This window comes from Molossus molossus, unplaced genomic scaffold, assembly GCF_014108415.1.
Source record: "Molossus molossus isolate mMolMol1 unplaced genomic scaffold, mMolMol1.p scaffold_m16_p_1, whole genome shotgun sequence".
Taxonomy (NCBI): Eukaryota; Metazoa; Chordata; class Mammalia; order Chiroptera; family Molossidae; genus Molossus; species Molossus molossus.
Window position 1 is genome coordinate 195629735 of NW_023425344.1, and position 144179 is coordinate 195773913.

Below are 144179 nucleotides of genomic sequence, written 5' to 3' on the forward strand. Positions count from 1 at the left end.
CGGTCTGGCTCAGCGGTCAGAGCGTCAGCCTGCAGTCCAGAGAGACCCGGGTTCGGTTCCTGCTAAGGGCACGTACCTTAGTTGCAGTTTGTCCCCAGCCCTGGTTGGTCCTGCAGGTGGCAGCCACTCCATGTGTCCCTTTCACGTTGATGTTTCTCTCTCTCCTTCCTCTCTCTCCCTCCTACTCTATCTGAACAAAAAATAGAAAAATGTCCTCGGGTGAGGATAAAAAAAAGAAAGAAAGAAATATTAGCTGCTAGAGTGACAGAACTGGAATGATCTCAAGTATTTGGTCTCAGCACTTCATTTCACAAATGTGGGAATTCAAGCTCGGAGGTGAGCGCTCTTCTAAAGGCCCCTTTGTTTGTTAGGCTCTTACTGGTTCATCCATGCAGGCATTCTTGCATTCACTCATTGAAGGAACATATTAAATGTTCACCTTTTTTTTTTTTTATTAAATCTATTGGGGTGACATTGATTAATGCAAGTATATAGGTTTCAAGTGTATAGTTCTATGATACAGCATATGTATATTTGTTTGCACTCCTATGTTTATTGTAGCATTATTCACGGTGGCCTAGACATGGAAACAGCCAAAGTGTCCTTCGATAGAGGATTGGATAAGGAAGAAGTGGTACATACACAATGAAATGCTACTCAGCCATAAGAAAAGATGAAATACTGCCGTTTGTGACAACATGGATGGATCTTGAAAATATCATACTAAGCGAAATAAGTCAGACAGAAAAAGTTAAGGACAATATTATCTCACTTATATGTGGGATATAAAACTGAGCCCTGGCCGGTTTGGCTCAGCAGTTAGAGCGTCGGCCGGAGGACCAGAGAGACCGGGGTTCGGTTCCCGCTAAGGGCACGTACCCCTGTTGCAGTTTGTCCCTGGCCCCGGATGGGGTCGTGTGGGTGGCAGCCAGTCAATGTGTCTCTCTCACATCAATGTTTCTCTCTCTGTCTTCCTCCCTGTCTCTCTCCCCGACTCTATCTAAAGATGAATGCAAAAGTGTCCTCAGGGGAGGATAAAAGAAAAAAAAACTGAAAGTAACATTTTTTAAACCATTTAAAAAAATGAAATCACAGGTTCAGAAAACCACACAAATAAAGAAAGTGAGGAACACATTTTTAACAATTACCCAGTCAAGAAATAGGACCTTTGCAGACCCCTCAGAGTCTCCACCGCAGGTGCCCCATCCTAGGGTCACCCCCTCTATCCTGATTTCCCTTCCTTTTGTTTGCTTCTGATTGTGTGACCCAAGTGTACATTCCTAGATCCTACTGTTAATAGTGCTCTTGCTTTTCACCTTCAAAGTCTCCTTTATCTACAGAGTCCCCCTCAATTCTTTTCCTTTCCTTATAAGTTATCTGTAGAAGAACTTGGTCCTTCAACTTGTACAGTTTCTCAAAGTCTGGATTTTGCTCATCACATCCTCACAGCGCAATCCACCTTGTTTTTCTGTCCTCTGTGTTTTCTGCAAATTGGCAGCTGGATCCAGAGACTGGACCAGGCTCAAGTTCCATCTCTTTGGCAAAACTTTATATGTCTTGGTGTTCCTTCATTAAGAGGCATATAATATTTAATTTTTTTTTTTTTTTCATGTTAGCAGCCTCTGTTCCTCAATGCCTAGATTCATTCATATATTGGGGGGTTGCAAAGTGGTGATATTCTAATTCTATAATTTTGTTTTTGTGAATTAACCAGAATAGGTTTATAGGAAAACACTTCACCTCATTTATTATTTACCCAGTGGTATAGTTTATACAGGTGAGGAGAATAAATGCTTGGCTTTTTTTTTTTTTCTTTTATTTACCCAGATGTTAAGGTTTAAAGTTTATTAATTCAGGTGATAAATTTGTGGGTTTTTTTTACACCATTTTGAGCTCATGGATTTAAACATATTTGATGGCATTTACTCCATTCAATTCTTATCTTTACTGAATTGTTCAATCCTTGCCAGTGGGACCCCCTCAAGTTTACTCCTCAGTCCTTCTGAAAAATTCTAGTCTTTGATAGCATCCTTGCTATCTGGTATGTCAAGATGGTCTATGCTTCTCTGGTACATCTCCTGTCCCATCTGGAACCAGCCGCTTTTCCAAAAAGCATTTATTTCTTTTACTGGAAAATAGATTTAAAAAAACTCATTGCTAGCCCTGGCCGGTTTGGCTCAGCGGTTAGAGCGTCGGCCTGCGGTCCTGAGAGACCCGGGTTCGATTCCCGCTAAGGGCACATACCTCGCTTGCAGTTTGTCCCTGGCCCTGGTTGGGTTGTGCGGGTGGCAGACACTCGATGTGTTCCTTTCACATCGATGTTTCTCTCTCTCTCTGTTCCTCTCTCTCCCTCCCACTCTACCGGAACAAAAAATGGAAAAATGTCCTCGGGTGAGGATAAAAAACAAACAAACAAACAAACAAAAAAACAACTCATTGCTAATAAGTTGGTCATTATTTCTAGGCCTGTTCAGTGAGTAGAAAGTATGTATATATATACACACACACATACATACTGATGTTTCCAGTTCAGATTTAGGACTACAGAATGTTTACTTAACTCTTTTATATTGAATCTGTATACTCTTTTTTCCACACTGAAAATCTTGGTTTTCAAGGACTTAAGAGATGATAACATTAGAATTACAATATCCCATAACCAGTCATTTGCTTTATCTTAACTTATAATGCTATAGTCTATTACTATTACTACCAATTATGATTACTGAAAATTGAGAAGGAAGAGATTCCTCAAGATGGAAGAGTAGGTGGAAACTATACTCACCTCCTTCCATGATCATATCAAAATTACAACTAAATTATGGAACAATCAACCTGCAAAACCATCTGAAGACTAGCTGAACAGAAGTCCAATAACTAAGGCTATACAGCAGAAGCCACGTTGAGACTGGTAGGAGGGGTAGAGATGCAAAATGGGCTGGCCCTGCACCCACATGTGAGAGTTGAGAATCCAGAGAACTATCTCAGCTGTAGAGGTTCTCCTGAGGAGCACGGGGTCTCAGCCCCACTCTGGGTTCCTCACCCTTGCTGGGAAGAGGAGCTCACATAACATCTATCTGAAAATCAGTAGTAATTCCTTTTCCCCAGGTGAGATGGAAGATTCTCTTTGGTCAAGGACAACAAAAGAAAACATAAACAAATGGGACTACAGCAAACTACAGCAAAATAAGGAGACAACCTGCTGAATGGAAGAATATATTCGCCATTGATACATCTAATGAGGGGTAAGTATCCAAAATTTATAAAGAACTGATACAATTCAACACCGGGAAAAAAAAAAAAAAACTTCAAACAATCCAATTAAAAAATGGGCTGGCCCAGCCAATGTGGCTCAGTGGATTGAGTGTTGTCCATGGACTGAGAGGTCCTGGTTCGATTCCTGGTCAAGGCATGTGCCAGGGTTTGGGGCTTGATCCTCAGTAGAGGGTGTGCAGGAGGCAGCCGACTGATGTTTCGATTTCTCTTCCTCTCTCTCTCTCTAAAAAAATAAAAAAATAAAATAAAATCAATAAAAAAAATATTTAAAAAATAATATAAAATAAAAAATGGGCTGAAGGTATAGAAGCAATCCAAGTGCTTATCAATAGAGAAGTGGATAAAGAAGCTGTGGTACATATATACAGTGGATTATTACTTGGCCATAAAAAAGAATGAAATCTTACCATTTGCAACAACATGAATGGATGTAGAGGATGCTATTCTAGGTGAAATAAGTCAGACAGAGAAGGACAAATACCATATGACTTAACTTATATGTGAAATCTAAAGAACAAAATAAATGAACAAACAAAACAGAATGAGACTCATAGATGCAAAGAACAAACTGTTGGTTGCCAGAGAGGAGAGGGGTTGGGAAACTGAGTAAAAATGTGAAGGGATTAAGGCAGCAATATTATAACTATGTATGGTGCCAGGTGGGTACTTAAATCACTTCATAAATTAGATAATTGTCTAACCAGTATGATGTATACCTGAAACTAATATAAAATAACATTGAATGTCAACAGTAATTGAAAGATAAAATTTTAAATAAAAGAGAAAAAAATGGGAGGCATATGTTAGCTTCATTCTTCCTCTATTTTTTTTTATGGCTATAGCATATTTTTGTTGTATGTTGCAATATAGCCATTACATACTATAATCTCTTTCTTTTTCTTTTTTTTTATTTTGTTTTTATTTACTGATTTTAAGGAGAGGGAGAGAGAGATAGAAACATCAATGAGAAAGAACATTGATTGGCTGCCTCCTGCATGCCCCCCAGTGGGGATTTGGCCCACAACCTGGGCATGTGCCCTGACCGGGAATTGAACCAGCAACCTCTTGGTGCATGGGTCGATGCTCAACCACTGAACCACACTAGTCAGGCATATAATCTCTTTTTTTAAATTCTTGTTAATCTTAGATATATAAGAACTATATATTTAATGTTTATCACCAGTCCTTATGCTGATGTCTCCATAATTACTTTGGTTTCTGAAGCTTATTCTTGAGTACATTCCTTAAGAAGGGCTCATGGGAACTATATTTCCTGAGTTCTTGCATATTATATTGTGCTCTTTATACTTTATGGTCTACTTTACTCAGAATATAAAATCCTTGGTTCATATTTGCTTTTCTTCACTATCTTAAATGTTATTTCATTTTTTTTCCCCTGAAATTAAGCATTGCAGTTGAAAAACTCTAATTTTTATTTCATTTTCCTTATAAATAACATTGAATTTTTTCTAATTGGGGGGGGGGGTTAATTTTAGTCATACAGAAAAGTTACTTCAATAGTCCAGAGATTTCCCATATACCTTTTACTTAGCTTCCTCTGACATTAACATCTTACACTCCATAGTATAATTATAGAAACCAGGACAATTGGCACAGATACAATACTATTAACTAATCCAAAGACCTTATTTAATTATGTTGCTTTCCCTCTAATGCCTTTTTCTGGTTCAGGATCTAATTAAGAATCACACGTTGCTTTTAGTTATCTAATCCCCTTTTTCTTTCTTTTTTTTCTTTCTTCCTTTTAATGAACTTGTTGGGGTGACGCAGGTTAACAAAATTATATAGGTTTCAGATGCACAATTCCACAACACATCATCTGAAGACTGTAGTGTGTGCTCACCACCCCAAGTCAAGTCTCCTTCCATTACCATTTATCCCCCTTTACCCTTCTCTGACTCCCCCATTCTCCTACCCCAGCAATCACCACACTGTTGTCCATGTCCATGAGTGTCTTCCTCTTTCTCTCTCTTTTTTTTCTCAATTCCTTCACTCCCCCGACCTAGCCCCCAACCCCCACCCTGACAGTTGTCAGCCTGTTTTCTATGAGTCTATCTCTATTTTGCTTTTTAGTTCATTTTGTTCATTAGATGTAACATATGAGTGAAATCATATGGTACTTGTCTTTCTCTGACTGGTTTATTTAACTTAGCATAATACACTCCAGGTCCATCCATGCTGTGGCACAGAGTAATATTTCCTTCTCTTTTTACAGCTGAGTAGTATTCCATTGTGTAAATGTGCCACAGCATTTTTATCCACTCATCTACTGATGGACACTTGGGATGCTTTCAGATCTTGGCTGTTGTAAATAACACTGCAGTGAACATTGGGGTGCATATATTTTTTTCAAATCCTTTGTCTTTTCTAATCTAGGATTGTTTGTCACTCTTTTTTGTTTGTTTGCTTTCATGATCTTGACACCTTTGAAGAGAAATGGTTAGTTATTTTTAGAATGTCCTTCAGTTTGGGTTTGCCTAATGTTTTCTCAGCTGAAACTGAGATTGTACATTTTTGGTAAGAATAACAGAGAAATGATACTGTGTTCTTCTCGGTGTATCGTATCAGGGAATATGTGCTGTTGATATGTCTTGTTTTTTGAGACTGGCATATATTTTTATTACACCCCTCAGTTAGGCTCTGTTGATATGTCTCATTACTGGTGATGCTCCCTTTGATCACTTGATTCAAGTGGTTAATCAGATTTTCCATCGTAGAGTTACTATCTTCTCCTTTGTAATAAATGGGACCCCCCCCTTTTTTTTTACAGTAATTGTGTGTGGTATTTGACCTCAACAGTTTTGTGTTACTAAGTATTATGTGAATTCAGTTTTCCAATTCTCTTTCCCTGAATTTTTAGAAAGAAGCTTGGTTCAGATGTTCAGGTAGCTCTTCGAACTGCACAGAGCTTCCTCTTTCATTATTTTTTTCAGCGTTAAAAGATGGGGAGATTTGCCTTCTGACATACTGCCCGGGTTCTCCTCCCCTGCTTTTACCTGGACCTTCTCCTCCCTTCATGTCTATTTTGATTCCACTCCCAGCACTTTCTCCTGGGAGTCAGACCTCAAACCAGAAGGGAGCTCTGGTGGGCCAGTTTGGAGAGTTTACAAGGGGCTACCCTCCCCCAGCCGCCTTGGGCCTTGCCATGGGTACCTCCCACTCACCTTCGGTCAGAGATGGCCAGCGCTCTCCCCAGCGTCAGTTGCTGTTTGGCCGCCTAGTGCTTTCCAGTGAGCACCTGTTAGCTGTTTCAAGGTTTTCCTGTTCTCAGTTCTGTTAAATGCTTTCCTGCTGCTTTCTGCTTTCTCCTTTGCAGAACCAATAAAACTCAAGTTGGTGGTTTGTTCACATCTGTTTGCATTTTGGAAGTTTCTTACTTTTGAGTAACTGCCAATATGGTTTTTGGTTTGGCTATCTAGTCACTCTCTGGTGTTAGTGATGAGTTGGGAAGACAAAAGCTATGCTGCCACAGCTCCTTTAATGTGCTAGACTGTGTCCCAGGGCCCCAAGAAAGATGTGAGTATCAGGAGGAATAAGTTGCATCATCTACAATGAAAGAACTCCCAGTCTGATAAAGGAAAAACAGAGAACCAAGCACAATTAAGACGTGTGGTGTTGATGGCATGGCGCACACGTATTATGTGTGCAAAAGAAAGTCGCCTAACTGTGGAGTGGTGGGAAGGAGATCAGGGATAGTCTAGAAGAGGTAATGTTGAAGCTGAGATTTGAGGATATTTGAAGTTAACTAGGATGATGGAGTCAGGGAAGCTGTTCTACATCAAGGAAACCACACAGGCAAAAGTGTGGAGCTGGAGATAATATAGCATAGTCAGGGACCACACACTACACTATAGGTGTGTAGGAACAGAGGTCAGGGCTCCTAGGGGAAATGATGAGACTGGAGCCTAGAGCAATTAGTGAGGCTAGTTCTTAAAGGTTGAAGTTGTAAGCTGTGGGGAGGTATCACTTGCAGATGGAAAAGAGAGGTGTGTAATGGTCTCCCAGTGTGCCCTGCTCGGACTCACTGCTCAGAGAAATCACTCCAGCTCTGATCCCCACCCTTGACCCCTGCCTACCGCTTCCAAGTCTAAATAAACAAGCCTCTGTAGTTGGGCTATACAACTAGATTTTTATGGGTTCATTTTTCAGATTTTGCCCCAACTTCTGCACACCCTCTGGCCCCAGCCCCTTTATAATTGCTGGTTCCATCTGGGACAACTTGGTTCACTCCCCACTGTCCCATCCCTGCTCATCAGCCTGGGTTCCAAGATAATTTCCCACCTGACTGCTGAAACCATTAAACCCTCATTAGTTTATTCCTTTGTTCATATATTAAACTTATTAAGCATATAAAATGTGCCAAAATGATGAATAAGCAATTCTCTGTCTTAGTTTGAAATCTCCTAATACAGACACTGAAACAGGGTTGGGGTGTAGTTGGTTTACTTGGGAGGTGATCACAGTAAGTTTCAGGAGAAGACTGGGGAAAGCATGACAAGTAGCAGCTAATAAAGGGTGTATTAATGTGTGGGTCATCACTGTGAATAACTAGGGCTCAGTCTCTCAGGGGATCCTCTTTGGAACCATGTAGAACTTGCTTCAGAATTGTCCTCTTTTTATTTTATTTTATTTTATTTTATTTTACTTTTAATCTTTATTGTTGAATGTATTACAGATGTTCCTCATTTTTCCCCCATTGACCCCCTCTTCCGCACTCCCGCCCCCCTCCCGCCTTTTCCCACACTGTTGTCTGTGTCCATTGGTTATGCATATATCCATATAAGTTCTTTGGTTTATTTCTTCCCATCCCCTAACACCCTTCTCTTTGAGGTTTGTCAGTCTAGCAACCAATTTGTTCTTCTTAATCCCTTCACCTTTTTCACCCATTCCAACTCCCCTCCCATGTGGCAACCAACAAAATGTTCTCTGTATCTATGAGAATATTTCTGTTCTGCTTGTTCATTTTGTTTGTAAATTCCATTGTCGATAAATATGTATTCATTGCCATTTTGTTTCTTGATATATTTTATCTTTTTCTTCAAAAAGTCCCTTCAACATTTTATATCATAATGGTTTGGTGGTGATGAACTCCTCTAACTTTTTCTTGTCTGGCAAAGTCTTTATATGGCCATCGATTCTAAATGACAGCTTTGCAGGATAGAGTAATCTTGGTTGTAGGTTCTTGCTTTTCATCACTCTGAATATTTCTTGCCACTCCCTTCTGGCCTGCAAAGTTTTTTTTAAGAAATCAGCTGACAGTCTAATGGGAACTCCCTTGTAGGTAACTAACTGCTTTTCTATTGCTGCTTTTAAGATTCTCTCTTTGTCTTGAACATTTCGCATTTTGATAATGATGTGTCTTGGTGTGGGCCTCTTGGGGTACATCTTGTTTGGGACTCTTTGTGCTTCCTGGACTTCTATGTCTGTTTTCTTCACCAAGTTAGGGAAGTTTTCTGCCATTATTATTTCAAATAGGTTTTTGATTTCTTGGTCTCTCTCTTCTCCTTCTGATACCCCCAAGATGTGAATGTTGGCATGCTTAAAGTTGTCACAGAGGCTCCTTACACTATCCTCATTTTTTTTTAATTCTTTTTTCTTTTTGTTGTTCTGATTGGGTGTTTTTTGCTTCCTGATATCCCAAATCGATGGTTTGCTTCTTGCTTTACCTATTCTACTATTGAATCTATGTAAATTATTCTTTATTTCAGTTAGTGCCTCCTTCATTTCTGACTGTGCATCCTTCATTTCTGACTGGTCCTTTTTTATGCTCTTGAGGCCCTCACTAAGTTCACTGAGGTTCTCACTAAGTTCATTGAGCATCCTTATAAGCAGTATTTTGAATCAGTATCTGTTAGGTTGCTTATCTCCATTTCGCTTAGTTCTTTTCCTGGGGTTTTGTTCTGTTCTTTCATTTGGGACCTGTTTCTTTGTCTCCTTATTTTGGCTGCCTCCCTGTGTTTGTTTCTATGTGTTACTTAATGAGAGATATGGGGCTCACTGAGACCAGATGCTGCTTGTTTGAAAGAATTTAGGAAAACCTGAAACAGAATCCAAGACAGGCCAATCCTATGGTTAGGCAACTGGCAACAGCTTGGGTGGGCCTGAAAGTTGGGTGGGGCGGGGTCTCGGGGAATCACCAGGGCAGGGCAAACAGTGTGAGCCAGGTTGCTGGAGTCCCAGATATGGCGGCTGTCTGCCGCCACAGGGAAGGGCCCCCCCAAAGGAACAAAGGCCTCTGACAGCACGTTTATCCCGAGAAAGCCCCCTCTCCAGCCCTCACTCCAGTTCCAAACAGCTCAGTTCTTCCCTGTATGTCTCTGGTGCCCCTCAAGCTGCCTCCCCTCCAAACTTAGAGGGAGAGAGTCCGATAAGTCCGTGCGCGGGCCCTTTAAGGAGCTGCCTGGGGCTCCAGCCGCCTCAGCCTCCCTGAGCCTCAGTTCCCGCTGGTTTTCCAGCCAGAATTTATGGGGACTTCTCTTCCTGGCACTGGAACCCTGAGCGGGGCGCCTGGTGTGGGACAAGGACCCCTGAGTTTTCAGGGAGGACCTTCCCAGCCGAGGTGTCCTCCTGATTTTTATCCGCCACACGTGGGTGTGGGACCAGCCCTTCCACCTCCCCCCCTCCTACCAGTCTTGATGTGGCTGCTGCTTTAATTCCGTAGCTGTAGGACTTCCATTCAGCTCAATTTCAGGCGGTTTTGAATGATAATTGTCCTGTAGTTTAGTTGTAACTTTTATGTGGTTGTGGGAGGATGGCGTTTACCTACCCGCCATCTTGACTGGAAGTCAGAATTGTCTTCTTAAGGGCTGGGAAGCTGGGGTTTTTATCTGTAGATTTCTGTCCCTCACTTTTTGAGCTTTTCTCCTGAAAGCATTGCATCCTTGGCACTGGTGAGCTGTTCTGTAGCCATGCAGAGCGAATTCTCACAGCGTATGAGAAAGCCTTTGGGTAACAAAAGAGACTGACCTAACACTTGACCTAGGAAGGTGTCAGTGTGCACATAGCGGTCAGCTGCAGCTGCTGAGTCCACCAAAGGACACATGAGCAATGCATCAACATCACATACTGCACAGTCTTTGCCTTCAAGAGGGCTCTTCACACAGAGAGATAGCATGTGAACAAACCACGTGCTGTACTGCTATGGGTGCTATGATAAAAAATGTGCAGGGCATGTGTGAGAGAAGAGGAATAGAGAGGCGCATCCTACCTGGAAAGGACTGGAAAATGTTTCCTAGAAAATTCACCCAGAGACTCCACCCCATCCCATTTGCCCTGATCCCTCAACTGAGACACAGCCTGAGTCAACCAGCGGAGGGCTGACAATAGGAGAATTATATGAACCTGTCTACATTTTGGAGAGTCACCCCTCCAGCAGAGTGGAGAAGGGGCTGGAGCGGAACAAGGCCAGAGGAAAAACCAGACCCATTAGAAAACGCTTGTAGTAATCCAGGCAAGAAAGGATGACAGCCTGGATTAAATCTGTGGCAGTGGGGCTGGAGAGGAGAAAAGTTTAGAAGAATGAAGGAGACAGGATTGAGAGGACTTGGGGATGGACTGCAAACAGGGTTTGCCAGAGAGAAAAGAATTAAAGAATGTTTCTGGATGAAGTGGCTGAGTGGGTGGCGATATCATTCATGGAGATAAGGACAAATGAGGGAGAAAAGGCTTTATGGAGAAGAGAGTGAACTCGGTTTGGAGCACAGAGAGTTGGAGAAGCTCTTGGGACTTACGAATAGAAAAAGTGACCAAAGGATGACAGAAAGAAAAGAAGGGTGGAGGGTGGGTGGCCAAAGAATTCAGAACTCAAAGAGATGAGGGTAATGGAAATAGTAAGAACTCGGGAGAGCTGGTCTCCTTCCTCTGTCCCAGAAATGCAGGCAGGAAAGAGGATGTAGAAGAATGAGTCATCGGAAAATACATCACAAAGGAAACTGGGTGATTAGAGGAAGGACAACTTAGTTACAGCTTAGAGGAGAAGCAAATGGAGAGGTGGGGGTGGAAAGGTCCTGTTATTAATCAGGGGCTTTGCCCAGGGTTCTAATGAGAATTTCAAGAAGTTGCCCAAGTGCTTTGGCCAAGCCCTTCCCAAACTACTGGAAAGAGGAAAAGATAGACTGAGTGTATATTCAATTCACTATTTAAAACACAAAACAAAAAGGACACTCCATTAATACTACAGGTAAAATAATCCCTCTCTTTAAACTTTTCTAAATTATGCCCTTTCTCCATCCCTTATGGTAGAGGGGTGGAGGGACCCTGCAGAGTATCTTAGGCTTTTAAATATTAAAGGTTGAAATAAAGATAGTTTTAAAAATATTTTGTTCATCAATCTTTTTTCCCCCTCTGTGCAGGTCACACGGTGGACCATATTTCAGAATAACTATTGTTGGATGGCAGAGAAAGAACCAGAATGGAAGACAGAGTGTATTTGTGAAGTATAGAATTGTTTTCCGGGAGAAGTGGGAGAGATAAGAGGAACTGTTGATTCATAACCTCCTCTGGGCATTTTGAGATATGTAAAAGAAACTTTTTTTTTGCTCTCTGCCAGTTTAAGCTGAGATATCATTCTTCTCCTGCCCTTTAACGGAGACTTACGTCCTTGAGCCTCATGGCTGTCAGACCTCCAGACTGGCACTGGAATCCACACCGCTGGCTTTCTGGGGTTCCAGCCTGCAGATACCAGATAAGGGGACTTCTCACTCTTCATAATCAAGTGAGCCCATTTCTTATGATAAATCTCACTGTAGATATATCCTATTGATTCTGTTCCTCTGGAGAACCCTAACTAATTCAGTAGGTATATGACCCCAAATAATGAAAAATCTTCAAATTCAGGAAAATAAAAACATGGAACAATAAATCATCATATTGCTCTGGCTGGTTTGGCTCAGCGGTTGGAGCATCGGCCTGCAGACTAGAGATTCCTGGGTTCGGTTCCCACTAGGGGCACGTATAAAAAAAAAAGGAAAAAAAATCATTATATTTATTAAAATATATTTAAGAATGCTTAACAATATGAGAGATGGGGCTAATATAATATATTTTGAAACAGAGTATTAAACATTATAAATTCTATAATTAAAAATATCCAGCCCGGCTTGTGTGGCTCAGTGATTGAGTGTCGACCCATGCACCAAGAGGTTGCTGGTTTGATTCCTGGTCAGGACACAGGCCCAGGTTGTGGGACCAATCCCCAGTGGGGGGCATGTAGGAGGTGGTCGATTGATGTTCTCTCTCATCAATGTTTCTATCTCTCACTCCCTCTCCCTTCCTCTCTCTAAAAAATCAATAAAGAAAAAAAAATTGTTTTAAGAAAAAAAATCATCTTAAAATTAAGTACCTTAAAATTATTTTCTCACATTTTCATCAACTGATATGTACAAAACCTTGTTCTATGTGTAAAATAAAAAAAACTTTTTTTTCTTAGAATAGTTACCCATCCTCAGCTAGAGGATGCAAAATAATGCATGATTAGTACTAGTCAGCAATAATTCTAAGGCTTCATAAAGGAAAACATTATCGTGATAAACGATATGGAGGAAAGAAATTACAGTGATGGTGGGGAGTATAGAGGTTATTCTTGGCAGGAGAACAGTGGGAACAGGGTAGAGCTGGGAATAATAATGCATTCCCAGTGTCCAGTGTCTAGCTGGGGAATATCGGGGATGAAATTGGAGAGCTCAAGTGGGGCCCATTGGCTAATGGCCTTGAATGCTGGGCTCAGAGAGGGCATTGATCTGATAAGCAAGAGGAAGTCATTATAAATGTATACAGGAGATGGCAAGGTGAGAGTGGAGTTTGAGAAATAATTGTCTGGATTGTTAAAGAAGCCCATGAAGATAGCATATCTGAGGTATTGACTCCTGTGGTGAGTTGAACAATGGCCCCCCCAAGATGTCCAATACGCTGTACCTTGAAACCTGTAACCATTACCTTATATGGCAAAATGTGATTAAGTTACAGATCTTAAGAGGGGAGAGTATCCTGGATTACCTGAGTGGGCCCAACATAATCACAAGAGTACTTATAAAAGGTTGGCAGGAATTGGAGTGAATAGTAAGAGATTCGACACAGATGCCAGAGTTCGGAGAGAGACCACAAGCCACAGGATGCCGGGGGCCTCCAGAAACAGAAAAGGGTGGGAAACAGGAGCCCCCAGAAGGAGTGCAGCCCTGCCAACACTTTTATTTCAGACTTTTGACTTCCAGAACTGTCAGAGAAAAAAGTTGTGTTTTTTAACCCCCCCAAATTTTTGTAATTTAAGTGATAATAGGAAACTGTTACACCTCCCTTTAAGAGACTGATAGAAAAAAATGCATGTGTGCACATCACCATACCAGTATTTTTAAAACAAATGTCAGCCCTGGCCAGCATAGCTCAGTTGGGTGGCATCGTCCCTTGCACGGAAAGGTTGCAGGTTCCATTCCTGGTCAGGGTCCAGGTCCAGGTTGTGGGCTGGATCCCCAGTAGGGAGTGTGCAGGAAGCAGCTGATCAGTTGATGTCTCTCTCTCTTTCCCTCTCCTCTAAAAATCAATTAAAAAATATTTTAAAAATGTAAACTTGTTTAAAAAATATACTAATTTCAGGGGTTTACAGACCCATTAAAATTCATCTATGAACGTTCTAGGGGGTGTTTGATTTCCAGGTTAAGATCTCTGGAGTTCACAAGTTATTTGAATACTCCATCCACATAAGGAAAAGGGTCAGGGCTATGTCTGTGAAGTCAGAAAAGATAGTGTAAATGTAAGAGATACTCTGGCAGAAGGCTGGATACATGGCTGAAGGACAGAGGTACCTAATGGTGACTCCAGGACTGCAAACCCGGAAGACCAAGAGAATAAAGATATGCTAACAAGAAAAGGAGAGGGTGGGAAGACAAGAATGCTTGCCAGGAAAAGATGGGGGGAAAGCCTATGATATAGAACCTGCTATATAGGGCCAGAATCAAAGTTCCCAGTTCATCTCAGGACTTAAAATCTCCAAGGGGAAAACCCAAATGCCATACTCAGGCATTGATTCCCGGTCAGGACACATGCCTAGGTTGTGAGCCAAAACCCCAGTGGGGGGCATGCAGGAGGTGACCAGTTGATGTTCTCTCTCATCTATGTTTCTTTCTCTCCCATTCCCTTCCTCTCTCTCTACAATCAATCAATCAATCAATCAATCAATCAATCAAAATATGATGGGCTGCCTTGGCCAGTGTGGCTCAGTTGGTTGGGCATCATCTCGTGCACTGAAAGGTTGCACATGCCTGGGTTGTGAGCTTGATCCCCGTAGGGGGCGTGCAGGAAGCAGCTGATCAATGTTTCATTCTCACATTGATGTTTCTCTCTCTCTCTCCCTTCCTCTCGCTCTGAAGATCAATTTTAAAAATCTTTAAAATAAAATATAATGGATTGACTCCTACCAGAGAGTATACCCCAAGAGCAATTTTGTCCCTAGGAGGAGGGGAGTTTAGAAACTCTAGGTCAATAATTTATTAACTCTAAGGTTAGTACATTAATCTTCAGTCAGAGGGCTATTGAGACAGAAAAGTTTAGTTAATTGGTTTTTGTTAGGAGTGAGGAATCCGGAATTGATGCCAAAATAACAACAATAGATGCAAAACAAATGAAATGCAGGACAGCCTAGTGCCAAAAGCTGCAACCAAGGCTGTCCCAAGGAATTCAGGGCATCTGGCCTGAACTGATTATGAACAACGAGGTGCATGGCATTATGGTGAGGGTCTATAAAAAGGTGCCCCGACAATATGCAGATAACTTAAGGAAAGGAGCCCTCTGGATTTATGAGGGAGACAATAGAGGATTCTGGAGAAAGGCATGGGTTCTGGCATTAGGAAGATCTCAGTTCAAATCAGGGCTCCAGGTGCTGCTCATCCCAGGTAAACATCCCAATGCCAGGAAGCCCAGTTTCCTAATCGTTAGAACTGCAGAAGCAATACCTTTCTTTATAAAGGACATCACCAGTGTCAGCTGTGATAATGGTCATGAAGCAATCTGTGTGGTGCTTGGCATGTAAAAGGTGCGTAGTAAGCGGGGGCTGTTGTCACTGTGATTAGACAGCTGCTGAGTTGTGTACTGTGGAACTATGAATGTGCTATCTAATCTAATCAAATCCTGCATCCAATCAAGAGGGTGTTACTCTGAAACTGTAACCCACTCAATTGTATTGTGAAACACCTGAGGTTATTGTGCTGGCTTAAAGAAAAGGAGCTGCTGCCCCACCCTGAAGGCAATCTCAGATGTCTCCATACCTTGCCAAACATCCCCTTGGGGCAAAATTGCCTTTGGCTGAGAACCACTGACTAAAAGGTTGGATCCTTTTCGGAACCTGAATGATCTGGTCTTGATGTAGCCACTTTTTTGACTATTACTCGGTTCAAATTCTTTTCTAACTCTAATTTGGGTTTATTTTGAGGGTTATAAAGCAGTGTGTAATATAGTCACTTTAAAAAATGTTCCGAGTGTGCTTCTCTGTTGCATCTTGGGAATAACACCTTAGTGAAGGTCAGCAGGAAAATGCATTGGCTAGAGTGGATTAGCTGTGAATGTTCAATTCAAGTTGCTGCTCATGTTAAGTTGTTGTTGTTGTTTTTTTCCGTTACTCATTTATTTTGTGGGAATCTAAAATAAACTGATATGCTCGATTCCTGAATAAGAGGTATGTTAAATCTCCTATTATGAATATAAATGTTTCTATTTTTTATAGCTCTGTTCTATATAATTTGCAGTATGTTATAAAGTGCATGTGAATTTGGATCTTCCTGGTAAATTAAACTTATTGATGTCAGGTGCTCTTCATTTCTATTCATGTTTTTTGTTGAAGTCGACTGTATATTATTATGTAATTATTAGATTTATGTTTGCACAATACATGGTTGGGCAATACTAGGTTTCAAGTTGTTCATATGTAAAATAATACAATAATAAATAGTAATACACATGTTAAAAACAAAACAAAACCGTGGAATCTAGAAAAAGGATAGAAAAGGGGCAGTAACAAGCATTGTGTGTTTACTGTTTGCCTTATAGATTGTTAAGTGAAAATATTCATTTACTCCTCAGAATAATACCCTGAGGTCTGAACTATTATAACCTCCTTTCTGCAAATGCGGAAACTCACTTTAGTTTCTGAGGTGCAAAGCAGTTGATGACTTGCCCAAGGTTCCACGATTACTAAACAGTCTAGGGGAATCAGAAACCCAGGATCTCTAACTCCAGGCTCTGCAAGTTCAACTCCATATTCTACTCTCTCAAAAGATGTGGTCTCCAGATGGAGTCATGACCAATGGACACAATGTTCTAGTTCCTCCCGTGGATAGAAACAGGTACAGCAATCAGATAACTTTCTGAATCCTCTCCAGGACAAAGCGATGGGGTGGGGTGCCAGGATATTGGCTGGAGAAGTATCCTGGTTGCTGGGATGGCTGTAAATGAACAGGGTCAATGCCAAGAGGTACCTGAAGGACGGAAGCTGGGGTGGAAGTCAAGTTAAAAACCAGGAACCATCTAAGGAAACATCAGTCCCAGGGCAGATTAACTGAAAAGTGGAACCAGTTTGAAGAAAAGAGAGTATGAACAAGAGCCAACATGATGCAGTTATCAGACTCAAGAGGATCTGGAGCCTGGAGAGAGAATCCCTGAGTGTGGAATGTGAAGCAAATAATTCCTTGAAGCGAGCCAGCCTGTGGGTGGAGGGATCAGTGTTAAAGCAACCGGTTTCCTCTGTTCTTTTCCATGTTTGCCAAGCTCATGAGAGTAATTTGGCTTCTATGAAGACTTTATCACTGAAGATGTATGAGTTAATCAGCCAAAAGCAGTAATATTATTGTTTCAGTAAGCAGTAAGACATTGTAAATGAATAAAAAGGCATCTCATTTATTAGCATCTAGTGGATTTTTTTAAATTTTATTTTTGTTACAGATGTTTCTCCTTTTTTACCCCATTGACACCCTCCTCCCCATTCCCCACCCCCCCCACCCCGTCCCCAACTTTGTTGCCCATGTCCATTGGTCATGCGTACATGCACAAAAGTTCTGTGGTTTATCTCTTCCCATCCCCCACCACCCCCTCTTCTGAGGGTTGTCAGTCTGCACCCTACCTCCATGTCTCCGGGTCTACTCTATTCCTCAGACTGTTATGTTCATTATATTCTACAAATAAGTGAGATCATGTGGTATTTGTCTTTTTCTGCTTGGCTTGTTTCACTTAGGATAATACTTTCCAGGTCCCTCCATGTCACCTCAAAGGATAAGAGATCTTTCTTTCTTACAACTGCATAGTACTCCATTGTGTATATGTACCACTGCTTTTTTATCCATTCGTCTACTGATGGACACTTGGGCTGTTTTCAGATCTTAGCCATTGTAAATATAGTGCTGCTATGAACATGGGGGTACATATATTCTTCCTGATTGGTGTTTCAGGCTTCTTAGGGTATATTCCTAGAAGCGGGATCACTGGGTCAAATGGAAGTTCAATTTTTAATTTTTTGAGGTAACACCATATTGTTTTCCATAGCGGCTGCACCAGTCTGCATTCCCACCAGCAGTGTACTAGAGTCCTCTTTTCTCCACATCCTCACCAACACTTGTGGTTTGATGATTTGTTGATGGCGGCCATTCTGACAGGTGTAAGGTGATACCTCATTGTTGTTTTAATTTGCATCTCTCTGATGATTAGTGATGTTGAGCATTTCTTCATATGTCTCTTGGCCATTTGTATGTCCTGTTTGGAGAGGTGTCTATTCAGCTTCTCTGCCCATTTTTTAATTGGGTTCTTTGTCTTCCTTTTGTTGAGTTGTATGAGTACTCTATATGTTTTGGAAATTAACCCCTTATCTGATGTATCATTGGCAATGACGTTCTCCCATACAATGGGTTGCTTTTCCATTTTGATGGTTGTTTCTTTTGCTGTGCAGAAGCTTTTTAGCTTGATGTAGTCCCATGTGTTCATTTTTTCCTTTGTTTCTGTTGACTTAGGTGATGTATCAGTGAAAATTCTGCCACATATGATGTCCGAAATTTTGTTGCCTACATTTTCTTCTAGAATTTTTATAGATTCATGAGTCACATTTAAGTCTTTTATCCATTTTGAGTTTATTTTTGTGTATGGTGTAAGTTGATGGTCTAGTTTCATTTTTTTTTTTTTTTTTTGCATGTAGCTGTCCAATTTTCCCAACACCATTTATTAAAGAGGCTGTCTTTACTCCATTGTATGCTCTTGCCTCCTTTGTCAAATATAAATTGAGCATAGTGTCTTTGGTCCATTTTTGGGTTCTCTGTTCTGTTCCACTGGTCTATATGCCTGTTCTTGTGCCAGTACCAGGCTGTTTTGATTACAGTAGCTTTGTAGTATAACGTGATATCTGATATTGTGATCTCACCTACTTTGTCCTTCTTTTTCAAGATTGCTGAGGCTATTTGGGGTCTTTTTTGGTTCCATATGAACTTTTGAAGTATTTGTTCTAGTTCTGTGAAATATGTCGTTGGTATTTTGGTGGGGATTGCATTGAATCTATAGATTGCTTTGGATAATATGGACATTTTAATGATGTTAATTCTTCCAATCCATGAACAAGGTATGTGCTTTCATTTTTTTATATCTTCCTCTATTTCTTTTTTCAATGTACTGTAGTTTTCTGTAAATAGGTCCTTTACTTCTTTGGTTTAGTTTATTCCTAGGCAAGCATCTAGTGAATTTTGTAACTGACTCAGTCCTCTAAGGCTTAGTCACATTTGGGCAAAAGAGCATCAAGTTTTACAGCTGTGAAGCTGAAGACACTATCCTGGATCTCAGTTGATTCCATTCAAAGGACTCTCTCCTATGAAAAGAGATGTTACTCAGCCACTTTAACATCTTTTTTAGAGGCAAGAAGTTCCAGGGGTTGCCCTGGCCAGTTTGGCTCAGCGGTTGAGCATTGGCCTGCAGACCGGAGCGTCCTGGGTTTGGTTCCTGCTAGGGGCACAGACCACAAAAAAAGAAAAAAAAGAAGATGAAGAAGAAGTTCCAGGGCTTCCATGTACCAAGAGTTTACTCAGCTCCATCATTCATACATTTACCAAATTTACCAACAATCTATGTGGCTCTCAATTGGATTGAGTTCATCTTGAAGGCCCAAGCTGCTTTTTACTGAGCTTCATGTTCCCAGGACCTATCACAGTGCCAAGCACTTATATATGCAAAAAGATGTTTGCTGAACTACACTGAATCAACGTGGGTAGAAACAATATATCCCACCACAGACAATACAGGCAATATACACAATATGCTTTCAGATAGTGGATTAGACCACTTTTAAGATATCACTGTACTTCTTTCCATGTACCAAATACTATATATAGTATATATATATTGGTACGTGCCCCTAGCCAATAGGGCCTAGAGGGAACCAAACCTGGGACTCTCTAGTCTGCAGGCCGACGCTCCAACCGTTGAGCCAAACTGGCCAGGGCCACAATAGATATTTTTAAATGATAGATTAAACGCTCATTTGATAAATATAATTGACTGCCATTTTGTTTCCAATTGATTGTAATGTTTTCCTTTATGCCCTTAAGTAGCGTACCAAATTTCAACAGTCAAAACCCTTTGCTATCACAGAGCAAACAAAAACATAAGTGACCTTGCTTCATTTAGTTAACACACATCCCTTAAACAAATTCTCTCTCAGCAAATATTTGGCTAAACAGATGTTCTTCATCTTTGTACCCAGAAGATCAATGAATCAATGAACTCAGATCATAGAGGACATGAAAGTCATGGAGTCAGAAATCCCTCAGCAAGCACATATTAGCCATGAGTATGTTTCTTTTCTATTTTTATTAATCTTTGCCAAGGACATTTTTTCCATTGCTTTCTAAGGAGAGTGGAAGGGAGGGAGGGAGAGGGAGAGAGAGAAACATCTATGTGAGAGAGACATATCTATTGATTGGAATGTACCCACTGGGATTGAACCGCAACCACCTGAGTACGTGTCCTTGATCAGGAATCGAACCTGTGCTTCTTTGGTGCAGTGGCGGGGAGGGGTGGGGGTATCGAACCTGTGCCCATTGGTGTGGGGGGTGGGGGGAAACTCTCTGACCACTGTGCCACATAGGCCAGGATGCCATGACTAGTTTAATTCAGGTCATTCAGTCAAACTGGAGTTGAGTTTAAATCTTTTCTCTGCTGTGGAGGAAGGCCATGTAATGACAGAGGCAGAGACTGGAGTGATGCAGCTGTAAGCCAAGGATTGCTAGCAGACACCACAAACTAGGAAGAAGCCAGGAAGGATTCTTCTCTAAAGACTCTGAAGCCCTGGCCGGTTTGGCTCAGCAGTTACAGCGTTGGCCTGCGGGCCAGAGTGTCCTAGGTTTAGTTCCTGTTAGGGGCACGTACCAAAAAAAAAAAAAAAAAGACTTCAGAGACATTCATCTCAAGATAGTCACATTGGTGTGCTCGACTGCAAATAGAAACAAAACTCACCAGCTTTTAAACAACAAATGGAAGTAAAGCTCTCTAGAGAAACTACCGTTAAACAAGTTCAACATGTCCTATCCTTGCTTGTTCCTGGATGCTAAAATTAGGATGGCTAACACTATGATTGCAACGTATGTACACAGATCAAGTACCTAATTCCTAGCAACTCTATTTTTAAGTGGAAGCCAATGGTTTTACAAGCTGATTTCCAAAGGAGAAATACTTCAGCAGTCATTAAATAAAAGGGAAAAAATTCTTGATGGGAAATAACAATTCCTTTAGCTCTTTATAGGGTCAAGGACTTAAGTATTGCCTATAAAATGCGCTGCTGAAATGGGGGAAAGTCATTATAATGCACTGCAAGCTTCTCTAATTTAAAATGCCACTCAGACTTGTACTCTTGTAATAATACAAGAATGAAGTTCCTATTACAATCTATTTCATAACCCCTACTTTTGATTAAACAAGATAGTTACACAAAAGGTCCAGGCATGGTATCTGGTACTTAATTGTTTCCTTCCCCTTTCCTTTTGGAAATAAGCAGACTGTGAGCATGTTTCTCATTTCCTTGGCAATATTATTAAACCTCTCTGAATCTCAGTTTCTTCCTGTGAAGGATAATAACACCACCTCATCCAATCAGTGCAAGGGATAAAAGATATAACAGATGTAAATAGCTCATTTTAAGTTGTTGCTCAGTATAAAGTGATTATCATCGTTAGCACTGTTATTATTTTTAGAGTGTTTTGGTATATACCATGTATCCAAACTTCTAACCTTTACAATATTCATTAAAACCCAAATCTAAAGAGACAAACTGTGCTCAATTCTTGGTGTTATACAAAAAACCTCGAAGGGAACTAGGAATATTTATTATTACATTTATTATTACATATATTTTTTTATCCTCACCCAAGGACATTTTTGCATTTATCTTCAGATAGAGAGGGAAGGAGAGAGAGAAAGAGAAACATCAATGTGAGAGAGACACATCAACTGGTTGCCATCCGCACAACCCCAACCAGGGCCGGGGACAAAACGCAACCGAGGTAAGTGCCCTCAGCGGGAACCGAACCTGGGACTCTCTGGTCCGCGGGCCAACGCTCTAACTGCTGAGCCAGTACATATTTTTAAAACATGAGTTTGTTCAAAATGCCAACTTTGGGATTTTAATAATAAAATAGAATTATCCATCTAAAACCATATTTTTTTCTGCTGTCTATGTGATCATTAATTGATTAGTTACTTTGATCAACTGTCAAAGCAACTCAGCTATGTGAGGAGTTGATCAATTATTCAGAGATTAATCTGCAAAAGGTCTATATGAGTAGCTCCTATCTTAGTTTCCAAATGGAGTTTTGAGAGTCTACTTCCATTGATAAATATATCATTCAAAGCACACCTTTTAACTCACCAGCAAGGACAAAGGTTCTGCTGCCAGTACCGCGTTCTACTGCGAGTTTCTAGATAATAGTCTATTTGAAACTATAATTTTGTTAAAAAATCTCTAGAAGTGATTATATTTTTCACCAACTAGTAAGTTAAATTTTTAATTATTTTTTTCTTTCCAGAGAGATTGGGAGGGAGGGAGGAGGTGAGGGAAAAAAAGGCGGGGGGGAACATCAATGTGAGAGAGACACATCAATTGGTTGCCTCCTGCACGACCCCGACTGGAGCTGGGGATCAAACCTCCAACCCGGGTACCTGCACTTGACCAGTAATCGAACCCACAACTCTTCAGTCTGAGGGTCAACGCTCCAACCACTGAGCCACACCGACCAGGACTAATTTTTTTTTTTTAATCCTCACCCGAGGACATTTTTTCATTTTTTGTTCAGGTAGAGTGGGAGGGAGGGAGAGGAAGAAAGAGAGAGACAAACATTGATGTGAAGGGGACACATTGAGTGGCTGCCACCCGCTCGACCGACCAGGGCCGGGGACAAACTGCAACCGAGGTACATGCCCTTAGCGGGAACCGAACCCGGGTCTCTCTGTACCGCAGGCCGACGCTCTAACCGCTGAGCCAAACCGGCCAGGGCTAAGTTAATTTTTTTAAATTGTAATACTAAAACCTTTGGTGGGTTCACAGGTGAGGGAAACTTACCTTGCACGAGGGCTTCCATGTCTCATGGGAGTCTGTGGAGAGTTCTAGGACATTCTTTACGTTAGGGAGCCACGTTTTCCCTAAGAACAAGGTGAAGGTCACCTTTTATTCTGCCCTTTACTGAGAAATGAATTAGTGGCCATGGTCGTCTCTCCCCATAGTGCTACAACAAATATGAAGTCAGGAGAACAGGGCCACCTTGAAAAGAGCTCTATATACAGGTTCGTGTATGCTCTGCGCTTCACGGAGCAGCCACCGCTGTGATCTGAGGGCTCTCGCTCTGTCTCTGCCATGCGAGGCCACCGGGAGAAGGCAGCCGCCTGCAATCCAGGACGAAAGCCCTCATGCTGGTACCCTGGTCTTGGACTTCCCAGCCTCTAGAAACATGAGAAATAACTTTCTATTGTGTTAGCCAGAAACAAAACGAAAGAATTGTGATTTGTTGAGTAGCTTTTGGACGGAAAACCTTCTGATCTAGCACTTTTGTAGACATGACTGACAGTAAAACTAACTAAAAGAATAATAGTTACTGCCCTGGCCCGGTGGCTCAGTTGCTTGGAGCATTGTCCCATACACAGAAAGGTGTCAGGTTTGATTCCCAGTCAGGGCACGTACCTAGGTTTCAGATTCCATCCCAGTTGAGGCGTGTATGGAAGACAACTAATTGATGTTTCTCTTTCACCTCTCTCTCACTTTCTCTCTCTCTCTCTCTCTCTGTCTCTCTGTCTCTCTCTCTCTCTCTTCCTCTCTAAAATAGTAATGAAGTATGTATCTTTAGGTGAAGATGTAGAAAGAAAAAAAGAAAGAAGTCACTTGCTAGAACAAGAAGGGATTCCCAGATTCTCAGAACTACATGGAGAGCACACTGAACTATAATTATATACAACAATCATTAGGCATTTGGAACCCTCCACAGGTAGAGCTCAAAAAGCAAGCAAGGGACTCCTGTCCCAGTTGCCATGATATTTGTGGCAACTTCGATGCTTTTCTCAGGATATTGTATCTGGCATTCTTGCTAGTGGGATGAAGCATGGACTTCCAGGGGAATAGACATCCTAAATTTTTAGTCTACTATAAATACGTGGGTCATAACAGTCCTCACACTCATTCCCAACCTGATGAATAACTTAGGCTTCTGAATTACTAAAGTTGCAATTATATAACACTAACTGCTCTATACACAGTTGTGTTACTGAGGTGCTACTTAGCAGGGCACATGCTTTTCGTTTGTTGTTGTGTTTGTAGTTCTGGAGATGAATTTGCACAAGATCACCCCACCTTGTGTGAGCAGCTGTCTGTGATTGGGAAACACACGTGGCTGGGGCTGTGGAGTCCATCCAGGCTGAGTATCATCGCAGGTCCAAGCCCTTGGCCTCTGCCGTGCTCTCACAGAGCTGCATCCTACCAATTACAGTGAATCGCAGTGGATTTATTATGTGAAATGGCATACTCATAAAGGAGCTAGGAAAGAGCAAATGAAAACCATTTCAAAAGCCAAAATCTCCTTTCAGTTGGTGACAAAAGGGGATGACTCCATTGTGCTGGGCAATGGCAGACGAGACAGTGGCTCCGGACTCCAAAGGTTCCAATTTGAAGCCTCACTCTCCTGTTAACGGACTGTGGACAGGTCACTGCTCTTCCTCGGGCTTGCATTCCCTCAGGGAGGGTTCTCTTCACTCCCTGACACTACATGTGTTTGTTCAAGGACGATGGATCAGGGACACACCACTTACTAGGAATCTAACAGTCAACGTAGTTTCCTGCCCTCTGGGCATGAACAATGAAACACAGGCAAGTAATAAGAAATTGCATTTTATCTCTGCCCCTTTTACTTTACTACATTGTTCTGAGATACAATAATTTATGTAAATAAAAAATAATTTCTGTTTGCCCTGGCCGGTTGGCTCCGCAGTTAGAGGGTCGTCCCACAGACTGAAGGGTCTCGGGTTCAATTCCTGGTCAAGGGCACATTACCTGGGTTGCAGGTTCGCTCCTCAGACCCAGTGGGGGTCGTGTGGGAGGCAACCACAGTGTGTGTGTCTCTCATATCAATGTTTCTTTCTCTCTCTCCCCCTTTCTCCTTTCCACTCTATCTAAAAATCAGTGGAAAATATCCATGAGTGAGGATTAACAAAAATAAATAAATAATAATTTATGTTTGATAAATTGTGAAGAGCTATTAGAAGGGCCCAACATTCTGCCCACACATTCTTCATAAATATTTATTTAATTGTACTTCTAGGATGATAATTTTATTGTGAAATCACTTGTGTGTTTGGTAAAGGCAGATTTATAGATTTTTTTTTTTTATCCTCACCCAAGGACATTTTTCCATTTTTTGTTCAGATAGAGCAGAAAAAAGAGAGAGAGGGAGAGAAACATCAACGTGAAAGGAACACATCGAGTGGCTGCCACCCGCACGACCAACCAGGGCCGGGGACAACTGCAACCGAGGTACGTGCCCTTAGCGGGAACCGAACCCGGGTCTCTCTGGACCTCGGGCCGATGCTCTAACCGCTGAGCCAAACCGGCCAGGGCTATAGATTTTCTTAATTCATGAAATTCATGAACATGGAATACTGTACATGAAATTAAGGTGACAAGCCCTGGCTGGGTAGCTCAGTTGGTTAGAGCATTGTCCGAATATGCCAAGGTTGCGAGTTTGAACTCCGGTCATACAAGAATCAAACAATGAATGCATAAATAAGTGGAACAACAAATCAATGTTTTTATATCTATCTATCTATCTATCTATCTATCTATCTATCTATCATCTATCTATCTATCTATCATCTATCTATCATCTATCTATCTATCTATCTATCTATCTATCATCTATCTATCTATCTATCATCTATCTATCTAACATCTATCTATCTATCTATCTATCTCAAATAAATAAAAAAATAAGGTGACATTTCTGAAGCAGGATATTTGACAAGCCCACCTTGACGTGGCTCTGTGCTTTCTCTCTTACCCCTTCCCAAAGCCTTACCCACCTCTCTCAACCTCCCAGACACTCTGTTCTTCATCCTGCTCCTGAAGCCCCTGACCAAGACGAGGTCACAAGTGGACTGAGTCTCAGGAGACAGGGGGAAAGATAAACTGTTGTTTTTCCTGATAAACTGGGGGAATCTCTGTTATGCACATCACTATTAAATTTTGCTTAAGCCGAATATTTAAAAGTTTAGTTTTGGGTCATGTAAAAATGCCCCTGTGTCATGGTGCCTGAGTAAAATTGGCTACATCAGAATGTCATGGAACAGAGGGGATTTCTGAAGAGGAAGGGCCACAGGGAAATTGAATGTCATAGCACATATTATAAGCTAGAAACACTCCATTACGTTAATATTAGAGTTAATTTTGGAAACTGTTTCCAAGATTCATTTTACTTTGAGACATTTTCAAAGCATCCCATATAATGAAAATATTTTTGAGAAAGTTTATTTATTTGTATGACAAATGTTTACTATACTAAGCCCTTTAACCCATGCCAAGAAATATAAAACATAGTTATTATTTTTGAAGATTTTATCATCTATTTGGGGAGAAAAATACATGTGTGCATACACACACACACACACACAAAGATAAGAAACTGTATACAATTAAGGGTTAAATGAGACCCTGCCTGTGTGGCTCAGTGGTTGAGCATCGACTAATGCCACAAGAGGTCGCCAGTTCGATTCCCAGTCAGGGCACATGCTCCGGTTATGGGCCAAATCCCCAGTGGGGAACATGCAGGAGGCGGCCAACCGATGTTCTCTCTCATCGATGTTTCTAGCTCTCTCTGTCCCTCTCCCTTCCCTTCTCTCTAAAGTCAATAAAGATTTTTTAAAAAGTGAGTAATTCATACCACAAGGGTATAGGCATTTGATTATGTGAGATTTTACTGTTCAGTGAAACTGGGAGAGAAAGGTTCATAAATGAGTTGAAAAAGTGGGCTTGGCCTTCAAAAGATTAACTGAGTAGGGGAAAAGAAAAGATGAAGTAAGATTTGGGTAGGAAGAGAGGCAGAGGAAGGGCATTCCAGGTGAAAACATACCACAAGTGCCCTGGCCAGTGTGACTCAGTTGATTGAACAACATCCCATGCACCAAAAGTTCACTGGTTCAATTCCTGATCGGGGCACATGCCCAGGTTGTGGGCTTGATCCCCCACTGGGGTCGTGCAGAAGGCAGTCAATCGATGTTTCTCTCTTAGATCCATGTTTCTCTCTCACACCAATGTTTCTCCTTCTCCTTTCCTCTCTCTCTCTCTAAAAAAAAAAAAAAATGAAACCACAAGCAAGGACTTGTAGACGGAGATAGAAATGAGCAGGGCACTTTGCGGGACCTATATGGCTCCGTGCAGAGGAAGTAGAGTGAGTTTGTTGGGAGCAGAGACATAGATATTTGGGCAGATATGGAAGAGCCAGATTTGTAGATCTAAGGACTTCAGACTTTACCTTTCAGAGAATGGGTAATCACTGAGTGTTAAGAAAGGGAATGTTGTAACTAAATCATGTTTTGAAAAGAGTTCTCTCACAAGGACATGCAGGGTGAATCAGTGAACAGAGGGAGATAGGGAATACATTTTTCTGTTATTTTTCAATGTTTTCTTTATTAAGAAAATAAATGTAAGGTATAAAGATTTATGCTACAGCCCTGCTGGTGTGGCTCAGTGGTTGAGCATGGACACACGCACCGAGCATGGTCGTCGGTTTAATTCCTGGTCAGGGCACATGCCCAGGTTGAGGGCCAAATCCCCAGTGGGGGGCATGCAGGAGGCAGCCAATCAATGTTCTCTCTCATCGATGCTTCTATCTCTCTCTCTCTCCTTCCCTCTATCTCTAAAATCAATAAAGAAAGATATTTAAAAGAAAAAGATTTATGATACAATGAACATTTGTGAACCCACCTCCCCATTTATAATGGGCAACAGGACCATTCCTAAAACCCCTCCCAGCCCTCTCAGGGGTAACCACCACTGGGAGTTTTTCATTATCATTCTTTTGTATTTCTTCATAGATTTACCACCTATACTTTGTCCCTAAAAACATGTTGAGCCTGGCCGGTTTGGCTCAGCGGTTAGAGCATTGGCCTGCGGTCCAGAGAGACCCGGGTTCGGTTCCCGCTAAGGGCACGTACCTCGGTTGCAGTTTGTCCCCGGCCCTGGTTGGTCGTGCGTGTGGCAGCCACTCGATGTGTCCTTTTTATGTCAATGTTTCTCTCTCTCTCTCTCTCTTCCTCTCTCTCCCTCCCACTCTTTCTGAACAAAAAATGGAAAAAAATGTCCTCAGGTGAGGATTAAAAAAACAAACAAAAAAAAATGTTGAACAATTTTGTATGCTTTTCCATGTCATAAAAGGAATACTTTTTTATGCATTCTTTTGCAACGTGCTTTTTTTGTTCAACATTATATTTCTGAGATTCACTTATGTTGTTCTGTGTAACTGTAATAAATTAATCCATTAACTATTGATTAGCGTCTGGGTTGTTTCTAGTTTTTTTGCTATTAGAAATAATGCTGCTAGGAGCTATTTTGAATATTTCTCTGGGTACACTTATACAATAATTTTTTCAGGGTGTATTTCTTGGTGAGGAGTTTCTGGGTCATTGGGTATATACACCCTCAATGTTATTAGATAATGCCAAACTAAATTTGGCTTCTAAAAGGGGTTAAACCGATTTACATCCTCACCAGCAATGCATTGGTGTTGCATTGATTTCTGTACCTTTGCCGACCATTGCTATTATAATGTTGTCTTGTTTCTGCCAGTCTGGTTGGTATAAATATTACCTCATTGAAGTTTTAATTTTTATTTTTTCAATTGCTAGCAAACCAGAGCATCTTTTCATGTTTATTGGCCATCTGAGGGTTTCTGAAGTGCCTCTCCAGTTTCTGCCCACTGGGTAGCACTTTGTCTGTTATATGTGATGCACGTATCTGCTTCCAGATTATTTTATTCCCTTTGTGTTGTCTTTCAATAAACATTCTTTAATGTTAATATCTCAGCATTTTCTCCTTTAGGAAATCCTTGCCTGTGCTGACAACAGGACCTTGAATGCTCAGCCTAAAAGTTTTTACTTTGGCCCTGGCTGGTGTGGTTCATTTGGCTGAGTGTTGCCCCGTGCACTGAAAGTCACTGGTTCAATTCTCGGTCAGGGCACATACCTGGTCAGGGTGCATTTGGAAGGCAACCAGTGGATGTTTCTCTCTCACACTGATGTTTCTCTCTCTCTCTCCCTTCCTCTCTCTCCAAAAAAATCAATAAAAATATATTTGTTTTTATTTTTCTCTTGTTTATTAATTTACTTTTGTTACAGATGTTTCTCCCCCACCCCACCCCCACCCCCAGATACCCTCCTCCCTATCCTGTCCCTCAACAAGCATCATTGTGTGTGTCCATTGGTTACACATACGTGCATATAAGTTCTTTGGTTTATCTCATCCCTCCTCCCTGCTCCTCTCCTATGAGGTTTGTTGGTCTGAACCATGTTTTTTAAATATATATTTATATTTTATTTATATTTATGTTTTTATTGATTTTGGGAGAGAGAGAGAGAAACATTGATGTGAGAGAGAAACACTGATCAGCTGCCTCCTGTATGTCCCCTACTGGGGATTGAGCCCAAAATCTGGGCATGTGCCCTGACAGGGAATGGAACCGGGACCTCTCAGTCTATGGGACAACACTCAATCCACTGAGCCGCACTAGCCAGGCCAATAAAAAAAATTTTTTTTAAGCTTTTACTTTATTTCCTAGTTTATTAAAAAGAGAAGTGAGACATTACCTGTGTTTTAAGATGATGGCTAAAAACAGTCCTTTGCATGGAAAGGAAGACTCTGATGATAGGGAGGCCAGCCAATTTCAATTGTTCCAACAAAAACAGGGAAAAAGAGATTTCTAGAAATAAATTATTACAAGTCCCAAATATTTTGAACACAGCTTTGATTAAAATTGAGACCAGACACCACAATCTTCAACAGCTGTAACTTTCCCGTAAGTAATTTCAAGAATAGCAAAATACTTGAGTAACATTTTACCTCAGTTTATTTTTTTATTTTTATTTATTTTTTATCCTCACCTGAGGACATTTTTCCATTTTTTGTTCAGATAGAGTGGAAGGGAGAGAGAGAGAGAGTGAGAGAGAAATATCGACATGAAAGGGACACATCGAGTGGCTGCCACCCACACAACCCAACCAGGGCCGGGGACAAACTGCAACCGAGGTACATGCCCTTAGCGGGAACCGAACCCGGGTCTCTCTGGATCGCAGGCTGACGCTCTAACTGCGGAGCCAAACTGGCTAAGGTTCACCTCAGTTTATACAGGTAAGAGGAAAGGCTAGCAGATAGTTGCAAACCAGTTTGAAAAATTTAAATTCTACCTGTTCTTATTCTAAAGCTTGTCTCCAGAAGGTAAGTGTGCACTGTTTACCAAAGAGGACCAAAAAGTCCTGCAATATTTAGAGGTTTCTTTTCAAGGTCCAAGAACTATCAATTTATAACATTGAGAATTATGCATCATTGTTAAAGGAAAAACATTTATTAACTATTTGTTGTTGCACAGTGTATTTGTACAGTAATACTGTAAATTATAATTTCAATAAAACATTATGTACTGGAGACTTCTGGTCAAGATGGCAGGTAGGTAAACGTGGTCTTGCCTCCTCCCACAACCACATCAAAATTACAACTAAACTACAACACAACCATCATTCAGAATCTCCTGACATCGAGCTGAACGGAAGTCCTACAACTATGGAATTAAAGCAGCAGCCACATCCAGACTGGGAGGAGGGGCGGAGGGGGAGGGGCTGGTCCCACACCCACGTGTGGCGGATAAAAATCAGGAGGCTCCCTCGGCTGGGAAGGTCCTTCCTGAGGACTGAGGTGTCCCTGTCCCACACCAGGGGCCCCGCTCAGGGTTCCAGTGCCAGGAAGAGAAGTCCCCATAACTTCTGGCTGGAAAACCAGCGGAAACCGAGGCTCAGGGAGGCTGTGGCTTCTGGAGCCCCAGGCAGCTCCTTAAAGGGCCCACGTACAGACTTACTCAGACTCACTCCCTCTAAGCTCAGAGGGGAGGCAGCTTGAGGGGCACCAGAGACAAACAGGGAAGAAATGAGCTGTTTGGCCTCGGGATGAGGGCTGGAGAGGTGTCTTTCTTCTGGACAGACGTGCTGGCAGAGCCTGATGTTCCTTTGGGAGCCCCCTGGGGTGGCGGACAGCCGCCATATCTGGGACTCCAACAACTGGCTCACACAATTTGCCCCACCCTGGTGATTCCCTGAAGCCCTGACCCACCCAACTTTCTGGCCCACCCAAGCTGTTTCCAGAGGCTTTACCACAGGATTGGTTTGTCTAGGATCCTACTTCAGAGTTTCCTAAAATCTCTCAAACAAGCAGAATCTGGTCTCAGTGAGCCCCATACCTCTCATTAAGTGGCCCCAGGCCTGGCACTAGAAGCAACCAGCTTTGGTTCACAACTTGGCTTTTCCTGGACACCTCCAAGCCCAGCACAAGAAGCAACCATCGGCAGATCACCTTGTAGCTTATGCCGGGTGACCTGGGATAGAACACAGGCAGTGGCTGACCTTGCCCCAGAGCCACCACACCCAGTAGACAGCTTCAGACCACACAGAAACATCACCACAAGTGACACACTCAATGAGCAGACTCAGTGGGTACCAGAGCCCTGACGAAGTAAGTCTTACTCAGTGTGGTGGGCCCTTACACAGCTGATCCTCCAAGGTAGTCAGAGGCCAGTGGTCAGTGGGCACAGCCAGTCCTTGCAGCTGATCAGCCTGAGTAAATCCCTCCCATTGACATGCCAACAGCATTCAAGACTCAACTACAACAGAAGGGTATACAGTCCACACTAGGGGTGCACCTCGAGGGCCCTGCTGGGGTGATCAGGAAGGCTGTGCCACTGAATCCTACAGGACACCTACAACAATAGGCCACCCTACAAAGCCTAGGAGACATAGCAACTCTACCTAATACATAAAAACAATCACAGGAAAGCAGCCAAAATGAGGAGACAAAGAAACATGTCCCAATGAAAGAAAAGAACAAAACTCCAGGAAAAGAATTAAACAAAATGGAGATAAGCAATCAACCAGATGCAGAATTCAAAACACTGGTTATAAGGTTGTTCAAGAAACTTGGTGAGACATTTAAGGAACTTAGTGAGACATTTAAGGAACTTAAGGAGACCTTCAAGGAACTTAGTGAGAACATCAACAACATAAAAGGGTGCAGACTGACAACCCTCAGAAGGGGGTGGTGGGGGGAGGGAAGAGATAAACCACAGAACTTACATGCATGTACGCATAACCGATGCACATGGACAACAAAGCCGGGGACGGGGCGGGGGGGATGGGGAGGAGGGTGTCAATGGGGTAAAAAAAGGAGAAACATCTGTAACAAAAATAAAATTTTAAAAATAAATAAATAAATAAAAGGAATCCTGTTCACATTAAAACAAAAAACAAAACAGAACAAAAAACATAAAAAAGGACCAGTCAGAAATGAAGGATGCACTAACTGAAATAAAGAATAATTTATAGGGAGTCAATAGTACAGTAGGTAAAGCCAAGAAGCAAACCATCGATTTGGAATATAAGGAGGCAAAAACAACCAATCAGAACAGCGAAAAGAAAAAAAGAACCCCCAAAAATGAGGATAGTGTAAGGAGCCTCTGGGACAACTTCCAGCATGACAACATTCACATCATAGGGGTGTTGGAAGGAGATGAGAGAACAAGAGATTGAAAACCTATTTAGAACAATAATGACAGAAAAATTCCCTAACTTGGTGAAGGAAACAGACATACAAGTCCAGGAAGCAGAGAGAGTCCCAAACAAGATGAACCCAAAGAGGTCCACACCAAGACACACCATCATCAAAATGCCAAAAGTTAAATACAAAGAGAGAACCTTAAAAGCAGCAAGAGAAAAGCAGTTCGTTACCTGTGAACCAAGGCTGGTTGCTTCTAGTGCCAGGCCTGGGGCCACTTAATAAGAGGTATGGGGCTCCCATAAGACTGTCAACTGATTTCTCAAAAGAAACTTTGCAGGCCAGAAAGCAGTGGCACGATATATTCAAAGTGATGAAAAGCAATGAGCTACAATCAAGATTAATCTATCCTGCAAAGCTATCATTTAGAGTCAATGGATGTATCAAGAGTTTCCTAGACAAGAAAAAGCTAAAGGAGTTCATTACCACCAAGCCAGTATATATGAAATGTTGAAGGGTCTTCTTGAAGGAAAAGAAGAACAAATATATAAGCAATAAAATGGCGATTAAAACATATCTATCAACAATTGAATCTACAAACAAAATGAGCAAGCAGAACAGAAACAGACTCATGGATACAGAGAACTTTTTGTTGCTTGCCAGATGGGTGGGGGCTGAGGGGAGGGGTGAAAAAGATGAAGGAATTAAGAAGTACAAATCGGTTGTTAGATTGATGAACCTCAAAGGGAAGGGGGGAGGGAGGGCGGGATGAGATAAATCAAATAACTTCTATGCATATATGCATAACCAATGGACACTGACAATAATGTAGGGAAGGCAGGAGGGGAGTGGGATTGGGAAGGAGGCGGTCAGTGGGGATGAAAAGGGGGCACCATCTGTAATACACTCAGCAATAAGATGAGTTTAAAAAAAGAACAAGAAAAACATTATTTACTAACTACATGCTGTTTAATCTGCTCACCATGACTTCATTCATCTACTCGTAAAGATTCATTTAATTCCTGCTTGGGTGGTTCATATGGTTGGAGCATCATCCTGTAGACCAAAAGGTTGCAGATTCGATTCCCAGTCCGGGCACATACCTAGGTGTAGGTTCTATCCCTGGTCGGGGCACTTAAGGAAGGCAATTGATCAATGTTTCTCTCTCTTCAAAAAAAATCAATAAAAATACATATTCTTGGGTAAAGATTAAAAAATTTTTTGAAAAAATAAAAAGATTCATTTAAAGTCAGGAATATAGCTAAAGTCTTTCCTCCTTGTAGAAAGTCATTTTACTAGTAAAATAAGTAAATGACTAAAAGATCAACTTTAAAATATAATGTAGAGCCCTGGCCGGTTTGGCTCAGTGGTTAGAGCATCGGCCTGCGGTCCTGAGAGACCCGGGTTCGGTTCCCGCTAAGGGCATGTACCTCGGTTGCAGTTTGTCCCCGGCCCTGGTTGGTTGTGCGGGTGGCAGCCACTTGATGTGTCCCTTTCACATCGATGTTTCTCTCTCTCTCTCTTCCTCTCTCTCCCTCCCACTCTACCTGAACAAAAAATGGAAAAAATGTCCTCGGGTGAGGATAAAAAAAATAATAATAATAAAAAATAAAAAAATTAAAATAAAAAAATAAAATATAATGTAGAGCATGTGCATAGCGAGGCCTCGGCCCTGCGTGAAGTGCTCAATTTGGGTTCATTCGGCTCCCACTTCCCTTCAGAGTTCCCAACTTTTTTTTTTTTTTTTAGTCAGGTTTGAGTTGAAAGTGACAACTGGTTATCAAATTTTTATGAAAATGTAAAGAATTAAGAATAGCCCAGGCTGCCTTGACGAAGAACAAAGTGAGTTCCTAGAGCTACATTGGCAAGAAGAGTAAGGAGGTCCCTGTCACTGCACAGGCCTATGGGGACATTAGAATCTGAGCGTAAGTTCTTCAGAAGAAAAGACACACAATCTATGGGAAACTCAACCTTGTCCAGGAGCCGCCCTGAGAAAGTGATCTTTAGTCTGAGATCTTAAAGATAGACGGCAGTCATCTAGGTGAACAGGCACGGCGAGAGTGTTCTAAAGGAGGGGAGAGTTGGTGAGAATTCCCTGAGAGAGAGAGAGGGCTCATAAAACGGAGCAGGGAACGGCGGGGATGGATGGGGCTTGACGCAGGATGAGTAGACGAGCAGGGGCCACAACGTGGTAGGTTTTAGAGAACACATTAAGGAATTTGTACTTTATGTTAAAAGTCAGTATTTTAAGGGGTTCTCCTCCCCCAGGGAATAAAAAGATTTGCATTATCAAAAGACTTCAAAATATTATTCTATCTGCAGTGGGGAGGGTAAAATTTGGAAGATCGAGTAATGAGGAGAGTTTCCCCCACAATTTCAGGAGACAAGAGCAAGTGTGTAGAGTAGAAGAGCTGGAGAGCCAGAGTGCCCAGCTTTTTGATGGATTTATAAAATATTGATACAGACGAAGCCCCATTTCAAGCTGGTGTTAGAGGCCTTTTACTGAAACGGGAGAGTTATTACACAACAGCGGACTTTGGGCAACCATGATGGCTTTCCTGCTGGAAGAGGCCAATGGAGAATTGCTTCTTGATGGCTTTTTTCCTTACGCAAGGTTGGTGAACCTGGAAAGCCGGACAGACGGTCTTCACAGGACGCTTCCTTTGTGGATCTCCCGCAGCAGGGGACAGCAGGTTGGGTCAGAGAGCACTGCGGCTCCTGAGTCAGGCTTCAGACAGTCAGGACATCTCTCGCAGGGATGTGAGCTGTGACCACCTGGCCGTCAGAGGAGGAGCACATGGGAGACATCTGGGCATCCCCACTCAAGTTGTCCTGTGAGTGCTTGGGATTAAAGCGCAGAGGCCCAGGACTGCACTTGCGGGAAGTGAGGACGCCCTTGGTCTTCAAGGGCCTACCTGTCAGTGCTGGATCCCTCCGCTGTGCAGGCTGTTCTGATCGTCCTGTCCGTTGTTCTCTACGTGATCCTCTTCACTCTTTGCCATCCCTGTTGGGGACTCTTCTTGGACCTTCACCTTCATCTCCTTTGGGCAAGGAAGTAGGATGATACTGGATGGCTCTGGTTTCGTAGCCGGAGGGTGGACAGGATGACTGCAACCAAGTGAGCAACCTGCCAGGGCTGGTATTTCTGTACTTTTTTTTAAATATGGTTTCTAGAGAAACAAAGTAAATATTTCTCTAGTTTGTTTTCTTGAACTGAAAGTACCTGTTGATTTTAGCATCTAATGTTGTCATAGAAGAAAAACGAAACCTTGGCACTAACAGATGTAACACTCAAGATTTCAACTTTTTTTGAGCTATAAGAGAAACATCAATGTAAGAACGTAATATCCATTGCCTGCCTCCTGCACACCCCCTAATGGGGCTCAAGCCTATAATCCAGCCGTGTGTCCTGACTGGGAATCTAACTGGCAACCTTTTGGTGCACAAGGCGACTCCTAACCAACTGAGAGGGCCATAAGTTTTCTTTGATGATAGTATTTTTCAGTGCTGACATGATTTACAGTTAGAGAAGGAGAGCAGTTTATAATAATATTCTGTAACCAGTAGTTTAAAAATCAGTTATGATTTGTGGGATGTTGACCCGTCCCGCAGGTCGAGCAACGAGGACTCTAGAGGGGGAGTGAGGATGAGGAGGGACAAGAGACACGAGAAATGGAGACAAGACAGGGTTCTGATCAAGTCTTGTTTCAAGAAGCAGAAAAACAAGAACATTTGAAACCACCTGAAGCAATTTCAAGTAAATATCATGGGTGGAACAAAAGATTAACAGCATAACTGGCTGAGTAAATGGTTACTTAAAGGAATGCAGAAACATTGTATACAGAGATATCCTGCCTTGGGGCAGGAGATGGCAGAGCAGATTTTAACAAAATGGATGCCATGCAAAAAGTCTTGCACAGGATGTAATATTTCCAATTCATTTATCAGAACAATAAGTGAATGGCTCTAGAACCTCAGTAATGTGTATATCATCATACACTTGAAAACAAAAAAGAAAAGAAAAAACTTTGTGCTCCACCTATTTATGCAATACAATGCAATCCATATTTCTTGTTAATGAGGAGCTTCTGCTGAAACAATATCCTTGTCCTTAGAACTATTACCTTTTTTTTTCTTTTTTATCCTCACGCGAAGACATTTTTTGCTCAGACAGAGTAGGAGGGAGAGAGAGGAAGAGAGAGAGAGAGAGAAACATCGACGTGAAAGGGACACATCGAGTGGTTGCCACCCACACGACCCGACCAGGGCCAGGAGGGACAAACTGCAACTGAGGTACGTGCCCTTAGTGGGAACCGAACCCAGGTCTCTCTGGACCACAGGCCGACGCTCTAACCGCTGAGCCAAACCAGCCAGGGCAGAACTATTACCTTTCTAAAATAAATCTTTCTGTTAAGCAAAAGTGAGCTAAGTAACTCAGTATCTTCATTTCCTTTCTATGCTACAACTTGTTTTGTTCAGGGTCTTCCTTAGATTATGACAACCTATGTTCTCTATAAAACATAACATTCAAATCATTATCTACATTAATATTGACAAAAGTTCTCTGTTTTGTAAAAACTTCCAAAGAAAACCTTTCCTTACAAGTGAAAAGCTCAGCCCCGGATGCCTGTGCTCATTCAGATCAACCACACTGGTGTCAGCAGCCTGCGCTGTTGAAGGCATCTGCTTCGATAACCCACAGATGCTCTTGGAAACAGAGAATGAGTTGTTCTCAGTAATATTGTAAAATGTGAAGATTTCTCATGGTCTATTCTGGATATATTTGTAATTGAGTAAGCCATTTTTTATAAATAAAATTATTTCTTTTTTTTTTTTTTCTGTTTCTGCTTTATTTTTTATTTATATCTCTATTTATTTTAATGTCCACCATTAACTCTTCCAACTGTAGTCAGTTTTCTGTAACCAGATATAATAGAGAAGTATGTTCTAATTATTAATTACTGGTACTATATAATCTTAATGAACAAAACCAAATGAGTGAAATGTTTATTTTTCTCTTTAAAAAACTCATTTTTTCTCATTTATCAATTCTTTTTTTAAAAAATTTGTTTTTATTGATTTAAGAGAAAGAGAGAAAGGGAGAGGGAAGGAGGGAGGGAGGGAGAGAGAGAGAGAGAGAGAGAGAGAAAGAGAGAGAGAGAAACATCTATCAGTTGCCTCCTGTACATACCCTGACCAGGGATCAAACCAGCAACCTGGGTTGGGTATGTGCCCTGACTGGGAATTGAACCAGTGACCCATTGGTGCATGGGACGATGTTCAGCTAGCTGAACCACACTGGCTAGGGCTGTCAATTAATAAAATTATTTCTTTTGTGTTAAATATATATATAATGTAGATGTAATTTTTATTCAACTGATTGAAAATTAAGGGACAAAGATACAGAAAAAAATATAAAAGCAGAGGTGGCAATATTAAGAGTACATAAAGTTTAATATATAAACAAAAGCATTTAAAGGTTTAAAGATAACTATTTATTTTGATAAAAGATCTAGTTCATAAAGGAGTTATAATAGTTACGAAAACTAATGCAAAAACAATTATTAGGATTCAGAGAAGCAGAATCACATATATGTGTGTATATGTATATGTATGTCTATACAAATATCTATATAGCCATGTATGCTTGTCTACATATACGTGTGTGTGTGTGTGTGTGTGTGTGTGTGTAAAGGTATATATTAAGGGATCTGACTTTATGTAATTGTGGGAACTGGTCTAAATAGTGCCTTCTAAGACTTTTGTCATCACATCTGATGTTGAGCCTCGAGGTCCATAGGGCAGGCTGTCAGGAAGAGAAGATGAATAAAAAGTGAGGGAGAACAAGAACAAGCTGGAGCCTACTAGCACAATTAGGAGTTCACGAGGACAGACTGACACACACTGAGACCTGTGTCAGTTCTTATTGCTTCTGACCTTGAAGCTATGAATGTGCTACAGAAGCTGGGACACTTTGTGGAGCTAAGCACACCTAGTGCAGGAGCTACCAGATGATCCAGGGGGAGGAGGAGCAGTTGCAATAAGGCGAGCCAGCACGTGTGAGCTACAAATGGTCACTCTTCAATTCTGTCTCCACGTCTTGCACAAGAAGTCTCTGGTGGCTCACCCCAACCAGAAATATACAGAAAAGGGAATTTTGGTAAATACATTCAGCCTAGGCAAGTTGACACATTACAAAGCCACCATAAACAATATGCCATAGACATATTTAAGCAAGTCCCCCAATAATACAAGGAGAATTTCATAAAATCTTATTATGGTGGAAAATTTGAACAAACTTTACTCGGAATTTGATAGGTTAAGTGTGGGAGACTTTTTGCATGGCATCCATTTTGTTAAAATCTGCTCTGCCATCTCCTGCCCCAAGGCAGGATATCTCTGTATACAATGTTTCTGCATTCCTTTAAGTAACCATTTAACTCAGCCAGTTATGCTGTTTATCTTTTGTTCCACCCTTGATACTTACTTGAAATGGCTGTGGGGCCCTGGCCGGATTGGCTCAGCGGTTAGAGCATCGGCCTGCGGTCCGGAGAGACCCGGGTTCAGTTCCCGCTAAGGGCATGTACCTCGGTTGCAGTTTGTCCCCGGCCCTGGTTGGTCGTGCGGGTGGCAGCCACTCGATGTGTCCCTTTCACGTCGATGTTTCTCTCTCTCTCTCTTCCTCTCCCTCCCACTCTATTTGTACAAAAAATGGAAAAATATCCTCGGGTGAGGATTAAAAAAAAAAAAAAGAAATGGCTTTGGGGTGGTTTCAGATGTTCTTGTTTTTCTGCTTCTTGAAAGAGACCTGATCAGAACCCTGTCTTGTCTCCATTTCTCGTGTCTCTTGTCCCTCTTCATCCTCACTCCCCCTCTAGAGTCCTCGTTGCTCGACCTGTAGGACGGGTCAGTTAAGTGTAGTAGGCAGAAGTCTAAGATGGTCCCCAAGTCCCACATTTTGATGGGTGTATACTTTCTATAATCCATTCCCTTGAAGAGAGCCAGACTTGAAAGAAAACAGGAGAGAAAGAGAGAGAGAGAGAGAGAGAGAGAGAGAGAGAGAGAGAGAGAGAGAGAGACTGATAAATATAATGGGATATCACTCCTGTGATTATATTATGGTATATGGCTGAAGAGCATTTGCAGGAATAATTTAGGTCCCTAGTTGAATTTGAGTTCAACAAAAGAGTTTAGAAAGGTCCTGATCTAATTAGGGGAGCCATTAAAATGAACTGGGCCATTCCTAAACTTAGACTAAGAAATTTGGAATTCTGAAAGGGCCTGTGGAGGAGGTCACATGGCAAGGACCTGAAAGCAAACTGTAGGCAGGGAGAGCAGCTCCTAACCAGCATTTAGCAGTACATGGAAACATTTGTTCAAGCCTGGCTGGTGTGGCTCAGTGGATTGAGCATCATCCCATGGACCGAGAGGTCCTGTTTGAGTCCCCATCAGGGCACATGCTTGGGTTGCAGGCTCTATTCCCAGTGCGGGGTGTCCAGGAGGCAGCCATTTGATATTTCTCTCTCACACTGATGTTTCTATCTCTTTCTCCCTTCCTTTTTCTAAAAAAATCAATAAAAACATATTTTAAAAAAAGAGAGAGAAAGAAACATTTTTTCAACAAATTGGTCATTAGAAATGGATTTTTCTCTAGTTGAACCTCCAAATAAGGACATAGCTTGCCAGCACTTTGATTGTTCAACCAGTAGGATCATGAGCAGAGGAACCATTTATGCCATGCCAGATTCTTGGCCCATAAAATCTGTGAGATACTAAATTTGTGTTGTTTTAACTTGCTAGATGTGTGATAATTTTTTATTCAACAATAGACAATCAATACATTAGCTACAATAAAGTAACACAAATTTAAATACACATTTATCTTGACTATATGAATATATAAATGTATGCAATGCAAATATATCCTTCAAAAGTTTGCAGAACATTAATAACCTCAATTATATATTAGGCCACAAATACATTTTCAATCCATTAAAGAAATTTGAAATCTTATAAGATACAGTCTTAATATTCTACAATAAAGCTGGTAGTAAAAATAAAACTCTTTTGGATACTATATTTTTAAAAATTACACTGAAAAGAAATCAAACAGAAACAACAGATTTTCTGAGAATTAACAGTGAAACACAATGTATCAAAATATATTGATACAACTAAAGCAGTTCTCAGAGGAAAATTCACAACCTTAAATATTTCTACAAAAAAGAATAAAATTAATCAATTAACCAGTAAACCTGAAACAAAACTATAATTGACAAAGTCAAGACATTTTTCTTAAAAAAATAACAATAACAGTTATACATTTTTGGCAACTGAGACCAAGGAGAAAAGAGAGGAAAATATTAGTAAATAATATATAAAATGAAAAAGAATACTTTAAATTGTGTGCTACAGCTGTATTAATAATTTTGAAAATCTGCATTAAATAAAAGAATTTCTAAGAAAGCATAACTGACCAAAATTCTCTTAGGAGCTGTAAACAGCAGTAACTATAGTATCAAAACATTTTCAAAGATCTATCCAAAGAGGTGCTTGACTCATATTTGTATGTGACTGGAGCCTATTAATTTTTAAGAAATAGAAAATTATTGGGTTATTTAAATGTTCATAAGACAGAGAAATATGTAAATCTTTTCATTTTATTTACTCATGACTAGTATTAGTCTGAAAAATAAAACACAAATCACTTATTTATAATTTTACTTTGTAAATATCCAACCAAAAATAAAAATAAAAAACTAAACATTGGAACATTAAAATATAGTGTAACTTATTAATAACATAACAAAAGAATTTTTAAAACAAAATATCTTCATTAAATATTCAAAAGACATTTGTTAAAATGCAACATCTATTCCTGTTTTTAACATAACATTTCTCAGTAAAACAAAAACAAACAAAATAAACAAAGTTTTAGCATGATAAATAGGAAACATGAAACTTAAGGAATGGGCCACTAAAGGCATTGTCTTTAAAAAGAACTTAAGCCCTGGCTGGTTTGGCTCAGCAGATGGAGCATTGGCCTGCAGACCAGAGAGTTCCCACTAAAGCCATGTACCAAAAATCAATCAATCAATCAATCAATCAATAGAACTTAAGCATATAAGCATAATCAATGGACATAGACAACAATGCTGGGGGGGCGGGGGGGTGGGAATGAGAGAGAAGAGTGTCAATGGGGGGGAAAGGAGAAACGTCTGTAACAAAACTAAATTAATTAAATAGTAATTAAAAATTTCAGGAGAAGGCGGCGCGGGCCGCGGGGGAGGCGGGGGCGCCAGGCTCAGGCTCAGGCGCCAGGCGGGCCAGAGACCTGCGCTCCCGAGGGCCGGGCGGCGCCATTACCTTGTTTCACTTCGGTAACTGCTTCGCCCTGGCCTCCTTCCCCTACTTCCTCACCTACAAGTGCAGCGGCCTGTCCAGTACAACGCCTTCTGGAAACGCCTCCAGGCTGGGATCACCTGCCTCTTCGTGCAGCTGTGCAAGATGTTGTTCCTGGCCACTTTCTTTCCCACCTGGGGTCCATTACATCGTTGCATCTGCCCAGGTGTGGATGATAACACGCCACAACCTGTACCACACTTCCCGGCCAGCTGTCCTCCTGCTGATGTTCCTGAGCGTCTATACGGCCTTTGCCATGCAGACTTCGTCCGCCTTTGTTCCCTGGGCAGCTGGACCGCATTCCTGGCCCGAGCAGTAGTGACGGGCTGCTGGCCCTCAGCACCCTGGCCTCGCATGTCGCCGTTGTGAACGCGCACTCCTAGTCTTGGTGTCCCAGGCATTCACATACCTTTTTTTGTCTCCAGGTTTTAGTGAAGTAATCAGTATTTGGAAAGTTGTAAAAAAAAAAAATTTCAGGAACAATATGAGGATGCCTATTTTCATTATTATGGGTTCAATATTTTTGTAATGATTTACATCCATACAATAAGGCAAGAAAAAGAAATAAATAGAAGAATTAAAAGGGAATATATAATGATTATTAATAGTTCATATTATTCTACCTCAAAGTCTAAATAACCAAACAAGTTAGGGCTTTTCGATATTGCTATTAACAGAAATCCCATTCAGCCCTGGCTAGTTTGGCTCAGCGGTTAGAGCGTCGGCCTGCGGTCCAGAGAGACCCCGGTTCAGTTCCCGCTAAGGGCATGTTCCTCGGTTGCAGTTTGCGGTTGCAGTTTGTCTGGGTGAGAATTAAAAAAAGAAAAGAAATCCCATTCAAACTGGGTGGGCCTCAGGGTTGATCGATACAATAATTCAGTGATGTCCTTAAGCACTCTGGTACATCCTGTCTTCATGCCTTGCTGGTCTCCGTGTCAGCTTAATTAGAAGGCTAGTTCCCCACAAGATTGTGGGGTGGGTATCTACACACTGGGCCAATAAGCTTCCTTGTTGTGTCCAGGGGATGATAAACTGAGTTATTCTTAGTTTCAGAGAAATGAAAGATTCCTTTCCAAAGCCCTAGAAAGTTTTTTCTTAAACATCATTGGCCTAGATTAAGTCATATTATTATTTCTGAACCAAGCATGCTTTCAAGGCACAAAAAAATGATCCTGATAAACTTAGACTAATTAGTATTTACCTTTAAACCTAGATGTAATCTGTGTTTCACCCAACACCAATAGTTGTGTAGAAAAACAGGTAGCTATTCAAATGAAAATCGGCTGCTATTAGAAAGAGAATTTAATAGAAGCCAGTTAGGCAACTAATGATGTTCACTACAACATCAACTACAAAACTATTTGAAACTATAAGAAAGTTCATTAGGATGGGCAGATACAAGACATATACAGAAATAGAGATTCACTTGTAATGATCGGTTAGAAAATAAAATACAGCCCTGGCCGGTTTGGCTCAGCGGTTAGGGCGTCCGCTTGCGGTCCAGAGAGACCCGGGTTCGGTTCCCGCTAAGGGCATGTACCTCGGTTACAGTTTGTCCCCGGCCCTGGTTGGTCGTGCGGGTGGCTGCCACTCGATGTGTCCCTTTCACATCGATGTTTCCCTCTCTCTCATCCTCTCTCTCCCTCCCACTCAGTCTGTACAAAAAATGGAAAAATGTCCTCAGATGAGGATTTAAAAAAAAAAAGAAAAGAAAAGAAAATACAAAAGGAGATCTTATCTTAATTTCAAAAATAAATATGACTAAATATCAAAAACCTAGAAATAAACTTAAGAATTTGCAAAATCAATTTAAAAAGCCATGTAACTTTACTTGAGAACTTAAAAAAGACTTGAGTAAATGGAGAGATAGGAATTATATTTCTGAATGGAAAAATTCAATATTATAACTTTATCCATAAAGTTAATATTTTTGCATTAATTACAGTTGGGAGGGCATGGAACTTAAAACATAATCCTAAAGTTAACGTAGATAATGAATATTTGAAAATAATAACGAGAAGGATTGTTATAGAATAGTAAGAAGCTAGGAAAATTCCAGGACAAGCGAAATAGGGAAACTAAGAAAGTTAAATAGCAGTTTGCAGCCACCTAGTAAATCCTATCTTCCCTAAACCAAGGACACTTAAGAGTAAATGATTTACACTCCTCCCCAACCAGAGGATAAATAGCTTAAATCACCCTACTCAGAGAGACAGATAACAGAAATCTAATTAGTGCCATTTGTCAATCACTCCCAAAGACAGACAAATTAAGAGAATAAATCTCATTTTGGTACACCAGCATAAAGCTGATGAATAAGCTATTGCTCCTCCCCTAAGACCTCCCCTAAATGCCCAGCCTTTAAAATCCCTGAAAATGAAGGTCCCAGCACACTCTCTGTAGGGAGCAGGCCCCTGCCATTCATTTCCTCCTCCTCTTCCCCCACAGGCACAAATCTTCTAAACTCCAGGGACCCCAGGACACCTGCAACCAGGGAGCAATGGGCAGTGCAGCTCCTTTGGGGCTCACCCCCTGAACCTGTCCCCAAGGCCCCCTTTTCTCTGGCTTCCCAGTGAGCCAAAGCAGCCCAGCCTCAGCTCTCCTGTTGCTTCTTCTAGGCCCTTCCTTGTATCGCTGTCCTAAGTGTGTTTTTGCTCTGGTCAGTGAACCCTTGCTTGCTTTTCTGCACTGACTCTTGATTAAAATCTTTCCTTCAGGAAGATAAGAACTGAGGTCTCCTCTTCTCAGTGGTAACAGGATCTACCAGAAAGACATCAAAAAGTATACCAAGACTAAAATCACAATTTCACTTGTGGGTTTTTTTTTTTTTTATATATATATATACAGAGAAGATGAAATTCCAAAGCAAATAGTGTTGGAAAACTTGCAAACTATTTGGGAAAAATATTAAGAGCTCTACCTTACACTATACATCATAATACATTTTAGAAAAACTAAAAATGTAAATGTAAAAAGTAATATCATGAAAATAATGAATAAAATGTAGGAAAGAGTTGAATATTTTTGTAATTTTGGGATGGAGTAGATCTTTCTTAGCATAAATACCAAGTTGGAAACCTTACAGGAAAATTTTTTTTCTTAGGGAGAGAGGGGAAAGAGAGAGAGAAACATCAATGTGAGAGAGATACATCAACTGGTTGCCACCCACATGACCCCAACCGGGGTGGGGACAAGCTGCAACCGAAGTACATGCCCTTAGCGTAACCGAACACGGGATTCTCTGGACCGCAGGCTGACGCTCTAACCGCTGAGCCAAACCGGCCAGGGCAATTGTCTAAACTTGTATATAGCAGCCAAACAGCATCGTTTTAAGTGAAAGATAAATAATTACCAGGAAAATGATTTGCTCCATATAACAGATAACAGATTTACATTCTTTTTTTTTTACATTATTATATTGTAAAGAGAGACAAAAAATGACTAAATGAAATATTAAACATTATAGATGAAAAGTGTGTAGAGGACAGAAATTAAAAATGTATAAAAGAATAAATACAAATAGCTAAAACATGAAAGATAGATAGATAGATAGATAGATAGATAGATAGATAGATATAAATATAGATATACAGAGATTTTTTTTGGTACGTGCCCCCAGCGGGAACCAAACCCAGGACTCTCTGATCCATAGGCCAACGCTCCATTTGCTGAGCCAAACTGGCCAGGGCTATTATTATATGTTTTTTAAAATCCTCACCTGAGGATATGTTTCTTGATTTTATTTTTATTCATTTATTTTTTTAAATATTATTTCTTTATTGATTTTAGAGAGAGAGGAAGAGGGAGAGAGAGAGAGAGAGATAGAAACATAGATGAGAGAGAACATCGATTGGCCGCCACCTGCATGCCCCACACTGGGGATTGGGCCCACAACCTGAGCATGTGCCCTGACCAGGAATAATACTGGTGACCTCTTGGTGCATGAGTCAATGTTCAACCAGTTAGCCACTCCAGCTGGGCTGATTTTAGAGAGAGAAAGGGGTAGAGAGAGAGAGAGAGAGAAACATCAGTGTGAGAGAGAAACAGATCAATTGCCTACCACACATGCCCCAAATGAGGATTGAACCCACAACATAGATATGTACCCTGACCAGGAATTGAACCCGAAAACTTTTGGTGTATGGGATGATGCTCCAACCAACTGAACCACCTGACCAAGGCAACAATATTATATTTTAACTGTTAGATTTGAGAAAAGATAGAAAGGATTTACATTAACCAATATTGAAAAGAATGGGAGAAATAAGTACTTTTAAAAACACTTTATATATATATTCTTTCCAGTAATCCAACTTTTAGACAGTTATGCTAAGAAATAGATAATCAAGTATATACATTAGAATGTTCATTTAATGGGGAAAAATTAGAAACAACCAACTGTCTATCAAAAAACACTTGTGCCCTGGCTGGCATGTCTCAGTGCTTAGAGTGTCAGCCCGCTCACTGAAGGGTCATGAGTTAGATTTCAGGTCAAGGGCATGTATCTGTGTTATAGGTTCCCCGGCCCCCGTCTGTTCCCGTCCCCGTCTCTCTCCCTCCTTTCCTCCCCCTCCCTCTCTTTCTTTCCTCCCCTCTCCTTCCTGGGGCGAGGATTAACAACAACAAAAACTTGTTTAAATTATGGCATATTTGTACATTGGAATGCCACACAATCATTTAAACATGTTATACATTGGCATAGAAAGGTAAATGGGATATTTTAAGTGGAATATATACTTTAGTATATGTATTGTAACTGAAAGGGTCAGTAATGTTTTAAAAGGTAAAGGTAAAAGTTTGCAAAAGGCGGAAACCGTGGAAATTGTGTTCCTTGCATGACCTTTGCTCAGCCTTTGCTGAGTACGGATAAGGATTATCTGGATTATCTGCAATACAACGGATAACCCAGCAGATGCCGGACGAGATACCAGCCCAGTCCAACTGCAAAGTGGACAGTGGGCCAGGCAAAGTACATCAGCAGTTGCCAGAAGCTACAAGTAGAGTATATAACCAACACCCCAACCCTGATTCGAGGCTGACCCCTTTTCGGCTCAGCCCGCCCATACCCAGGCGCATGCAGTGAAGCCATTTTGCTCTACATTGGCCTTGTGCTGCGGATGTGATCTCTGGCTGGCCCAGACCTTTCAGTAACTCCATTTTTAGAAATAAAAAGAAATATTTCTATAAACCTACTGAAAAAAAAAATCTGGAGGGATGTATTCCAACCTGTTAACAGTGGTTATCTGTGGGCTAGAATTATGATAAATTTTTTGTTTTAATTTAAATACTTTTGAATTATTTTTATTTTTTTAATTTAATATGATTTTATGCTCAAGGGGAAGTGGGTACTTCTTCCTCAAATGGAAAAGAAAATGGAGGAGACAGAGAAAATGGTTACCATGAACTGAATGCTTGTGTCCCCCCAAAATTCATATGTTTATGCCCTAATCCACAATATGGTAGTGTTTGAGGTGGGATCATTGGGAGGAAATTGTTTTTTTTTTTTTGGTACGTGCCCCTAGAGGGAACCGAACCCTGGACTCTCTGGTCCGCAGGCCGACGCTCCAACCGCTGAGCCAAACTGGCCAGGGCAGGAAATTGGTTTTGAATGAAGTTATGGGGGTGAAGTCCCCATGATGGGACTGGTGTCCTTAAAAGGGGATAAAGAAACCAAAGAAACAAAAACTGTATCTTGCCCTAGCCAGGTGGCTCAGTCAGTTGAAGCATCATCCCATATTCCAAAAGGTTGCAGGTTCGATTCCTGGTCAGGGTTACATACCTAGGGTGTGGGTTCAATCCCCCGTTCGGGCATGTACAGGAGGAAACCAATAGATGTTTCTCTCATATCGATGTTTCTCTCTTTCTTTCCCTTCCTCTCTCTTTAAAATCAATAAAAATATACTGTTGGGTGAGGATTAAGAAAGAAAGAAAGAGCCCTGGCCGGTTTGGCTCAGCAGTTGGAGCGTCAGCCTGTGGACCAGAGAATCCTGAGTTCAGTTCCCACTAGGGGCATGTACCACAAAAACAAAAAACAACAACAACAACAAAACAGAAAGAAAGAAACCAGAGCTATCTGTAGCCATGTGAAGATGCAGTGAGAAGGTGGCCGTTTGCTAGCCGGGAAGAAGGTCCTCAGCCAAACCCAACCACGCCGGCACCCTAATCTCAGATGTTCAGTCTCCAGAACTGTGAGAAAAAAAAAAATTCATTGTTTAAACCACCCAGTCTATAGGTCTTGTAGGGCCAAACTGACTAAGACAATGAAATCTGAGGTAACGTAACTTAGAAGAAATATTTTCCAGGCTAGGTAAGACTTGAGCTCGTTTTAGGCCCTAGGAAAGAAGCCGGCGTGGGAAGAGATTTGGGAGGGTGAGGGGAACGTTAACCAGCCAAGGTCCCCAAGGAGCCGGAACAGTACACCAGTATCAGGGCTAACTTTAGAAAGAAGACGGAAAGGACCAAGGCCAACATGAATAAAGTTGGGGCATCTTTTTGAGGAAGGACATGAAAGGTATTATAGCCAATGAATCCATGCGTTTTCCCAGTGGGTTGGGAGAAAAGATCATCAGTGGAGTAGGAGGGCTGGGGCTGGGAGCCGGAGGGGTGTAGAAGAGGTGTATTGCTGCTGCATGGAATGAAATAGGCCACGATATCTGAATGATCAGTTAACTGTGAGATTCTGAGCTTCATCCCAGATCTACCAAATCACAGTCTCTGAAGGTGGGTGATCCTAGTGCACACCAAAATCTGGAACCTTTGAAATAAAAGGTTAACTAAGGATATGGAGCCACTGCTGATGTTGGATCACAACTATTTAAAATAGGGTCAATGAATACATTTATATAATTTTCTCCATCATTATTTAACAACTTGGGAAGAGAATATTGGATAAAAAATTAATGGCTGGGTATCCCCACGGTTGGGCTTTGGCAATGTGGGTGTAGAAGTTAACTCAATGGGTCAATGGGACGTGAGATGCTGGTAAGTGCATCGTTAACTTGGGTAATCACAGGGTAAGAATGGGGTAGAGAGAGAGGAGTTAGACTGGAGTTTATGAGGAGGGTGTAAAGCAGATTTGTGAAAGTTAGAGTGGGTGAAATGCAAGAATTAGAAATTTTGATTAGTGAGATGTGTCCTGGTGTAAAAGATTTTGAAAGAAGAGATGATGACACAATCCCAACAGTGGCCATCGAAGGATCTTCTGAACTAGAGTGGAAATAACATTGACCCAAGTAGAAGAGATTGGAGAATTGAGGTTAGAGTGTGAGATAATTACCCTTATGAATATCAGGTTTGTTGGATCCCATGGGTGGAGGCAAAGTGATACTCAAGACTAAACCAGAGTGCAAAAAAAAAAATGTTAGGGTCAGAGAGGGACAGAGTCAGGGGGAACGAAAGAGTTGGGTAGGCTAGCCCTGGAGATTCAACATGGCCTCGCACCTAGGAGAGCACAATTTTAAATTACTGGTGGAAGGGTGGGTCAATATTTTGATTTTTTTTGTTGTTGTTGTTTTTTTAAAGTCCCTTTGACTCCCACACATGGGTTTTGTGAATGTTTTATTTTTCTGTGGTGTTTTTGTTTTTTGTTTTTTAAAGTCCCATTGACTCCCACGCATGGGTTTTGTGTATGTTTTAGGGTCAATATTGTTGGATGGTGACCTCTCAGAGTCTATGTGGCGATGGCTGGAATTTTGGTTCAATACTTTGCATATACTTCTATTTTACAATATGATGTGTTCATTTGGAGGCCTTTGTTAATTGGACTGTATAATTCCTTAATAGTAGACATCTTTCTCCTCATATTTAAATGCCTACTGCTTACTACTGTGCCTGACGTGATAAATACTCAAGAAAAGTTTTTCTGGATGAGTGCATGAAAGAAATTAAGCAGCCCCATATTTCCAGTAGGGCTTTGGCATGAGAGTGCTTTGCAAAGGTCTTTTCCCATGAGGAGAGATGTTATTTGTTTTCTACCTTCTCAGCATACTTTTGGATATTTTGTTTGGTGGCCAGCTGGGGAGTCTAAGTTATGTTTGACAATGGGTTGTTCATGGTAATGGAAGTGAAAACTGTGACTGTTGTTTGAAGATAATACTGAATAAATACTATTTCTCTCTTTCTCTTCCTCTCTCTCTAAAATCAATAAATAAAAATTTCAAAAAATCAATAATAAAGATTTCATTCTCCTCTACCTGAGCATGAAATGTTCAGCCTCTGCTCTCTTCAAACACTGTCCCTAGGTAACCTCATCCTTATTCATGGTTTCAATGATCACCTCTGTGTGTACACAGACCTTCCCTCTGAATCCAGACCCGTATCATTTTCTACTTGACATCTTCTTTCAGCAGCACCAGAGAGCCCCTGAGGCTCACCCTGCACAAGCTGACTTCATGATCTTCCTCTGCAATCCCGGTCCTCTTCCAGAATTTGCTCTCCCCTTGCTGAGCACCTCTTCCCCAGCACGCCAGGAACCCAGCAGTCAACCTTGATGAGTCCCTTTTCCTCATCTTCTATATCCAACCTATCAAGACCTCCAATTTAAGATCTAAAGAACTCTTGAATCATTCTATTTCTTTCCATTGTCAAAGGCACCAGCCAGTCCTAGATTTCTGTAGTACCCCACAATGGGTCTACCTATGCCCACATGAGCCCCGCTCCAATCCCCACTCCACCTCACCAACCAGGATGATCTTTTCAAACCTTAAATCTGTTGGTATCATATTCCTGCTTAAACCACCTCAACAACTTCTTATTTTTTTTAGCCCTAAACATGATTTACAAGACTCAGCAAGGGCTGAGCTCTGCCCAGGGCCCCAGGCTCATTTTGCACCACTCCTACACAGGCTCTGGGCCCGTCGCAGTGGGCTTGTTTCATTCCTAGACAGGCATCATACTACTCCCATCCTCAACCCCCAAGGCCTTTCTACATGCTCTTCCTTCCCCAGGGCCTGTCATGTACCCCTACACTTCCTTTTGATCTCAGCTCTGACATGATTTCTTTGGAGGAGCCATCAGAGATCTCTCCAACAAGGTGAAATCTCCTTGTTATATTCACTCCTGTCCCCCAACTTTATGGCATGTATCTCAGTCGTGATTTCATATTTCTGTGTGTGTGATTATTTCACTTATGTCTCTCCCTCACTAGACTCTGAGCTCATGAGGGCCAAGAACCCTATGTGTTTTTGCTAATCATAGGGCGTGGCACACAATGAGTGTGCTATAAATATTTCTCAGGTGAGCGAATGAAGAGACCAGAAAACACCTCTGTCTGGTATTAGCAATAAAGTTTTGTTTCTCGGGTCCATCCCCCGGGATTTGGGAACATGTGGCCACAATGAACTCTTCTCAGCAATGATATCCATGATAACTTAACCCGCAGTTAAAGCAAAATTGCTGTGTTCTTGTCCTGGCTCCACAATGGTGTGCCCTAAGGCAAGATATACATTTTTTAGGCCTAAACTCTGTGTTTTACCTACAATTAGGTGTCTCCTTTTGCCCTTGAACTTTCAACAGCTGTTTCTCCAGACCTCTCCTCCTTCCCTTCCAACCTGCTTCTGCAGCTGGGAATGGCTGTTGGCCTCCTGCGAAGGTAGGGGAGGGCCTGAAACAGCCTGCTTCTCTGTGGGAGGGTTGGGAGGAAGTGTGGGACTTCCTTTGTACTCAGAAACAACTGCTGGATTCTATTTCTTCAGACAAACTAGTTTGGAAAGAATAAGGCTTGAGTATTTGTCGTGACAAGAAGCTAGTGCTAAACACTGTTGCCTGAAAGGATGTAATTCATCCAACTGAAAACCTAGGAGCCCGAGTTAGGTGGATTTACCCCCTTTCTTGTCTAATTGGAGTGGTATATATTCAGACTGATTTCTTTCTAGCTCAGTGATCTCTAAGCAGTATGAGTTTTCAGGCTGTTATTGTTTATTTTCTATGTATTTGGCCTAAATATTGCATGGTAAATGAAGGGGAGAAACTTGGTTTTCAAACTGGAATGTTTCTTCAAAAGAAACTCAGCAAGTTGCTTTCTCCATCTCTCTGATTTGGGGGTCCTAAACTATCCTTGGTAAATGAAGTTCAGTGTCAGTAACTGAGGAGGAGGTCCCATGCTGTGCTGTGCAGTGGCCTTGCAGTGTGGAACTGCCGTGGTCTCTCTGTGTGTTCATTTCTCTACCCCCCGAGTGGATGCGGTGGTTGTTCCTACCACTCTCAGGGACGCATCATTAAGTCACTGAAATGATAATCAGAAGAAAACAAGAGTGTTTCCTCTTGCAGACAGACACATCTATATGTTCTTCATGTTCTCTACTTGCATGAAAATCTTCAGAAAAGATGTATATACACCTGATTTGACAGCTCCAAATTGCACCACAACCACCCACTTTCGAATAGGAGGGAAAAAAAAAAAAAGAGAGAGAAGCCTGCAGTTGTGTAACACAGATATCTCCTCTGGCCTGGAGCCCATCGCTGTGGTTTGGCAACACAACCCGCACCTCTCTCTTTTCGTCTCTTGAAGGAAAAAAAAAACAAAAAAACAAAACCCAATAGAGAGAAAAAGTACCTTGAGAATAAAGGTAATGATTAATCCATCAGGCACAAAAAGGATAAAAGGATCTTTTTGGGATTTCAAAGGTTTTACCTCGATCACTCAAATAAATAGCAGTGAACAGGGAGTGACAATTTCAGCAGAAGAGGATCGAGTCACGGGCTATAATTGGGACAGTGTGGAGTCAAATAATCTCATCAGAGATCTCAAGGAATTTATGACCGGTTGTCAAAACTTCCTTTTACATGTGTGAGTGAAGTAGGGACCAGAAGAAGCAGGTCCTGGTGGAAAGAGTGGTCCTCGGAGAAGCCTCACAATGCAGCCGGAGAAAGGACGGAGGAGGAAAAGCTTCAAGCAGAGACTGGCGTTGAAGAGCAGTTTAGTGAAAGAAACACTCTCTGAGCTCCTGGGCACGTGTATAATGATCGTGAGTATTTCCTGATTTTCTGAGGTTTGAACCGAGAACGCCTCCCCATCCACCTAGCTGGTGTGGAGAGTTGTTTTGGTTTCTGTCATTAGATTCACCTCTTCCAGGAGGCAGCAAGTTACTTCCAGTCCGTTTAGCTACTTAGTGGCCTCAATACTAGGTTTCCATTTACTCATTTTATTTATCCACAAGAGTTGACGGGAGTGAAGAGGGAGAGTGAAGGACTTTCTTCATTTTAGAGGTTTGCTCAGACTCGAAGGTGGCTTTGTGATTAATGTCAGACGATAGAAATGGTCCTCATTGATTTACACCCTGTTCCTTTCACACAGACGTTGAGGTGACTCAGTCATTTGAAATAAATACTGACAGTCAGAAAATATGGATGGCGGGAGCCTGCTCATTATTACCAGTGCTTCGCAAAGATTGTGTTGACAGATTGCTGGACTCGTAAATTAGAAATTGCACCGGATAGAAAGCGTATACTGTGCAATAGTCCAGCTTGGGCTTTGCATCATTTTTTTCCCCTCGAACTCAAGCTAATCTGTAAAGATCTTTAATTAGACAATTACACAAGAACCTTCTGTATATATAAAGGAAAGACTGAGTCTAAACTTCAGGATTTTTTCTAGAGATTGGCACAACTATTAATAGAAGACTCGGACGTTTTTCGAATGGCGTGGGCCACAGCTTTTTATCCTGTTGCGTGTTCTCTGGGTCCTGGGTTCAGCTGGAGCCAGGCCATTTGTGAACAGAAAATTAAATTGTGGATTGTTCTCATGTATAGCAACTACAGATTTGAACTTGTTTTAAAAATAATCTGCTCAAGGAGTCCCTACTCCAGGTATAAATTATTTTTTCTTAAGGTTATAGAGAATTGTCCATAACCTTTGTGTATCAGAAGTTCTTTGGCAAGAAAAAAAAATAGAAAAAAACTTCTTTGGTAATGTACAGCATGCTGACTATAGATAATAACACTGTATTGTATATTTGAAAGTTGTTGAGAAAGTAGATCTTAAAAGTTCTCATTATAAAAAAAAATTATAACCATGTATGGTGATGAATATTAACCTATTGTGGTGATCATTTCACAATATATACAAATATCAAAATATTTGGGTGTATACCTGAAACGAATATAGTGACATGCCAGGTATACCTCAATTTTTAGAAAGCTATTTGCTTTGGTTAAATACATAGTAATTTAGGAGAATAAGCCAAAATTGATAAATGAGTGTGAACTCAAAAACTTGAACTAGTGTAAAATGAGAGAGTCATGTTTTCTGGTTTCGGCTTCTTTTTATTGGATTCACTCAAGTGTTTTCCAGGCATTATGAAGAATTTCTTGCATTCCTTCTGGGCTGTCCTCCCCCACATGATTAGGTAGGGGAGATTTCAAAGGAAAAGAGACAATAAAAGCCCAGGATTCTTTTTTTTTTTTTTTTTTTTTAATTATCTTTATTGTGGAGAGTATTATAGATGCTCCCCCACCCCCCACTGACCCCCTTCCTTTTGATTTTAGTCATTGCTCACTTGGAATATGCCCTCAAGGAGACACACCCTCGAGTCAAGGTCACGTTACTTGACAATGTGGTCCCAAAGGGGAGTGGTTGTCCGCACCAACTTCAGCTCCACAGTAGCCTGTGGTCCAGAGAAAGTGAAGCAAGTTCAGTTACAGCTCTGAGGGCTGTGCAGAAAACACACAGGAAGTGAACACCCATTTTGCAACCAAAAAAAGTTAAAACCTTTTATTTCTTACCAAAAATCTGTTTCATAATCCCATCCTGTCAGGGTTGATTGAACATTGCTTTCCGCCATTCACCGGTCTGTTAACAAAAACAAAAAAGCTCAGCCAGTGAATGTGAGGATCTAATTGGCTTTATTAAGAGACTTATAAATCCAGCAGCAGCCCATCCAGCAACCAGAAGTTGTGCCCGAAGTTGTGAAAAGGGTTTTGTAGGTAGAAAGAGGTGGCACTAAGAACCTGCAGTGGATTGTTTCAGGCAAGGCCCCTTCCTTTAGGATTCAAGTCAGGATGTTACTAGGAAGGCTGTATAGAAAAGAGGATTATTTTGGGGGCCAGGGTGCTTCTCTGGGGGCAAAAGAAGGGACGGGTTGTTAACCTGCAGATTGCCTCTGTCTGCGGGTGGGGCGGATGAGAAAGACCCACAGGACAGATCGCCTTCTGGTGCTTGGCCAGAACATTTCAGACTGCTTGATTAAAAGTATGTTTGTGGGAGAGGCTGATACTGCCATTAGATCAGGTATTAAATCTAGTTTAGGTATCACGGGCTTTCAGCACAAGTGAGACCATTTTGGGCCTGTGGTTTTTCTGTTTTTGTTTTTGTTTTAATCCTCATCCGAGGATATTTTGCTATTTATCTTCAGACAGAGTGGGAGGGAAGGGGGGAGAGAGAGAAACATTGATGTGAGAGAGACACATGGACTGGTTGCCTCCCTTACAACCAGACCAGGGCCGGGGATGAACCACAACCAAGGTACGTGCCCTTGACCAGAGTCGAACACACCACTCGGGTCTGCGGACCAACGCTCTAACCGTTGAGCCAAACCAGCCAGGGCATGGTTTTCCGTTTAAAACTACTCATATAGCCCTGGCCAGGTGGCTCAGTCAATTGGAGGACTATCCTGTACACCAAAAGTTTGTGGGTTCAATTCCTGCTCAGGACACATACCTAGGTTGCAGTTTCGATCCCTGGTTGGCACGTGCATGGAAGGCAACTGATTGATATTTCTCTCCCACATCTGTGAGTCTCTCTCTCTCTCTCTGCCTTCCAATTTTCTAAAATCAATAAAAATATATCCTCAGGTGAGGATTAAAAAACAAACTACTCATACAACCAGCACTGTGTCTTCCCCTAGTATTTAAGATAGGAGCTAAAGAAATAATGTTGTGTGCTAAAACATTAGCCTTTGTATCGTCTGCCTAAAGCCAATGCATTCCTGAAAGGCTGGACTTCCATCTGTACTGCACATTTAGCTTCTAAAGTGACCCCTGATGAAGTCAATGACAGTGATCACAAGCTTCAGTCTCGAGGCCTGTGGGGATATGTGGGCAAGAAGTTGCTGCACAAACACCATCATTTCTAACTGCATAAATCTACATGGTTCTGCTCAAAGATTTCCAAAATAATTGTCTCTGCTTATTAGCAAACGTGCACGTTGCCTGCCTTTCTCCAGTCAAAAGCTTTGCATTTCGATAGAGCAGGGGGCAAGGAGCCTTAGATGGGAGAAGAAAGGACTCGTTAATGCTCCATGTTTATGAAGTTGGCTTTTCCCCCCGTCCCTGGGATTCTGAGGCCATTCCCCTCCCCACCCCCTCAGAAAACACCAAACTGCTCTTAGGGGAAGTCACTCAAACTCATTCACATGGTATAAATGTCTAATAAGGCCCACTGGTAGCGTTAAGGGAAGAGGCGGTCCATGAGAAATTCTTTGTAAACCACAACTGAAAACGACAGTACTTACATCATACACTGAAGAACTAGCTCGAATTTGGCTCTTCTGGCACTAAGATAGGTAGGTCTTTGTGCCTCTGCTGATGTCAGGGAGGAGGTCTGCAACGCGTCTGATCAAGGGAAGAGGTTTAGAAGCCTTGAGCTGCAAAAGTGGGGGCCATGTAGTAAGTCCCTCCCGTTCGTTAGCTTCTCTTCATACACGTGTTTAATCCTTACAATAGCTGCTTTAAGGAGGCTTTGTTATCACCCACAGTTGGAGAAACGAGGGTCAAAGACATGAAGTAACCGGCCAAAACCAGAAAGGCAGTGAACCAGGATTCTTTCTCCTTCTAGAGCCTACATTTTCCACACAAATTGCTGGAACTGCTTTAACAATGTCTCCAGTAGATAGTAAAACTCCCTCTCTGCTTTTCTTGTTGTTGTTCAGACAGAGTTCGAGGGAGAGAGAGAGAGAGAAAGAGAAACATTGATGTGAAAGGGACACATCGACTGGTTGCCTCCTGCACAACCCAGATCAGGGCCAGGGACAAACCGCAACTGAGGTACGTGCCCTTGACCAGAATTGAACCCACAACTCATTGGTCCATGGGCCGATGCTCTAACCGCTAAGCCAAACAGGTCAGGGCTTCCCTCTGCTTTAACAGTTCCATAGATGAGACCCATAGCTTGCTTGAGAGCATGTGAGTTTATTTTATTTACTTATTTATTTTTTTGGTGGTCCGTGCCCCTAGCGGGAATCGAACCCCGAGACTCTCCGGTCCGCAGGCTGATGCTCCAACCACTGAACCAAACCGGTCAGGGCTGAGAGCACGTGAGTTTAAACCTGCAACACCTGAGACCAGATTGTGAGTTAGATCCCGAAGTCAATGTCTTTACTTTCTCTAAAGCTGGAGATTGCTCCGTGCAGGTGGAGAGGTATGAGGTGAAGGCAGAGAACAAAGTACCGCTCAGGCCCATGCACAGGGGCTCAGGGCCTGATGATGGCACACTGCACATTAAATACACACTACATGTAAAGTTGCTGATACAGGAAATACTCATTCAATGCTACCCCCTTTTCCCCTTTCTTGCTACGTCCCCTCTTCTACTCCAGAGTCCTTGTAGTGTTTGAAAACAGCTGCTTTGTCTCCTGGCCCAAATCTTTCAAGGTCCTTTCTCCAACATCTGCCACAGAACTCGACTCATGCATAAGTGGGAGCCCACAGATGTGTGTTGAATTTAAATCTGTTTTTGCTGAACGTTCTGGGATCTCCAGTCATTTCTCAGATGTTCACTCCTCACTGTTCTGTGTATGCCCTTCTCTCTTCACACGCTCCAGGGCTCTGTGCTACAGAGCTCGTCCTCCTGAAGACACAGTCCAGCAAGCGGCCTGTGTCCTGCAGCGGGTGGGCATCCTTACAGGGCAGGACTTCTGAGTAGGCAGCACCGGCCTGTGCCTTGGAGAAGACCCTAAATTCTTTTCTCACCCTGTCAAGCTTGCACATTAGAGGTCTACTTTTTGGCATCTCTAGGAATAAAAAAAGGTGAATGCTTCTTTTAAAAGGAATATCCTTGCCCTGGCCGGTTTGGCTCAGTGGTTAGAGTGTCGGCCCACAGACCAGAGAGTCCCAGTTTCGGTTCCCGCTAAGGGCACGTACCTCGGTTGCAGTTTGTCCCCCGCCCCGGTTTGGCTCGTGTGGGTGGCAACCAGTCAGTGTGTTTCTCTACATCCATGTTTCTCTCTCTCTCTCTTCCTGCCTCTCTTGCTCGGGCTCTATCTGAAGATAAATGAAAAAATGTCCTCGGGTGGGGATAAAAATAAACAAACAAAGAAATAAATTAAAGGAATATCCTTGATGTGTGCCCTGAGGGAAATAGAAAGGGTAGAGGCCTAGGACCCAGCTACGGATGGCACAGGAGTGGGTAGTGCAGGAGGGAGACAGGAAAGGAGAAGTTTCCGTCTGCTCCTGCCTTCCTCCATGACATCGGTCCCAGTTCTCTCCCCCGGGGTCACTGAGTTTGTCATCTCACTCGAGGAGGGTTCTCGGGCTTCCTGTAGAAATTCTAGGGCTCTGCCCTGGCCAGTTTGGCTCAGCAGTTGAGTGTCGGCCTGTGGACCAGAGAGTCCCGGGTTCGGTTCCCGCTAGAGGCACGTACCACCAAAAAAGAAAGAAAGAAATTCTAGGGCTTTAAAATTATTGTTATAAAGTGTGCTCAGATCTTGGGGAAGGCCAATTCCATTTTAACAAGCTTTAAAAATTTGTTTTTTTTTGTTTTTTTTTTTTTTTTTTTTTTATCCTCACCCGAGGACATTTTTTTATTTTTTGTTCAGATAGAGTAGAAGGAAGAGAGAGAGAGAGAAACATCGACGTGAAAGGGACACATCGAGTGGCTGCCACCCACACGACCCAACCAGGGCCGGGGACAAACTGCAACCGAGGTACGCGCCCTTAGCGGGAACCGAACCCGGGTCTCTCTGAACCGCAGGCCGAAGCTCTAACCGCTGAGCCAAACCGGCCAGGGCTAAAAATTTTTTATTTGATTGATTTGAGAGAGAGAAACAGCGATATGTTGTTGTTACACTTAGTTATGCATTCATTGGTTGATTTTTGTATGTGCCCTGATTTGAGATCAAACCCGAAAACTTGGCATATCGGGATGATGGTCTAACACTCTCAGCTGCCTGGCCAGGGCCCATTTTAGAGAGCTTTTGAAACAAAAAAATATATGGTCAGAATTTTTTAAAATTTTTTTTTCTTTATTGATTTTAGAAAAAGAGGAAGGGATAGAAGAAGAGATAGAAACATGGATGAGAGAGAACATCGATTGGCCGCCTCCTGCACGCCCCCCGCTGGGGATTTGGCCCACAACCTGGGCATGTGTCCTGACCGGGAATCGAACCGATGACCTCTTGGTGCATGGGTTGACGCTCAACCACTGAGCCACACTGGCCGGGCTATGGTCAGAATTTAGAGTGATATAGGAAAGTCCTTCGAATAAGCCAGTTCTTAAAATAACTCTGCTTCCTAGGGCCTCATTCAGGGCAGATTTGTCTACTACGGTATTTAGATTCCCAGGAGGACAGTTCTGAGACAGGGGTGGGATGGACGTCACTGCCCTTAGTATTGACAGGGAGGCTGGACTGTGGAGGAGCTCAATTACCTCACCTTACACATTTACCTGCCCATGGTTTTCCACATGCCTTTCTTCTGAGACACATACGGTGCTTTGTCACGTAGGTTCCTGTTTATTTTTATCTTTCCTGGGAGGGAGGAAGGGAGGGAGAAGAGGGAAGGAAGGCGGGACGGACCAACTCCATACTTCTAGATGGGGAAACATATAACGTAATTAAGAGGTTCGCTCAAGGTCACCCAGCCCATGAAGGCAAGAGCTGGGCTTGACATCTTGACTCCAGTCATTCCTAATATACTGTAATTTGATAAGAAATAACTCTTCATGTGAAAGCCCCAGAGAACTTCCTAGTCTCCTAACCTAAAATGCATTAGACAGTAGAAATGTCAAAGGATGATTATATAGAACAGACATGATCATAGCAGGGAAATTTCATGAAAAATCTATTGGCATAGAGTTTTTGGATCGCTATCACCTACAAACACATTCAAACCCCTTGTAACACCAGATTTCTGAGGAGGTTCTGCCATATATCTTCATGGACACTTTGACCATGTATTTTCTTCTAGGACTTCTATTTTCTGTATTCTTCTTGAGATCACTCTGGCTCACAGCAAAGGGGACCCATAGGAAAGGGGGTCTCAAGAGATCCCATAAACTCTTCTTGCTTTCTGCCTCAACAGTCTCCTGCCCTCTGTTCCTCTCTGCTTGGCTCTGGCTTAATGCTTTGTAAAGGCACACCCTTCCCCCACCCTCCCGCCTCCAAGCCTAGGGTGTTCAGGACCAGGGTCCCCCAGAACTAGAGTTGTCAGTTTTCCAACAGATCAGAGGACAGAAGTCTCCGCTGTCAGCAGTGTCCTGGCTGATTCTGGCCACACATGGCTAGTCTGCCAAAGGTGTGGAAGGGCCCACCATGCCCTGGCTCTCACACACTGGCTTTGGAATGAAGTAGTCTCCATTGTCCAGCCCCTGTGACTCAGATGAGGGAACAGAGACCCACATGGTCACAGTTTCTGTCAAAGACTCTTCCACAGCAGGCCACTCGAGAGACCATCCAACTCAGTCCCACCTGTTTCTAATTATTTGCTTATGATTTATGTCCCGTACTCAGTCTTTCATGGACATGCACTTGTGTACTTGGGTGTTCTGTCACAGCAAGAAAGTCCAAGTTTCTAACGTCTGCGTGTGAAAGAGCTAAACACGGAGGGTTCTCGCCCTGTGCCTTCTGTGGGGTCCAGAGGGGCTCTCTCCTCAGTGGTGATGATAAGACCGTGAAGGGTTTACCATTTAATGAGTTTACTTTACAAGACACTCATTCCTTGAAAAATCTCATGGCATAAGGGGATTGTTTTTATTTTACAGTTGAAGAAATCAAAGCTCAGTAGATTAAGCAACTTGCCCACAGGCAAGTGTGTGGTGGAGCTGGGATTAGAATCAAATCTCTGGTCTCTTCACTGTGCTGAAGTTATTCCCTTCTGTATGCCTTTGAACTTTTACCACTCACCTGTAACCATATATGTTACTCTTCTTTTTTTTTTTAAAAGAGAGATAGAAACATTGATCAGCTGCCTCCTGCACACCCCCTACTGGGGATCAAACCCACAACCAGACATGTGCCCTGACTGGGAATCGAACCAGGACTTTCCAGTCCATGGGACCATGCTCAATCCTCAGAGCCACACTGGAGGGGCTATGTTACTCTGTTGTGTTTTAAAAATGCATATACATGCCTTCATAGCTTGTATACCTTTTACAATTTGAGATTTCCCCCCAAAGACACCATTTGAGATTCAGCTATTTGAGGACATGTAGATATAAGGTCATTCATTTTAGCTATCGTGCAATGTGGGAGGTTTACATATCCAGTCCCCTTGTGAATTGTTATGTTGATTAAAGTTTGTCACAATTACCAACACTTCTGCAATGACTGTCTTTTTACGTGTCCTCTACCCATGTTCCAGAGTTTCTCATGCATGTATACTTAGAAGGGGGTTTGGTGGCCCTAGGGCTGACATCTTGAACTGGATGAATATTGTAAAATTGCTCTCCAAATTAGTTTTAAATTTAAACTACCAGCAGCAATACTCAAGTTCCCGTTTTCCACATACTGACCATGATATCCACCTTTTATATTTCTGTCCTTTGGACATACAGGTAGAATTTCACTAGTAATTGTAATGAATTCCTAGTGCGATTAATTATCTTTTCATGGTTACTGGAACTTTAGATTTTCTCTTTTGTCTATGGTCTGTTTATGTCCTCTGCACATTTTTAAAAGACTTTTTCTTACTGGTTATAGGATACTGGTATTTGTTTTAACTCCAGATTTTAAAGATATTTTGTATTTAAAATTTTTTTCCTTTATCGATTTTAGAGACAAAGGAATGGAGAGGGAGAGAGAAATAGAAACATCAATGAGAGAGAACATCGATTGGCTACCTCCTGCATGCCTCCCACTGGGGGTTTGGCCCACAGCCTGGGCATGTGCCCTGACCGGGAATTGAACTGGCGACCTCTTGGTGCATGAGTTGACGCTCAACCACTGAGCCACACTGGCCAGGCTGCTAGACACTCTTGATTTGAGTAAGGAAATGCCTGTTTATTTTTCATTTACTAAAGCTTTTATTAGACATGATCATTGAATTTTTAAAAAATATCTTCTCTACATCTATTGAGATAAGTGTATAGGTTTCTTTTTATCTGTTGATGAAGAAAATCGCATTGATAAATATTTTTAGCATTAAATCATCCTTATACTCCTGAGATTTATCCTCACCTAATCACTCAGTACTCAGTTTGCAATGTTTTATTAAGGATTTGGACTATAAATTGTTTTTATTATGTTGTCCTTGTCTAGGTTTATTACCAAGGTTATCTATTAGCCTCATGAAATAAGCTGAAGTTCTTTCCCTCTCTGTATATTTTCTGTACACTTTGTATAAAATGAGGATTATCTGTTCCTTGAAGGTTATTTGGCATATGCACTGTAAACGAGAAAGAGAGACAGGTATGTGTGAGAGATTTCTCTAGCAGTTATGTCATTTTTGTTTTCAAATGTAGTTGTTCAAAATTGTTAGTACTTTCAGAATTAATACAATAAAAGCAACAGTTTTGAAATGATTTTTCACAGTATGTGCTTGTGGCGTATATATATTTTATTGATTTCAGAGAGGAAGGGGAGAGGGAGAGAGAGATAGAAACACTGATGAGAGAGAACATCGATTGGCCGCCTCCTGCATGACCCACTCTGGGGTTTGGCCCACAGTCTGGGCATGTGCCCTGTCTGGGAATCGAACTGGCAACCTCTTGGTGCATAGGTCAGTGCTCAACCACTGAGCCACACCAGCTGGACACTTTTGTTTTTGTTTAATTTTTTCTTTTTTTAGAGAAAGTGGGAGTGAGAGAGGTAGAGAGAGAAACATCGACATTGAGAAAACACATTGATTGGTTGCCTCCCACACAGTCCTACGGGGCTGGGGAAACTGCAACCCAGCATGTGCCCTTTACTGGAATCGAACCTGAGATCCTTCGGTCTGCAGGCTGATGCTCTAACCGCTGAGCCAAGCTGGCCAGGGCGTTTGTGGCTTTTATAGTCTCTATCTGTGGTGATCTCTTTTTAATTTTTAGCATGGTTTCCTTGTTTTCCACTCAGTGGTTTCTGTTTTCTTATATCATTTCCTTGAGTCGATCAGTTTTATTTCTCCCTTTCCCCACTACTTGCTTTTTCTATGAGTATTCACCCTTACATTTTTAAAAAAGATATATTCTTGAGCAAATAAAATGTGAAGTGACTTAACATCTCTTTCTGAACAACATTACAATTTTTTTTTCTTTTTCTTTTTGGTATGTGCCCCTAGCGGGAACCAAACCCGGGACTCTCTGGTCCACAGGCCGACGCTCCACCCGCTGAGCCAAAACAGCCAGGGCAACATTACAATTTTTTAAAATCTTAATTGTAATCAACTACTCCATATTACAAATCATTATTGTCTAACATTTAAATTTTATTCTCATTATTTGTGCTTTTAATAGTGAATACTTAATTTAATACTATATACCATTACTGCATTCATCTATTACTTTCTTTTAGATGCAATTTCCTTTGTGCAGTAAAAACATTTTTTAGGAAATTTTTCAGGAAAGGTGTGTGAAAGATAAACTTTCTTTGTTTGCCTGAATATGTCTTTATTTCACTCTTAAAGTTCAATGATAAATTTTAGGTTGATTATTGGTTTTGCCTGGTATGTTGAAGGTGTCATCCCAATGTGTCTATTATTGCTGGTGGCAAGTCTGTTGTTGGTTTAAGTTTATCCTTAATAGTCTGTATTTCTCTGGCTATAATTAAGAGTTTACCTATTTTTTATTCTGAGATTTTACTATAATATTACTAGTGGCTAACATATTTTACTTGTAGTCTCAGGATTCATTGTTCATCTTCAATGTAAAATTTTACAATTTCCACCAGTTCTGGAAAATTCTCAGCTCTATCACATTGTCTCTCTCCCAGTCCATTTTCTTCTTTTAGAACTCCTATTATATTTGTATATAAATTTGACCCTATCACTTTTTTATATATCTCAGTCACTCTTATTTCTATCTCTTAATGTCTACATGAAGAATTTGTGTAGTTGTCTCAGATACATCCTCCAATTTACTAATTCTTTGTTCAGTTGTGTTTAACACATTCATTGACTGTAGTTTCACTAATATGTATTCATTTCTAGAAGTCCTGTTTGGTTTTTAAATTTATGTATGTATGTATGTATTTTTTATTGATCTTCAGAGAGAGAAATATAGATTTATTGTTCACTTATTTATGCATTCATTGATTGATTCTTGTATGTGTCCGACCGAGGAATCGAACCTGCAAAGGGGGCATATTGGAATGATGCTCCAACCAGCTTAGCCACCCAGCCAGGGCCTGTTGGGTTGTGTTTTTTTAATAATCTTTTTTTCTAACGTGTTTATGACTTTTATCTCTTTAACTCACAAATGCCTAATATATTTATGGTATTTTATTATTATTCTACCACCTCCCTTTTATTTTATCTACTGATGTGCATCCACACCAATAATGAGAATAGAATTTAAATATTAGACAATAATAATATGGAATAATGATTATAGTTAAGATTTAAAAATTTTTAATGTTCAGAAGGAGATATTAATTCACTTCACATTGTGTTAGCTTAAGAATACATCTGTTTTAAAAATGTAAGGAAGAGTAAATTTGTACAGTAAACACTTTAGGACGGTTTCTTTTTCTCTGTGGGAATCCCATATGGCCAGGACAGGTTTGCATTTGCTTCTTTTAGGTTGCCCAGGGATATTACCAAACAGAGAAAAGTCTCGTGAAATGGAAAACTGAAAAAGGGGAATTGACGAATGTGCGTGCCTTGTTGCAGAGAACTCTCCCCAAAGAACAGCCTCTGCTCCCTCTCTCCCACATGAGCTGTCTGACCATGAATGACTAGGAAACCCCATGCTTTCTCTAAATAGGCTGGTTCTCAAGTCCTTTGACATTGAGTCAGTATCAGCTGAAGGGAGATTATCCTGTAGACTTTCCCGTATTAGCAGTGAACACAAAGGGCCAGACTAACCTGGGAAATTTTAGAGTTCCAAAGGACCTGGGGAGAAAAGTCTGTTCTGGGTCACTGACCTAAGAGCTGCAGACTCCTAGAGCCAAACTTGATTCTGCCAGACAGAACTCTGCTTTTGATCCCTGAGTTTTCATTTTGACCCAGAAATGACTCTGATTTTCAAAGGGGAAGTACTTTTGTTTTCTACTTCTCAGAAGTGAGTTTGGTTGGTTTTTCTTTAGTGACAAAGTTCATTGCAACATGTTCTCATTACTTGACAAGAAAGGAGAACAGAGGAATGAGAGAAGAAGTTGGCTAGTTTTTACTTATCAGCCTTGTGATGACGATATGGCATAACGTGAAGGACAGGTGAGGAAGACAAGCCTCGGAAAAGTGAGAAGTCAATAGAACTGATCAAAATGCTAAGGCAGCCCAGCAGTGATGGTTACTCTCAACATCCTGTGGGCACCTTATTCATGTATGAGCTAGGGTTGCTACCTAAAAGCAAAGCAAACGTTTTAAGAGAAAATATGCCAGCAACATGTCCTCCCCTACTCCACACCCCTTCTCCATCTTAATAGATTGGCTGGTCAAGCTAAGACACAGACCTGGGGTGGCCAGTCAACAACAAAAGGAAGTGAGGGCTTAGTCCCTCTCAGACTAGAATCAGCCCACATGCTTTAGTCTCTGTCTGAAAGTCTAGACTTCCTTAGGAGAAAATCACCCCAAGAGCCTATGCCTCTATCTACACCTGAGCGGTTAAAGAAGTTGGGGTAGTGATTCCACTTCTGGTTATGTATCTGAAGAAACCCAAAACACTGATTCAAAAGAATATTTGTCTGCACCCCTATGTTCATTACAGGGTTATTATAAATGAGTGGATTTTTTAAAGTGGTATATATAAATACAGTGTGTCAACATAAGAAACACTCAACCTGTAGAGAATTTTTATGAGTTTATTTAAGCCAAACTGACAACAATTGTTAGGGAAGCAAAATCTTAACAGATTGAGAAAATACTCCAGAAAACGGCAGTTTTGCACCTTATTTTATATATTACAACCAGAAGAGAAGGTGTGAGTGGGTCACATGAAATCCACTGAAGACAGATTAGGGAAGCAAGAGAAAGCAAAGTGGGGTGAGACCTCTGGGATTGGATAAAAAGTAAAAGATAGACATATGCTTCTTTTACATGGGTTTAAGATAGTTATTAACACAATAACAGTAACAATGAAGATACATGGTCTGTGCCCAGAAGGGTCTGGGAACAGGGAAGTTACACTGACATTTCAAAGATACGTTATCTTAGGTGCAAAAATACAATAGACAGGCTCAATTAGGGTAAAGATTCACTTTTGTCAGGGAAGATTCTAGCCTAGGACATGACTGCCTGCCATAAACTGCTTTTGGTTAAAAAGTTTTAATTTCAGATCATACTATGTGCTTACTTTAGGTCTCCAAGTTTCTAAGGTTGCCACACAGGCTTCCCCTGAGCTTGTCAGATTTAGTATGTGGAATATTAATGGAATATTACTCAGCCACAATAAAGAATGGAATCTTACCATTTGTGACAGAATGGATGAACTTGGATGGTACTGTGCTAAGTGAAATAAGTCAGTCAGAGAAAGACAAGTACCATATGATCTCACTTATATGAGGAATCTAAAGAACAAAATAAATGAACAAACAAAATAGAAACAGACTCACTGATACAGAGAACAGTGGTTGCCTGAGGGGAGGGGACTTGGGGGAATGGGTGAAAAAAGGTGAAGGGATTAAGAAGTACAGATTGGTAGTTACAAACTAGTCATGGGGTTAAAAAGTCCCGCATAGAGCATATAGTCAATAATATTGTAATAACTATGTATGGTGTCAGAGGGGTACTGGAAATATCTAGGGGAACAGTTTGTGATGCTGTAGACCTGAAACTAATACACAATAATATTGAATGCAAATTGTAATTGAAAAATAAAATGTAAAAGAATTTATTGCTTGGGGGTGCATCCATGCAATAAGCTCTTTATACAGCTACTGAAGATAGTGAAGCCAATCTTTATATGGTGATACACAATGAGTCTCAAAGCTATCAAATGGGAAAACCAGGCAGGGAATGGTATTTATAAAAATACCATTGTATTACCAAGTATTGATATTAGTTACCTGTGGAGAATAGAATATGGAATCTGGGGTGGGAAAGAGATAAATGTCTTATATTTTATAGATACCTTTTGCAATTGAAAAAATTTTACATGTTCATGTACATTTTTTCACTCCCCTGTCCCCCATAAAAGAGCTCACTCTGCAGTTTGTCCCTTCCAGTATTTCAGGGAATTGCTCAAAATGGGTTCTGAAAGTTCCATGAAATGCAGATATTAATTAAGTGCTGTCTTCCCCAAATATGCTTGGGAAACACTGGATTAAACCAAGTTAAGCAATTTTCTCAACTGCAGAAATTGTCGGAGGCTTTACTGTTCCCTGGAACTCTCTAGCAGGGAAACAGAATCTGTAGCTGTCCCCGGATTGGCTTGACCCCAAGTCCCCCCCCTTTTTTTTGAGGAGCATCTCATGGAACTGATGATCTGTGAAATATGCTTTGGGAATTGAAGGGCCTAGGACAAATCTAAACCAAACCAGCGCCCAGAACTACTTCGTCTTCAGGAATCTTCCCGATTGAGAGTGAACCACTCTGAATAAACAGAGAGTTGACCTTAGTAACCTTCATCCACACACAGGACACTCAGACCTGTGATCATCTCAATACGAATGTGCACAACTTCATGAAGAAGTACTTTATTTTGTATGAGGACAAAGGGGTTATTTCAGATAGAAGTATAGCAAGGAATAGAATGGAACCCAGTGTAACTGATAACTAGTAAGGGAGGGAGAGAGGAGAAGGAAGGGGGGGGGGGGATCATTGTAGATTCCTGCAGGTAATAATGAAGAGTTTGGCTTTTATTCTCAGGATGATGGTGAGCCAGTAGTGCCCTCAACTAATTTCCCCACCCAGGTGTTAACAGAAGGATTTTCTGAGGATATACTTGATAACTTAGGATCTCAAATGTAAATGTTAGCTACCTCTAAGATATGTGGAGTTTAAATAATAAATATTTTTCATGACAAAAAAAAAAAAGTACTTTATTTTGGGTTCTTATTCTGGCCCTGGGATCACGGTCAAGTTCTTATCAAAGCTAGCATTATTTGGGATGAGCCGTGGGATGTGGACGTCGGTGTGGGTCAGAAAAGAAGAGCATTGTTTTTTTCAGCCTAGTAGAAATAATGGAGCTTAATCACCTTCCATTTCTGAGGCCCAGTCTGTTCTTAGTCGTTCTCTCTACTCAGAGAGCACTGAGGTTGGCCATTTGCCCATTGCCCTGCTTCTCAAATCTCAGATTTGAGATTCTTCTCTTTTTTATGAGCCTGCCCTAATATCATCTCTTTCAAGTACAGCTGGTACTCAAGGGTTGATTGATATCCTGATATTCTCTCATGCTGCATGCCACCAAATACTTTATTTTTAACCAGAATGCCCAGGTTTCAGTCCTGGTCCGTTGTGACTATTTTTGTTATGATTGAGAACATTTTATTTCTTACTTGGAAAACTAACTGACTGGAAAGTCATGAAACACACGCATTCTGTCCTAATAAAGGGAACAAGGAGCCCCGCCGAGATAGCAGCAGTTGTCACAGGAGGGGCACGAGGCTGGGAATCGGAGAACACGTGTCCAGAATCGATGTTACCACTTACTAGCAATGTGCATTTTGTCAAGTTGCCCAACTTCCACCTTTTAAGTGGGGATTAAGTACTGGAGGAAGCGTATGTAAGGGTGCCCGGCTCAGACACGCTGTGAATGTGCCCGTTCACCCTCCCCGAGGTCGAAATCATGTGCGGTCACACCTGGGCCTTCTCACTTACTCCCTGTGTAAACATGAGAAATTCTCTGGATCTCTTAACCTTTCAAAGCGTTGTTGACTCATTTGTACAATGGAGACAGTGAGAGCCCTGGCAGGCTTGGCTCAGCAGGTAGATAGAACATCGGGCCCGAAGGCCAAAGAGTCTCAGGTTCGATCCCCAGCCCCAGTCAGGATCATGCAGGAGACAACCAATCTATGTATCTCTTTTTTTTTTTATCCTCACCCAAGGACATTTTTCCATTTTTTGTTCAGGTAGAGTGGGAGGGAGAGAGAGGAACAGAGAGAGAGAGAGAAACATCAATGTGAAAGGAACACATTGAGTGGCTGCCACCCGCACAACCAACCAGGGCCGGGGACAAACTGCAACCGAGGTACATGCCCTTAGCGGGAACCGAACTCGGGTCTCTCAGGACCGCAGGCTGACGCTCTAACCGCTGAGCCAAACCGGCCAGGGCCAATCTATGTATCTCTTACATCAATGTTTCTCTCTCTCCCCCTCCTCATCCTCTCTCCCTTCCTCCCTCCCACTCTATCTAAAAATGAATGAAAAAAAATCTCAGGTGAGGATTGAAAAAAACAGAGGCAGTAAGAGGAGCCTGACTCGTAGGGTTGTTGTACGGAAACACTTAGCTGATAAGACACTCACCAAATATTAGTTGACATTACTGTTGTTGCTATTATTGCATGTTCCGATGGATATAGTCACATAAACTGAACAGGTGTATACGGACAGGTGGAGAGGGACGTGGGAAAGCCCAAGTCTGCAGAGAAGGCTGCACTGAGAGATTGGCATTCGTTCTCCTTGCTCTGCAGTTATAGAGCAAAATGTTCGTGGGAGGAGGGGACCCTCTCCCAAAGGGACTCCTTTCTCGAGAACAGAGACTGTCTTGTTCTCCCTAGTACCACCGTCTTACAGTTCTACCTGCAGTTGGTCCCTCAATGGAAGGGTCCAGACCCTCCCTTCAGAAACTAGAGGGGTCCTGCATCTCAGCCTGTGTTATATGATATCAGGAGCCAGAAAGTCACTGGTACAAAAAGCTACATGCTTTCTTTTTACAGGGCCGAACGATGCAGTCAATTGCCTCAAACCTTATTGTGACTAGGCGGGTCATGCATATGGGTGGAGTGGACGCGATGGGGTGAGGGAGGAAGTAGACAGCGTGTGCCCTGTCGTGGGAGGCAGCTGTCTCACACCCCTGCACTGTGGCTGAGCAGTAGTGGAAGTCTCTATCAGATTTTCCAGTTTTTCAGGAATGTCCAGACATCAAGAGTTCTATGTGTAATTTTTTTATTTTTGAATACTGGCAACACTTACTAAAAATTTTAAAAGTCACCATGTGGACCAAACAAAACACATCGATGAGTTAATCCTACTAACAGGCTGTCTTCAGCCATGGCCCACCAGCTTAGGAGAAGTATCCTTAACCACACTCTACAAAGACAGAATATTTTCACCAGAAAAGGGAAAATGGGGAGATTGTGAGGGTACAAAACTTCTGGTCAATATCATTTGTTTATAAGAGGCCTGGCTACTGGAAATCTAATTCCTGTGTTAGACTGTGGTCTTCCCCTCCCCCGTTTTACCACCTGACCAAATTTGTGAGGCAATAGTGTGAAAACCACTTTTATTTATTTCAGGCCATATGAGAAAAGAAATCTTGATCTCATATAATCTTTATTTTTTATCCTCACCCGAGGACATTTTTCCATTTTTTGTTCAGATAGAGTTGGAGGGAGAGAGAGAAACATCGACGTGAAAGGGACACATCGAGTGGTTGCCACCCGCACGACCCAACCAGGGCCGTGGACAAACTGCAACCGAGGTACATGACCTTAGCGAGAACCGAACCCGGATCTCTCTGGACAACAGGCCGACGCTCTAACTGCTGAGCCAAACTGGCCAGGGCTATCTCATATAATCTTAAATCAAGTTTCTCATTAGGCCAATCTGTTGTACACACACTTGCATAAACTCTGTAGCTCAGATTTAATAACAGTATGCCAGGTGATTCAATAATTTGAAATACTAATCAAGCGATTCAAGAACTTTGGGAGATGTCAAAATAACTATCCTCTACCCAGTAAAGCTGAATTACAAAACTATCTTCACGAACACTTTCCTTAGACACAAATGCTTCAGCCATTCGTTAATAACAAGCTTATAACATTAAATCACAGTACTACACGTCACCTCTACTTTTCTTATGATTCTTACCAGTTCTAAGCTATCTTACCTCTTCTGTTAGTCTGTAAGTTCTCAGAGGATCTTGATTTTATTTTTGCGTCCTTGCTAGCATCAGGCACCACGCACGGCACTGAGAATTTTCAAACGTGCATGCACGTGGAGGAGACAAAGGCGGAAATGGCTGGGTGAGTGCCGACTCCCAGTGAGAGGTACTTGTGGATGTGAATGGGGACCTTCGTTTCCAACAATCTGATTACCTTGAGAGACAGACTTCCAAAGCACGAATCTGGACAAACTACTTATTTGGCTCAGGTACAGGTGAGGGTAATTTAGTGTAAGTGAAGGAACATAACACTTTGGACACAAATGTTCAATAGTTATATGTCCTCCTTAGGCAAATTCATTTCTTTGTCCCCAGGTTTTTTTTTATTAATCCTTACCTGAGGATATTCTCCATTTATTTTAAGATGGAGCGGCAGGGATGGAGAGAAAGAGAGAGAAACATCAATGTGAGAGAGACACATCGACTAGTTGCCTCCCGCATGACCCCAACCAGGGCCAGGGATCAAACCTGCAACCCAGGCACATGCCCTTGACTGAGAATTGAACCCGCAACACTTTGTTCTGTGGGCCAACGCTCTAACCACTGAGCCAAACTGGCCAGCGTGTCCCCAGGTTTCTTTAGATGAAAACAGCAATTTTTCTTCCCTCAGTTTATTGTGGGGACTAATGAGTGTCCATAACAGGTGTACGTGTGTGTGTCTAACACACACACATAGCAAATCAGTATATTTAAAATACAAGTGCTGCCACAGACATGCCTTTTTAAATTTTACATATTTTATTAAGAATAATTCCAGCCCTGGTTGGTTTGGGTCAGCGGTTAGAGCATTGGCCTGCGGTCTGGAGAGACCCGGGTTCGGTTCCCGCTAAGGGCACGTACCTCGGTTGCAGTTTGTCCCCCGCCCCAGCTGGGTCGTGTGGGTGGCGACCACTCGATATGTCCCTTTCACATTGATGTTTCTCTCTCTCTCTCTCTCCCTCCCACTCTATCTGAATAAAATATCAAAAAAATGTCCTCGGGTGAGGATAAAAAAAAAAAAAGAAGAATTCCAAATGGGTTATGAAGAAAACTTGCGCATTTGGGTTTGATGAGTTTTCCAAGCACTCTTAACGACGACACGCTCACCATTAAACAATAAAACACCAGCAGAACTGTCATGTACTGGGCAGAGTCAGGCTGGTACCAAAAGCAACATGCAACATAAAGATACAATATAAAGACAATCTGCTGGGTATTAAAAATCATCTCAACATCAACTCTCCACCAGCACAGAACTAATTAGGTAGAGAATCCAAACCGCACCAAGGTAGGCTTGGCTCATGGAAGTCAGGAGTCAATAGTCTGGAGGGGGAAACAATAAGTTCCTCAGTGCAAGAGAGCTCAGTAAGGTTGTGGCGCTTTTCCTTGGCTGATACAAGCAGTATTAGAAAATCCTTTTGGCAAGGGAGAAAAATAAATCCCGATGGAATGCCACACTTTTTTTTTTCTCTTAATCAGCAGACTGTCCCAGGAATGATAAAGGGTATCAGTAAAGTAGCAAGGGGATCACCTGAAAACATTATTTGTTGTGGGCTCAAAACACATTCAAAACAAAAATTTTTTAAATGTGTCACAATACCTAAGTCCAGGAATTTAGGTTTAAGGGAAATAAACTTAAAAGAAGACATTTCTTCCCCCAAGTTAAGGAGAATTTCTTTAAAACCAAGCATATTGCTAAAGTGCAATATTATACCTGGTACACAATAATTGGTGACAAACACCGCAATACTCTGCCCAAACCTGCCCCGGATACTGTTGAATAACCAAGACGCAAGCTAATTTTGTTGTAACAAGCCTAGACCAATTCTATCCAACAGTCCTTGGTTAGATGTCCAGTTTCACTTAATGTCTTGAAAGCTCATTGACAGCCAGTCAAGTCCCGCATGCAGACCAGTTCCTTGTGTGGCTCGAGCGGTTTGAACATGCCATGTTCTGTTATGAAGGTGCTATCATTCATTTAATTGACAGCCATAGCATTTGGCAAATCCTGTTTGTTTGCAAAAAGCCACAACACTGCATTTCATCTTCCTAAACTTTTAGGATCTAACGCGTTTTTTTGTTTTTTGGGTTTTTTTATCCTCACCCGAGGACATTCTTCAATATTTTGTTCAGATAGAGTGAGGAGGGAGAGAGAGAGAGAGAGAGAGAAATATCGACATGAAAGGGACACATCCAGTGGCTGCCACCCACACGACCCAACCAGGGCTGAGGACAAAGTGCAACCAAGGTACATGCCCTTAGCGGGAACCGAACCCGGGTCTCTCCGGACCGCAGGCCGACGCTCTAACCGCTGAGCCAAACCGGCCAGGGCCTAACGCGTTTTTTGCAGCTCCTCAGCTCCTCCCCGAATTCTCTCACGACCGTCGCAGTCTCCCACAGAAGTAAGGCCCTGGCACCTGGAAGAAGTGCCTGCGGAGAGGCCCAATATTGTGTCGACCACCAACACCCCACACTGTGAAACAAGCATTCTCACACGCTACTGTTTCCACGTTCAAACCAGTGGCAGGAATGGTGGGGATTACCTCCCCTAACTTCGGTGTACGGAGTGGTCGTCTTGCCAGCAGCATTAATCCAGCCACGAAAATGCACAGCTGCTTCTTGCCAAAGAGGCGGGAGAAGGGGGTGAGGCCCGTGGAGGTAGAGGCGCTTGTGATGGTCCGGAGCAGAGGGTTTGGAGTGCCCCCCACCTTCTCCTTTCGTACTCCCAGCAAGCTCTGGGACGGGAATTAGCAGGACACAGACCTGCTCAGTGACTTCAGACATTTTTGTTTTTTTAATCCTCACCCAAGGATATGTTTCGAGAGAGGAAGAGAGAAAGAGAGAGAAACATGGATGTGAGAAACACCAATCAGTTGCCTCCCCCACAAGCCACGACCCAGGTATGTGCCCTGACTGGGAATCGAACCCACAACCTTTTGGTGTACAGGATGAGCTCCAACAAACTGAGCCACCTGGCCAGGGCCAGACACGCTTTTTAAATGCTGACTTCTGGCCCTGGCCGGTTTGGCTGAGCGGTAGAGCATCGGCCCTCAGACAAGAGTCACGGGCTTGATTCCAGTCAAGGGCACCTGCCTCGCTTGCGGCTAGGTCCCCGGCCCTGGCTGGGGTCGTGTGGGGGCAGCCAAGCACCCTGTCTCTCTCACGTTGATGCTTCTCTCTCTTTCCCACTCTACCTGGAGATAAAAATGGAAAGAAGTATCCTCAGGTGAGGATTTTTTAAAAAGCTGACTTCTGTTTCATGAATGTTTGCATCATTTAACGACAAATTATCTCCTGAAGGATATTTTTCACCTAAAATAAATTCCTTGCTTATCTCCGAGAAGACCTGCAGCAATGTCGAAGGCAAACAGTATTGTCACTGCAAACATGCCCAATCTGTCACTACTGAATCAAAGGGGAACATTCACTTCCTAGAAAAAGTGTTTACAAGAACAATTATCAATAAATACTAGCCAAGTGAACCTTTCTTCATTCTGAAAATACCGAACCACACCAGGTAGACGCAAGATACGTTATGCTTCCTTTTTTGGACAATGTTTGACGTGCACAAAGAATCACAGACCCCTTGCAGTAACTGTAAGCTTTCCTGGTGACCCCTGACCCCCAGGTTGCAGGCATTTGCAAACATTTTCCTAAGGAATTCCTAAACTTCATTAACCACTTCTTTTCTAAAAGATCTCAGTTTTTACCTACTCACTGAAAAAATACTGAGCCTGTTATATGCTAGGTACTGTGCTTGGAACTTCTCAGTCTATATCTTAAAGGAAGTAATAGACATGCAAAAGATTTGAGAAAGGTCAAATGAAAGAAAATCTGTGGGCTTATTATTCTCTCCACGTTCCTAGCATTCGGGTTCATGGTCAGCATCTCATTACGCGGTGTCCACTAATTGGCTGGTCGCAGAGGTCGTGGCCCAGTTGGGAACTTCTCAGCAGTCCCAGCTGACACTTCCTAGAAATCATACCTTCCACTTTCACAATCTACCCCCAAACTAACCTTTTCTCTTGAAAAGGCATTGACACAGGGTTTTTTCCCTGCTTGTGTTCAGATGTTTTAATATATTTCATCAAGTATCATTTGAGCATGGGATACAGAGAAGCCTGGGCTGCCCTGGAGGACGATGTAGTCTTGGTGGGGTGCCACAGGGCAAAGGGAATATGATGAAATGACGCTGTAAACACATGGTAGAAGAAGCAGAAGAGCCCTTGAGGCCTTACGTTGTCAGAGAAAGTCCCACAAAAAAAGTAGGATTTTAGGGTTGTCATCCCATGCGCCAAAAGGTCACTGGTTCGATTCCCAGTCAGAGCACATGCCCAGGCAGCTGGCTCGGTCCCCTGTGAAGGGTGTGCAGGAGGCAGCCTATCGTTGTTACTTTCTCATTGATGTTTCTCTCTCTCTCTCCCTCTCTCTCTAAAATCAACAAAAACACATTTTTATTTATTTTATTTTATTTTATTTTTTTTATCCTCACCTGAGGACATTTTTCTATTTTTTGTTCAGGTAGAGTGGGAGGGAGAGAGAGGAACAGAGAGAGAGAGAGAAACATCGATATGAAAGGAACACATCGAGTGGCTGCCACCTGCACGACCAACCAGGGCCGGGGACAAACTGCAACCGAGGTACGTGCCCTTAGCGGGAACCGAACCCGGGTCTCTCTGGACCGCAGGCCGACGCTCTAACCGCTGAGCCAAACCGGCCAGGGCCAAAAACACATTTTTAAAACAAGTAAGATTTTAGCTCAGTGTATAGGATAGAATGGGTTTGGTGGAGGAAGGTAACAGGGCAAAAAAGTCCTGCTGGAAGGTGTGGCCTGCGCAGGTGTGCAGAGGCGGGAGTGGGCGGCACGAGCTCAAAGCACCCGGGTGCCTGGGGTGCAGCCTGGCTGACAGAAGACTCATGCGGACCGCGGGGCAGAGGGGCCCGGGGATCGTGAGGCAAGGCCCTGGGCAGCCCCCAGCACCAGGCCGAGGGGTTAGTGCCTGTACTTACTTCTCAGCAACGGGGGAGGGGAGTATATGGGTCATGCTTCATCTGGCAGCGGGTGGGGGGACCCTAGAAATGGGGACACTAATCAGAGGCTGCAGAAGGTGGCTCAGAAGATGTGGGAATGGGTGGCTATGGGTAGCCAGGGGAGAGAAGAGGAAGGAACACCAGATGAATCCAGAATGTTTGGCCTGGGTGACTGGGAGTGACAGGCGGTACCTCTCCCACCAATCAGCACAGCCACGGGCTTGTGACTCGGAGCCTAAGTGTTTCCCTCGGACATCAAGTCCCCTACTTCTCTCTGTTGTCCAGCCTCAGAACTAACACGGGTCAATATATCTTAGAACTGGGGACTGGAGGGGATTTTAAAAGGCCATTTAGATCATTTATCTGCCTTCAAGGAGGAGTAAAGCAAAATATTTCCAAATGTATTGAATATCCCTTGTTTGTAAATTACGTTTCTCTGAAGGGACTCACCAATGAGCTCTGGGAAAAGGACTTAGATTTAATTGATTACTCTCAGGAAACCGTTTGTGCCACCTCATATTTCCGTCCGAACTTCCCTCCTCATTCTTCTGTGAAGAGACAACAGCTGTTTATTATCTCACCGACTGTAATAGTCTCAAGTTTCATCAATAGTGTTGCAAATGGCAAGATTTCATTCTTTTTTAAAATATGTTTTTAATGACTTTTTTTTAGAGAGAGAGGAAGGGTCAGAGAGATAGAAGCATCAATGTGAGCGATACATTGATTGGCTGCCTCCTCACACCCCCTACTGGGGATCGAGCCCACAACTCAGGCATGTGCCCTGACCGGGAATCAAACCAGGACCCCTCAGTCCATGAGACATCACTCCTTCCACTGAGCCACTGAGCCACACCAGCTGGGCTATAATGTATTGTATTCCTAATACCATTGGCAGTGTGCTCTAACACTGCTTTGCATCTCATTTTTAAATTCAGGAACATACCTTGGTGCACACAGACCCACATTGGTACACATAGACCTTCCTCATTCTGTTTTATTATACTGTACAGAATCCTGTGTCATATTTGCTGAGTGGATGTACATATCATATTTATTCCTAACCCTTCTGGACACTTATTCCATTCTCCGAAATACCCTCTGCCGGCGGAAGACTGTTGAAGCCCCTCAGACTTCATCTCCAACGTGCAGCTGCTCCCCGAGTGCGCCCAGCAGTGTGCTCGGCGCCGCAGGGACCCGGAGCAGTGCGGGCGGCAGCCTCTGCTCTCTAGGAACTATGGCCCCACCAGGAAGAGAAGACATGGGGATGAGGAGGGCTTATTGCCAATTCTTTTTTCTTTTGATATTTTGTTCAGATAGAATGGGAGGGAGAGAGAGAGAGAGAAACATCGATGTGAAAGGGACACATCGAGTGGTTGCCACTCACATGACCCAACAGGGCCGGAGACAAACTGCAACCAAGGTTCATGCCCTTAGTGGGAACCGAACCCGGGTCTCTCCAGACTGCAGGCCGACGCTCTAACCACTGAGCAACCAGCCAGGGCAGTTTTATTTCTTACAACCTCATGTGAATCTACAATTATCTAAATATAAAAAGTTCAATTTAAAATAGAAGCCAGAAACCCGGATCATTGTGTGCAATTACCAGATTGATCCACGTAGGCAAAATTTTAACACTGTGCAGGCCAAACACAACTCACCTGTCAGCCAGGTGCAGCCCTGGGACCATCATTTTGTGTTTTCTGTGCTACACGCTATGGCGTCAGCCTGGTCTCCTGGTGATCTGTGCACAGCGGGAGCATCATAATTTAATTTGTATGAAGCTAGTGGCAGCCTAATCTATGGACTTGCTTTAAAAGTACTTCTTGTTACTTTGTCAAGGTCTTTGACGGCGGCCATCTCCACTTACTTGTTTCCTCTCATTCCAGGTCCTTGGATGTGGCACTGTCGCCCAAGCTATCCTCAGTAGAGGAAATTTTGGAGGATATGTCACTGTAAATGTTGGATTTGCAATGGCCGTCACAATGGCCATTTATGTGACTGGAGGTGTCTCCGGTAAGCAATAGAAATAATAATAGCTACTATAGCTCAACCATTTCTGTGTGCTAGCACCGTGCTGGGTGCTTCCTATGCCTGCATTTATTTAGATCTCAACAGTCCTGCAAGAATATGTATTTGGTTCCATTTTCAGAGATGATAAAAGGAAAATGTCCAGCAAATGGTAAGTGACAGGTGCAAAGGCAATCTTTAGCAAGAGACAGAGACAGGGGTTAGAACTCAGAACTGACTGGTTCCTATATCTGACCACTGAATCATAGTCTTCATCTGTCTACACAGTTTGTCTTGCTCTAGCCCACAGCTGGGAACTATTTCCCAGAGACCTTCTGAGTAGCCCAGAGAAGATGCCGCTCCACAGAGGCCAAGTCCCTAGACCTTTATCTACAGCCTCAGAGCGAGTCCGGGCCACTGGCCGCTGTTTCCATGGACATGCCAGTCTGACCAGAGGTCTTGGTTTAATTCTGCTCCAAGTGGTGGGCTGATGAGTAGCCATTCTCAAGGTCCTGAGGGGCAAGATGAAATAACATTTACTGTAGCCTAGGGGCTTAGGAAGGAACTATGAAAATGATCGGGTTCCCAAAGGCCCTTGGAACCTTTCAGCCGCCTGGTCTGTGTGCTCAGAACGCTAAGACAAGACTGTTGGTGATAGGGAAAGAAAGGACCATGCACGCTGGGCACTGCTGGCTGCCGTGCAGACTCTCTATCCTCTCTCCCCTCCAGCAGGACTCTGAGGCAGGTATTAGGGTCTCCCTTCTATAGAGAAATCTGGAGCTCTGAGGGTTGAAGTAAACCACCAGAAGACCACCAGCAAGCTGGTAAACAGAGAGCCCAAAGATTTGACCCAGGTCTCCATGACAGCAAAGCTCATGTCCCCATTATTACACAACATCTCCAACAGTCTGTTACGGGAAGGGCATTGTAGGCAGGGCCTGCGATTAAGCCAGCTGGCCTGGTGACAAGTGCTGTCCTTGCAGCACGGAAGAATAATGGCTGGGCACCTGGAACAGTCATTTCCACCGCAGTCAGACTCAGGCTGGGGCAGTCCGGGTTACAGATTCCTCTACATACAATTTGCTCGGCGTGAGCAGGGTTTCTGTTCAAACTCCTGCTGAACCTCTGCTGTGACCCCAGCACTGTACTGCCTACCTGAGGCACAAGAATAACGGGGGGACCGCCCTGACCGTGCCAAGGCTTAATAACAGCACAGGCCTTGGTGCCACACACAGGACACACACACGCAGGACGCTCCGCTGCCTCCCCTCTGTGCTCCCACTCCACCCCACAGTGTGGTTCCCACAAGCCACGCAATAGAAACGTGGACACAGTCTCTGCTAGCTTTTGCTGTTTGGTTTGGTTTTGGTGGACATGTGGTATTGGAGTATTTTGCTTGTGTGACATGACACCGTGAATTGAACATCGTCAAATATTAGTTACGATTACTTTGTTCCATAACCTACCGGTGAAACTCACACCGTTTTCTCACCACCACTGACCGTAACTGTTTGCATTCTTTGATAGACTCGAGAATCTGGGCAGTCGCCACAGGAGGAAAGGGGCAGGGACCAGCAGGAAGGGGAAGAGGGAGTTGGTTGGTATGCAGGCTTTCCATCTGGCCCTGGACGGGGTTAAGCCCCTGTATTCAGAGGGTGAAGGCCAGAATTGATGGGACTGTTGTTGATAAAGTTGTTTCTGGGTGAGGTTTGGGAGCTGGCCAAATTGTTTAAAAGAGATTGTGAGATCCCTAAATACAAATAGAGCCGTTTCTGAGCCTGGCTGCTAAAAGGTAGAAGAGGGACTTATCTGCCCGTCTGTTTGGAACTCAGCACTGTTCGGACTCCCTGAAAACTGGTGGCTTTGGGACGTGCACAGGCAGCCCTCTGGCCCGCCAGGGACATCCGTGCAGACTCAGGATTGGCTTCAGCAGCCACAGGAATAGGAGAGGAAGGTTGCGGGTGGGAGGTGGCTTTCTCATGGGGGCTGCAGCTAACTTAAAGGTTTGTGGGCATCAATGAGGCCCTCTTGGAGGATTCGAAAGATAACCAACACATACTGGGCACAAACATAAATGAGATACCATTTTGTGATCACAGACTGATAAGGTGAGCTGACATCTGGTTTTGAAACATGAAACATTACCTGACTGCAGAGAGGTTACCTCACCCTGCTTCCCTCGTGAGCATGCCATGGTCTGGGAACCCACTCAGCCAATCAGAGCTCACAGTGACTTCATGATGCAGCATCTCCCACCGAGGGTTACACTGCCTACCTGTACCTGGGCTAAGGTTGTTTTAATGTAGCATTTTGTTGTTAATCCTCTCTCGAGGATATTTTCCCATTGGTTTTTAAATACAGTGTCAGGGAGGGTGGGAGGGAGAGAGAGAGAGAAACATCGATGTGAGAGAGACACATCAATTGGTTGCCTCCTGCACAACCCTAACCAGGATCAGGGATGGAACCTGCAACCAACCAAGATATGTGCCCTTGACCAGGAATGGAACCTGAGACCCTTTGGTGCTCAGGGCCAACGCTCTAACTGCAGAGCCACACTGGCCAGGGCTGATTAGCAATTTATAAGCAATATAAATTCATTGACAAATCAAAATAGCTTTGCTTAATGACACATAAAATGGAAAGGCTATCTCTGTACTAGAACGGTTTGTGAGGAGTGGTGGGAGGGGACTTGGCGAGGACGGAACCTTGAAAGAGTTCAGCCTGCTCACAGGAGACTAGCTCCGGCCTGGCGGGCTCCGGCTGCCCAAAGGGCATTTACGTGAAGAATCTGATCTTGCAACGACGTTGGCGGGGCCGAGGCCGTGCAGCACTCTGGCCCTGGCACGCGGTCTTCCCCGGGCACTGCTCTGCCTTGTCCCTTGGGGAAGCCAGAGTGACCACTCACCTCCGCAGGGAGAAGCTGGCCTCATTGCTGTGCAGAGCGCCCTCCCAGACCACCTTCTCTGACCTCCAGCTTCCCCTCTCTGTAGGTCCTTGTGGTCTGTGCTCTCTGAATAAAGGCCCCTGACTGTTTATTTCTTCAACTTGAATATATATATTTTGTAATCCTCATCTGACAGTATGTTTTCATTGATTTTTTTAAATTTTTATTTATTTTTATTGTTGAAAGTATTACAGATGTCCCTCTTTTTTCCCCATTGACCCCCTTCTTCTTGCTCCCACCCCCACCCCTGCCTTCCCCAGCCTAGTGATTTTTTATTTTGAGAGAGAAAGAAACATCGATGTGAAAGGAAAACCAATCGGTGGCCTCCCGTACACATCCAGCTGGGGACCAAACCCACAACCTAAGTATGTGCCCTGATTGGGAATCAAACCCACAACCTTTTGATGTCCAGGAAAACACTCCAACCCACTGCACCACCCGGCCAGGACTCAACTCCCATATCTTGAACACCTACTAACTGCCTTGAAGCTTGTGGAGTCCAAGGTGAACAATAATTCCTGCCTCAGGGTCCTCATGAGGCACTAAAAAGCAAAAACCTACTTAGGCAGAGTTTTATTTGGGAGGAGGAGCTTGCTAAACACACTCTTTCATTGGTGGACTCTTCTGCTGGGAGGTAGTTTTGATTGGAGGTGACTTCTGGTGCACCCTGGTCCTTTCTCACCGGGTCCCTCAGGGCTGGCTGGTGGCAGCTGCTCCCCCGCCCACCCCTGGGGGCAGGGAACAGGGTTGGTTTCAGGACCTTCCCGCTGCCCTGTGCACTCCCTGCTCCTAACCTGTTTCCTGGTACACCATACTCCTGCTTTTCTCCAGAATTGTGACACTCTTGCATTTAAAAGTAAAACAAGACACGTGACATGTTTGCAAGGCTTCAGGAAATCATCTGTGCTTTGGCATGTTGGCATTTTCTCGCTCCCGTCAGCCCCTGAGTGGCGGAGGTTTCGCCAGCAGTGAGAACCCCTCTGTGCTGCAAACCCACTTTGGCTCAGGGACTCAGGAAACACATGGCTTTCTTCACAGGGACAGCTTCCAGAAACAGGCTCCCCGGTTGGTGTAGTGGAGGGTCCAATGCCGCAGTATCATCATCGTCATTGTAATCCTCTTCTGTTCACAACTATTTCTACAGCCCAAAGGGCCACATTTTAATGTGGTCATGTTGACAGTAACTGCAATTTCCACGCCATACAAGATGTCATCGGCACTCTTCAAATGGACACCTTTTCTGTCCGTAGGCAGTGAGCCCACACACTCACGTTCTTTTCATTTTGCCCTGCCCACCAAGGCAGAGAAGCTGTATAAACCTCGTGAAGAAGGTCTGGAAGCAGCAGAACATAGCACATAGGCTCTAGAGTTCAGGTAAACCTGGGTTTGCAGTCTTATTCTACCACTCACCAGCCATGTGGCCTTAAGAAAGTTACTTTAGTTCTGTGCCTCCGTTTCCTCACCAGTCCGCTGCAGCAGTAGCCATCTCACGGGGCTCTTTTGGAAGATCAAGTGCATGGAACACCCCCGGGAGAGCGTCTAGCAAGTGTTCCAGGAGCACTGTTGTTACCAGCAGGGCCAGCTGAGGGTATGAGTGACGTACCCGAGCAAACGCTCTGTGACCTTGTGGCCAGAGGAGAATGGAGGAGGCTGGTTTCTTCAGCCAAGGCTTAGGCTGGGGTGGGGAACATACTGTTTACACGGAAGAACTGCAGAGAGTCTACTGTGATCACTTCAAAGGAAACTAAGCCCCTTACCTCCGTGAGAGGCACAGCCCACCAACCAAGGGACATTTCCCCTTAAAGAGACATCTCTTTCAGTGTTTCAGTTTTTATTTTTATGAGTTTATTAGAGCCAAACTGATGACATGAGATGAAGCAAGATCTCAAATGCTCCCTCTTTGCAGTTCTAAGATTGTTTTTATATCTTCTGGATATGGACTGAAGGGTTGTTAGAGATGGATTTAAACTTTATAAGTAAGTATAGGACTTTTTCCCGTGCCAGCAGGAGCAGTCAGCTGACTAGTATATTGAGTTTTATTTATTATTATTATTTTTATTAATTTCAGAGAGAGAAGGAGAGGGAGAGAGAGACTGAAATATCAATGAGAGAGAAGAACATCAATTGGCTACCTCCTGCATGTCCCCCACTGAGGATCGGGCCCACAACCTGGGCATGTGCCCTGACCAAGAATCAAGTCGGTGACCTCTTGGTTCATGGGTCGATGCTCAACCACTGAACCACACTGGCCAGGCAGTATATTGAATTTTAAAATTTATATATTGATGTTAATAGTTCACATCAATCTCTTTAGGGTTATTCTTTTATAGATAGAGAAAACCCAGGAGAGAGAGAGAGAGAATAGATAGAAGATAGATAGAAAGAAAATGAGCCACTTGGGTACAAGTTTTTCTGTATCAAAAAGCTAAACATCCTGGAGTGTCTAATGATGTTATGAGGACTATTAGTTCTCCCTTCCTCCCCACTCGAACTCTCTATCTCCCACACACTCAGCACACACACAGAGACACAGAACTCTGTGTCCTCACATACAGATCTCTACCTAGAAGACTGTGTTCTGCCCAAACTCTCTAGGTTTTCTTCATAATAATTCTCCGTGATCTGCCCTCTAACACCCCTAATCACCTTTTTGTCTTCCTTGCAGGTGGCCACATCAACCCAGCTGTGTCTTTTGCACTGTGCCTCTTTGGACGGATGAAATGGTTCAAATTGCCTTTTTATGTGGGAGCCCAGTTCTTGGGAGCCTTCATCGGGTCCGCAATCCTCTATGGGATTTACTATGGTGAGTGAGACCCCTGAGTCCAGAGGTCAGGAGAGCTGGGCGTAATATGAACATCAGAACTACTTGGAGAGGCACACGAAGGCCAGAATAGGAAGCATTCTGCAATTGACAGGCAATTCTAACAGTTCTAAGTTCTAAATAATGGGGCTATCGTTACCATTAGGGAAAACTGATGAGGCTTCTAATGAAAATGGTCACAACTTAAAAGAGGGAGCAGACCTTAAAGGAAGCATATTTTTAGGCCCAGCCAGTGCTGCAGTGTGAACATGCACACAATGCGTAGCTGTGTGACTTCAAATAATAAGTCATCTGACCGTACCAGTCCTGGTTTCCTGCTCCACAAAATGAGGCAATTGAACGGTCGTGGGAGAGAGCTGGGTCCACATTGGCTCTGTAGGGACTTCTGTCTCCCTCACTCCAAGGGCAACTAAACCATGACATCCTCAGACTGAGGACTGATATTAGAATTATGAATTCTCCCCAGAGTAGGTCCACATTCCACATTGGCTTTTGGTCAACTGCAAAATTTCCAACAATTCCTCACCCTCCTCAAAAATCAGTTTCAGGACCCAGTGGCTTAGGATTTGGCTCAAGTTCCAAGTGAACCACTGAGGGCAGCCAGGGCTCTCTGTCCTTGACCCACCATCTTGTGACTTCTCTGGGCATCTCTGAAGCTACCATGTTGGAATGTGAAGAGAGCAGACAACGTGGATCTGCCATACTACACCCGAGTGTTTGACTGCAGTTGGTTAACACGCGACCTGGCCCAGACCCCTTCCCAGAGAACACTAACGTGCCCGAACTCTGTCTTCCATAGATGCGCTCATGTCCTTTGCTGGGGGAAAACTGATCATCGAGGGAGAAAATGCAACGGCACTTATTTTTGCAACATACCCAGCTCCGTATCTGTCTCTGACGAATGCATTTGCAGACCAGGTAAGTGTCCCTCAGCAGAGAGCTGACTTTGGTGAAAGGACAGGACTTGGTCAGTGGGCTGCAGGGGCAGCATGGGCCTATCAGAAGGGAAGGCCATGTCTCCAAAGTCAGAGGTCACCAGGCAGCACCCAGGCTTTCTTGACACATTTTTGCCTTTGATGAAGTTGATACCCTTAGAAGAGTTTTCTACTTCCTCTTTAATACATACACTTGTTAATATTAGTTGAGTTCCAGAAAATAGTGGGTGACTGGAGATGTCAACCTCTGCAGGGGCAAATGGGGTTGCTTCACTATGACGTCTCTTTTGTGCTCACGAGCTAAATGTGGAGACCATAGGAAAAGACCTTTCAGTCTCAAGTCAGGGACTGGGAAGTGAGGGAGTTGAGCCTTAGGGTATCACAGATCCTCTCCATCTCCTCGGGTGCAGGCTTATCCAAACTCTCAGGGTAGCTGCAAGTGTCCGTGTTCCTCGGCCTGACTGACATGAAGCTGCCTGCATAGCCAACAGCACAGCTCTCTGGGCAGTTCGTGGCAGGACCAACATTGTCAGCTCAACAGGCTCTTCCTCCTTCACTGTATCCCAGGAAGGCTGCTTGTCAGCTTGGTCAGGGATGGGGAGGGAGGGAGAGAGGAAGGGAGGGAGGAAGGGAGGGAGGTAGGGAGGAAGGAAGGGAGGAAGGAAGGGAGGAAGGAAGGGCCAGAATGGGAAGGAGGTCGGGAGAGAGAAAAGAAGGAAAGGAGGAAGAAAGGAAATCTCCAACTCCAAGTCCTTTTTTTTGTGTTTAGGACTTAAACAATAGGGCAGATTAGAGAGGGCATGTGGATAAAATGTATGTTTCAATCGGCCAGTTCTGCCCCTCTCCATTCAGTGGATGAAAAATCCACGTTCTCATGGCCTCAGCCTTGTTCCTTACACGGGCAGCACGTTCTCACTGTGCACGCACTACGCTCAGCCCTGTGTCTGGAGCTCGAGGGGCGATGTAGAGATTCGAGACCTGGAGTCTGAGAGCCTGAGTTGAAACAGCAGTTCTGTCCCCAACTCCCTGTGCACTGTAAGCAAATTACTGAACTTGTTTGGTCTCAGGTTGTTCATATGTACAATGGGGCTGATATTAGCACTTATCTGATTACTAATAAAGCTAGAATTAATAATGCGAGGGAAATGCAATGTGAACAGTACCTACCCAGGTAATTTAGAGCCTCGCTGAAGAACAAACAGAATGATCACACAAGAACAAAAGGAACAATGAAAAACTGAATACTATTAGATAAGAAGTTGGACTGTAGATGGTCACAGCAGCAACCTGGAACAGAGTCTAGATGAGCAAGGATAAGAAAAGTTTCAGTGGAAAGGGTTCAGAGAGATGTAGCTGCCAGGAAAAGAAACGTTATCATAAGCTGCAATAATAGAAGCACAGAATTCAAACGAAGTGGTTGAGGGTCTTACTCTATACTGGAATATTAGACTCATCCCCTAATGTGAGACCTCACGTGGGCATGCTACCAAAGGAGAAAAACCACAAAGGGAATGATACCACACGGCCGTGAGTGGAGAACAGGGAAGTTTGGTCTAGAGGTGTGTTAGGAAGGTGGGGAAGACAGATGTGATAGTAACCTTCAAAGATACGAAGGGCTGTCAAGTGCAAAAGAGATTAAACTTGGTGCGTAAACCCCCTATGGAGATTTGGAGGAAGTGCAAAGCCTGCTACATAATAGGTGCTCAATAAATGATAGCTGTTCATTAAAATGAATGGGTGAGTTCATACATGAATGAAATTATGTTGAGATAAAATGATGTTACATAAAAGAAAGACTTCTAGCAGTTGGGGCTGAGCTAAATATAGACCCTGAAGCTCCAGGACAAGTCACTATAGATGTTAGAGGCTTGTGGGGGTAACCTCTAGGGGTGGAAAGCAGGGAAAGGGGTATGCTCGGGGTATTCAAGCACCAGATGGTGGACAGCGTGGGATATGTCACCCCTAAGATACTTTCCAGATTGGAGACTAGATTAGCCATTCGGAAACTAGGGACAATGAGCGAGGGAAGGATGGGGGCGGGGAGATATCACTGAAGGCAAGACAGTAGAGAGGTTCTTTACCTCTCTGGGCACCCGTCTCTGTTAGCAGAGAGATGTCCAGGTGATTCTTTCTAGCTTCAAGGTGCCAGGAGTCTATTCTAGGCAGGTCAGGAAGGACAGGAGGGCGGGAGCGCGTCCGCCTTCAGCACGCACATTCGCGGGAGCCCTCGGCTGGGTCTGAGCATCCCAGGCGGTGCCTCAGCATGCACTCTGAGTGTGGGTAAGAGTTAGGGGGTTTCTCAGGAGTCCTACTGTCCATTTGATTCAAGCCCAATTTGTCGTATAATGAAGAAGATGGCATTGGAGTCCCGAGCTGTGGAAGCTTTAGAGACCCCTCATGTGAATTCTGCCTTTCCGTTGGCAGTAAAGGAGAAAGAATGTCGACTTTCTCTCTCAAACCTTGGCTGGCCCTGGAAAGACCCATGTCTTTGTTCCTCATGATTTGGACCCAGAGCCACCTTCCTAGACTCTTAGTCTGTTCTGAGAATGTGACACAATGAACTCCAGCGCCGAGAACGTCTGGCAGGGACCGCCTCTCTCCATGGCCTCCAGCAATGCTCTCTTCCTCCTCCCCGGACATTTCTGGTCACTTTATCTCAAGATCTCTGAATTGTTTCACTCTAAATATATTGTTTGAGCATATTCTATAATTTAATTAACAGACAATCATTCTTTTGCCTAATGGATATGTGCTGGTACAGTTCCACGCTGTTCCTTGTTCAAGGCGTACAGGGCCTGGTCCTCTGACAGGTGACAGGGGGGCACAGAAGTCAAGTCCAGATGCACTGGGGCCCCGAGGCAAAAGCTGCTACTCTGCCTGGAAGCATGGAAAATAGGTTCCAGAGGAGAGAGTTCTTGGGAGAACATGTTTCTTGGAACACAAATTCTTGTCATATTACTAATTCAGAGGGCAGATGAAATGATGAAGAGTTTAAACTCTAAAATCAGTTGCCTGGTTCTCGTCCTGATTCTTCTGCTTATGAGCTATGGACCCTCAGGCACGTTTCTTGGCCTCATTCTACCCAAGTTTTCTCACCTGTAAACCGAGAATGATAATAGGATCCATCTCATAGGTTATTCTGAAGTGCTAAGGAGATAAGGCATAGCAAGTACCTGGCACGTGACAAGTGCTCAGCAAATAATCGCTGTCATTTAGCTGTTCAAGTAAAACAATAGTTTGGCCCTGGCCGGTTTGGCTCAGCGGTTAGATCATCGGCCTGCGGTCCACAGAGACCAGGGTTCGGTTCCCGCTAAGGGCACGTACCTCAGTTGCAATTTGTCCCCGGCCCAGGTTGGGTCGTGTGGGTGGCAACCACTCAATGTGTCCCTTTCACGTCGATGTTTCTCTCTTTCTTTCTCTCTCTCTCTCTCTCTTTCTCTCTCTCTCTCTCTCCCCCTCCCTCCCTCCCACTCTATCTGAACAAAATATTGAAAAATGTCCTCAGGTGAGGATTTAAAAAAACACACAATAGTTTGGAAAGTTTAGGAAACAGAGTAGAGAAAGCACAAGTTAAAAGCCTCCATTTCAGAATACCTGTTATCATTGTTCATATATTCTCTTAGAAGTTTCCTGTTATGCATGTTTTTAAGTGTAAAATATAATGCACATACAACTTTTTAAGTTAATATCAGAAGCATTTTAAAAAATAAATTGTCTTTATTGATTTTAGAGAGAGAGGAAAAAAGGGAGAGAGATAGAGACATCAATGAGAGAGAACATCGATTGGCCACCTCCTGCATGCCCCCCACTGGGGATTGGGCCCACAAACTGGGCATGTGCCCTGATCGGGAATCGAACCAAGTGACCTCTTGGTGCTCAACCACTGAGTCATACCAGCCGGGCACTATCAGAAGCATTTTTAATGTTCCTCTTAGCTTTTATATTTATTGTTTTTAATGGCTGTATAATAGACTATATAATGGGCACTCCATAATATAGACAGCCCTTTTCTTGTTGATATATACAATCGTCCTTCGCCACTTTGCGCTTTGACTTTTGTGGCTTCACTCTATCGCGGTTTTTCCAAATATATTAATTAAAAAGTTGATTGAGACAGTGAAAATGATACAACGCGCGCTCGGTTGTCTGAGTCAATTATACACCCCTATATTACAATTAAAATTACAATTACTGTACGTATGGACTGTAGGCCTATGTATCCGAGCACCCTGGGACTCCTTTAACGCCAGGTGCAACCGCTAGAGTCTGGAACTGATTAACCGTGATAAACGAGGGCTTATTGTACCTAGGTGGCTTCCAGTTGTTCAGTACTATAAATACAGCTGACCCTTGAACATCGTGGAGGTTAGGGCCACCTACCCCTGTGCAGTCGAAAATCTGCATGTATATTTTGACCCTCCCAAAGTTAACTACTAATAGCTTACTGTTGACCAGAAGCTTTACCAATAACGTAATTGATAAACACATATGTTGCATGTTATATGTATTATATGTTCTTACAATAAAGTAGAGAAAATCTTATTGAGGGAGTCATAAAATACAGTATTTATCGAAAAATAAATCTGCATATAAATAGAACTATGCAGTTGAAAACCCATGTAATGGTTAAGTGAGTGTGTCTGTTTTATGGTTTTTCCATATTTTAGATTATTTTCATGAAATGGTTCTTAAATATCCAATGAGGTCAAATTGAATAATTTTGTGGGTTTCTTAAAAATGCACTTTGCTGCCCTGGCTGGTTTGGTTCAGTGGTTAGAGCATCGGCCTGCGGTCCAGAGAGACCCGGGTTCGGTTCCCACTAAGGGCATGTACCTCGATTGCAGTTTTTCCCCGGCCCTGGTTGGTCGTGAAGGTGGCAGCCACTCGATGTGTCCCTTTCACGTCGATGTTTCTCTCTCTTCCTCTCTCTCCTTCCCACTCTATCTGAACAGAAAATGGAAAAAAAATGTCCTCGGGTGAGGATTAAAAAAAAAAGATATGCACATTGCTGCCTGGCCGGTGTGGCTCAGTTCTATTCTGGGTCAGGGCACATGCTCGATCCCCAGTAGGGGGCGTGCATGAGGCAGCTGATCCATGTTTCTCTCTCACATTAATGTTTCTATCTCTCTCTTCCTTCCTCTCTTAAAATATCAATAAAAACATAAAAAAATTTGTGAATGCACATTGCTAAATTACTGCTGAGATTCTTTTCAAAAGTGTGATACATGTTTAGTTCTATCGGAAAAGCCCGAGAACTGGTATCATTTCCATAATATTTCCTATTGTTTGCTTTTCTTTTCATTACAGGTTATTCCCACTTACCTGTTTTTTGTTTTTTTTTGTTTTTGTTTTTGTTTTTTTTTTATCCTCACCCGAGGACATTTTTCCATATTTTGTACAGATAGAGTGGGAGGGAGAGAGAGGAACAGAGAGAGAGAGAAACATCGATGTGAAAGGAACACATCGAGTGGCTGCCACCCGCACAACCAACCAGGGCTGGGGACAAACTGCAACCGAGGTACGCGCCCTTAGCGGGAACCGAACCCGGGTCTCTCTGGACCGCAGGCTGACGCTCTAACCGCTGAACCAAACCGGCCAGGGCCCCACTTACCTGTTTTTTAATTCTACTTTTCTTTCATGAATTTTCTGTTCACTTCCTTTGCCAGTTTTCCTATTGATATCTCACGTTCTTTGTCTTGCCAATTTGAATGAACCCCTCCGTTCATTTTTCCAGCCTGCAGTTTGTCTTTCTGTTTAGCTGGGTAGTCGTTTAGCAGGAAAGCGTAATAAAGATAACAGTCTCCAGAGCCCAACTCTAGGTCCACACCTGACCGCCAATCAGTGTGCAACCTTGGGTAGTACTAATCTGTTTCGGGAAATATGAGCGCCCACGTCTGAACTTGCTGTGGTAAGAAGAGTGTCTGGCAAAGTGCTCACCCATGTGTTTTAGTAACTACTAGCTTTCTTCTTAACAAGAGGGGGTGACTTTTGAGGTGGGCAAATAGACAGAATATGAGCTAAACCCTTTCCACATTCTCTCCTCCCGCAGGTCGTGGCCACCATGTTCCTCCTCATGCTCGTCTTTGCCATCTTTGACTCCAAAAACGTGGGCATTCCCAAAGGCCTAGAGCCCATTGTCATTGGCCTCCTGATTATTGTCATTTCTTCCTCTTTGGGACTGAACAGTGGCTGTGCCATGAATCCAGCTCGAGACCTGAGTCCCAGACTTTTTACTGCCTTGGCAGGATGGGGGTTCGAGGTCTTCACGTGAGTAACAATGGTTGGGGCGGAGGGGAGAGAAAGAGTCGTGCTGGGCTTTATCAGGGAGGCCTGGGCTTTGAACCGGGATCCAGGAGAGTACAGACAGGAAGCTGGAGGTCAAGTGCATACTCTGGTCCTGAGTGTGGAATGTCTCCCTGGTGATTTGTGACATGATGTGTGTGTGTGTGTGTGTGTGTGTGTGTGTGTGTGTGTGTAAAAGAAAGAGAGAGGCAAACACAGACTTTGGAGAGAGGGAGAGGGAGAGGGAGAGAGAGAGAGAGAGAGAGAGAGATTCCAAAAAGGTGAACTAGAATTTATGTCTTTCAATACAACTACAGGGCTCTTTCTAGTGAACCATGCAGCATCCATTCATTCAACAGATCTTCACCAAACACTGTCTTATGCTGTGGTCATTAAGCTAGGCAAGGAAATTTCTTTCTTTCTTTTTTTTTTTTAATCTTTACCCGAGGATTTTTTTTTCATCCTCACCCGAGGACATTTTTGCATTTATCTTCAGATAGAGCTCGAGGGAGAGAGAGAGAGAAACATCGATGTGAGAGAGACACATTGACTGGTTGCCACCGGCACAACCCCAACCGGGGCCAGGGACAAACTGCAACCGAGGTACGTGCCCTTAGCGGGAACCAGTCCCGGGTCTCTCTGCACCGCAGGCTAATGCTCCAACCACTGAGCCAAACTGGCCAGGGTGGATATTTTTCCATTTATCTTCAGATAGAGTGGGACGGGAGAGAGAGAGAGAGAAACATTGATGTGAAAGAGACACACTGACTGGTTGCCTCCTGCAGGACCATGACCAGAGCTGGGAACCCAACTGCAACTGAGGTACGTGCCCTTGACCAGAATCGAACCCGAGACTCTTTGGTCTGTGGACCGATGCTCCAACAGCTGAGCCAAGCCAGCCTGGGCTAGGCAAGGAAATTTCAAAATGAGCTAAGTTATTAGCCTTGAGCAATATGATAAGTGCTCTGGCAACCCCTCAAACATAGTTCCAAGCAGTGACCAGCTGGGCTGGGGAAGCTGGGAAGGCCCCACCGACGGCGCCGTGCTGATCTCCAGCATGAGGACCGGTGCCTGGCAGAACAGGAATCAAAGAGCCTCTGCACAGCAGGTGGCAAGACCCTGGGCTTTTGACTTCAGAATGTGCTGAGGAAATAAAACCAACTGTTGTTGCCAAGCTCCCAGGACAAACTTTACCCACTAATTCCTTCCCACTCCCCCACCATAAAACCACAGTGGCCCATCCTGTCCGCTTGTCACAGTGTCTGTTGGTTCATCCAGAACCAGGGCTCTGGCATGGAGAAAGGGGTAGGAAAAACACGTGGGAACAAATGTTTGTTGAATGTTTGCTGTGAGAACAGAGGGCTCACGGGTCCCTAAATGCTGACTGCACTCCAAGTCAGACCCATCTGACGACTTTATTGACGTGAGAGTTGGTCTTGCCTTCGCAAGTAGGAGCCGCCAGCTGTTAACATCACTGACAGCATTCCCCTCGCCACCAGCAGCGGTGCTGGGAGCTGCTAGGAGGTGAGCACCATGCGGACAGGGACTGTGACAGCGTTGCCACTGCGGTGTCCACGGTGACTAACGCAGGGCCAGGCACATCGAAAGTCTCAATGAAAGTTACTGAGTGAGTGAAAACCATGTGCCCCGTGTCCCAGGAGATGAGGGTTACCAGGAGAATCAAGCAATATCCCTATCTTTAAGAAACTAGCAATACACTAAGTTTTCTAGAGCAGTGATTTTTTTCAACCAGAGGCATTTTGCCCTCAGGGGCATTTGGCAATGTGACAATTTTGGCTGTCACAACTGAGGAGGGTGGGGGCAGAAGTTGTTAGTGGCATCGAGTAGGCAGAGGCTAGGATACGGCTAAGCAAGCTACAATACCCAGGACAGATCCCCACAACAAAGAATTATTCGGCCAAAAATGTCAAGAGTGCCACAGTTAAGGAGCCCTGTTCCAGAGTGATCACCACGAGATTATGAGAAGGTTGAGCACAACGTCCCCCACTGAAAAGGATGCTCTGTGTTCTTCTGGAGAACAGAATGTAAGTCCTAAAGGTCTCCTCATTCCCAGAGCCGGGAATTAGCCCCTGAGTTTTCTTTAGTCCAGCATTCCTGGCCTTCACTCTAGGAGACCACTGCCCCCACCACCAAGTCACCTCTGCTAGCTTCACACAGACCCCTGAAACAAAATGTCCCAACGTGACCTGGGCTCCCTTTCAGCCCTCTCGGTGATTTGCCCAAAGCTCTGCGGGTGATGGCGATTCTACTACAGGCGGAGATCTTGCCTATTCTCTCTGCTCTGCTAAGTGACTTGCAGGAGACCACGTCTGTGGGAGAATGCTCAATCACCAAATCCCACGTGTTTTCTTTTTAGCATCAGGGTCTTTCTCTTTCATGCATTCATGTGTGCACCCATGCAGCTGCCCAATCTCTCACTCGAGACCCTGTGCTCAAGATGGCAAGACCCAGTTGCTGCCCCTCACGGTGCTGTTCTGTTCTGTTTCAGAGGGTTAGCACAGGCTCTTAGCAAGGTTGGGGCTGACAGGCGCCACAAGAGATTTGACTAATTACCTCCAGGAGTTGAGAAAAGGTTTGCAACTCCAAATTTAGAAGTTATGAGGGTGAAACAAGGGGCATTTTGTAGCATCTGGACATGTTTAAATGGGACATTTCTATTTCCGAGGATATCTCAGTTGGAGAGGATCCTATATACAAACAGAGGGTGTTAAAGTACCCAGTGGGCCTGTCTAGCTGAAGGGTGCACGAAGACAGGACAGTTATGGACAGACCACTGAGGTCCTAGACTCCCGGAATGAAAAATTTTGAGGTTTTGCTACTCCTCATTCTGTAGGTTATGGAGAGCAGCAAAGGATTTTAGGGAAGAAGTTTGACATGTTTAGAACTTTAATTTAGCCAAATTAATCTGACATCATTATATGAAATGGATTTAAAAGGAGAGAGTAGAGGGGGCAGAAACCAGTTAGAAAAAAGCTAGGCTTGCTGGGAATCCTCAGCCAAAAGTTCCCAAGAAAACCTCTGAGGGAGAGCAGGTCTCCAAAGTAAGCATCTCAGATGTCCCAGCTTGGATCCACACCCAGACAGAGCCAAGAATGCCTTCTTCTCAGATCCTCACCAAGCAGTGAGGTTGACCAGGATGTGGGGCACCAGAAGGTCTAGGAACAAGAGTCGACAGACCTGGCTGACTCTTCCTTTACCCGTGAATTAGGATGGTTCCCATCCCAGTTCTCTTCATGAACTCACATGAAGAGGTTAAGGACTTAATGGATGAAAGATCTCAGGGGTAGTGTTAATTTTTTCAAAGTTTACCCAAAGGAATGAATCCTTGATGGCGGTACCTTAACCAATGAACACAGGCATTTCCTGGCATCCTCAACATCACAGCGTGCAAGTGACCCTGTGGACACTGGGGCTTGGCCAGGCAGGGAAGCACATCGGAGCCCCTCCATTTATGACTTGTGACACCAGCACAGGGCTTCAGCTCTGATCCCAGGAGGGTCTATCCAGGAAAAAGAGAACATGTGTCCTGGCAGATATCTTGGACCCCCATTTGTTAAATGACAATGAGATTCACTATAAAATACTGATGGAAGAAAGGAAACGAAGTACCTCTGAGTTTTTAAAGCCCCTGTGCCTCTCACAGAAATGTCCACCTGGCCCAGGCGCTGCCTGAACAGCAGTGTCGCGTCCTGTCTCCCACGCAGTACGAGCGACCTCTAGTGGCTGCCGCTCAGCCTCAGCGCTGCTGCCTGGAGCCTGCGTTGATGATCTGCTTTCACCCTAAGCAAGTGCTGGGATAGTCCGCGTGGGAGGGACCACCGTGCAGATGGAAGCACGAATCTCAGAGAGGGGGAGACTTGCCCGAAGACCTCGAGAATCCTGAGATTAGAACTGGGTCTCGTGAGTCCCAGGACAGGCCTCCTGCGTGTGCTCATTTCTTTCTTTATGCTTTCTCAGCAATACCTGATACAAAGCAAAGATCTTATGTGTAGTTATTAAGCATACAGATTTACCAAAAAAAAAAAAAAAAAAAAGGGGGGGGGGCACAGGCATGGCTCTTCCCTCGAGCAGAACAATATGAAATCCGCACGTAAACCCTCCTGTTTCCCTTGCCTCCTACACACTGTCTTGAATTTTTTTGTGTTCAGCATTTCTCTGCTTTTAAGAAGTTTTATCTCAAATGCATATCTCCATAAACAATATATTGTATGGTTCTGCTTGCTTCTGAGCATTCCTGGTTCTTTCTGCTGAGTTATTTAAATGGATTTCCTGCCTCCAAAAAGGTGACAATTCGCAAAGACAGCTACTGTATCGCACAACCGAACCTCCAGTGCAATGCACTGACTCGGGATTTCTGGACGGGGAGGGAATCACAGCACGATAGCCTTACCAGAGAACGTCAAGCTGCGACCTTGAAAATAAGCACTAAATTGAATTCTATTCAGTACATAATTCGTATTTCACCTCTGATTTTTTAAAAACTCTTTTTCATTGACAAACAATCCTGATTATTTTGTGGTTGTTCTCACACACCAGTGATGTCCAGGAATCTCTCCACATCTTTCCATTCATAATCCTCAAGACTCATTATTTCAGGACAAGGGAAAGTAAAGTCCTGAATAACCAACCTGAACGTTTGCTCTATGCCCTCAATTTTTTTTTTTAATCCTCACCCAGGACATTTTTGCATTTATCTTCACATAGAGCAGGAGGAAGAGAGGAAGGAAGAGAAAGAGAGAAACATCGATGTGAGAGAGACACATCAACTGGTTGCCACCCGCACAACCCCAACCAGGGCCGGGGACAAACTGCAACCGAGGTACATGCCCTTAGCGGGAATTGAACCCGGGTCTCTCTGGTCTGCAGGTCAACGCGCTAACCACTGAGCAAAACAGGCCAGGGCTCTATGCCCTAAATTTTGACCACATTATAGGACTATATTTTCTGAAAGGAAAATAAATGGGACATCTTCTTTTGAAAGTACTAAAAGGACAATGGAATGGATCATCTGAAATCAGGTGTATTAGAGAATCCAGGTTGCCCAGCTGTGGTGAGCACCCTTATACTTAGCTCTTGCTGAGGGAAAAGGGAGCCATAAGCCTGAGCAACACTAGTAGATTAGTGAGTGACGAGCAGGAACACGGGGAGGAAGGCCAAGTAAGTGATGTGTCACCAATTCCTTGTTTGATTTCAGAGCTGGAAACAACTTCTGGTGGGTTCCTGTCGTGGGCCCTATGGTTGGTGCTGTCATTGGAGGCCTCATCTATATCCTTATCATTGAAATCCACCACCCAGACCTGGACCCAGACTTCGAGGGAGAACCACTGGAGGACAAACCAGAGAAACATGAGCTCAGCGTGATAATGTAGTGGCGGCTCAGCTCTAGGTTTACCCCAGTGGCTGAGCTGACGTCCTATTCAGGAAAGATGGCATCCAGGTGTCTGTGTTTTCCTAAGACTGGGGTGCATCTGCCCACTGTTCTCTGCTAGCCATGTGGGACACCTGATTGAAAAAACATCTGAATGCAATTTTGAAAACACTGACCTCTTCTCTACCAGTCCCTCCCCTACCCCCTAGTATCCCTTAGTATAGCATGGACTGTCTCCTGAAACAGGCTTCTCTCTGCCCTGTTTATTTCATTCATTCATGTGAATTTTTATTGCTGGGTAAGCACTAATAACTTGAATTTTTGGGGGGGGCGGGTACATGCCCCCAGCGGGAACCAAACCCAGGACTCTCCGGTCCACAGGCTGACGCTCCAACCGCTGAGCCAAACCGGCCAGGGCATAACTTGAAATTTTGACCAAGGGCTTATTTGGATGGTCTCAACTGCATTATCTGTATGAAACAGTATCACCAAAAGCCTTATTTTCAAATCCACAAAGGTTACATTCTGAATGTCAACCAAAACTAAATTGAAAGACAAAACAGTGGTTTCAGTTAACATATCCATGAGTTAGCAAACTAAAGGGTTAAATCTCTAGGTTTGCCATCCACTGTTATTGTACAAACATTGATATTCTCCAAGCCAGGGATGTAGAGAGCAGTAGAATGCAGTTGGAAAGCTAGGAGAAGGACACTGTGGCATTCAGAAACCTCCGGAGACAAGATAAATTTGGGAAACCAAATGGAATTTTTTTAATGGAAACCATTTATCAGATAAATCTCTTGCTCTTTGCATTTTTAGAGGGCACCAATTAATTTTCTGGTCTTTAGTATGTAATAACCTAAAATACAGTCATAACCTCAGTCATGAAAAATACATCACTCTGTATTTTTAGCTCAAATATGTTTTCCTAATTGCCCACTTGAGGACAGACAAGTTATGTCAGTGACTGCACTCATACACTATTCTATACATGTCCTAGAAGCCCCCACGAAAAGCCATTGGCTCCTGGTCTAGTATAATCTTCAGGATGGAAGGTCCCTGAAATAGCATACCTATTGGGCTTCACAGTATACAAAGCACTTTCACATATATTATCTAAATTAATCCCTCATAGAGACTGTCTGAGGTAAATACCATGCTGCCCATTTTTCAGGTAAGGAAACAATCCCAGGGAAGCGAGGTGAGTGGCCTAGGTCAGATGGGAAGTCGAACATGTCATTTACCCTGCACCTTTTAGAAGATCAATAACTGGCTGAGAATCTCGGCCAAACTTCACTGGCCAGTCAGAAGTGGGATTGGCGGTGGCCAGAGTATGTATGTGTACCTTCTGGACATAACTCTCCTGGGTCCTAAGATAAAAGACCTTCATTGCCTGGTTTTATTTCCACTGCTCTGAAGCATTAAAGGAGAGGTCACAATTCGATCACATTTTTCATCTGCTGAAAAACATGATCAGAAGACCTCCTTTCCTAGGCCACCGTTGGAATTGCTCCATCTTCCCTCCCTGCCAATCTCAAACACTACGTTCAGGACACTTCCTCTTGGTCAGGCTTGTCCCTTTAAAAGCTTCTACCTGATGTTCTTTGGTCAAAAGAGTCCGAGTTACACCAGAGAGATTGCTCTACATCAAGTGACACACCTTCAGTCAAACCGTTAAAAATCCCAAAATTTCCAGAGGGACGCAACTTCCCACTTGCTCTGTGATAATGGAAAGCAAAAAGCAAATGTGAAATTTCTCCAGTGGCCTGTGTTCTATAACCTTCTGACATGGGATTATTCTCTTGCTCTGAAACTACTTGGATATTTTCTACTTGAAATAAAACTGTTTTTGTTTTGTTCTGCGTTTTCATAAGTATTGAGATTATTAAGGACATTTAGTTCAGAGATGGTCTGTCTTGTCTACAGACTGAGATCTGAGGAGCTCTTGGAAAATGGTGCTGCCCAGCTGGTCATTCGTAATGTTGGGTGACTCTCCTGTGCAGCCGGGGTTTGAGCAGGTCGACTTGGTAAATTACGTGGTCTAAGGTTTCTTTCAGAAACAAGTCGGGGGAGGGGAGCAGGTAATTCCCGGCAGAAGTCTCAGCCCTGGGATCCTTGTGGGTTAGAAAGCAGTTTTGCTCCTTCTCACTCGCACCCACCATTCTGGCAAAGGGGACAGTTGCTCGGGCCTGGAGACGTTTTTTGGTTGTCAAGACTGGGGGAGGGGTGCTGCCAGCATTTGGTGGGTACAGGTCAGCGATGCTGCCAGACACCCTACAATGCACAGGACACCCTCCCCTGTAATAAAGAATTCATCAGCCCTGGCTGGTTTGGCTCAGCGGTTAGAGCGGCGGCCCGTGGACCAGAAAGATCCGGGTTCGGTTCCCGCTAAGGGTACGTACCTCCGTTGCAGTTTGTCCCCGGCCCCGGCTGGGGTTGTGTGGGTGGCAGCCAGTCGATGTGTCTCTCTCACATCCATGTTTTCTTTCTTCCTCCCTCTCCCCTGCTGCTCTGTCTGAAGATAAATGCAAATATGTCCTCGGGTGAGGATTTAAAAAAAAGGAATTCATTAGTGGAGGTTGGGAGACCCTGGAGTCAAGAAAAGGTGAGGAGAGGAGTAAGAGGATGTTGAAATCCTATTTCCTGGTTCAAGTTCTGCCAAAAGCAGATGGCAGACAAGTCGGGAACAGACCCTGGGGGTGGATTATAATTCTTAGAGGATGAGACAACCCAAAGTTGGAGTTTTCAGGTTGGATTGTGGAATCAATGATCCATGCAGGTGTTCATTATACACTACTTGTGATTAATGACTAGGATTGCGAGGAGGAAATGTACACTTGTAGAAATCCACCCCAGGAAGTTTGGGTTGTTTTTAATGGGAAAGAAGTCCTCTGGTTCCAGGTGCTCACACGCATGCCCTCCCCCGCCCCACCGTACAGTGGGTTTGCCGGTGCCCAGTTCTGCAAGCGAAGCTCTGTGAGGCTGAACGGCTTGTTCTCAGAAGTCAATTACATAGAAACAACTAACCTACCTGGTAAATGTATCCTTTCGGAGCTAACATGATGAGATGCCCCCTTTCTCTCTTCCTTGTCAATCCTAAAACTTAATAGAAGCATTTATTTTAATGCCAAAAATATAATTTCTGATTTTCCAACCAGTCTAGATCTTGGGGCAAGTCAAAGCCTGTGGGATTTTTCTACCAGTACGTGCTAGAGTTAATATTAAGCTGTCGAATGGGATAGTGGAATAAAAATGTCACATTTAAAATCTGATCCTTAATATATAAATTATTTCCTTTACATTGTTTTATACTTGTCTCATTTAAAGGTACAGCAATGCTCAAAAATGTCATTATGGAAAAAGAATTACCACTTACAGTTACAAAACCTATTATTCAAACAAAAACATGTGGTAACTCACAAGTAAACCACAAGAGAAAGTGTGGGGAAGGGGAGGGGAGTTTCGTTCTGCCTGTGAGATCATCTTACCCCCCACCCCCAACCCAAACAGCCCGAGAGGTCTCCGAGGAGAAACTGGGATCACAGGACAATCGTCAGAACACAGTCTCGAAGTTTTTTGTTGTTTTTTTTTTTTTTTTTATCCTCACCCGAGGATTTTTTCCATTTTTTGTACAGATAGAGTGGGAGGGAGAGAGAGAGAGAAACATCGACATGAAAGGGACACATCGAGTGGCTGCCACCCGCACGACCAACCAGGGCCGGGGACAAACTGCAACCGAAGTACGTGCCTTTAGCGGGAACCGAACCCGGGTCTCTCCGGACCGCAGGCCGACGCTCTAACCGCTGAGCCAAACTGGCCAGGGCTTTGTTGTTATTTTTAAAGGAAGTGGTGGTTACAGGAGAATGCAGGATCAAGGGAAGATTTTTCCTTTTTCATAAAAAAAAAAAATTCTTTATTAATTTTTAGAGAGAGAGGAAGAGGGAGAGATAGAAACATCAATGAGACATTAATTGGCTGCCTCCTGCATGCCCCCCACTGAGGATTGGGCCCACAACCTGGGCATGTGTCCTGACCGGGAATCGAACTGGTAACCCCTTGGTGCATGGGTCGACGCTCAACCACTGAGCCACACCGGCTGGACACAGTTTCACGGTTTGAAAATCATTGATAAGAGACTTGGGATAAGTTGTTGATAAACATTTCTATAAAAGTGTCAAGGGTAGGACCTACCGAAAACTATGTTAGTTCAACCTTAGGTAATTTTCCAGGCTTCTTAACAAATGAATCAGATGGTTTAAAACAGAATTCCTCAACCCGTCAAACATCGGCCACACAGAGACGCTTCCCACCGCTGTGCCGACACGTGGACAGCGGCAGGGGAATGCGTGATGGGAGCAGGTGGCAATGCAAGGCCGACGTATCCTCTGGACAGTGGTTCTCAACCTTCCTGATGCCGCGACCTTTAATACAGTTAGTTCCTCATGTCGGGGTGACCCCCAAGCATAAAATTATTTTTGTTGCTACTTCATAACTGTAATTTTGATACTATTACGAATCGCCATTGGAAAGATGTGTTTTCCGATGGTCTTAGGTGACCCCGGTGAAAGGGTCGTTCGTCCCCCAAAGGGGTCGCGACCCACAGTTGAGAACCACTGCTCTAGACTCTCTCTGTCTCACTAGTTCCCTGGGATTCTTTTTTTTTTTTTATCCTCACCCGAGGACATTTTTCCATTTTTTTGTTCAGGTAGAGTGGGAGGGAGAGAGAGGAACAGAGAGAGAGAAACATCGATGTGAAAGGGACACATCAAGTGGCTGCCACCCGCACAACCGACCAGGGCCGGGGACAAACTGCAACCGAGGTACGCGCCCTTAGCGGGAACCGAACCCGGGTCTCTCCGGACCGCAGGCTGACGCTCTAACCGCTGAGCCAAACCGGCCAGGGCCCTGGGATTCTTTTTTGAAGCAAATCCCAGACATGATATCATTGTATTTATGAATACTTACTATTTATATCTAAAAGGCAAGAATTCTTTAAAAATATTAGTGTCACACATAAATGTAATTGTCAGTAATGTCTTCATATCCTCAAACTCCAGTCGCAGTTCATGTTTCCGGTGAGACTGTCCTTTAACTCGCGAATGACAGCGAGGACCCCGTGAACGAGGGAGACGGGTGCTCTACCCCGAATTCCTCAGGAGAACATCGGGCTTTTGCGGCATTAGTTTACCTGTTTTGTACCTTCGTATCAGTCTTCTGCAAGATTTTTGCAAAATATTTTCATTTTTACACCAAAAAGAAAATGCATTTGCCGACTGTTTCGAAAAGCCATCTGGCAGGAGTGGAATTATGTTTAGGCAGGAAGGAAGTCTCGCATTTACTTGAAATTGTGAAAAAGATCTTTCGCAACTATTGTTACATCAAAAAATGCATACTCCACAAAATGCTCACCTTTTAAAAGTGAAAATGCACTGTGCAAAAACGTCCAAGTTGTTAACAGCCCTGCAGCCCTGTGTGAAGCTCTGGCTGATTAAGTTAAGAGCAAACCTAAAATTTCTAAACTACTGTAATCTTTACTAGTGGTGATACTTCCTATGCATTTATTTATTATTTTTTGTTTATTTATGTATACTTTTTCCCCAAAGACTTCAGACTTTTGAAAACAAAAGCAAGTAAGAAGTGGCAAAATACATCTCAACTTTTGCAAGAAGGAAATCACCTCTACTGAAGGGGGTTCGGTGGCCCTCAGCTGGCCTCTCGCGTGCCGATCTAGTAGATGAGATCGCCATAAAAGACTCTGTGGTCACGGGAAAGACTGGACCACGCATTGCCCATATGGAGCCTAATCTTAGCCTGGGGCCAAAGGTAGGGAACAGGTGTTTTGTTGCTGAACCTTGAACCAGACCATGAAGGGAGTCTGTGCCGTCACAGGTCGGAGGCTGCGTGGCTAGTACTCCAGAGGTCAGGGTCTAGACACAGGCAGGTTGAATTCTGATTCTCTGCTGAATGGCTGTGAGACCCTCTGAACCTCAGTCCATGAAATGGGAATGACACTGGCACGTGCTTTCTTTTGGTTGTTGAATACATTAAGAAAATGACTGTGAAACATTGAATGTAGTGCCTGGAAATTACTTCCTCTTCATAAGTGTTAGCTAATTCTGTCACGTCACATTTACGTACTCAGCTACGTACTCATGCTTTGTTACTATAGAAAAACTAATGAGGAAAATGCATGTACATCTGCTGACATTTAAATAATCCAAGTCCTGTGACTGACTTAAGCTTTGACAATTCTCTTAATCTACTCTGGTGCAAAGAACCTACACAGGGCCTTGCTTAGTTCACAAATTACAATGCCTTGGTTTTGGTGGGATTTCTGACCCACAGAACTGTAAGTTAATAAAACTTTGTTGTTTTAAGCCGCGAGATAGGTGCTAATTTGTTGCAGAAGCCATAGCAAATTAATATAGATGATAACACTCCCAAAACAATCTTGAAAAAGAATAATGTTAGAGGACTTTCACTTCCTGGTTTTACAACTTAGTAAAAAGTGGCAGTAATTAAACTTGTGGATAAGAATAGACATATAGCCCGGCCCGTGTGGCTCAGTGGATTGGGTATCGTCCCATGGACTGAGAGGTCCCGGTTCAATTCCTGGTCAGGGCACAGGCCCAGCGAGCGAGCTCGATCCCCAGTAGGGGGTGTGCAGGAGGCAGCCAACCCATGTTTCTCTCTCACATTGATGTTTCTATCTCTCTCTTCCTCCCTCTCTCTCTAAAAAATGAATAAAAACATATTTTTAAGAAAAGAATAGACACGTAACAACAAAATAGAATTGAGAGTCCAGAAATAAACCATCGAATTTACAGTCCACTGGTTTTTAATAAGGGTGTCTAGACAATTTGATGGCCTTTTCAACAAATTGTGCTAGAACAACTGGACATGCACTTGCATAAGATTGAGTTTGGAGCCATATCTTAAAACATACACAAAGATGTAAATGTGAGAGCTAAAACTACAAAACTCGCAAAAGAAAACATAGGTGTAAATCTGTATGAGCTTAGATTAGAAAAAGCATAATCAGCCCTGGCTGGTTTGGCTCAGCGGTTAGAGCGTCGGCCTGCGGTCCTGAGAGACCTGGGTTCGGTTCCCGCTAAGGGCGCGTACCTCGGTTGCAGTTTGTCCCCAGCCCTGGTCGGTTGTGCGGGTGGCAGCCACTCGATGTGTTCCTTTCACATTGATGTTTCTCTCTCTCTCTCTGTTCCTCTCTCCCCCTCCCACTCAACCTAAAAACAAAAAATGGAAAAATGTCCTCGGGTGAGGATAAAAAAAAAAAAAAAAAGAAAAAGCATAATCAACAAAAAGGAATAGATAAATTGGACTTCCTGAAAATTGAATTTTGTGTTTTGAAGACACAATCAAGAAAGTGAAAAGAATCTACAGAATGGGTGGAACTATTTTCAATTATATATCCAATAAGGAACCTGTATCCATAATATAAAAAGAACTATTATACTTCAACAATAAAAGGACAAATAACCCAATATTTAAATGAGCAGATGATTTTTTAAAAATATTTTTAAATTGATTTGAGAGAGAGAGGAACACCCATGTGAGAGAGAAACACTGGTTACCTTCCGTACATGCCCCGGCCTGGGACCAAACCAGAAACCCAAGTATGTGCCCTGAACTGGAATTGAACCAGTAACCTTTTGGTGCACAGGAAAATGTTCAACCAACTAAGCCACTCTGGCTGGGCAAAATGAGCAAAGGATTTAAATAAACATTTCTGCAAAGAAGATACATAAATGGTCAATAAACACATAAAAATATGCTCAAAATAATTAGTCATTAGGAGATGCAAATCAAAACCACCACGAAATGTTACTTCCCACCTTCTTGGATGGCTGTAATAAAAGGTGGACAATAACAAACACTGATAAGGATGTATAGAAATTGGATCCTTTATATATTGCTGGTGAGAATATAAAATGGACAGTTACTTTGGGAAACAGTCCTAATAATTAAATAGAGTTACCATACGCATAGCAATTCCATGCTTAGGTCTGTATTCAAAAGAATTGAAAGAGGGAAAGAAGGGGTCAATGGAGATCAAAGGGGCCATCTGTAGTATTTTCAACAATAAAAAATAAATGAGTAAATCAATAAAAAAGAATTGAAAATTTATGCTCATACAAAAACATGAATGCTCATAGCAGCATTATTTATCATAGAAAAAAAAACAAAAAAACAGCCCAAATGTCCATCATCTGATGAACAGAAAAATAAATGTGGTATCTCCATACAATGGAATAGTATTCAGCAGCTAAAAGGAATGAAGTACATTCCTTGAAAACAATTTACTAAGTGTGAGAAACCAGACACAAAAGGCCACGTATAGTATAATTCCATTTATATGAAATATCCAAAATAGATTTTAAAAGTAGATTTTTCAGCGCCTGGTTGCGAGGGGCAGGGGGAGAGGAAGGAAGCAAGGAATGACTGCTAATAGTTACCAGGTTTCTTTTGGAGGTGCTGAAAATGTTCTGGAATCAGATGCACAACTCTGAATAATCTAGAAACCACTGAATTACATACCTTTCAAAGAGCAAATTTTATGGTACTTGAATCATTTCTCAATAAAAAAGAATGTTATAACCATTGGAAGAACAGTATGGAAGCACTTAGTGATACCAAATACGTGTACCCCGATGACTCAGAAATCTCACTCCTGTCTATATAATTCTGATAATCAGATCCACAGTGCATACGCATGGGTACGTTTATTGTTGTTTTTGACAGCAGGATGTTAGACACAACCTTGTCCATCACTAGTGACATTGATCATTGAAATGTGGTGGATACAGCCCTGACCCATGGGCTCAGTGGTTAGAGCACCAGCCCGAGCACCAAGCGGTTGTGGGTTTGATTTCCTGTCAAGGGCATGTACCTGGGTTGTAAGTTTGATCCCATGTCCCAGTCGGGACATGTGCAGAAGGCAACCAGTTGATGCATCTCTCTCACATCAATGTTTCTCTCTTTCTCTAAATATCATTAGAAAAATCTCCTCTGGTGAGGATTAACAAAAAATAATAATAATAATTTAAAAATGTGGTGGATACATGCTATCAAACACCATGCAGCCGTTAGCAGCAATGAGCTAGATAAGCATCCCACAGTATAAGTAGATCATAGAAATAGTGTTGAGTTAAAAATAAAAATAAACAGAACAAGTCTCAGAGCAAGTAGCATTTATGTAAATTGAAAATACATAAATACAATATATTCTTCAATGATGCATGCAAATGCAAGCGCATGGCCTCCTAGAACGGCTACCACTGGAGCCGTTTTATTCCTAGGAGGGGACTAGGAATAAAAACCCAGGATGAAGGAGGAAATAATCAAATTTTTAAAAAGCAAAGCCAAGGACATGCAGATGTTGATAATGTACTATGACTAAGAAGTATAAGTAGCTCAACTCTCGTCCTGTCCAATGTGGCTCGGTTGGTTGAGCACCATCCCATGCACAAGAGGGTGACCAGTTCGATTCCTGGTCAGGGCACATGCCCAGTTTGTGGGTTTGATCCCTGGTCGGGTGCCACTGGGAGGCAGCCAATCAGTGTTTCTCTCTTTCTCTCTTATCTCTCTCTCTCTCTCTTTCTCCAAAAAAATCAATAAAAACCTATTTAAAAAAATAATAAGCCCTGGTTTGGCTCAGCAGTTCGAGCGTCGTCCTGTGGTCCAGAGAGACCCAGGTTCACTTCCCGCTAAGGGCACGTTGATGTTTCTCTTTCTCTCTCTTTCTCTCTCTCTCTCTCTCTCTCTCTCTCTCTCTCTCTCCCCCCTTCCCACTCTATCTGAACAAAAACTAAAAAAATGTCTTTGGATGAGGATAAAACATAATAATAATAATAATAATAATTATTATTATTATTATTATAATAGCCTTGCCGGTGTGGCTCAGTGGTTGAGCATCTACCCATGCACCAAGAGGTCACCAGTTTGATTCCCGGTCAGGACACATGCCCAGGTTGTGGGCCAAATCCCCAGTGGGGGGCATGCAGGAGGTGGGCAATGGATGTTCTCTTTCATCAATGTTTCTATCTCTCTCCCTCTCCCTTCCTCTCTCTCTAAAATCAATAAAGACAAAAAATTTTTTCAAAATAATAATAATAATTCAATTCTCTGACCTTGAGGTTCAAAGAAAGAAAGAGAAGGGGGAGGACAAGAAGGAAGCGAGGTGGGGTGAGGTGGGGAGGAGAGGAGGACAGATAGAAGGCAGCTCAGATGCACCCCAAATTTTAACAGATTGTCTCCAGGAGGTAGAATTGTGGTGGAGTTTATTTCTTTGTCTTTTTGTTTTAAAAATCATTTAAAATATTTTTTAGTTTTAAAATATTTTTAAAATGACAAAAGTCTTAGATAGTTTTTGAGTGACATTTAATGACCCCTTGATGCCACAGCCTGCCAGAGAATTATAACCAGCATAATTCCCTTGGGTATTAAAGTGGATTAAAAATGACTGCCTTGTGAAGTACAACCCAACACTGCCTCTCTCCGTTCTTATCGGATCTGTTCCAGCCTTAAACTGACATTGTGAGTATCAGAGAGTCACCAGTGACTTGGATCCCACCCAGCTAACGTCAGATATTGTCATCCTGCAGAAAGAAAGGCATCTAACAGGCTTCTGACTGGCCCTACAGCAAGGTCATCTCTCAGAATATCCAGAAATCAGTAAGAAAAGGGCTCTCCGGGAGTTAATTTGGGACCAGCTGAGACATGGATGGAACGAGCAAGGGTCAGGAACCTTGGAAATTCTCTTAGAAGATATCTTAGCACCTTGCTTGGCTCTCCGCTGGAGCAGTGCAATAACCCCCTACTGGGCCACCCGACACTACCTGTGGCTTCAACTCAGACCCAAGATCTGGTACCACCAATTTTGGAGGCAGAGATAAGAAACCCTGGGCTTGGAACTTGCTGGTATCTTGCTGGCTTGTGCATGGTTCTATGACTTGGTACCCGGGTCCTTGCTACTATAACTTTGTTCCATTTCCCTTCCTGGTACTGTAGTTCCCCGTGACGAGGGTGCTCTCCTGCTTCTTCAAGTCCTGCTCCCTAACCCTAGATCCCATGTCTTCTTAATGTTGAATGGTTTCCTCCCCATAAGGTCCTGGCAGAGCTAAATGATGTCTAGATATCAGTCCTGGTGATGACAGACCAACGCGAAGTATGGCAGGACATACAGACTGACCCCAAGGGGTCCATCTGAAGGCAGCTGGTGCCCCAGTGAGGTGAGTCGTGTGAAACAGGCTAGTGCCACCAAAGGTGTGAGTTGGGCATGGGGTAGGGGACACATTTTAATCAATGTTTTGAGCATGAAGAACCAAAAAAGGGAAGGACTATACCCACAGCTTGGGCAGATGGTTAATGTTAACAGATGGCAGAGAGAAGGCAGCACTATTTTTATTTTTGCTACATTCTTCAACACAGTGCCGTAGGACTAGGGATGGGCATGTGCTATTCAAATTTTCAGCTAAGTGAGAAGAAAGAGGTCAGATTTAGAAACTACAGATTGAGTAACAGTTTATCATTACAGTAATAAAGTAATAGCAATAATGAAACCCAACATGTATGAAGTCATTGCATGCTGAGCATGATGCCATGTGCTTTCCATACGTCACTGCATTTTAATAGTCACGTCAAACCCAGGAAGAAAGTAGTATTATTCTCATTTTACAGATGAAGAAACTGAGGCTCGAAGAAGTTGAGTCTTAGTTCACAATAAAACTTGCCTTAGTTCACAATAAAAAGAGTCTGGATTTTTTTTTTTAATTTTTTATTTTTATTGATCTTAGAGAAGAGGAAAGGAGACGAGGAGAGATAGAAACATGGATGAGAGAGAACATTGATTGGCCGCCTCCTGCATGCCCCTCATCGGGGATTTGGCCCACAACCTGGGCATGTGCCCTGACCGGGAATCAAACTGGAACCTCTTGGTGCATGGGTCGATGCTCAACCACTGAGCCACACTGGACGGGCAAAATAGCCAGGATTTCAACCCAGGTGTGCCAAGCCTGGGCTCGCCAAATTCTAAAATACGTTGTTCCTGGTGTGTAGGAAGCCACGTGGAGCTCACTAGCAGACCACAGGAGGTGATTGGCAGCCAGTGGTGTCGGACTACACTTGAATCACTGAATTGGAAAGTTTTACTCAGAAAGTTCAGGGGAAAGCTAGAGACCAAACATCCCTTGACTTCAGCAAGACAAATTCTCTGCGATGTCATTGTGAATCCAAAGCAGAAAAGTAGCTTGATGGATAACAAATTAAACAGCTTTGGAGCTGGAATAGTTATTCTAAAAGTATTGCTCAATCACCCCTGGCCGGTTTTTGCTCAGCGGTTAGAGCGTCAGCCTGAGGACCGAAGAGTCTCGGGTTTGATTCCGGTCAAGGGCATGTATCTCTGTTGCGGTTCAGTCCTCAGCCCTGGTCAGGGTCGTGCGGGAGGCCACCAATTGATGTGTCTCTCACATCAATGTTTCTCTCTCTCCCTCCTTCCCTTCCACTCTATCTGAAGATAAATGGGAAAACATCCTCAGGTGAGGATTCAAAAAAATGTTTAAAAAGTATTGCTCAATCAACAGAACAAACTTGCCTGACAGATCAGCAGTGCCCTAAGGACTCTGAATTTGCCTGGCTCCATTCAACAATGTTATCAACAATTTGAATAAAATATGTAAGGCATGTTTGTCAAATTGCAGGGGACACAAGGGATAATGATTATATTGGATGACAGATTTGCAAAGATTGTTTAGCTGGAATGATCACTTCCTAAAAATGTTGCTCAATTAATGTATCTAAATCTACTCAGAAGGAGACCTGTGGTGCCCTGCAAAAATACTGACTGTGCTCGGTCTTATCCAGCAATGTTATCCATGATTCGGATAAGGTATGCATGGCACGTTCGCCGAGTTGCAGAGCACACAAGGGATAATGATTATATTACATGGCAGAACTTAAATATTTTCTAAAAATCTCATCAAGCTGGAATGGTGGTACAGCAGACAAGATGAAATTATGAAATATATATATATATTATTTAGGTCCATGATACCATTTAGGAAAATATTGGAAAGAAGTAGCCGATCAATCATTGGCTGCACGCTCAGTCTGATGTCAGGACTGCTCACCGGGAATGAAGTCTGGGACAGTGTTAGCGGTGTCAGGATAAACAGGGGCACTACTCCTTCCGTCCTCAGCATGACACAGATCAATTCTGGTCCTGGGAATATGTTTCAAGTTATCTATTGCTATATAACAAAGCACTCAGACTTAGTGGCTTAAAAAATGTATTCTGTTTTTAACATTTTTTTTTTCTTTATTGATTTTTAAAGAGAAAGGGAGAGGGAGAGATAGAAACATTGATGAGAGAGAACATAGATTGGCTGCCTCCTGCATGCCCCCCACTGGGGATCGGGCCCACCGCCTGGGCATGTGCCCTGACTGAGAATCAAACCAGCAACCTCTTAGTGCGTGGGTCAACTAAACCACTGAGCCACACCGGCCGGGCTAAAAATTGTATTCTTACCTCTCATGATTCTGTGTGTTGACTGGGCTCAGCTGGGTGTTCTGCTGGCGTTGCTGGGACCCCCTGCCTCTGCAGCCATGGGAAGGGCATCCACAATGGCCTCCCCACTCACAGAGCTGACGCCCGATTCTCCACGTGGTATCTCCTCCTCTGGGGGGCTCCTCTCCACCACGGTAGTTAGACTTAACGGTGGTTAGTTTCCAAGAGCACAGAGATTAAATTTGTTAGATTTTTTTTAAGGCTTAGGACCAAAACTGACAGTCACCTCTGCCTATTCTATGTAGGTCAAAGGGTAGCCAAAATTCAGTATGGGACAGACTACGCAAGGACATACTTACCAGGAGGTGTCATGTAGGACACCATCCTTGGAGTCCATCAGAGGAGGACAACCAGGTTTATAATAAATCATATTCTAAAACTCTAGTATAATGTGAAAGGCTTAAATAAACTTGGGAACTTTAACACAGACATGATAATTGATAGGTTCACAAGAGTCGTTTTCAAACTCCTGGAGGACTGGGTACAGAGAGGGCGTGGCTGTATCGTGCGGAGCCCCAGGGAACAGACTCCGTACTAGAACTACATTTCGACACAGCTCAGTACCCAGTGGCGGGGGGGTATGCCGAGAACTCTCTGCTGCGCAGAAAGTCCTACTGCACAGCCTCCAAGGCCCTTTCCCACTCTTGAAATCTCAGCTTCTAATTATATGCCTCCTTCTGTTAATTATTCCTTGGTGTGAGTCCTATCTCCTCCGCCAGATTTTCAATGGGAGAAGCTGGATAAAGGAAGAGAAAGATTTCTGGACTAGCATCTAGTCTTAGCTCTGCCAACAGCCAGCTGCTATGTGACTTTGGATAAGTCACTTAATGTCCCTGGGCCTCAATTTCTTTATCTGAAAAAGGAAGGAATTGAATTCTAACCTCCCTCCCAGTGCAAAGCGGGGATAATAAACAGCAACTTAGTTACGGTTACGTTAAGGATAAAATGGAAATGAAAATGGATAAAATACTTTAGATACTGCCTGGCCTATTGTACTTAATGTTAGCTCTCATTATTTTCATGATGATTATTATAGTGTTTTCTGAATCTATGATTTTCATGTATAAAATAAAATTTTGAGTTACTTTGGACATTCACTCTGCTTGGTGTGATCAGAAAGTGACTCATAATCATTTCTAGTCTTAAGTCTCCTCAACAAGTAACCAGGAGCCCACCGTGACCCTGTATAGGGCAAGCTTTCTGTAAATAATTGAATTGAATCTGAAATAGCTTGGGCAACAAAGGTGTCCTCCTGCTCCATGTCCAGCAGAGGGAGCCAAAGAAAAGGAACAAGTTCTGTTCTCAGATCAGGCCCAGAGCTCGAGGTCTCCTTATTCACTGCCTCCTCCCCGCCCCGGCCTCCCTCATTTGCTCTTCAGGGAAATTAAGTGTAGATAACTGTGACCTCAACATTCACTTTTCCTCTGTCACCTGACAGCGTAGGCTTTGGGTTTGAATCCAGACCTTGCTCCTTCCTGAATATGTGACATGGGCAAGTCACACAGCTTCTCCAAGATTCAGAAGCCTGTCTTCAAAGTGGTGATAAATAACTACACCTATTGCAAAGGGTTGTTGGGAGGGTTAAATTAAACGATGTAATGTAAAATACCTTAATAGATGTAAACAATTGCCTTTGTCAAAAAGAAATTCTTATCTAAATGCATGAAAACTGGACAATCTAGGTCTCAAACTCCGATGTTTCCAGAAGCCAGCCATTTAAATAAAGTTGTCTGGATATGTGATAACAAGGACTTCCAGGGACTGTGGCAAACCACAGAGTTCATGGCCATGGGAGACAATCAACCTTTACCAAGGGGAAATTCAAGCCCCATGTTGCCAGGTTTTCCAATATGTCAAGAGAAGTGGGAAAGCTGGGTCTTTATGGGCAAATGTCTGATTTTGAAAAATACTGCACAGACCAAATAAAATCCAGGCCAGCAGCTTGTTATGCCTGCTTGTACAGCTAATTTTAGAGTTCCATATGCAGACACACAACAGTCTAGAACTGAGACAGCCCGAAAAATTCAGAAGAAGAAAGTCTCTCGCTCTCCTTGGGAGGGAATGTGCCAATGTCAACCCACAAGGCTGTTTTTCCAGGGGCCTTATTCAGCAAACACATTGAATTTCAGGGATTATTTTGCAATATCTAGAATATCCTCCAACTTCCCTTGATGACTTTAGGATTTTCTGCCCACTCCATGTCTGACGCCACCGTCTTCCAGCTTGACTATACATTATACATGCCACACTGATGTATTTTTTTCTTTACAAGGCAGAAAATAACATTTTGCAGCTTTATCTATAGCATTCATTTGTATTTAACAGCTACCTTCATTAGGTATTCACTGAAAAGAGGTTCATTGTAAGCAACAACTAGGTGGGGGGAGGGTTAAGTGTCTAGAAAGTTTTATACCAAACTTCTAATACACATTAAGAATAAAAATCATTTTTGGTTCCAAAAAGAAAAATAAATTACAGCCCTGGCCAGTTTGGCTCAGTGGTTAGAGTGTCAGCCCGTGGACCAGAGAGACCTGGGTTTGGTTCCCACTAAGGGCGTGTACCTCGGTTGCAGTTTGTCCCCGGGCCCTGGTTGGGGTCGTGTGGGTGGCAGCCAGTCGATGTGTGTCTCTCACATCGATGTTTCTCTTTCTCTTTCTCCCTCTCTCTGTCCTGCTCTATTTGAAGATAAGTGCAAAAATGTCCTCGGGTGTGGATAAAAAACAAACAAATAAATAAGTAAATAAATGGCAAGCACATCAGAGCAGGAAAAAGAAAAGAAAATGTTAAAATGAAAAAAAGGCGAGATTAGGGGAGTGGGAGGGGAGAGCAGAATAGTTCAATCCCCACTTCTTAAAGATCTTTGAGTTGTTTTTCCTTCTCTACCCAGCAGGCTTAAGTCCCGTGGTTTATGCTTGATTTCCATAGGGCATCTCCACCACTTCTTTTGGGAGAAGAAGGGCTGATTGGGCAACATGTTTATTTTTTATTGTTTCTCTACTTGCAAAATGTTCATGGGCAAACTCAGGCTGGTAGTTTAATTTATAGGTTGGCATGTTTCAAGCTATCCCTTTGGAGATTGGGGGGTGCTACGGTCCTGAGGGTAGCCTTTTGTTTCAAACTGAGGTTTCCATTTAGCATGGTTAAGATACGATTATGTTGATTTGGTTATGTTAGGATTTGTTTCAATAATGCAAAGAAGGTATTTTTTTTCATTAGCCTGAGAATATTAAGAAGAATACTGTGGCCAGGTCTGTGACAGCAGAACCAAGTTAACACAACGAGGAGACAGTACAGCCCTGGCTGTTGAGATGGGAAGTCAGGGTGAGGCGCTGTTGTCATGGGAAGTCAGGGTGAGGAGCTGTTGAGATGGGAAGTCAGTGTGAGGCGCTGTTGAGATGGGAAGTCAGTGTGAGGCGCTGTTGAGATGGGAAGTCAGTGTGAGGCGCTGTTGAGATGGGAAGTCAGGGTGAGGCGCTGTTGAGATGGGAAGTCAGTGTGAGGCGCTGTTGTCAGCACTAAGGCCTCCTGGAGGTCTAAGGAGCAGGAGAAACCACAGCACTGGGGAGAGATAGGGGACCAATTGCAAGGCCTCATGTGTGCCCTGCCTCCGCCCAGTCATTTTTTAAATATGTTTTTATTGATTTTTTTTTTAGAGAGAGAGGAAGGGAGAGAGAGAGAGAAACAGCGATGTGAGAGAGGTACATAGATCCACTGCCTCCTGAATGCCCCCCACTGGGGATCGAGCCGGCAACCCCGGGCATGTGCCCCGGCTGGGAATTGAATTGGACCTCTCAGTCGTGGGACAACACTCAGTACACTGAGCCACTCCAGCTGCCCCCCCCCCCAGTCATTTTGATATGGAAAAGTCAATGGATTACTAGAGAAGTTAAAATTCTTACATGTCAAAAAATTGAGGTTAGCCCTGGCTGGTTTGGCTCAGCGGTTAGAGCATCCGCCTGCGGTCCGGAGAGACCCGGGTTCGGTTCCCGCTAAGGGCGCGTACCTCGGTTGCAGTTTGTCCCCGGCCCTGGTTGGTCGTGCGGGTGGTAGCCACTCGATGTGTCCCTTTCACATCGATGTTTCCCTCTCTCTCTCTTCCTCTCTCTCCCTCCCACTCTGTCTGTGCAAAGAATGGAGAAATGTCCTCGGATGAGGATTAAAAAAAAAAAAAAATTGAGGTTAATTTTCAAAAAAGACGGAAAAGACTGGTAGAAATAAGAGGCCAAGGGGAGATTCCAAAATGGCTGCGGAGTGGATGGAAGCTACACAGAACATCTCCCAGGACCAAACTGGAATTACAACAAAAATAAAGACAAATTGTCAGGAAAAGGCAACAGAAAAGCAGCTCGGAGGACCACATAACCAGGGACACTGACTCAATCCTGGTAGGCTTGCAGAGACGTGAGAGGGGGGCTGAGAGCCCAGCAGTGGCCTTAGCTGGGAGCAGTGCCCTCAGGTTACACTCCCAGGCGGCTCCACAGTACAGCCGGGACAGAGGCTAAAACAGCCACAGCCACTCACCTTGGGCTCCAGCAGAGGGAGGGCAGACTGGACTGGAGCTGTGTCGGGACACTCGGGATTTGGAGGGCACTCAGAGCTTTTGCTGAGTTGCAGCCATGCAGGACTGTGATCATCTTACTCCTTCCCAGGGCTCTGGGGAGAGGTAGTGGCCTCTCCCTCCGAGATTCAACCCCACACAGTGGCCATTAAAATGAAAATTGAGGCCCATTAACAACCAGCATCTGCCCTACCCTCAGGAAATCCCCTTATGCTGAGCACCTGAGGGAGTTTTTCATTCTACTGAGAAACCAAGGCTCTTCAGGTAACAACTACTGATAGCCTCCATGCAAAAAACTAGAGGATAACTGTACCATTCCTGGATTAGCAACTCTAACCAGGAAAGTAAGACTTGACAGTGGTGTTTAATGTAGGTTTCCCTCGCTCATCCACACCCAGGAGAGGGAGCCACAAACAGCACAACACCAACACCCACAGGGAATATTTGGCAGGCTCCAAAGCCCACTGTGATAGCCAAAATGGTGAAAAACTGAAACAAAAGCCAAATAAAAGAACAAGAGACCTCTACCGAAGATGAGATAAAAAGGTGCAGTTAAGCAAGTTAACAAAACTAGAATTCAGAGCCATGATCTTGAGGAAGCTCAACAGCATGTGTAAGGACATGAACACCATGAGTAAAGACATAAAAATGTTGAAAATCAACCAGTTGTAAATTAAAAATCACCAAGAAGAAATGAAGAATGACATATCACAAATAAAGAACACATTGGAAGGTCTAAATAGCAGAGTAGAGGAAGCTGAGGACCGGATCAGTGAATTAGAAGATAGGGTAGAAAAAAATCAACCAATCAGAAAACCAAAAGGAAGAACAGTTGAAAAACAGGAAGACAGCTTAAGAGAACTGTGGGACAACTGGAAACGTAATAACATTTGCATCATAGGAGTCCCCAAAGAAGAAGAAAATGAGCAAGGGTTAGAAAATATATTTGAAGAAATAGTGACAGAAAACTTCCCTAATTTGGTGAAGGAAGAAAGCATTCAAGTTCAAGAAGCACAGAGAGCCCCAAGTAAGAAGCACACCAAGACACATAGTAATCAAAATGCCAAAAATTAAAGACAAAGAGAGTATCCTAAAAGCAGCAAGAGATAAGCAACAGGTTACCTACAAAGGAAACCCCATAAGGCTCTCAGCGGACTTCTCAACAGAAACTCCGCAGGCCAGAAGGGAATGGCATGAGATAATCAAGGTCATGAAAAACAAGAATCTGAATCCAAGACTACTCTACCCAGCTATCATTCAAAATAGAAGGTCAAATAAAGAGCTTCCAAGACAAAAAAGAAAAAAAAATGGCTAAGAAAATATATTAGCACCAAAGCAGCACTGCAAGAAATGTTAAAAGGACTGCTGTAATTAGTAAAATAAATAGGAAGAAAAATATAGCCACAGTAAACAAAAATGGCAATAAATAAATACATATCAATAATCACCTTAAATGTAAATGGATTGAATACTCCGATAAAAAGACACAGAGTAGCTGATTGGATAAGAAAGCATGACTCATCTATATGTTGTTTACAAGAGACCCATCTCACAACAAAAGACTCACATACTTTGAAAGTGAATGGATGGAAAAAAATCTTCCAAGCAAACGGAAAGGAAAAAAAAGCTGGGGTGGCAATACTCATATCAGATAAAGTAGATTTCAAAATGAAGGCCATAACTAGAGACAAAGAAGGCCACTACATAATATTGAAAGAATCCATCCAACAGGAAGATATAACCTTGATAAACATATATGCACCCAATATAGGAGCACCAAAATATATTAAAAATCTTCTGGAAGACTTCAAAGGAGAAATCGATAACAATACAATCATAGCAGGAGACTTCAACACCCCGCTGACATCACTGGATAAATCCTCTAGCCAAAAAATTAGCAAGGAAACAGAGACTCTAAATGAAGCACTAGATCAAATGGATTTAATAGATATCTACAGAGAATTTCACCCCAAAACTACAGAATACACATTATTCTCAATTGCACATGAAACATTTCAAAGATAGACCACATGTTAGGACACAGACTAAGTCTCTACAAGTTCAAGAAGATTGAAATCATATCAAGATTCTTCTCAGATCACAATGGCATGAAACTAGAAATCAATTGCAACAAGAACATGCAAAGACATTTGAACACATGGAGCTAAATAGCATGTTATTAAACAATGAATGGGTCACCGAGGAGATCAAGGAAGAAATTAAAAACTTCCTGGAAACCAATGAAAATGAACACACAACAACACAAAATCTATGGGATGCAGCGAAAGCAGTTCTGAGAGGGAAGTTCATAGCACTACAGGCCTGCATCAAGAAACAAGAAAAATCTCTAATAGACTATCTAACCTCACAACTTAAAGAACTAGAGAGCAAACAAAAAGAAAACTCCAAAGCAAGTAGAAGGAAGGAAATAGTAAAGATCAGAGCAGAAATAAATGACATAGAGTCCAAAAAAACAATTCAAAGGATCAACAAAACAAAGAGCTGGTTTTTCGAAAAGATAAACAAGATTGATGGACCCTTAGCTAGATTCACCAAGAAACAAAGGGAGAGAACCCAAATACACAAAATCAGAAATGAAAGAGGAGAAGTAACAACTGACACCACAGAAATACAAAAGATCATCAACAACTACTATGAACAATTATATGGCAACAAATTCGACAATCTAAGCAAAATGGAAAAATTTCTAGAAAGACATAGTCTCCCAAAGCTGGACCAGGAAGAGATAGAAAACTTGAACAGACCAATAACAACAGAAGAAATTGAAGATGTAATCAAGACTCTCCCAGCAAACAAAAGCCCAGGCCCAGATGGCTTCACGGGGAAGTTTTACCGAACATTCAAAAAAGAACTAACACCCATTCTCCTCAAACTATTTCAAAAAATTCAAGAAGAAGGAAGACTTCCAAACTCGTTTTATGAAGCCAGCATAATTCTAATTCCAAAACCAGAAAAAGACATTACAAAGAAAGAAAACTACAGGCCAATATCCCTGATGAACACAGATGCCAAAATCCTGAACAAAATACTAGCAAATCGAATCCAGCAATACATCAAAAAAATTATTCACCATGACCAAGTGGGATTCATCCCAGGGATGCAAGGCAGGTACAATATTCGCAAATCAATAAATGTGATACACCACATAAATAAAATGAAGAATAAAAACCACATGATCATATCAATAGATGCCAGAAAAGCCTTCAACAAAATCCAGCATCCATTTCTGATAAAAATGCTCAGCAATGTAGGAATAGAGGGATAATATCTCGACATAATAAAGGCCATATATGAAAGACCTACAGTCAACATCATACTCAATGGGAAAAAACTAAAAACATTTTCCTTAAGAACAGGAACAAGACAGGGATGCCCACTTTCACCAGTCTTATTTAACATAGTACTGGAAGTCTTAGCCATAGCAATCAGACAGAAAGAAAAAATAGAAGGGATCCTAATTGGAAAGGAGGAAGTGAAACTGTCATTATTTGCAGATGGCATGATATTATACATAGAAAACCCTAAAGACTCCTTCAAAAATCTACTAGACTTAATAAATAAATTTGGCAAAGTAGCAGGATACAAAATTAATGTCAAGAAATCGACGGCATTCTTATACACCAATGATGAACTCACAGAAAGAGAAACTAAAAAAACAATCCCATTTACCATTGCGGCAAAAAAATTAAGATACCTAGGAATAAACTTAACCAAAGAAATAAAGGACCTATTCACAGAAAACTACAGGTCATTGAAAAAAAAATGGAGAAAGATATAAAAAAATGGAAGCACATACCTTGTTCATGGATTGAAAGAATTAACATCATTAAAATGTCCATACTACCCAAAGCAATCTATAGATTCAATGCAATCCCCATCAAATACCAATGGCATACTTCACAGACTTAGAACAAGTACTTCAAAAGTTCATATGGAACCAAAAAAGACCTCGAATAGCCACAGCAATCTTGAAAAAGAGGAACAAAGTAGGAGGGATCACATTACCAGATTTCAGGTTATACTACAAAGCCACTGTAATCAAAACAGCCTGGTACTGGCACAAGAACAGGCATATAGACCAGTGGAACAGAACAGAGAACCCAGAAATGGACCCAAGGCAATATGCTCAATTAGTATTTGACAAAGGTGGCAAGAGCATACAGTGGAGTAAAGACAGCCTCTTTAATAAATGGTGCTGGGAAAATTGGACAGCCACAGGCAAAAAAATGAAACTAGACTATCAACTTACACCATACACAAGAATAAACTCAAAATGGAAAAAAGACTTAAATGTGACTCATGAATCCATAAACATTCTAGAAGAAAGTGTAGGCAACAAAATTTTGGACATTATACAGAGCAGAATTTTCACTGATACATCACCTAAGGCAACAGAAACAAAGGAGAAAATGAACACGTGGGACCACATCAAACTCAAAAGCTTCTGCACAGCAGAAGATACAGTCATCAAAATGGAAAGGCAACCCATTGTATGGGAGAGCATAATTGCCAATGATATATCAGATAAGGGGTTAATTTCCAATATATATAGAGTGCTCATACAACTCCACAAAAGGAAGACAAAGAACCCAATTAAAAAATGGGCAGAGGAGCTGAATAGACACCTCTCCAAACAGGACATACAAATGGCCAAGAGACATATGAAGAAATGCCCAACATCACTAATCATCAGAGAGATGCAAATTAAAACAACACTGAGGTATCACCTCACACCTGTCAGAACAGCCGCCATCAACAAATCATCAAACAACAAGTGTTAGCAAGGGTGTGGAGAAAAGGGGACTCCAGTGCACTGCTGGTGGGAATGCAGACTGGTGCAACCACTATGGAAAACAGTATGGTGTTACCTCAAAAAATTAAAAATTGAATTGCCATTTGACCCAGTGATCCCACTTCTAGGAATATACCCTAAGGAGCCTGAAACACCAATCAGAAAGAATATATGTACCCCCATGTTTGTATCAGCACTATTTACAATAGCTAAGATCTAGAAACAGCCCAAATGTCCATCAGTGGACGAATGGATAAAAAAGCAGTGGTATATATATACAATTGAATACTGTGCAGCTCTAAGAAAGAAAGATCTTTTATCCTTTGAGATGACATGGAGGGACCTGGAAAGTGTCATCCTAAGCGAAACAAGCCAAACAGAGAAAGACAAGTATCATATGATCTCACTTATTTGTGGAATATAATGAACATATCAGTCTGAGGAATGGGGTAGTCCCAGAGATGTGGAAGTGGGGTACAGACTGACAATCCCCAGAAGAGGGGGTCGGGGGTAGATAAACCACAGAACTTATATGCATGTATGCATGAACAATGGACATGGACAACAAAGCTGGGAACAGGGTGGGGAGGGTTTGGGAGGTGGGTATCAGTGGAGGGAAATGGAGAAACATCTGTAACAAAAATAAATAAATTAATTAAATTAAAAAAAAAAGAGGCTGAGCTCTCTTGCTTGCTATCTCTGTGGGCTTGGGAAAGCTACTTAGTCTCTTTAGGTTTTAATTTCACAATTTACAAATGAAAGAGTTAGAAGATAAAAATCATAGACCCTTCCAGATCTTAAGCTTTATAGCTAGGAATTTCCACCTAACTTTACACTTTGAAAAAAAATCAAGTCTATAGGAAAGAGAAAAGAATTGAACTAACACCCAGATTCACCAATCATTAACATCTTGCCCCCACATTTGCTTCATCTTTCTGTCTCTATTGCTATCTATCTATCTATCTATCTACTGTTCTTTTTTTTTTTTTTTCTTTACTGATTTTAGAGAGAGAGGGAAGGAGAGAGAGAGAGAGACAGGAACATCAATGAGAGAGAACATCGACTGGCTGCCTCCTGCATGCCTCCCACTGGGGATCTGGCCCACAACTTGGGCATGTGTCCTGACCGGGAATCGAACCAGCAACCTCTTAGTGCATGGGTCAACACTCAACCACTGAGCCACACCGGCCGGGCTCTGTCTACTTTTCTATCTACAGAGGAAATGCAAAAGGGAAAAATATGTATTATTACTGTCGTTGAATCACTTAAATTACGTGGCAGACATTTATTACATTCTATCACTAAATACTCCACTCTGCATCTAAGATTAAGGACATTTTTCTACACAATATCATAATCATTTCTAAGAAAATGACGATAATTCTATATAACCTAATATCTAGTTCATATTCATATTTCTACAATTGTACCAAATTCTTGCACTTTTTATGTTTTTAGCCTTTAAAGTATCAAATGGTGCTTGTCTTTCTCTGTTTGTGTGTGTGTGTGTGTTTAATGTACTTACATGGACTCTTTGAGGAGTCCAGTTATTTTGTAGAACATTTTACACATTCTGGATGAGTAATGAAATTTTTCATTTCCTTATATTTCCTGTTCACTGAACACTCGGTCTGGCAACTTGATCTGATTCAGATTAAACACCTTTGGCGAGACTGCTTCGCAGGCGATGCCGTGTTCATGCTGCATTACACCAGGGGCCCGTGCTGTCAGGCTGGCCAGCGTTCGTGATGGTAAGTTTGAGATGGTTAAGGTGTGATGGCCAGGTCTCTCCAGAGTGAAGGTCCAATTTCTCCTCCTTTGTCCTTAGTAATCTGTGTAGTAATTTGACACTATATGAATAAACTCTTTTCCAGACTTCTCCAACTATACTAGTGTCCACTGAAGATCGCTGACTTCAGTGTTATGTGGGAGCTACAGGTGTTATCTAATTCTGTGCTTCCTTCTGTGTTTATCAGCCAGCCTTCTTTTTTTTTTTATCCTTACCCAAGGACATTTTTCCTTTTTTTTTTTCAGACAGAGCCAGAGGGACAGAGGAAGAGAGAGAGAGAGAAACATGACATGAAAGGGACACATCGAGTGGTTGCCACCCACATGATCCAACCAGGGCCAGGGACAAACCACAACCAAGGTACGTGCCCTTAGCGGGAACCGAACCCGGGTCTCTCTGGACCACAGGCTGACGCTCTAACCGCTGAGCCGAACCGGCCAGGGCTCAGCCAGCCTTCTTCTGTGAGGATGAGCCCTCCTTCTCTCTCTCCCTCTCTCTGTCTCTCCTGCTCTCTATTTTCTGTTTCTCTGACTCTCCATCTCTTTCCCTCTCCCTCTCTCTTTTCTCCCCTCCTTCTCTTTCTCCCTTGTATTACTGTGATCTCATGAGAGTCTTTTTTATTTAATGTGTTACAATTGAGACAGGCTAGTAAGCCTGGACAAGCAGAATAGGGAAACTGACACAGTTAAACAGCAGTTTGCAGTCATCGAGTAAATCCTATCTTCCCTAAACCACAGGCACTTAAGAGTAAATGATTTGCCCTGCCAGTGTGGCTCAGTGGTTGAGCATCGACCCACGCACCAAGAGGTCACTGGTTCGATTCCCAGTCAGGGCACATGCCCAGGTTGTGGGCCTGATCCCCAGTGGGGGGCATGCAGGAGGCAGCCAATCAATGTTCTCTCTCATCAATGTCTCTATCTCCCGCTCCCTTCGTCTCTCTCTAAAATCAATAAAGATAAATATTTTTTTAAAATTATATCCTTAGGTGAGGATTAAAAATTGTTTTTTTGTTTGTTTGTTTTGTTTTTTTAATCCTCATCGGAGGATATTTTCCCCAATATCTTCAGATAAAGTGGTAGGGGGAGAGAGAGAGAGAGAAACATCGATGTGAGAGAGACACATTGATTGGCTGCATCCCACACGACCCGGACCGGGGCCAGGGACAAACCGCAATGAGGTACGTGCCCTTGGCTGGAATCAAACCCAACACTCTTTGCTCCACGGGCCAACACTCTAACCGCTGAGCCAAACTGGCCAGGGCAGGATTAAAAAATGTTTAAAAAACAGAGAGTAAATGGTTTATACTTCACCTCCTCAATCGGAGGGTAAATACCTTAAATCACCTGACTCAGGAAATCAGCAGAAATCCAGTTAGTGCCATTTGCCAACCACACTCAAGGACAGATGAAGTCAGGAGAATAAACCTCGTGTTGGTACATCAGTATAAAGCTGATGAATATTCTATTGATCCTCCCCTAAACACCCAGCCTTTAAAACCCCTCGAAATAAAGGATCAGCACACTCTCCCTCCCAGGGACACACCTGTGCCTCCCCACCACCCACCTTCTTCCCCACAGACACACATCTCCTAAACTCGAAGGGACCCCGCGAGGCTGGCAACCAGGGAGCAATGGGCAGCAGCAGGTCATCCCAGACAAACCCCCTGAACCTGTCCCCAAAGCCCTTTGCTCTGACCTCTTAGTGAGCCCAAACAGACCAGCCCAGGCCCATTTCCCCAGCGCTTCCTTGTTTCACTGTTCTCAGCTTTATTATTATTATTTTTTAATTGATTTTAGAGTGAGAGGAAGGGAGGGAGAGAGAGAAACATCGATGAGAGAGAACATCGATTGGCCGCCTCCTGCATGCCCCCCACTGGGTATTTGGCCCACAACCTGGGCATGTGTCCTGACTGGGAATCGAACTGGCGACCTCTTGGTGCATGGGTCGACGCGCAACCACTGAGCCACACTGGCCGGGCTCACTGTCCTTAGCTTTAATAAACATCCTCTAAAATTCACCTAGACTCATGTTGTGAAATTTTTCCCACAGGAAGTCAAGAATCTACATACTGCTGGCCCTAGAAAGACCTGCTCAGGGCCAGGTCCCTCTTCTGGTAACAGAGAAAAGACTTGATTCAAGTAAATTTTGATATCAGGACTCTGGCTGACCATTCCGTAACGGGATATATTCTAGGAGCAAAAAAGAATTTAAATGCTATAAAAAAGCTTTATTATGTTTATCGGTTATTAGTAGTGTTAGCTTTATAATTTTGAAATGATATATAAATATTGTATGACAAAGCAAATAAGTGGACATAGTAATATTATTAGAAATAAAGACTTCACTATATTCTTAGAATAATTCTGGCTCTGGCCCCTGCTAAATGTGCTGTCTGGCACATAGTAGGTGCTCAACAAACTTTATTGTTTGTTAGCCAAGCAGCTCTCCTTTCTTCTGGGAATAATGTCCTCTTCTTTTGAGAAACAATTTTTCCCCCCATACCTTTCCTTACTATAATATGGTCCAAATTAGAGTAGTCATCTTTTTTTTTTTATCCTCACCTGAGGACATTTTTTTGGTTTGTTTTTTGTTCAGATAGAGTGGGAAGGGGAGAGAGAGAGAAAGAGAGAGAGAATCATCGATGTGAAAGGGACACATCGAGTGGCTGCCACCCGCACAACCAACCAGGGCCGGGGACAAACTGCAACCGAGGTACATGCCCTTAGCGGGAACCGAACCCGGGTCTCTCTCGACTGCAGGCCGCCGCTCTAACCGCTGAGCCAAATTGGCCAGGGCTAAGTAGTTATCTTTTTATAAGCCACCATGATTGACCCAAGGATGAACACGTGACCTGATCCAAGCCAATTAGAGTCTCTTCGGGAGGATGAAAAATTAGAACTAAGGGAAAAGGCTCTTTTCCTCTCTGGAGCAAAGCTTTGAGGGTAAGAGCCTTGAAGTGCTGGTAGCACACCCCCTGCTGCGTGGAGAGAGTTCACCTGTACTAGGAAGAAATGAAGCCAACACATCATGATTAAGAGAGAGCTCTTACGGTGTTTGTGTCCCTACCTAGCACAGTCTCTGAGGCAGCCCTACCATCTCCTTTTCCGGAGTGTGAACTGAAAATGACAATATTGTCAGGGCAGCCTGTGAAATTCCCCGCCCCAAAGGTGGAGATGATGATGACTGGCAGTTCTTGTGGGGCAGAAAGAATGTAGCATTAGGAAGTAACCCATAAAAGTAATTTAGAAACTGGCACAACAGGCAAAGCGGGTTGTCAGGTAGACTTTCTACCATATTCCACAGTTCATCTGACGGTTGTTAAAAATGCAGCCTTTGGTGGGAATGCAGACTGGTGCAGCCACTATGGAAACACTATGGAGTTTCCTCAAAAAACTAAAAATGGAACTGCCATTTGACCCAGTGATCCCACTTCTAGGAATATATCCTAAGAAGCCCAAAACACCAATCAGAAAGAATATATGCACCCCTATGTTCATAGCAGCACTATTTACAATAGCTAAGATCTGGAAACAACCCAAGTGTCCATCAGTAGATGAGTGGATAAAAAAGCTGTGGTACATATACACAACAGAATATTATGCAGCTGTAAGAAAGAAAGATCTCTTATCCTTTGAGACAACATGGAGGGACCTCAGAGTATTATGCTAAGCAAAATAAGCCAATCAGAGAAAGACAAATGCCACATGATCTCATTTATTTGTGGAATATAATGAACAAGGTGGGCTGATGAATGAAATAGACTGAGAAACATAGAAAGGAGTATGGTTCAGACTGACAAACCTCAGAGGAGGGAGGCGGGGGGATGGATGAGATGAACAGAAGAAAGTACATGCATGTGTGCATAACCAATGGACACAGACAACAATGCTAGGGGGGTGGGGGCAGGATAGGGAGGAGGGGCCTGGGGGGGGGAGAAACATCTGTAACAAAAATAAATTAATAAAAATTGGAAAAAAAAAATCAGATCAAATGAAAAAACAACAATGCAGCCTTGTAAGTGGCGAGCACTTTCTCCTCCTCACGCCTCCCCTGCCGTTCACCCACCAGCAACACGCGTGATTCCAAAACCCCCATGGCCTCTCCTCCAGAACAGTTACCTGTAAAAGGGGATCTGTAGGTTTTGCCTATCTAACCTCTCAACTCCACAAACCTCTGTACATACCATGGGGACCCTGTGGAACTCCTTTGCTAAATACTTACCAAGAAGGCTTTAAAACGCTAGGTGAGTTTCTATGACCTACGCCCTATCGAATAGTGACCTTTGCGTTAGCAGAATGGCCTTAAATTGTTTGTCCATTTGTCCACATAATCAGTTTCATCAAATAATCCAAAACCTTCAATTGCCTGCCCCAGGGCTTTGGGAAGTATAGTTTTTATATTTTACAAACTATTGATACTATTTTCTCCTTCTTTTACCAGAAGGGGAGGAAAAGGTTCATCCTGGCCTTAATACCACCGGAAGAAGACCTTTGTTTCAGTGGAATTAATCTGTAAATCCTTCCTCTTTGGGGATTCTCGGTAGAACAGTTTGCTGAAAATGATGGACATGAGACGCGATCAATGACAGTCAGCCTTCTAACTTCGATCCCTCCCCAACCCCACTGAGTCACCCAGGGATGCTGTTCAAAAAAGTCCTCGTTTAAACTCTCCCCAAACTGGGGTCTATGAGTTCTTACAGAGGAAGGGTCTTTCGGCCGTCGCACCCAGCTCTTCCTGGACAAGGTCCCTGCTGGGGTCTCGATCCTGGGCATTTTCCCAGTGATGAGACTTCAAAATCATCCAGGATTTGAGATGAAATGCTGTCTCTGCTACCTACAGGGAGATCATGAAGAAGTGGAAAACACTTTACACACCAAACACTAGATTATAATATTACTTTTTATTTTTATTTATTTATTTATTTAAAATCTTTATTGTTGAATGTATTACAGATGTTCCTCATTTTTTCCCCCATTGACCCCCTCCTCCCCATTCCCGCCCCCCTCCCGCCTTTTCCCACACTATTGTCTGTGTCCGTTGGTTATGCATATAAGTTCTTTGGTTTATTTCTTCCCACCCCCCAACCCATTTCCCTTCGAGGTTTGTCAGTCTAGCAATGAATTTGTACTTCTTAATCCCTTCACCTTTTTCACCCATTCCCATGTGGCAACCAACAAAATGTTCTCTGTATCTATGAGAATGTTTCTGTTCTGCCTGTTCATTTTGTTTGTAGATTCCATTGTCGATAGATATGTATTCATTGCCATTTTGTTTGTTCATATATTTTATCTTTTTCTTCAAAAAGACCCTTCATCACTTCATATAATAATGGTTTGGTGGTGATGAACTCCTTTAACTTTTTCTTGTCTGGGAAACTCTTTATATGGCCATCGATTCTAAATGACAGCTTTGCAGGATAGAGTAATCTTGGTTATAGGTTCTTACTTTTCATCACTCTGAATATTTCTTGCCACTCCCTTCTAGCCTACAAAGTTTCTTTTGAGAATCAGCTGACAGCCTTATGGGAACTCCCTTGTAGGTAACTAACTACTTTTCTCTTGCTGCTTTTAAGATTCTCTCTTTGTCTTGAACCTTTTGCATCTTGATGATGATGTATCTTGGTGTGGGCCTCTTGGGGTTCATCTTGTTGGGGACTCTCTGTGCTTCCTGGACTTGTATGTCTGTTTCCTTCACCAAGTTAGGAAAGTTTTCTGCCATTATTGTTTCAAACAAATTTTCAATTTCTTGTTCTCTCTTCTCCTTCTGGCACCCCCAAGATGCGAATGTTGGCACACTTGAAGTTGTCCCAGAGGCTCCTTACACTATCCTCATTTTTTTCTTTTTGCTCTTCTGATTGGGCATTTTTTGCTTCCTTATATTCCAAATCAATGGTTTGCTCCTTGGATTTACTCTATTATTAAAGCTGTGTAAATTATTCTTTATTTCAGTTAGTGCCTCCTTCATTTCTGACTGTGCATCCTTCATTTCTGACTGGTCCTTTTTAATGCTCTTGAGGCCCTCACTAAGTTCATTGAGCATCCTTATAAGCAGTATTTTGAACTCAGCATCTGTTAGGTTGCTTATCTCCATTTCACTTAGTTCTTTTGCTGGGGTTTTGTTCTGTTCTTTCATTTGGGACCTGTTTCTTTGTCTACTCATTTTGGCTGCCTCCCTGTGTTTGTTTCTGTGTATTATTTAAGGAGCGGTATGGGGCTCGCTGAGACCAGATGCTGCCAGTCTTGATGTGGCTGCTGCTTTAATTCCGTAGTTGTAGGACTTCCATTCAGCTTGATTTCGGGCGGTTTTGAATGATGGTTGTTCTGTAGTTTAGTTGTAACTTTGATGTGGTTGTGGGAGGACTCGATACCACGTTTACCTACGCGCCATCTTGACCGGAAGTCTATATTACTTTTTAAAACTTAAGTTCCACGAGCTTGAATTTCTGCATAAAATGAAAAAAGTGTAACACCTACTTCACACTGGTATTTTGCTCAGGGAATGTTAATTGAGTAAGTGAATCACTCGACTAATTGGCTGAATTGATTAGTCGGATTCTTGGTTGCAAGCAATAGAAACTCCATGTGATTAACTTAAGGAGAGGAATCTACAAGCAGGATACCAGGGAGCTCACAGAACTGGCCGGAAAGCAGAAGAGCCAGCCCAGCAATGTGGGCTGCATCCAAGGCAGCAGGAAGACAGCCCGGTCTTGCCACACATGGTCCTTTGGACGCAGCCTCTCCAGCTCCCATCCTCCAGGCTGGGCACTGCTGCTGGGCCCTCCCCCCTGTGCCACCCCGTTCAGCCAATGCAACTGTCCTCTCAGAGAGGCTGAAATCGGCCCCATTCTGCATCTCCGGGTCTCTGTGCTTCACCATGCAACCTTTGAAAAATGTCTAAATGTAATTACATGAAGAAATTATTGCAATTTTGAAATAACCATTTCTTCCACAATCTGAGGGATTAGTTTCAGGTTCAGTCTATATCTGCATACCTGCTCTGCCAAGGACTTGGGCCATTTTACAAAGTAAAACCCAAACCAAAAAAAAAAAAAAAAAAATAGAGCCCTGGCCAGTTTGGCTCAGCGGTTAGAGCGTCGGCCTGTGGTCCAGAGAGACCTGGGTTCGGTTCCCGCTAAGGGCACGTACCTCGGTTGCAGTTTGTCCCCAGCCCTGGTTGGTCGTGCAGGTGGCAGCCACTCGATGTGTCCCTTCACGTTGATGTTTCTCTCTCTCTCTCTCTCTTCCTCTCTCTTCCTCCCACTCTATCTGAACAAAAAATGGAAAAATGTCCTCGGGTGAGGAAAAAAAAAAAAATAGATAAGTGAATGGTGGACAAACAGAGAGGCAGACAGACAAGATAATCCATTTAGAAATGGCTAAAGGAGCCCGACCAGAGTGGCTCAGTGGTTGAGCATCCACCCACGCACCAAGAGGTCACTGGTTCAATTCCTAGTCAGGGCACATGCCCCGGTTGTGGGCCAAATACCCAGTGGGGGGCATGCAGGAGGCGGCCAATCGATGTTCTCTCTCATGATGTTTCTATCTCTCCCTCTCCCTTCCTCTCTTTCTAAAATCAATAAAGAAAAACAAATTAAAAAAAAAAAAAAAAAAGCTGAAGGAAAATATGTGTCCGGCACCTGGCTTGAGCAGATAAGGATATTGGGACAATGAATTTAACATTAAAATATCTGGCAGCCAAAACTTGGAGGAAAATGTGATGGATTACATAGTTTTAACTTTCCTTTTCACACCAGAATTTTATCTATAGAGACAAAACTTTTCTGGCAATAATCTCATGCAAGAGATTTTCATTTGGGTTTTATACGAAAGGTGTTACATGAGATAGTAGACAGTATCACTCATTATCGTTTCCAAACACAGAAAGGATTTTTAAATTTATAAAGTTCCTGCGAAATGGTTTGTGAAGGCAAATGGTGTCTCAGACATGTGTCTCCAGTCCCGCTGGAGTCAGGGCCCAGTGCTTCGGCTCCTCCTGTGGGGTTCCCAGACACCGCCTGAGAGTCTGGGTGCACACCCAGGGACCCCCAGTGGCCCCCTTCCCCAACATGTTAAAGCAAGGTTTGGGCACAGGGTGCCCCCACGAAGGATGACCTAACCTCCGAACATGCTTTGGCGGTGCTGCAGGTCTTCCCCGAGGGTAGAGGGGGCAGACTGGCATCTCGTTCAGGAAGGTTTCCCATCCAGGAAGGTTTCCCGTCCAGGGTGTGCTCTGGCCCAGAGGGCAGCGAGGGCCTGGCAGCGGGGGCGTACGCATCTACAGATGGAAATGCTGCTGCTGCTGCTTTTTCTTCTCTTTCTGAAAGGAGCTCAGCGGCGTCTCCAGCTCAGGAACAGTAACCACACTCCCAGGATCTGGGAGGCAGCCTCCCAGCTATGTGGGTGCTGTCAGGAATGGATCATCCAGGCGAGAGTGATGTCAGGAGCCCGGGGTAAAGCCTGAGCTGTTAGTTGACATGGGTTCAGGAGGCAGCTGGAGCCTGGAAGCAACACTGAGCTGAAGGCTTATGAACACAGCCAGACGCAGGGAACCTCAGCTTCATTCCCAAAGGAGACTTGAGGCAGGTTTTTTCCATTGTAGGAAGGAATCAAGATGAAGACCATAAAATTAGGTTAGTAAGATGAAGTGTGGCATCAGAGTGGTTTTCTGGAAATGCCTGCCACACGGTCCTGCAGAAGCTGGGTGAGCCCTGCAAGGAGAAGGAGCCAACCCTCTCTCCTCCTCCCCTGTACTCCAGCTATTTACCTGCACTCGCCCCGTGGCCGCACACCCAGGAACGGGCTCTGGATCCCGTCCACACTCATCACGCCTCCCATCCCGCGGAAACCCACACGCGGTGAGGCTGGGCCTCCCTTCTCATCCGGTGTGGACCTTGGGAGAGATCCTGGCAGGAATGAGGACCAGCAGGCTGAGAGGGAATTCGAATTCCTGGGTATATTCCAGAGAAACTCAATCCTGGGATATAAATAGAGGGCAAAAGGCAGCCAGGGGCTGGGAAGTAGGATCTGGAATCTTTGTCTTCAATTTGCAAATGATGATAATGTCCCTGGGCCTAACATTTGGACAACAGAGCACACACACACGCAGCATTTGACTTCTTCATTAACATGATGACAAATATCATTTTCTCCATTTTACAGACCTGGAAACCCAGCCCTAGGAAAGTGAAAATAATTCTCCAAAGAAATAGCAAAGCGCAAAAGTGAGGTTTGAACCTTCTCCCAAAATGAACGCTGGTGATAAAAACAACCCATGAACTTTAGCAATTATTTCACAGGCTAGAGAATTAACAAATTAATAAGAAAAATGTATATATAAAGAAAAAAAAATCAGATTTACTTGTGCAAAAGAAATCCATTTAAATCCCCCGATGTGAACTAATAACTGTGGAACTCGGTGTGATAATGGATACGATGAACCATGTCTGATTAATAAATTTCTTACAAGTTTTGTTTTATTATTATAATCTAATAAGATCTACCCACATGATATTTTCACAAATTATGCACTTCACGGTGTCTGCTTACAATATTCTCATATTCTCTAAGAGGTTGAGGTAACCAATTATTTTGTAAGGCTTCATGGGCTCATAGTACTTCACAGAATGAGGTGTAAAACAAATATAAAGACATAGTCTTTGTTCCACATTGACTCCATATTTCAAATAAGGACAATAGTATCATGTGAGACAAATTGGCACCTTTATAATTTGGTCTTTAAGACTCAATTCCTGCCCTGGCCGGTTTGGCTCAGCGGTTAGAGCGTCGACCTGCGGTACAGAGAGACCCAGGTTCGGTTCCCGCTAAGGGCACGTACCTCGGTTGCAGTTTGTCCCCAGCCCTGGTTGGTCGTGCGGGTGGCAGCCACTCGATGTGTCCCTTCACGTCGATGTTTCTCTCTCTTCCTCTCTCTCCCTCCTGCTCTATCTGAACAACAACAACAAAAAAAGACTCAATTCCTGCCCTGGCGGGTTTGGCTCAGCGGTTGGAGTGTCGGCCTGTGGACCAGAAAGTCCTGGGTTCGGTTCCCGCTAGGGGCACGTACCAAAAAAAAAGACTCAATTCCCAAAGGAAGGCTCTCAGCACACACACACACAAATGGGGGAGTGGAGTGGATGGTCAGGGTTTAATTGCTGTACGCTGCCACCAGGTGGAGGCAGAGTGCCGTGGGTTGTGAAATCTGAGGGACTAGGTGGAGGATCTGCTAAAATTAGATTGTGTTCTGGATTCAAACTCTACAGAGCTACAATCACAGATTTTTCTATTTCTTACTTATTAGAAACATTTACTGAAATAGCAAATGCAAGTGAGCTATAAATATATTCAAAAGCTCTCTAGAGGTTTTACAAATAAGAAGTTTCATTGCATCTTCCTCCTCCATCTCTTAAGGTTTCTTGTCTCACAGATACCCTCAAAGAAAATTATTGGCTGCTCCTTAGGTTGCTTCAATGTGAACATTCCCAAAATATCTGGGTTTTGTTTGGCAAAAAGCTTCCAAAGCTCACTTTGGGGCTATGAGCTCTCTCCCCATTTCTCCTCGCAGCTCGTGTAAGGAAGAATGCTAAAAGGAATTTGCAGGGTGGTGGTGGGGAAGGTGACGGAAGGTGACCAACTGTCCTGATTTGCCCAAGACCCATCCTGGTTTTAGCACTGAAATTCCCACACCTGGGAAAATCCCTTAGTCCCAAGAAAACCAAGAGAAAAATAGAACTTCCCATTTCAAACCCTCTGCTCCAACACCTTTATTTCTTGTCACTAGGGAAAAAAAGGCAAAGTGCCCCTTGCCATTTGCTGACGGCCACAGATCCCACGTAGAGAAACCATCCTCTAGCGTGAGGCTTTGCTGCTAGGTTAGGGGTGCGCTTTGTATTTCACACGGAGGCCAGATGTACAACCCGTGTGTACATGTGTGTGCTGGAGAAGGGGCAACGCAGAGCCGGTGGGCCAACCACGTCAGGTTGAAGTCTCTGGGTCATCAAGCCGACCTCTGACGGCCCTGGCGGCTCTGAGGAGGCTGCCGGTGGGAGGAAAGGAGGCGGGAAGGAAATGGGCCCCCGCGATGGAGGATGCAGGCTCCCAGGAGGGATACATTCCGCCCAGCTCTGTTAGTAGCTGGCCCCTTGGATGCCTCAGATTGTAGCCAGAAGATTTCCTCACAGCGAGTCAGGGGCGAAATAAGAAGGACGGGTTTATAATCCGAAAAGAATATGCTTAAGGAAGTGACCCCCAAAAGGACAACTCCATGGGGATTAGAGGAAATGTTAATGTTATTCTGTGGGTTGCTTTCTTGAGCAGTTTTATCCTTTGTGTTCATTTTCTGTATCCTTTCATGGAATTGGCTCCATCTTAATCGAGCTTTTCTTTAGGACACGTGTTCTTTGTCAAGTTCGTGTTTGCAGACACATGGTACCAACAAATCCATCTCCATACACCTGTCACCTGCCAGCAGGACTTAATAAACTAATAGGATGTGGTAATGTTCTTAAGAACCAAGACCTGGTAAGAATTACCTCCGAGCCCTCGGAAGAATAAACCAGACACTGTCACAGTAGGACCGCAGAGCTGTCCTGCCCTGAGGCCCCTAGTGGGTGCCAGCAATGAACAAAGGCGACAACATTATTAGAACAACATATTTATTCATTGAATCTGAGGCTGGGGAACTAAGAACTGAGAAATATGGTTGTGTTTCTACTTGACAACGAATAAGCAAGCTCTAATTTACATTGCACGGCTGTGAGCCGGCCCTATATTATGCAAATAGGTGTAGGTCCCTTTAAGAAAAGAAATGGTGCAAAGATAAAGCCCTTTTGTACTACTGACTGAGGCCTACCTTGATCTGCCAGATAAAATACCGCACACTCAATGCCATTTAAACGTCCGATAAACAACGAAAACAGGTTGGTCCCCAAATATTGTCTAGGATATTGTCTAGTCCTATCCATTGTTCATCTGAGTGCAAGTTGGACTGGTCGTCCGTGTTTCTCTTGGCGGAATCTGGGAAGCCTACACCTGGGAACGGGAGGAGCAGGCTGGCAGGCCTGGGCTGTCACTAAGGCACAGGAGCGGGAGCTGGCAACGCCCAGGAGCGGGGCAGAAGCTCGGCGGGAGCGCAGGTGCGCGGAGAAAGGCCTTCCCGGCGGAGGCTCCCAGGAACCCCTCCAGAAGGCTCCAGAGCTTCCCAGCTTGCCTTGTCTCTGCTGGAGAGAACAGCCGGGCACTGGAGACGGTTTTGTCGGCCGTGATTGGGGCATATAATGTTTCCTTTTGTTTGGTGGAAGGTGGCCTTTGGAAAGAGGCAGGCAACAGTCTGGATTAAAGACCCACTCAGATGAAAGCCGAGGGCGTGGGGTGGGGGTGGGAGCTCTAAAGCCCTGGGGATGAAAGGACAGGAGGGGATACAGGGAACGGCCCGTTTCGGAGGGTAGAGAGCAGGTGGGTGGAGGAGAGGGAACAGCTCTCCGTGGGAAGCTCCTGGAGCTCTGGAGCCCGAGTCTAGAGGCCCGGCAGCCGGGGAGAGGGAAGCAGCTCTGTCCTTGACCAGTGGAAACCGACAGCCCCACCTCCTCGCTATGGGCGGGCGGGGTGTCCCGGGCCAGAAGACCAGAGGGTTGTTCTCCGAAGAAACTGAAAGGTAGAGGCATCGGTCCTCGAAATCCAGGTACACCGAAGGATCCAAGAAAGTCACCTGGGCTCAAAGTGGGAGTAACTGAGAGTCTGCAAGTGGAGTGACTGGAGCCCAGGCACCTTCCTCCGCCCTGGACACAGACAAGGCCCTACCCCAGCCCCGGGCAGGGGAGCGAAGCTTCCTCCCCAGGGAAGGGAATGCCTCAGAGTCAGGACCCCCACTTGTCACCCTACCCCTGCCCCAGGACACAAACATAACTCACAGAACCTCCAATCCATTTACTTATGCCATAATCTTATCTATAAACAGACTACCAAACATCTTCGACCACTGGAGGAAACTTCCCCCCTTTTCCCCAAAGTTCCTCTCTCAACCCCTGAAAGGGTAGTAACATTTTAAAGGGTAAAGGTAAAAGCTTGCAAAAGGCAGAAACTGTAAAAAATGCATTGCTTGCCATGACCTTTGCTCAGCCTTCTGTTGAATACTGATTATCAGATTCTCCACAAGACAATGAATCACCCAGCAGATGCAGGTTGAGATACCAGACCAGTCCAGCTGCAAAGTGGACAACGGGCCAGGCAGAGCCCGCCAGCAGGAACTGCCAGGAGCTAGAAGCAGAGTATACAACCTCCACCCCAACTGTTATTCAAGCTGACTCTTTATTTGGGGCTCAGCCCGCCTGCACCCAGGCGCATGCAATAAAGTCATTTTACTCTATATCGGCCTTGCGTTGTGGATGTGATCTCCCAACGGCTCAGACCTTTTACAACCCCTGAAAGAAACCAAAATAAGCAGAAAAAAGAAAAAGAAAGAAAGAAGAGTAACTAGATGAATAGAGAAAGTCAAATATAGGTAAAAAAAAAATTTTAACTTCTAATTAGTACCCTTAAATATTTGAGAAGATAATACATACTCTTCCTCCCCACACCCCTCCCCCCAAAAAAGAATGTGATTGAAATGAAACAAATGCAAAACAAAATAATCTTGAAATTTAAGCATGTTGCCAAAATAGAAACTCTATTGAGGGTACCTGTCATACAGTAAGTAGGACCAAAGACGAAGATAAGAAAAATGTGTCAGAAAATATAAAAGATGCAGAGAATCAGCTCAGGAGGACCAATGTTCACATAATGGACTCTTTAGAAAACGGAGGGAAGGAAACTACCAAAAATAATCTTGAAAACGATACAGAACTGAATTATAACAGCTAACATTTATCAGGTGTTTACTGTGTTTCATAAGTATTAATTCATTGAATCCTCCCAATAACCCTGCGGTAGCAACTATGATTATCCCCATTTGACTGGTGAGGAAACTGGAGCACAGAGAGGTTAGGTAACTTGCCCAAAGCCCTGGGGCCAGCAGGGCCAGGACTAGGATCAAACCCAGAGTCCAGCTCCAGAGTCCAGACTCTTGACCTCAATGTGTGTTAGTCTGGGTTCCCAGTGAAACAGCCGGCGGCACCCATTTATTTGCTAACCTGTTATCGGGAGTGAAATCCAGCAAAGCAGGAAAGAGGGCAAGGAGGGAGGAAGGCAGGAAATGAGGGAGAATACATAGAAGAGAGGGTGCTTCCAGGCTGGCCATGGATTCTAACAAACACAGCTGATGGCTTTTCAGCCTCTCAATCCAACCAGGAGGAAGTAGGAAAATTGATCTCCTGGTTCATTTCTATTGGTCAAACTTGCCCTTTAGATTTTAACCCTCGCTCCCCCACACTTCTCAGTGGCCCTCCCTGGCCCTTTCAGAGCCCACCAAGGAAGCCAGACCCCATTGCAGCAGCAGCAGCAGCAGCAGCAGCAGCACAGTGTCCGAGTGGCAAAGGTCGGCACACCGGTATATTTACACGTCTGCCGCCAGGATCTCAGGCCTGCCTGGGGAGCCAGCAGGCACCTGTGGGTGTTGAGTAGGCCCCCCAGAGTCTATGCATCAGTGGGAACAGGGAATCCCTAGGGCAGCAGGTGAAAGATAGGTAGCATGCGATATGAGACAGAGTCCTATTGAATCATGCCTGTGACTGACAGCAAGGATTGGAATGGCTGTCACTGAGTGCCTGCCCAGCCAGGTAGGTGGTGACAGGGATAGAACTCAACAGTGATTGAATCCTCCCTCCGGGTCCTTGAAGAATGTTAGCTGGTGCCAGGTGATCTTCCTGGAGGGCCATCTGTACGTGGGAGCCAGACCATGCGGGCAGAGACATACTGAAGTAAGCCCGGCATCCTTAACTACCCCGAGTCCACAGAACCGAATGCTGACGGTCAGTCACTATGTCGATGTAGCAAAAACTTGTACCAAGTTGCCACCCTGTGCCAGACGCTGTTCTAAATGCTAAATTTTGTTATTCATTTTAATCCTCACAGCAATGTCACGAGATTCCTCATGATTTTACAGGCAAAGTTACTAGCAGAGGAAGGGTTACTAACTTAACTAGTGCCATAGCTGGTAAGTGAGGGAGCCAGGCTCTGCCCTGGACCATCTGACCCTGGTGTCAGTACCCTTCACTGTCAAAAGCCTGCTGGATGACCAGCCAACAAAGAAAAGACCCCTCCGAATGTGACAATGTTCTCAAAGCTCCCAGGGGAACACATCGCGACAGAACGAGAATCAGAATGGCATTAGTCTTTTCAACAGCCGGGCACCAGTGGAGCTACAACTTCAAAATATGAAACAAAATACATTTTCAACCTAGAATTTTACATTCAGTCAAATTGTCAATCAAGTATGAAAACAGAATACAGAGATTTTCAGATAGATTTGTTTTATTTTGTTTTCGAACAGCTACTTTTTAAATTTTTTAATTCCAGTTCGCATTCAACACCATTTTGTGATAGTTTCAGGTGCACAGCACTGCAGACAGACGTTTATAGAGGTTACACAGTGTTCCTTCCAGTAATTCAAGTGCCCGCGGCACCACGGACAGTTAATACATATGGCTACTGTCCTCCCTATGCTTTACTGCACTTCCCGAAGCCTATTTTGTAAACTGCACTTCCCAAAGCCTGTTTTGTAATTATCAACTAGTACTTCTTAATCCCATCACCTGTTTCACCCCGACCCCCAACACCCCTCCCTGTGGCCCCCATCAGGTCTCGGTATCTGTAAGTCTGTTACCAGCTATTCTGACTGCTCCCTTTGCATGCCCTGCCTCAATCTGTCCGGGCCATCAGTTCACTTAGAACCTGCAAGCCCACACTGATTAAGTGAGCTTCCCTGTCTCTGGACACATTTGCCAAACCAAACAGGCAAATCTAGACTTTGGCTTGTGGGCTTTCTGGTCAGAGCTGGTTGTTTGGTCCCAACCCCCTTTTATGTGAAGGAGGGGGGAGTATGAATAAGAATCACCTAGGAAACTTGGTGAAAAACAGAGGCCCAGATCCTGTTCAAAAAGTCTAGCTCTCTGTATTTTTGTTTCAAAGAGAAAGCTTTTAATGTTTCATTATTATAAACTCTTTCTCTATCCCATTTCTTTTGTTTGTTTATTGTTATTATTTTTGCAAATACCCTTTATTAAATTAAATTATCTCTTTCTATTCCCAGGTTATTAAATGTTTATAATAATTGGATAACACTTTTGCATCTATTAAGATTACAGCATGATTTTCCTCCATTCAACAAGTAATGTTAAAACAAATTAACTTTCTAATGTTAACACCTTGCACTACTGAGATAAACTCAGCTTCGTCATGATATACTATTTTTATACTCTGTTACATTTGACTAGCTTATCTTTTTACTTATGTTGGCATTTTATTTTATTTTACTACATTATTTTGTTTTTGTTTTGAATCCTCACCTGAGGATATTTTTCCAATGATTTTTAGATAGAGTGGAAGAGAGGGAGGAGGAGAGAAGAAGAAACATCAATTGGTTGCCTCCTGCACAACTCCAACCAGGGTCGGGTATTGAACCTGCAACCCAAGTACATGCTCTTGACCAGGAATTGAACCTGAGACCCTTCAGTCCACTAAGCCAAACCAGCCAGGACATATGTAGGCATTTCATATATAAACTTCTAAGAAGTGCTTTGCTTAATCTCATATTGTATTTATTCCCATACCCTACCTCCTCCCCTTTGCAACCATCAGCTTGTTCTCTATATCTATGAATCAGGCATGTTTAAATTCAGAAAAGTGACTCTTCTTTATTAGAAAGTGACTGAAAGATGCAAGACAAAGAAGTAGACCGAGAAAGGGGTCAATACAGCCTCCCAGAAACAGTAAGTCCACCCCAGAACAGCTGTCAATAGAAGACCCCAGATTATTAACTTTGTGGGGGCCTAGACAGCCAACACACAATGCAGTCACCAACACACAATGGAGCCACCAACCCATAATGCAGCCACCAACACACAATGCAGCCACCAACACACAATGGAGCCACCAACACAATGGAGCCACCAACACACAACGGAGCCACCAACACACAATGGAGCCACCAACCCACAATGCAGCCACCGACACACAACGGAGGCACCAACCCACAACGGAGCCACCAACACACAATGGAGCCACCAATACACAATGGAGCCACCAACACACAATGCAGCCACCAACCCACAATGCAGCCACCAACACACAATGGAGCCACCAACACACAACGGAGCCACCAACACACAATGGAGCCACCAACACACAATGGAACCACCAACCCACAATGCAGCCACCAACACACAATGGAGCAGGAAGTGAAGAAGGAGCATAGGAAAAGCCGGACCCACGAGAAGGAGTGAGACGGTAGATGAGATAATGGAGCACTTGGAAAGAAGATGCTTTAGGCACTTGTTAATTCAAGTAATGACAAAGGCTATGTAAAGAAAAACATGCACGCACAGCATTTTATTAGGCTCTATGATGAGAAATATTTGCATTATCATAATGATGTAAATACTAAATATTGCTGTAATTAAAATTATGATAAAATTTGGGGGAGAGGATGAGGAAGGAGAGGTAGAAATATTAAATCTTCATCTCATAACATTTATATATTTAAAAAATGCAATATGTGCATGTTATTTAAACATGTGAAGGTCACTGTCAGAAAAAACAGCTGAAAGTTCAAAGCAGTTCCCTTTGGCAACAGACTGGCCTATATAGGATTATACCAGGAACAGTAGTTTGTATTATAAGCTTTTTTTTTTTTTTAGCACTATTTGATTTCTTAATTATGTATATAATTACTTAGATTTTTTGGGGGAAAAAACCATAAAATTTATTTTTAAAAGAGGTTAGCTTATGAGAGCAGTTTATATAATCAAGAACACAGACTCATGGATTTCCAGGCTCTGTTCACAGTTCTGCTCCTTGGCACTTGACCAGCTCGTCACGAATGCCCATCCTTGGACTTCTCACCTGTATCTCCTGTTGTACCCTGTCTTTGGTTTTGACTCTCTGGTAACCTCTGATTCCCCATTTAAACATCATCTGCACAATTACTCAGTTCACTGCCTGTCACTGACTCTGATGTCTCAAACTTCCCCTTCCTCCCTGCTCTTTCCCCCAGTTTATCACACAAGTGGCTCAGAAGTATGGCTGTAATCAAGCAATAATAGAGAATATAATCACCCTGGCCGGTTTGGCTCAGCAGTTAGAGCATCGGCCTGCGGTCCAGAGAGACCCGGGTTTGGTTCCTGCTAAGGGCACGTACCTCAGTTGCAGTTTGTCCCTGGCCCCGGTTGGGGTCATGTGGGTGGCAGCCAGTTGATGTGTCTCTCTCACATCAATGTTTCTCTCTCTCTCTTCCTCCTTCTCTCCTTCTCGCTCTCACTCTATCTGAAGATGAATGCAAAAGTGTCCTCAGGTGAGGATTAAAAAAAAGAAAATATAATCAGTTGTAACTCTGTGACTCTGACCAAATCACCCCCCTTCTTACAGCTTCCTTATCTGTGAGGCAGAGGTTGCGTCTAGACGGTCCTGCGCCGCCTCCCATCTGCAGGGTTGGTTTGTGTCCTGATTGTAGGCTGAGTTGGCAGAGGTGTACAAAAATAATCACAAAGAAAAGTGATACCATCTAGTCTATAATTAAGGCAAATAATTCCCTGAAGTCATATTGGGTTCCATTCACTTTAAAAAGAAACGTGAAACTCCAGACCCGAAACCTAAAGAATCAATGGTCTGTATCAGAATCAAGCTAAAAGAAAGCGCAAATGACGGCAATGGGCTCCAAAGCCATTGAGCTAGTCTGTCTTGATCAAGCCTCTCTTATGAACCCTTCTATGCTAGAGATATTCAAATCCAGATATAATAATGGCTCAGGTGACTTCTTAACATAAAGGAGAAAGTTTGATTTGAAATCCCCTATAGATAGAGAGTAGCTGGAAGCGAAGACAGAGGTTCCCATTAAGAAAGATGGGCCCAAATGACAAAAAAATAAAATAGAGTAAGAGCTCAACAATGCACAGATTTCTTTAGTTAGAAGAAAGGTAGATTTCACTGTGATAAGGAAAGGCCTTTGTTCTTTCTCCCAAGGTATAGTGCACCAAATGGTGTGAATTAATCCACTTGCCAAATGGGTCTTACAATCAAAAGAACTAATAGTGTACCTTTGAATCACTGATGGGGAAGACATAAATGGCAGGTTTAACATACTTTCTAGAGTTAAGGAGAAAATCATGTTGGATATATGAGATCCCAGGGCCCTCATGTCACTAAGCAGATTAGAGTTGATGGAACCTTGATGGATCCAGGGAGGTCAGGGAAGTATTAATAATCTGTAAGTCTTTCACAAACACAAGAAATTAAGCAAATATGAATATCTTAAAGTACATACATACAGATATATTTTGAGAAGCAGAAAGTAAACAGAATACCAAAAGAAAAGGACAAATATGAACCTTGAAATCCTAAAAGAAGAATGAGAAATCACGAAGGATTCTCAAGCCTTTGCTAAAACCAAATTGATTTGTAAAAGATAGATAACCCCCTCCTACTAACACACTCCTTCTTGTGTTACGGCATTGATTCTTAACCTGGGGCACACGGAGCCACAATAATAAAGGTATTCCTTAGGGATGAACAGTTTTCAACCATGAACATATTCAGTACATGTTTATTGAACTAATAGTAAATATTTACTGAAACTTCCCAATATGCCAGGTATGTCACTCAATGCCTTACATTTTGACCCATTTCATAACCTCATGAGTGGGATCTACTAGTGGCCACATTTTACAGGTGAAGAAATTGACATAGAGACATTGACTTTGACAAATTTCATAGTTGAGTTTATGTTCTGAACTATGGTTGCTCCATCAGCAGTAGTAGGAAAGGTGACCCCATCCCTATTCATGTCTGGAATTAGACATGATCATCTGAGGGGGGCCTAGCAACATTCATGAGAAGTAGGCAGGCATTGAAGGTCATGTAATAGGGTGAATTGTCAAAAATACAAACTACTTGGTATCAGACCTCATTTTATTTTTCTAAATATTTAAACACTAATCGAGCATGGGCACTGATTGATCAATAAACGGTGCTAGCCACATTACCAGTAGGTCATCCAGAGGCATATCGGCTCATCCTGGACTTGACGTCTTTCTCCTCTCCGATCTGGGAAAGAAAGCCTGGTGCTGGGACAAAACAGCTTTTATATTCCAAGCTCACTGACGAGGACTCACCTCTCTGGCTCCCAGCGGAGGTCTGGGGGCTCACTGGGTGAGCCGTGTGCCTCAGTGGGAAATGGTGCTGGATGCCGGTCAGAGAGACCCAGCGGAAAAGGCCTGTTCAAACAACTATATTATAGATGTGCGTACCATTTTCCAAATTGAATAGTAAGAGAAGCAAAATCACGGGATTCCTTCATCTCCCTGGACCTAGAGGCCCTTATGCCTAGCAAAGGGGTGTCAACATCAACCTGAGGCTGATCTGGGTGTGTGTCTGGTGTGTGTGTGTGTGTGTGTGTGTGTGTGTGTGTGTGTGTGTGTTGCAGTGGGGGACGGGGACTGGAATCAAAGAAGTTCCCCACAAGTCCCAAAATGTCTTTGAAATCTGTAAAAACCATGCTTATTTAAAATTTTTCCTTATAATGGGTCAGTCCTTTATGTAACATAAAAAATTCCCTCCTGACGTATTTAGTAAATCTGACACTCCAGAGAGAGGCCCCATGATTATCTAATGCTTCATGAACCCCAGCTCAGACCCGTGTCCGGTACCCCATGCACGTGCTGTTAACAAGAGGAGCAGTGCTGCTGGAGAGGGTGCTGTGAGGAGGCGGGGCTGCGTCCCACACAGCCACGGTGCTTGTCACGCTGAGGATGCTCTGGGTAAGGCGACGGGAAAGAAGGATTCAAGGAATCCAGTCAATCAGTGAACAAATGAGCAAAGAGGCGGTGACTCCTGGTGGAACACCCGTTTCAAGCAGGCCTATCCATGTCCGTTATGACCTGTCTAGGTTGCAGAATGTGAGAAGTTTTCACCAACGCCCAAGGCACCAGCCAAACACTTTCGGAACAGACGCTGGAGATACTAGTGATGGATCTAGCAGGAACAATCAATCACCTGGGAAAACTGAACCTGAACCCGAGAGACAAAGCAGCTGACAAGCGGGGAATTCCATATGGAAAATACGAGTGTTAAACACCCACTGTCTGTGGCAGGAGAATAAATCATGTTGCCAGCAGCAATTGGCAGGTGAGGGAAGGTTAAGGAGAAGAGAACTGGAGAACCAGCCAACACAGAAAGGTCTCAGGCAGGAGGGGGACATCACACCGCCTGGGCCAGGACCCTCCCAACCCAGAGAGGGAGATACGCCAGGCACCCTGAAGGCAGCTATGGTGACCCAACTCAAAACCAAATGATGAGAAGGTTGACAGAGGGCAGGAATGGAGAGGTCTCTCCTCTCAGAGTTGAGTGATTGCCTGGCAAAGCAGCGTCAGAGAAGGGGGAGAACAGCCGTTCAAATCCAAGTAGATGGCAGCTAAATAATTGTGTGCCATTTTTTTATCCCCATACAGAATAGTTGCATTTTGTGTGCTTCAGACATGAAGAATGTAGCCTTTGTGCATTCTGTGAACTTTCAAAGTTAAATAAGAAACAGTCGATAAGATTATGAAAAGGGCCCAGCCAGTGTGGCTCAGTGGCTGAGCATTGACCCATGCACCAAGAAGTCACTGGTTCAATTGCGGTCAGGGCACATGCCCAGGTTGTGGGCCAATCCCCAGTGAGGGGCATGCAGGAGGCGGCCAGTTGATGTTTTCTCTCATCGATGTTTCTATCTCTCTCTCTCTCCATTCCTCTCTCTCTAAAAATCAATAAAGAAAAATAAATAAATAATGCCCATGATGGTCACTGCCTTAATCAATTATTTCCTGGTCTTTAAAAATAAAGATTATGAAAAGGATTTGTAATCTGCCTTGATTCCTGGGCTACAGTTTGATGTATGTGGATTTTAGAGTCTGAAATCCTGGGTCAATTAATACAAAATGTCCAGAATGGGCAAGTTCGTTCATAAAAACAGAAGGTAGATTACTGGTAGCCCAGGACTGGGAGGACATTTAGGGGAAATGGGAGTTTCTTTACGAGGTGATGAAAATGTTCTAAAATAAAGTGTGACAATGGTCGCACAACTGTGAACATACTGAAGACCACTGGACTGTGCACACAGGTGAGTTGTATGTAACTTTTTCTCAGTAAAGCTATTAAAACAAAACGAGAAAACCCTGGGTCAGTGTCTTAACTGTGCCACTTACAATTTATATGCCCTTGAGAAAGCTGCTTACCCTCACCTCGATTTCCTCATCTGTAGAATGGGGGTGCGCTGGCCACGCCACCCAGCTCCTAACAGTGGCATGAATTCTCAGCGAGATCACACCTGTGAGAGGACCGCACACAATGTCCCGTACATGGTGGAGATGAAATAAGTGTCAGCTACCTGGCCATTTGTCCCAACATAACAAATAAATGAATTCATTTGAAAAATGAATTTGGGGGTTAGATTGATGATTCCCAGTAGAGGGGGCTCAGACCTCAGAGAGCCTAGGAAATAGTCACTGGGCTTCCGCGGGCTATTTTCCGCAGGAGAGCCTGTCTAAGGGGGCAGTTACCGGAGTCCAGCTGCTCAGACTGCTAAACGCATCACATTTCTTTGCTTTGGGGCTAAAAG

General features: G+C 43.3%; 1 protein-coding gene and 1 pseudogene across 2 annotated transcripts; both read left to right on the forward strand.

Annotated features, from left to right (window-relative positions):
* The first annotated feature begins 35130 nt into the window (after positions 1-35130).
* LOC118623167 lies at positions 35131-42369 on the forward strand (annotated as a pseudogene).
* Positions 42370-52443: 10074 nt separating this feature from the next.
* On the forward strand, positions 52444-98967 carry AQP9 (aquaporin 9). Of its 2 annotated transcripts, XM_036266594.1 has the most exons (6): positions 52444-52950; positions 78209-78335; positions 83939-84076; positions 84894-85012; positions 91079-91296; positions 96527-98967. In XM_036266594.1, the coding sequence occupies exons 1-6, from the start codon at positions 52840-52842 to the stop codon at positions 96699-96701; spliced, it is 888 nt and encodes a 295-aa protein (XP_036122487.1). In that variant the 5' UTR covers positions 52444-52839; the 3' UTR covers positions 96702-98967. The 2 variants fall into 2 exon arrangements, with proteins under 2 accessions (XP_036122487.1, XP_036122496.1); XM_036266603.1 differs by lacking the exon at positions 91079-91296 and having other exon boundaries at positions 96527-96613.
* Positions 98968-144179: the final 45212 nt, after the last annotated feature.

Bases quoted from the DNA above. Each gene is read 5' to 3' on its own strand.
- AQP9 (XM_036266594.1), top strand. From the start codon at position 52,840: ATGCAGCCGGAGAAAGGACGGAGGAGGAAAAGCTTCAAGCAGAGACTG. The intron at 84,077-84,893 runs GTGAGTGAGACC...TGTCTTCCATAG, and splicing joins CCTCTATGGGATTTACTATG to ATGCGCTCATGTCCTTTGCT. The intron at 85,013-91,078 runs GTAAGTGTCCCT...CTCCTCCCGCAG, and splicing joins CGAATGCATTTGCAGACCAG to GTCGTGGCCACCATGTTCCT.